The sequence below is a fragment of the Caretta caretta genome, chromosome 18 (genome assembly GCF_965140235.1).
Source record: "Caretta caretta isolate rCarCar2 chromosome 18, rCarCar1.hap1, whole genome shotgun sequence".
Taxonomy (NCBI): Eukaryota; Metazoa; Chordata; order Testudines; family Cheloniidae; genus Caretta; species Caretta caretta.
This window is the reverse complement of record NC_134223.1, coordinates 11,409,043-11,547,187: the sequence shown is the minus strand read 5'-3', so window position 1 is coordinate 11,547,187 and position 138,145 is coordinate 11,409,043. Positions and strand designations below refer to the sequence as shown.

At 50.1% G+C, this 138,145-nt stretch overlaps 7 protein-coding genes across 19 annotated transcripts in view; 4 read left to right on the top strand and 3 right to left on the bottom strand.

The window, feature by feature from the left end:
* DRAXIN (dorsal inhibitory axon guidance protein) overlaps nt 1-10,519 on the top strand; it is a 20,689-nt gene extending 10,170 nt beyond the window's left edge. For all 4 annotated transcript variants that reach the window (XM_048824728.2, XM_048824726.2, XM_048824727.2 and 1 more), the window contains 5 exons: nt 2,678-2,865; nt 3,690-3,801; nt 4,850-4,939; nt 5,259-5,348; nt 8,698-10,519. In XM_048824728.2, coding sequence (XP_048680685.1) covers nt 2,678-2,865; nt 3,690-3,801; nt 4,850-4,939; nt 5,259-5,348; nt 8,698-8,810 — 593 coding nt within the window. In that variant the 3' untranslated portion in view covers nt 8,811-10,519. The remainder of the gene's footprint in view (nt 1-2,677; nt 2,866-3,689; nt 3,802-4,849; nt 4,940-5,258; nt 5,349-8,697) is intronic.
* Nucleotides 10,520-21,721: 11,202 nt separating this feature from the next.
* Nucleotides 21,722-42,978, top strand: AGTRAP (angiotensin II receptor associated protein). 5 transcript variants are annotated; one of them, XM_048825027.2, is made up of 7 exons: nt 21,857-21,912; nt 26,175-26,366; nt 28,483-28,517; nt 35,764-35,869; nt 38,574-38,772; nt 39,006-39,044; nt 41,755-42,707. In XM_048825027.2, exons 2-7 carry the CDS (start codon nt 26,343-26,345, stop codon nt 41,862-41,864), a joined length of 513 nt encoding a protein of 170 aa, XP_048680984.1. In that variant the 5' UTR covers nt 21,857-21,912; nt 26,175-26,342; the 3' UTR covers nt 41,865-42,707. The 5 variants fall into 5 exon arrangements, with proteins under 5 accessions (XP_048680987.1, XP_048680983.1, XP_048680985.1 ...); XM_048825030.2 differs by lacking the exon at nt 26,175-26,366 and having other exon boundaries at nt 21,722-21,912; nt 38,733-38,772; nt 41,755-42,978; XM_048825026.2 differs by lacking the exon at nt 26,175-26,366 and having other exon boundaries at nt 21,806-21,912.
* A 2,263-nt stretch (nt 42,979-45,241) lies between these two features.
* C18H1orf167 (chromosome 18 C1orf167 homolog) lies at nt 45,242-73,857 on the top strand. 4 transcript variants are annotated; one of them, XM_075121044.1, is made up of 22 exons: nt 45,242-45,349; nt 47,169-47,387; nt 50,944-52,889; nt 53,543-53,586; nt 54,201-54,420; nt 54,617-54,792; nt 55,337-55,434; nt 55,870-56,053; nt 57,305-57,486; nt 57,896-58,082; nt 59,040-59,250; nt 60,269-60,450; nt 60,605-60,728; nt 61,057-61,211; nt 62,453-62,661; nt 63,545-63,689; nt 67,997-68,264; nt 69,550-69,658; nt 69,907-70,144; nt 71,016-71,151; nt 72,016-72,126; nt 73,310-73,857. In XM_075121044.1, the coding sequence occupies exons 2-22, from the start codon at nt 47,258-47,260 to the stop codon at nt 73,367-73,369; spliced, it is 5,115 nt and encodes a 1,704-aa protein (XP_074977145.1). In that variant the 5' UTR covers nt 45,242-45,349; nt 47,169-47,257; the 3' UTR covers nt 73,370-73,857. The 4 variants fall into 4 exon arrangements, with proteins under 4 accessions (XP_074977145.1, XP_048680611.2, XP_074977146.1 ...); XM_048824654.2 differs by having other exon boundaries at nt 55,867-56,053; XM_075121045.1 differs by lacking the exons at nt 45,242-45,349; nt 47,169-47,387 and adding an exon at nt 47,704-47,827 and having other exon boundaries at nt 55,867-56,053.
* A 1,996-nt stretch (nt 73,858-75,853) lies between these two features.
* Nucleotides 75,854-92,126, bottom strand: MTHFR (methylenetetrahydrofolate reductase). Of its 3 annotated transcripts, none has more exons than XM_048824657.2 (12): nt 91,928-92,126; nt 86,691-86,939; nt 85,092-85,330; nt 84,587-84,697; nt 84,199-84,392; nt 83,156-83,406; nt 82,129-82,263; nt 81,520-81,700; nt 80,564-80,746; nt 77,517-77,624; nt 77,074-77,193; nt 75,854-76,535 (listed from the first exon to the last, which is right to left on the bottom strand). In XM_048824657.2, the coding sequence occupies exons 2-12, from the start codon at nt 86,927-86,929 to the stop codon at nt 76,338-76,340; spliced, it is 1,959 nt and encodes a 652-aa protein (XP_048680614.1). In that variant the 5' UTR covers nt 86,930-86,939; nt 91,928-92,126; the 3' UTR covers nt 75,854-76,337. The 3 variants fall into 3 exon arrangements, with proteins under 3 accessions (XP_048680614.1, XP_048680613.1, XP_048680616.1); XM_048824656.2 differs by having other exon boundaries at nt 91,982-92,126; XM_048824659.2 differs by lacking the exon at nt 91,928-92,126 and adding an exon at nt 86,531-86,587 and having other exon boundaries at nt 86,691-86,825.
* Nucleotides 92,127-92,171: 45 nt separating this feature from the next.
* CLCN6 (chloride voltage-gated channel 6) lies at nt 92,172-116,475 on the top strand. The gene is made up of 23 exons (XM_048824655.2): nt 92,172-92,299; nt 94,352-94,411; nt 95,105-95,170; nt 95,554-95,619; nt 96,425-96,491; nt 97,396-97,502; nt 97,751-97,877; nt 98,500-98,567; nt 99,510-99,568; nt 100,017-100,149; nt 101,060-101,173; nt 101,498-101,664; nt 102,838-102,964; nt 103,365-103,494; nt 103,817-103,970; nt 104,068-104,227; nt 104,400-104,506; nt 105,907-106,093; nt 106,746-106,903; nt 107,841-107,997; nt 108,718-108,825; nt 109,392-109,517; nt 112,030-116,475. Exons 1-23 carry the CDS (start codon nt 92,219-92,221, stop codon nt 112,108-112,110), a joined length of 2,610 nt encoding a protein of 869 aa, XP_048680612.1. The 5' UTR covers nt 92,172-92,218; the 3' UTR covers nt 112,111-116,475.
* A 1,901-nt stretch (nt 116,476-118,376) lies between these two features.
* Nucleotides 118,377-121,376, bottom strand: LOC125624356 (natriuretic peptides A-like). Its single transcript, XM_048824958.2, has 3 exons — nt 121,178-121,376; nt 120,701-121,030; nt 118,377-118,732 (listed from the first exon to the last, which is right to left on the bottom strand). Exons 1-3 carry the CDS (start codon nt 121,301-121,303, stop codon nt 118,727-118,729), a joined length of 462 nt encoding a protein of 153 aa, XP_048680915.1. The 5' UTR covers nt 121,304-121,376; the 3' UTR covers nt 118,377-118,726.
* Nucleotides 121,377-131,076: 9,700 nt separating this feature from the next.
* On the bottom strand, nt 131,077-135,887 carry LOC125624481 (natriuretic peptides A-like). Its single transcript, XM_048825202.2, has 3 exons — nt 135,655-135,887; nt 133,547-133,832; nt 131,077-131,299 (listed from the first exon to the last, which is right to left on the bottom strand). The coding sequence occupies exons 1-3, from the start codon at nt 135,772-135,774 to the stop codon at nt 131,283-131,285; spliced, it is 423 nt and encodes a 140-aa protein (XP_048681159.1). The 5' UTR covers nt 135,775-135,887; the 3' UTR covers nt 131,077-131,282.
* Between the last annotated feature and the right edge of the window lie 2,258 nt (nt 135,888-138,145).

The window sequence follows — 138,145 nt, the reverse complement described above, 5'->3', positions numbered from 1 at the left end:
TAGAAGACCCCAAAGGGACCCGGGTCTCCTGGCTGCTTCAGAGGGCAAAGTGTGTGTGTGTGTGTGTGGCTGGGGAGGGGCAGTGTGTGTGGGGAAGGGGCGGTGTGTGGGGAAGGTGGCTGGGGAGGGGAAATGTGGGAGAGAAGGGCAGTGTGTGTGCGGAGAGGGTCAGGGTGTGTGTGCGGGGGGAAGTGGCTGGGGAGGGGCAGTGTGTGTGTGAGGGGAAGGTGGCTTTGGAGGGGCAGTGTGTGTGGGGAAGGGGCGGTGTGTGGGGGGAAGGTGGCTGGGGAGGGGAAATGTGGGAGCGAAGGGCAGTGTGTGTGCAGGGAGGGTCAGGGTGTGTGTGCGGGGGAAAGTGGCTGGGGAGGGGCAGTGTGTGTGGGGAAGGTGGCTGGGGAGGGGAAATGTGGGAGAGAAGGGCAGTGCGTGTGCAGGGAGGGTCAGGGTGTGTGTGCGGGGGGAAGTGGCTGGGGAGGGGCAGTGTGTGTGTGTGGGGAAGGTGGCTTTGGAGGGGCAGTGTGTGTGGGGAAGGGGCGGTGTGTGGGGGGAAGGTGGCTGGGGAGGGGAAATGTGGGAGCGAAGGGCAGTGTGTGTGCAGGGAGGGTCAGGGTGTGTGTGCGGGGGGAAGTGGCTGGGGAGGGGCAGGGTGTGTGTGTGGGGAAGGTGGCTTTGGAGGGGCGGTGTGTGGGGGAAGGGGCGGTGTGTGGGGGGAAGGTGGCTGGGGAGGGGAAATGTGGGAGCGAAGGGCAGTGTGTGTGCAGGGAGGGTCAGGGTGTGTGTGCGGGGGAAAGTGGCTGGGGAGGGGCAGTGTGTGTGGGGAAGGTGGCTGGGGAGGGGAAATGTGGGAGAGAAGGGCAGTGTGTGTGCGGGGAGGGTCAGGGTGTGTGTGCGTGGGGAAGTGGCTGGGGAGGGGCAGTGTGGGGGGGAGTGCATCAGGGTGTTGGGGTAAGGGAGGAGGGTGATTGGGAATGGGCAGTGTGTGTGTGTGTGTGTGTATGTAGAGGGGCATGGGAAGGTGTCTGGGGGAAGTGTGTGGGGGGGGAAGGTGGCTGGGGAGGGGCTGTGTGAGGAGAGGGTCAGTGTATCAGGGTTGTGGGGGTAAGGGAGGAGGGTGATTGGGAATGGGCAGTGTGTGTGTGTAGAGGTGTACAGGGGCATGGGAGGGTGTCTTGGAGCAGTGTGCTTGGCTGGTGTGATCCGGTGCGTGGGCATATGTACAAAATATGCACAAGAAAATGTGAAAACGTTGAAATCTCAGGTTGTAACAGTTCATTGCTGTTTTGTAAAAATGATCTGATTTTGGGAGGGAAGGAAACCCTGACATTTCATGAGGGTTGTGATGTGTTGGCCTTGTTTGGGGGTTTTATTGTTGTTGCTTTTCCTCAACTAGTCCGGTTTACAAACACATCTCAGCAATGTTCAAAACCTCCAATCCTGACCTTGGAACTTTACCAGAATTGAAAATCCATCCATCCATCCATCCATACATACATAAAGCAATTTTCATCCACATTATTTTTATTTATTTATTTAGCAGCAAAACTTGAATTCTCACGATTTTCAGTCAAGCCAATTTAGCAAAGTTGTGTGAAACGTAAATTTTGCAGGTGCAAAATTACACTAACAGAATTAAAAAGTCACTTTAATGTAACAAGGGGGCTGCTTTGCCTCTCAGTTCAAGCTGTGTATATGCACGACTCCACGGGTCAGTTCCTCAGCTGCTGTAAATCAGCATCGCTCTGTTAGAGCTATTGCAGCTATGCCAATTTACACCAACTGAGAATTTGGCCTCTGATATTTCCCTGGGCTCACCTCAATCTCTTTCTGCCCTCCCTAAAAGAAAGAGCCCTTGGTTGCTTTCTTATGGGACTGACTGCTTCACACAAGGTCTAGGTGGGGGAACACAGAACACAGTAGCTGGTTTCAGGCAGTATTTTTCCCGGACAGTTGCTATCTTCCTGTGTAGTCATAAATTTAACTTAAGGTGTAAATTTAAACTGATTTAATTAAACTTGTACAAAGGGCTGTGTGGACAATCTTATGCCAGTTTATCTTAAACAGTCAGTTTGGAACAGATTTACACGGAACCAATATAAACTCCTCTCAAACCGAAACAAGTGTGTGCACACAGTGCTTTCTGGTGCTATATTGCTTTCAAACTGATTTAAATTCAACTATTACAGCTTACTAATGAAGGGTGGACTACTCAAAAGCACTCAGCCTTATTCTACTCCTATTGACCACACTTGGCATTGGCTGAATCTCATAATATAGTTTTAAATCAGTGGCCATGCCCTGTTTCTTTCTATGGAATTCCCAGATAAGCTCTTCAGGGCAAAGGTTATTTTGTTCTGTTTGCACAGCACCAAGCACCATCGGCTGCTGGGCCTCCTTGGCACTTCCACAACACAGATTATTAATAATAATAATTAATAAATAATAGTCTGTGTCAGCCCCTTCTGAACTTCTCCTGGGAGAGATAGATTTGGAGTGAGACGGATTTGAACTGCTTTTCCTACCCCACAGACCTTAAGGTCCAAGCGCATCTGATGTCTGTATCCAGATTCAAAGGCTGCAGGTGGTGTTGTGGTGTAACTATCCCCAGGGGAAATTCTGTGGCCCCTAGCAAGGAAAAGGATGAGGAAGATGATGTCATTGTCCTTGTCACCTTCTGTAGGCAAAGGCCCTGACCCTGAGCCAAGCTCATTGTATAAGAAGCCTGAAAACTTCGAGGGGCAGTTTCAAAACCTCCAGGTGGAGGAATTCACGGGTCTGGCTCCCACAGTGCTCCCCTTCACCATGCTGGAGACAGCAGTTTCTACTGAGGAACCACCAGCTCTTCCACCCACGTCCCTTCGGCCCCAGGTAAAGGTGCACCTGTTAAACGCACTGGACTCTCCACCACTGCAACTGGCTGGAATTTTCAAAGCAACCTAAGGGAGTTAGGTGCTGAGCTCCCCTAAGTCATGCTTGGTGGTGGTATAGAGGCTGATGGTGCCTTGCTATCCCCATCTGGAGCCAGCAGGATCCTGGGAGAGGAGACAGGTAGCTGCTTGGTGCCCCCATCTCCCTCACAATGATCAGCTCTCTACTGAAAAACACCCTCTCCCCAACCAGTGTGAGACCCCAAGACTTCCCCATGAGCTACAGTTCCCTCCTGCCCCTTTCAGGCATCTACTTTCCAGGTGTATTGTCTGACACAAAAGCTCTCCTAAAAAGTGCAGCTCCTTTCCTCGGAGACACCAGAGCACCTCCTCACTCAGGAAGATCTCCTCCCTTGATTGAGACATCTCTCCTCACCCCTGCTAGCCACTCAGCTTCCCAAAAGCGCCCTGGCATAGAACAAGAGCTCACTTTGAGAGACAGCATGTCCCAGTGGACCCAGGATAGGCCTAGAAGCCAGGAACTCAGGAATTCTTGCCCTGGGCTCTGTCACTGACTTGCTCTAGAGCCACAGGGTAGGATTTTCAGAAACACGCAGCATTGACCTAACTACTCCTGTTGAGGTCGCCAGGAGTTTAATCCTTGGCTTCACTGGGAACAGAGTGAGGCCAATGCTGAACAATCTGCAAAATGGGGGTAAAAATCCCCACTTCTGGGGGGTTAGTGTCCTTAAAGTACATGCTGAAATTTGCCTGCGGGGCCCTACAGACCATACTATTTACTGCTTTGCTTCTTGTCACCTGCAGGTCCGTGTCAGGCAAGACGGGGACGTGATGCCCACCCTGGATATGGCTCTGTTTGACTGGACAGATTATGAAGACCTCAAGCCAGAAATGTGGCCATCTGCCAAGAAAAAAGGTATCCAACTTCCATGGGACCTACTATTGCTACGTGTACCCTCCAACATCCCTCTCAGGCTTGGGGTTCCCAGCTATCCAGGAAACGGAAGGACAGACATGGGGGGCTGGGGAGTAGGAGAGACAGACAAAAAGCTTAAGTGGTCTTATTGCATCAGTTAGATTTTGCAGCTGATTATACCTAACCCCTGCTATGGCTGTACCCAGAGGGCGTGCTTGTCAAGATGAGGATTAGCTTTATAAAGTTCCATTTCTCTATTGCCATGCAAAACGTACTGAATCCTTTGTCTACCATGAAGGGCATTTTGAGGGCATAAGGCATAGATTTGCCAACTTCTTCCTTTTATTTTATTATCTGACACACATCGTGCTCTAATCTGTTCGAGTCTCCATACTGAGCGAACTACATCTCTGCTGTATCAAGTGATTTATCTGATATTGTCAGGTTCAGCTGGAAAGAGAACAGTGTTAGTGTCAATGGCTAAGGAATCTGTGATCATTTTTCAAGAGCTAATCCATGAATCTAGCCATTGAAAATATTGTTTTTATAACTATCTCCGTTAGCTGGGGCTGATTCTTTTGACTCCCGCTAAACCCTCCCTCTATCCGCTTGTATTTCATGTTCTGGAGCAATTTGCCCTGAGCTGGTCCAGAAGATGTGGTTTGGGTTAGGTTCAGGCCGAGGGAGATTTCAATAAGCAGCAAAGCCTGTGAGGAGCAGAGATGAGACTTGAACTGTAGAAGTTTGGATCCAGATCAGAACGTCTCTCAAGTTTGAGGCTGTTTGGATCTAGGGATGGCTTGGTTCTGGGCCTACCTCTAGGAAGGAGTGCTGATCTCAGAAGCTTTCAAAGGCCTTCTGTTCCCCGTGAGCAGTGCGGGTGCTGGTCATTTGGACTAGTGAGAAGGAACATGGGAGAAGGTCAAAGTAGCTTAGCACCTAATAGAGAAATGCTGCTCCTTAACCACCCCATTTGGCAGGAAGGTTCAGGCTGCTGGAAAAGGTACAGCCCCATTGAATTCCATCAGTTATTTGCTCTTCTCCCTAGAGAAACACCGTAGTAAGAGCCCCAACAGTGGAAATGAAACCATGGCAGCTGAAGGAGAGCCATGTGACCATCACCTTGACTGCCTTCCAGGTGAGCACGAGCCTCATAAAAACAAATTTCATTCATTGCAGAGTTGGTTGCAGACTCTGGAGTGTTTGGAATCCAGCCCTGGATTCTGTGGCTGGGGTCGGGGGAGGGAGGGGTGACATCCCCCTCTAATTTATTCTAATTTTGAGAAATGGGTGGTGTGGCAAGGTGAGTGTGGCGTTTGCTGTGAACATCCATGTTCAGACAATGCACTGTGTCCTGGAGGAATTCCTGCTCAAGGCGGGTGCAGGTGGGGAGATAATTCAACAGCATTCTCTCTCCTTTTGACCATCTCTTGATGGCTCGCTCACTGTGTTGGCAGGATCCTGCTGTGACTTGCGTGAGCACCTCTGCAAACCGCACAATCGAGGCCTTAACAACAAATGTTACGACGACTGCATGTGCACTCAAGGTGAGTTCAGCTCATCACTGGTGGGAGACCCCCCAAGTCCTTGTTTTCTGTTTATCGCTGGTTCAGTGGCTGGCTACAGAGATTATAGCGGGGAAGTGGGGTCTAGCAGTTTGAGAGCCGGGACCCCTGAGCTCTAATCTTGTCTCTGCCATTAATTTACTACATGTCCATGGTCAAGTCATTTAATCTCTCTATTTCCTTACCTGCAAAGTAGGGAAATTAATCCCTCCATTCCAGTCTCGGCGGAGGAGTGTTAGCAATAATCCATTAATGTCTGTAAGGGGCTTTGAAGATGCACCGTGCTATATACTTTCTAGGTAGATTTTTCTCAGAGGTGTACATGGTAGCAGGATATTCTAGACCAAGGACCTTATTCAAACATGATGCTGCTCTAAATTGGCCTCAGGAGCATGCTTCTATGGAAATCCCAGTGGGGCTGCCCCAGGCCCTGTTTCATGTTTAGGCTGGTTAAGTTAATGACAAGTATGTCGATATCCCATGAGATACGGTGGTAGGATAAATTTGGAGTTGAGCGAAGCTCTGATCATATGTCAGGTTTCAGAGTAACAGCCGTGTTAGTCTGTATTCGCAAAAAGAAAAGGAGGACTTGTGGCACCTTAGAGACTAACCAATTTATTTGAGCATGAGCTTTTGTGAGCTACAGCTCACTTCATCGGATGCATACCGTGGAAACTGCAGAAGACATTATATACACACAGAGACTATGAAACAATACCTCCTCCCACCCCACTGTCCTGCTGGTAATAGCTTATCTAAAGTGATCATCAAGTTGGGCCATTTCCAGCACAAATCCAGGTTTTCTCACCCTCCGCCCCCTCCCCCCCCCCCACAAACTCACTCTCCTGCTGGTAATAGCCCATCCAAAGTGACCACTCTCTTCACAGTGTGTATGATAATCAAGGTGGGCCATTTCCTGCACAAATCCAGGTTCTCTCACTCCCTCACCCCCCTCCAAAAACCACACACACAAACTCACTCTCCTGCTGGTAATAGCTTATCCAAAGTGACCATTCTCCCTACAATGTGCATGATAATCAAGGTGGGCCATTTCCAGTACAAATCCAGGTTTTCTCACCCCCCCACCCCCATACACACACAAACTAACTCTCTAGCTGGTAATAGCTTATCTAAAGTGATCATATGTGTTTTTCTTATGGGGGAACTGAATGGCCTGGGGGCATTGGTAATGAAATGCAGAATCTTTCCCCTCTTGGTAGACAGGCCTGAATGCAGCTCAGAGCAGTGGTATCCAAATACAAGTGCCATCTGTTCAGTGACCTGTGACATCAGTCTAGTTCCCAGTGGACAACTGCCCACACCATAAAATCCATCACTCAAAGGCAATTTTGTTGGCTGTCTCGTTGCAGAAGCCAGGGAGACTGAAGTCCCCTCTCACCCCTGAAAAGGTCTCTCTCTAGGGGAAGCTTTCACTGCCCAACCTGTGCTGTCCCTGCTCTGTGGAGCAAAAGAGGGCTCTTGTTCCCAGGGCTGTCCACGCAGCACCTTCCAGCAATACCAAGGGCCAGCCCCTAAGTTAGCGTACCTCATTGTCTTCAGTGGAGCTACCTGGATTTGCACCAGCTGGCCCAACATTGTAATTACTGTGACAGACCCAGACCAGTGGGGTACAGGAGTCCAGTCGAAGGCAAATATACTGGCCACTAGATCAATAGTTTTCTGTTCCCTGAGTGACCAGAGCAGGAGCTGCCCTAGAGCAATCAGGAACCTACTAGAACCAATTAAGACAGGCAAGCTAATTAAGATACCTGGAGCCAATTAAGAACTTACTAGAATCAATTATGGCAGGCAGGCTCATCAGGACACCTGGTTTAAAAAGGACCTCCCATCAGTTTGTGAGGGGGCACACAGGGAGTGAGAAGGTATGCTGCTGGAGGACTGAGGAGTACAAGCGTGATCAGGCTTCAGGAGGAAGATCCTGCAGTGAGGATAAAGAAGGTGCTGGGTGAAGGCCATGGGGAAGTAGCCCAGGACAGCCCAGCTGTCACACAGCTGATACAGGGGACATTGTAGACAGCTGCTATCCATAGGGCCCTGGGCTGGAACCTGGTGTAGAGGGTGGGCCCGGGTTCCCCCCAACTCCTGATCGGACACAGGAGGAGTTGACCTGGTCTGTGAGAAACGCCAGAAGGGAAGGTCTAATTTGGAAAGGGATCTGGCCTGTTCCCGACCCACTAGGTGGGACCCAGAGACTGCAGGGATTGTTCTCCATTTCCCCCATGCTGGCCAGTGACGAGGTTAGCTGAGTGGACGGCAGATTTGAGCCTCTAGCAGAAGCGGCCAAACTGAGGGCTGCCGTGAACCTCTGAGGCGAGCAAATCCACCCAAAAGCCCAGGACCCACCACGGCAGAGGAGGAACTTTGTCACAATACTTTCCTAGTTTGTAAAGCATGTTTCTGATTGACAAGAGGCTAACGAAGAAGAGGCACCAAAAGACAAATGTGCCATGTCCCAGCCACAGCTGAATTACTTGGGCAAATTCCCAGAGTGAAACACCCTTATTAGGAAGGCTGTTCATTGGTATCTTCTTAAAACAGAGGCTGCTTTCCCAGTATACAGATATTCTTCACCAAAGGCTACCTCAACCAGCATCACATATTCCCTACACTTTAGGACTTGATCCAAAACCCACAGAAGTCAATGGAAAGACTCCTATGGACTTCCGTGGGCTCTGGATCGGGCCCCAGTCACTGCTGTCAGAAGCCTCTGCCTCCTCTCGTGAAGTTTAAGAGCGATAAAGTAGCGAGGGGAGCTCCCCGACCATTGCTGCTATTACAGCCACACGTTAACCCTCATTTCCCAGTGGAGCGATCACTTAGACAGTAATAGGAAGTAATCGGGGGAGACCAAGCAATGGATTTTCCTTACTGTTGTCAGTGCGCTCTATGGAATTTCTGAAGAGCCTGTGAAACGCTCTGTCGGCACCAATGAAATCTCAGCTATAAACGAGCAGACGTAACCTTTGATCAGTGAGCTAAATAGAGACAAGAAAACAATAAGCCCTACGAGGTCCAATGCAGGTGATGGGACTTCTCTGCCATTCTGGTCCAAATGGCTCACCCAACGTTATGTTCGTGGGACAGTCCCCATTGTGGTGGGTTCTGCCATTGACCCTGTGCTCACTGCTGAGATTGCCTCCACTTCCCCTACTGTAAGATGAGGACCGGCCTAATTCCGGCTCTATTCACCAGCACACACGCAGACTCCAGTACAATTCCGTGTGTGTGTGTGTGTCTATGCACGCACACCCAGATTACTCCCCAGAGCAGTTGGACCATCTCACACTCCTCATCTGTGTCTTCCATGCAGGGCTACGTTGCTACGCCAAATTTCACCGGAACCGAAGAGTGACCCGGAGGAAAGGGCGTTGTGTGGAGCCGGAGTCAGCCAGTGGTGATCAGGGATCTTTCATTAACGTGTAGAAGAGGGCAGAGATTCATTTCCAACCCGGAGGGTCAGGGACGAGTTATTTATAACTAGCAGTGGGGAGGGGTGGGGAAATTACCAAATGATTGAAGCTGCAGGCTCTGACTGGGCGAGGCCCCAACGAGACTGATTCTGATGATGAGATGAGGGTAGCTGTTCTCAACCTTTTCTATCCCAGGACCACCCCCCGGACATCTCTCCCATCTCGCTGGAACCCCCTCTCCCATCTAGCAGAGGGATTGTGGTCCCCTGACACCTGTTCATGACCCTTGAGCTGAGAGCCTCTGAAACAGGGGAAAGGGGCCTTATATCCTCTCCCCTGAGAGGGAAAGAGAATCCAAGACTCTCCTCTCACTGCAGCTAAAGTTGCTTCCTTTAGGTCGAATGGAAGCCAGGGCTTAAGTCTTTCCCCTTGGTTATTTCTTGTGAGAAGACTGGGAGGAGCTCCCCTAGGAATCCTAGGTTCTGGGACAGGTGGGTGGGTGTCCTTGTTCTCTCCTGCTTGGAACCTATATGGGAGATCAGAGAAGATGACCAGGAAATTGGATACCCTGAGTCGGACCATTGCATGGGACATGCCCATTCTCTGCAGCCCTGAAATTCTTGCTTTCCCTATGGCTTATCGCCCACAGCCAGTCAGTCTCTTTTCTCTGCCTAGGACTGTGGGACAGTGATGCACGGCTAGGCAGTGCTTTAGTGATATCTCCTGCCACACACTAGACAAACACCTGCCTTCGCTGGTGACTCTGTCCAGAACCCTCACTTCAGTGTCTGTGTGGAGTAATTTGGAAGATAAGAACCTGAACCTCAGCCGGTGTATGTGGCTGCTGCTCCACTGACTTCAGGGGAGTTGGGCCCATTTTACACCCCACCTGAGGATCTGGGCCTAAATGTGCAGGTGATGAGTCACTGGATCTTAGATCTGTTCCTTGCTTTGCCAGAGACTCGCTGTGGGGCCAGGGTGAGTCACTCTACAGCTCTGTGCCTCTGTGTTTCCCCTTCTGTAAAATGGAGATATCTCCCTCCCTCCTTCAGTTCATTCATGTTGGTGACCCACTTTTCAGACCCTCAGGTGCACTGTGCTACAGAAGGGCAAAGTCTAGTTATTGCGGTTGGCGAGGGGTGCCAGCCGGCATGCTGCCTTTCAGAGGACCAGTTGCTCAGCATGCAGTCTGATCTGAGTGACCAGGCAGGTTCATGAGGGGGCTTTTGGCAAGAGGACTCCATTGGGGGCTGGTGCAGTTAGCCAGAGGGTCCGTCCCTGGAGTCAGCACCGCGGCATTGGGACACAGGGAGATGCTGGTTTTGCTTTTCTTCAACCAGCAGCCAAGGCTGGAAGGAGGGTCACCTAGCCACGAGGCCATGCCCTATTTTTATTCCCACTGCAGTTAGCAGACTATGCGTTCCGAGGCTGTCCCCTCCCCATCCCTTCCTCTCTCTCCCATGGAGGACAAGCTGGTTGGGACGGGCTGAAGATAACATCCTGGCCTGCAGCTCTCACTCATTTGGTTCTCCTTTGGAGTGTGGGGTTTTTTAATTATTATTTTTAGGAGTTTTCTGGGGAAATGCAGTTTTCCTAGTGAACAGACAATAAAGTTTCTGGTGAAGGAAGGTGGGGCAGGGCTGTTACCTTGTAGTACATCCTGTGACGTGTTGCATGCGCATTTGATTGCGATGTAAATAAAGAGATGATAGTTAGCCTTTCCCCAACTCTTTCTGCTTCCTTGCCTGCCTCCATCCCTGGGACAGGAGCCCACCAGAGAGCCTTTGTGAGGCTAGGTCCATGACCTCTGAGGAACACCTAGGTGCTTCTGACAATGGTGCATAGGAATTGTGCTACTCTGGGGCTCCATCCAGTCCCATATACCATCTCCAGCATCAGCTGCTTCAGAAGAAGATTGGAAACCAGCCTGGCACTAGGCAGCTATGGAATAACCTGCCCACAGAGAAAGGTTTCTTCCCAACTCCCAATAGCTGGAGTCTGTCTTATGCTCTGACGTCTGAGGGTTTATAGTCCTTCCAATATTCTTTTTGTTGTTCTTGCCATTATAACTCTGGATACGCTTGTTAGGCATATAAATGTCCAGTTCATTTTTAAACCCTGCTAAGTTCGTGATCTCCATAATATCTTGTGGCAATGAGTTGCCCAGGCTAACTTCACTGTGGGAAAGAGTGGTGTTGGTTAGACAGTAGGTGTCATTCTCCCTGAGTCAGTACTAGGTCAGAAAGGTGACCACATGGCCCAGGACAGTCCCTTTTTTACGCCCTGTCCCTGCCATCCCAACATTTTTTTCGAAAGGAGGCATTTGCTCTTGCTGACTTGATCGGTTGGCGGAGCAAACAGGACAAGTGCCCACTTTGGTCAAAGTGGGGTGCAGTGTGGAGGAACATGTGTGGGGCAAGCAGAGATGCCAGGCTCCCCCCCTGCAGCGGGGGAGGCAGAGCTGGGGAGGGGAGGCAGCATTGCAGCTTTTGGGGGCGGGGAGCAGGATTCCGGGGAGTGGGGGCACAGCCTCCTGACGGCCCCTTCCCAGGGTTCTAGCCATGGGCAACAGTCTTGTGTGGGGAGAGGGGCACTCAGGCAACCGGCTCGGGGGGTCCTGTTTCTCTTTGGGAAATATGGTCACCCACCCCAGTGTGGCATGAAAAGGTTCTGGGTGGCTTGAGGTAATGTCTTGTGGCTGTAAAACCAAGATCTCAGCCCTTTTTGCAGGAGTGAGGGTATTACCCATGGTGGTCTGGTCAGATTCCAGTTTGAGTAATTATATTCTACCTCCCTAACTTCCCTCTGCTGTTTCATCAGGATATGTTCGTCTCCATTTTCTGCCCTAAAATCTTGTGTAACGTTGCCGCGCGCTGTGATAGGAAAATGTGGAAGAGCACACACAAAGTTCCCGCTCCGCTGTGTAAAGTCTGACTAAAGGCCCAATAACAACAACTTTATAATGCTGTGTATATAATAAGAAATAGGACACAAGCGCATCCTCACTGCCAAAAGAGAATTTGAGGGAGGAATTTGTGAAGGAACCCTTAAGACAAACCCACAATTCGGGTGGCAGTAGCTACACTGTAGTATGATTTCTGTCCAAGAATTAGGACTAAAGCATGAGTATTTGGGTCCAGCTCCAAGCAGCAGGAAGAATGCAATTAGCCAACACAGAGCAGGGGAAGTCTAGGCTCTCTAACAGCCCAGATTCATAATAAGGGGTGGTGCTGCCAATGTTATAGCCAACACCTGGAGTTTAAAGGCCAAAGTTCTGAGCTGATCAGTCAGTTGCAGATTTCTTAGATCTGGCCCTTAGTTTGCTGATGACAACCATGTTCAAAACCTAGCTGATAGGGCTCTGCCAGGACACCTCTTTCCAACATGGTTGTTGCTAGTCTGATTGTGCCATGGGCCCCAATTCTGCCATGAGCTCTGCGGGCGCAGATCCCCATGCGCTGGTGAAGCCCCGCCCCAGATAGCGGCGCTCTGTGTAGAGGAAGGGGTCTGCCCACGTAGAGCTCACTGCAGGATGTGGGCCATAGTGTGTATTCCCTAGTGGGTGCAAATCATCATATCAAGCTGTAAGCAGATTCAAACAGCAGCAAACGCAGTGACAAATCACTGTGCTGTTAGGCTTTACGAGGGACCTCAGCCTCGCTTTTGTTTTCATAGATGCAATTAAGTGCGGGTGCAAAGAGCAGCATTTAGACAACCAGACCCTGGCTAGCAGGATTAGTTAGCTGTTTAAAGGTTACATTAGGCGATTAGTGCCTGCAAAAATGGATGCTGCTGTTCTAAATCAAGAGATACTGCTAGATCTATCACTCGGGTGTGGGGACAGGGGGAACAAAGAATCCACTGCAAAAAGATAAAAGCTTTCCAGATCAAGACATGATGTTAAGGGGATTGACTAGAAAAGTTCTACCCAGAGGTGAGCTTCAGCCTGTGGGCGCCGTGCTCAACTGACTTAGCATGAGATGGGAATGCAACCGCCTGATACTTGCACCAGTTCAAAACCCGCCTTCTGAATTACAGTGCAACCGAAGGCAAAGCTGTCAAGTAAATAACACCCCAAGCTGTTGAATTTGAGCCCAGCAGCATCTCAGACCCCACCACAGAGCAGCCTGGCTCAGGCTGCAAGACCTGACTTACTGCTGAGGGGCCGCAAAGCCTTTCTGAGCTAGCCCGCGCAATGTCTTCGGGAACGTGACAGCCCTTGCAGAGAAAGAGGAGTTATGCTAATGCTGGTTACATCTATGGATTCTCCAGTTCTCTTCCAGGGTGTCCCAGCCCCGCTGCAGCAATCAATGGCCATGCTGCCTTTGGAGCATTAACCCCAGAAAAATCAGAGGAAGGAAAATCAAAGAAATCCCAATTCTGCATGTCACTTTCAAAGGTTAAGCTCTTGCAGATGAAGCATTCATGCAGGGTCAGCTTCTCTACGGCTGCAGGCAGTATAGGGCCTGACCCAATGGGCTCTGGAAGGTCTCCCACTGACCTCAATGGGCTTTGGACAATCCCCAAACCAAACATAGCAGGACTTCATGGAGCAATTTCAAAAGCGCCCTTCCTTAAGGAGTGCACATGCCGTTAAGGGGAGTGAGAGATCCTCCCCTAAAATTCAGCTCTAGAGAAATGACACGTGGTGTGAAGCTGCTGCTCCAAGGTGAGCGTCATTAGAAATGAAAGAGAGAGGCCAACCTGCTGATTTGCCATAATCATGTCAGCAGCTGCCTGCTCTGCAAATATCGCTGAACCTCGGGGCCATTCCTGTCCACAAGTGACAGTTGCCGAAAAGATGAGTTAAAGGGAGATGAGGAGGCTCTTTGCAAGCCCCAGAGAGGCACAAATTAAACCATTTGGGAATCTCTCTCTGCTCTGTAATGGGCTGAACTAATTTTAGCTTCGGGGTGGCTTACTGCTCATTACGCTGGTCAACCCACAGTGCAGGCAACTGCTTCAGGTTCAAGCCATTAAAGCACTGCGCGTTTGAAGCCCATGCTATTCAGGGTCTGTGTGTCATAAAGCATGGTGGAAATGCTGCCATTTGTACATGGTTTCCATTAGAAAGAATCAAGGCTGCTGGTTCCCTGGCTGCGCCTTGCATGAGCATGTGTTTCACGAGTCCCTAAAAGCAGCCTCCATCAGGCATTCTCACCTACCTTGGTACGATCAACCCCAGGGAAGTATCCCATGAGTGATCTCTCAAGGCTTTTGATTAAGGCTTCATAAGATGAAGACTTGCTCAAATCCTGCATCTGCTCTTTGGTTTCATACTGTGTGCCCCGGGATCAAGAGGTGAGTGTTTGAAGCTTAAATGTCTTACCACGGGTTCTGCAGAAATGGAAATCCCACTCACAATTAACACAAAACAATTCAGGGCCTGATCCAAGCCCATGGGAGTCAGTTGGGGTCTTTCACATTGTCTTTGGCTCAGACCCTGAGCAAATAGAGAGAAAGGCAAGATTGACAGCCCTGGAGAGTGAGGGTCTCTCCATCACCACAGAACAGATACAGACAGCATGGGCACCAGTGCCAGCTTCCCCCAGTGCCCTGCTAATGTGCTTCAACCTTGCCCTTGAAGGACCAGACTCTAGAGGGGAGAATGCTCAGTGGCCTTTAGCTTCCCTATTATACCGCCAAGAAGGGAGCCAGCTGAGTGATAAATTCCAGGCCAGTAGCAATTGGACTGGTACCACCAGCATATTTGGCATAGGCCACCAAGCAGCCTGCAGGTTGTCACAGCTCAGCTGAGCTATTCTGAACCAGGGAGCTAGCTGTGAAGAGCTCCATGCCCCATTAACGAGCTTTTGTGCTGCTGGATTCTCCCTGGAGCTTCCGTAACTTCCTGCTTATCTCTTCCACTGTGTTTGTGTTGCTTTAGTTATCGGGCCCAGGGAATGCAACAGGGGCAGCCGGAGAGAGTGCAACAAAGTTAGACAGCAAGGCAATTTACAAGGTACAAGCAAAACACAGCAGAGATCAAAAATAGCCCTGATCCGCGTGGGAGCCGTGCAAATGCACCAGGCATATAATGGCTCTAGTTGTTTTCAGATCCATGGGATCATTAAGACATTTCTGAGTCACTTGAGTCCATGGCACACAATCCCACAATGATAACTAGGGATGAATGAACTACACAATACACTGAAGAACAAAGGGAAGGAAAATGCTTGATTGTACAAGAGGAAATGAATGGCATGCACTAAATGGCAATCACATCAATCCAAGTGATGGCACTCATAAACTATAATAGTACATGATGTCTTGCTCTGGACTGAATGAAAGTGTTGAAGGGTGTCAGGAGACCTGCACAGTGCCGCATCTACATCGTGCTTTTGCGAACACTTCTCATGGAGAACAGATTGCAACAATAGCATGGAATTGTCTTTGGAATGACACAAAAAGAAAAGGAGTACTTGTGGCACCTTAGAGACTAACAAATTTATTTGAGCAAAAGCTTTCGTGAGCTACAGCTCACTTCAGCGGATGCATGCAGTGGAAAATACAGTGGGGAGATTTTTCTATATATATATGACAGTGTCCTTTTCTCCAGTACTGGGGTTTCCAAGGCATTGGCTGGCTACACCGCTGGACAGGAAGAGGAGCGCTCCCCACAATGCGCCACTAGGTAGTAAGCCAGCAACAAAGCCCACTAAATTATCTTCCTTTCCCATTTGTCCCATCTTCTCCATTCCATCTCTACACTAGGGATGAAGTTCCCAAATCCTCAAAAGTGCCTAATTCCCATTGGAATCAATGGGAGTTAGGTATCTAAGTACTTTTGGGGATTTGGGCCAAAGTCCCGGCCCTACTGAAGTCAATGAAGGTTTCGATGTGGATTTCCGTAGAGACTGGATTTTCACCCTAGGACTTCAGTATGAACATTTTCCACAGTTACTATCACTAATTCAGCTCGAGGGCTGGCTGTGAAGGTGAAAAGGCTAGTTTATGATTATTATTTAACACTTATATTGCAGTAATACCTAGAGGCTAACCAGGTCAAGGTCCTAGGCTCCATATAACCACATAGTAATGACAGTCCCTTGGCAGACAAGGCATTTGCTGCCATCTGTGTTTTAGCCACTGTGTTGTCTAGACCTGTCCTGAACAGGGTTTCGATGTCACAGGGTTCGTGCTTAAAATGCAATCAGTCACCTGGATTCCTGTCTGCATTAGCACCTCCCCACGATTGCTACCCTTGGTGGAGCTGCCCCAGGGGGACACTCTATGGAAATAATCCGAGTGCTGATGCAGCCCTGGATTATAAACTCTTCAGGGCAGAGCCAATTTGGGTTTTGTACAGGGCCAAGCACAATCTCTTTGGGGCAGGCAATGTCTTTTCATTCGATATTTGTTCAGCTCCAAGAACAATAGAGCCCTGAGCCCTCATTTGGGTATCCAAGAGCTACAGTAATACCGATAATAATTGCAGAGCCTTAACAAATAATAAATAAAACAAAGGTAATAAATTTGCTATGAGGATTGGGCGAATGAAGCCATTAATTACACCCTTGTAAGAAGAGAAGGAGTACTTGTGGCACCTTAGAGACTAACTCCTTCTCTTTTTGCGAATACAGACTAACACGGCTGTTACTCTGAACCCTTGTAAGAGTGTGTGGTTGGTATAAGGGACCAGTCCGGCAAACTTTACTCAGGCACATAGTCCTGCCTCACCTGAGAGATCCCCTTGAATCATGTGCCCTGCAAGGCCAAAGGTTGTAGCACAATCCAGGAACCCCATAAAAACACAAGTTGTTACTGTTACCAGATGACCAACTTGTGTTGGGAATGTGTCAGCTACCACAGTTCTGTACCATGGCTGTGCAATCCTATATGGCCAAGATTTTTAAGAGTGGCTACTTGTTGTGGTGGTCTCCATTTTTAGGAATCCAACTTGAGGCATCCTGATTTTCAGAAGGGTTTTGAAAATCTCAGCTACAGATTTTTGTAGTGTAGACAGGGCCCCTGAGTGAAACAGGGAAATGAGAGTATAAAGAGAAGCATATCCTAGCTGAAATGGAATGTGGAAATAGTGAGTCATGCTTCAGTCTCTTACACAATTGAAGTGGTGCAATCTGGGAGAATTTGGGAGTCTTTTTTGGTTCATTATAGCAGTTGCTCTGATCTGTATGCACAGCCAACCTTCGTCTGGTGCTGGAAGTGGTGCAAAAGCCTGGGTTAACTAACACACGTCCTGCCTTGTATGTTTCCGAACAGAACTAAATAGTAATAGCTGCAATGTTTGGCATCTAAATCTAGCTGGTGAGCCTCCACCTCCTTTGCTGGATCTGTTATTTATAATCCACATATTCTCTGAGTGGTTTTACCAGATTAGCACTTTATAAATAATAGGTAGTTCCACGTGGGCATTTAAACAGCACTTTCTACTCAGATATCCCAAAGCACACTACAAACTCCACAGTCAATGGAACTAGAGACATGATGAAGGACTGGTCACATGAGCAGGAGACAACTCTAAACTTGTGGCAGGTTTTGGACTCTTTGGATCCAAGGCACTATATAAATTACCAGCAAGGATCACAGCAATGTGTCATGCACGACCTTGTGTTACACCTCTGAAACTGTACAAGAGATTAAGGAATGATATATGCACTTTCAAATTCTGTGTCAGCTGTGAACTTCTGACTTCTCTCTCATGGCCCATCCACACTTTGAAAATATACCACATTTTGGGACTTGGTTACAAAACAGCCTTGGTTACAAAACAGCCCCTGATTGATTCAAACATTTCAGTCTTTTGGTGTAGACTAGTAAAGTGTCTTCTGGGGTTCAAAAGGGAGTCACCCTAACTTCTTTGGCCTTTTTATTTCCTTTGAAATAACTCAGGGAGACTTTCGGTCTAGTGGTCTTATTAGGACGCAGGCAATCATGAAGTCTACTCCCTGCTCTGATGTTGACACAGCGTATCACCTTGGGCAAGTCACTTTAACCAAAAACCAGCTTCGGAAGGGAGCCAGTTTATATCCTCTGCAAAAGTGAAACTAAACCCAAACGCACAAGACTAGCTTGAGGGAGGGGAAGGGACAGGATCTAGCGTAGGAGAGGGGAGACTGATGTATTTGCTGAGGAAGTCATAGCAGTTCAATCATCTCATTTCCCCCAGTACACTAGTACACTTACAAGCCCTGAGCTAGACCTGCGGCCACAGTTCCTTCTCTTGACAGTGATAGAGACAAAAAGAATGAAGAAGAGACCTTTAAAGGGGGAACACACTCTCTTGGTCTCTTTCTCTGTGTGCTCATGAAGCAATCGTGATTGTGAGACTGCATATTTTTACACACTTTTAGCTCCCTATGTTTTCCCGTCTATCTTCTCCTGTGTCTGGGATCCCCCTTTTTCACCTAACAATGGCTCTCTGCCTGGTTCCTTATCTCAGACCTTGCCAGGGTACCTGCTGAGTGACTCAGCATGATAAGGAGGCAAATGAAAAGGATAAGAGAAGATAGTTCTCTGATTAGTTTGGACTGCCCAGTCTGAAACCAGTGAGACTCGGGAAAGGTGGGAATGTACGCTCAAGGAGAGACAGACAGACCGACAGGAAAGACAGCAGGATCAAGAGGTGCACCACATCATCCTGAAGGACTTAAAACAACGAACCCAGATGCTAGAGCACATTAATGAGCAAACACCCAAACCCCTGCACTCTAGCAGCCATTAAGCAACGTTGAGAACGATTCCTTCTGGCCAAGGTCGTATGCTTCCTCCTTGAGACTCCAATCCTTCCAGCAGCAGTGTCCCCAGCCTTCAGTCTGAGTAGGCAATAATGAGAACTGCTCTGAATGCGCCCACTTCCTGCTTTGATGAAGCTGTGCGTGGCCAACTTGCACTTTAGTTTGAAAATGAAGTTTAATAAAAGTCCTAGTTTGTGAAAACCCAGCTTTATTTTCCTTGTCTTATAATACAGAGGGGAAAGTCCCCCAAAGCAATAGCCCCCCTTCCCCAAAAGCAGTTGATAAACCCATTAGTGTATGTACAATAACACAAAGTAACACACTGGGTAACGCACACCGTCAGAGGACGCTCTGAATTAGGAATATTTTCCTCACTGAGATCTAGCCTTGACATGAAACATCTCCATCGGCCCTTCAAAGGCCATTCCACAGCCATCGTGCACTGGCCCAGGTGATAGTTAAATCTTTCTTTGCTTTTGTCCAGGTTGCCAGTGCATGGCTTCATGAGTCATGGAAGCAAAGGGTAGACTGGGTCACCAAGAATCACAGGTGGCATTGCGACGCCGTTAAAGTCAATCAGACAGTCCGGGAAGAGCATCCTTGCTTTCAGCTTTCCAAAAAGTCCTGCATTCCAGAGCATCGTGGACCTTCCCTGGCCAGCCAACATTAAATGTCAGTAAATCATCCACAGTGACCCACTGATGCTTTCGTAACCAAGGAGAAGTACCCCTTTCTGTTTATGCACTCAGAGGTAAGGCGAGAGGGTGGTCGAATTGGGGACGTGCATCCCATCTATTGCCCCCCACAGTTAGGGAAACCCATCGAATCAAATCCATCTAGTAATTCTTGGAGGTTGTCTGGCATGACAAGTCTGTGCAGCAGGACACACTTCATGGCCTTGAACACCACTGCCCCCACCACAGATTTTCCAGCACCAAACTGGCTGCCCACCAACGGATAGCAATCTGGTGTACAAACTTCCAGATAGTGATCGGCTCTGTTTCCCTACTGTCAGAGCAGCTCTCCTCTTGGTATCTGTAGGGCTGGGCTGAGCTCAGCACACAGCTCCAGGAATGTGGCCTTCTGCGTCTGAAAGTTCTGCAACCACTTCTGGTGGTCTCAGATTTGTATCACAATCCAGCCTCACCACTTGGCTCGTTGTATGGACCCAGAACTGCTGCTCCGTGTGCCGTTGGTCAGTGAATGCCTGCAGTGAATGCAGCTTCATCCTCCATCTGTATCTTCCACTCATCTTCAGTAACCCTGCTGCTGCTGAATGGCTGGCTGGTACCGTATGCCTTGTCCTGTCCTTGAAATGGACAAGACAGCTGCGTTGATCAGTGCGGCATCCAGATTTCTGCTAGTGAGAAGGACAAACAGCGTGAAAGAGTAGATTATAAAATGGGACAGATCTCTGGAAATTTGTCCCCAGACTTGCACAATTCCCTGGGAGGGGTGATGCTGTCCCACAATACATGGTGACAGCCCCATTCTACACTGCAAAAATTTCCACAAGGTACCACACCAGACAGCAGCGTGGGGGACACCGGGATCCTACCACAGTGCCACACATCTTTTGCCGATCCTGCCTGTTTCTGTGAAGACACGCTGTACTGGCAAAGGCAGCCCACTGTGAATGCACTCTGCCAGAATAGCAATGCCCATAGCACTTCTGCTGCTAAACTTTCTAGTGTAGACAAGTCTTCTCCCTACATACATGAACTCCTGACCAATCAAACTCAGTAAATCTTAAACAAGCTGGTGCAGACCCACTGTCCCCTGCATGAACACCCCATCTCTGTTTTCCATTTATGTATTAGATCAGACACTCCAGTGATGATCTATACCACATAGTTTGACTTGGTCTCCGTCTCCCAGCCTTCTGTAGATATTTTGCAGTCAGTTCCAAGAGCTACAGATTGGGCAGCCCTGTGGTTTCACATTGCATTGCATAGAGTGAATCTCATCACCTGAGTCTCTTCCTACTTGCCTCTCCACATACACAGAGGGACTGATCCAAAGCCCAAGTAAAGTCAGTGGGTATCTTTTGTCATGAAGGCCAATGGGCTTTGGATCAGGCTCATAGAGCAGGAGAATGTACTCTCTCACTGGGTAGGAATTCCTTGTAGGGTAAACTCCTCTTCTGGGAACTCGCTTTTCAGAGGATTTGAATCCTATTCAGAGGACTTGCTTTTCTTCTTTTTCAGCCAGTAAGGTTAGCGATATCAGGTGGCTCAGTTTACAGTTTGTACAGTCTTGTGTTAGTTATATTGCTGCTCTATATACTATATTGCTATTTACCCCTGGTTTTAATAAACCCACTGACTGAGCCAATGTTTGCAAACCCTCAGCTTTTACTAGGGGTACAGCTGGAGCGGCGGGGACATTTTAAAGCAGAGAGAGCCAGCAAGAATCAATGTTCTTGAGTCCTAAAGGAGGCTAGCCACTGAGGAGAAGAGGTTTCAGAGTAGCAGCCGTGTTAGTCTGTATTCGCAAAAAGAAAAGGAGGACTTGTGGCACCTTAGAGACTAACCAATTTATTTGAGCATGAGCTTTCGTGAGCTACAGCTCACTTCATCGGGTGTTTCTCTAGGTCAGGAGAAGGATTTATCACCCTTTTGGCTGGGGCCCTAAGAAGTCAGGCAGCAATGGAGGGATGTGCAGTGACATTTGAAAGGCCCTGGTCCTTTAGGAATATGCACACCAAGAGCTTCCAAAAGGGTCTGGCCTCGGGCAGGATGTTTTTTGCATGCTGGCTTTTAAACAATAGCGTTTGCACCTGCAAAAATCTTTCACTGTCACGTTTGATTTGCAAGCCAGGAGGGATGGGCGCAGCCATGCGAAGGGGGCTGTGCACAAAACGCCATGTCAGTGGGTGGGTGTGCGCTACCTGCCTGGATCCCAAAGGTCACCCTGGAATACGGGGCAGGTGGCCAGCCGGGCCATGGCATCCTCCCTTACCACAGTCTGGGGGACAACCAGCATCCACACTCCCTATTACTCAGAAACCCCCAGCCCCACTATCCAGCCCCAACACTGCCTCTGTCCAGCCCCAGCCCCCCGGCCAGCCCCACTCTCTGTCCACCTGGAGTCCCTGGGTCATTGCCCCACGTTCCCGGCTCCCCCCTGGCCGGGGTCCCTTTCCTCGCGGGGAGGGGGTTTCATTCTCCCTCTTTAGGGGTGGGATGACCGACCTCGGGCGGGGGCGGCTCTGTGCATCCCCCGGCGGGGAGCCCCCGGCCGCCCCAGCGGCAGTCACAGGAGGGCGCAGGGTCCCCCCCCGGGGGCAGAGCCAGCCCAGCAGCGCCCCGCCCCCGCCCAGCCGGGCCCACGTGAGACGCTTCCAGCACAGTCACGGGTGCAGGGCGGGGCTGCGGAAAGTTTGGAGACATGGAGGTGCCCGCTGTGAACCTCAAGGTACCGGGAGGGGGGACGCAGAGGCTGCGGCTCAGCGACCCGTGGGGGTGGCGCTGGATTCCCCAGGAGGCTGCGGAGCTTGAGGCCCCCTCCCCCGAGGGTTGTGTAGGGGGGGTCTCCGTGCAGCGCCGAGCACCCGGCAGCCGGTTAGCGTAATCCTCCCCCTGCTCCTGAGCCCACGCGAACGACGGGGCAGACAGCGGGGCTGTCCTAGGGGCACAGCGCACCCTCTGAGCGGGGGAAAGAGCTAATCTCACCTGACCTTTACAGTCCTGGTGCACAGCCCTGAGCCCATGGCCCCCCCCCCCCCCACCGCCCCCTTTCTGTCCATACACAGATCAGTCTGACTCCGGGCCCCAGGCACTCAGGACTCCCGCTCCTAAGGACGCTGCTAGGGAGGTGGGTCAGAGCCTGGGTCGCCCTGTAACTTGGGTCCAAAGTCTGTCATTTTTTAAAATGTAGACATAGCTCAAGCTGAAGACCCAAACCAGCAGGTCTGCGTTGCACAGCAGGGCTGTGTTAGCATGGCTGTGAGACCCTTGGGGCCAGCAGCTTTAAGTCCAGGTTTCAGGGCAGTGTGGATGCTCAAACCCTGTCTTGGGTGCAGTGTAGATATGCCCCTAGGGAGGCTACTCTCTAACCGCATAGATGAGGACACTTCAGACCGGAGGGTGGCTTTTGTTTTGACAATCTCCCCGTAAAGATCCCATGACTCTTGCTGTTGACCAAGCATTTGCCCAAGCAAGGATCATAATTCCCCCTCTGCTGTAGGATGCACTGGATACAGATGCCCCTGGCTGTGCACTCTGGAGAGAGCTGCATTCGCACAGTACAGTGTGTCTTGTCACTCTCTCGCTGACACTGGATGTTGGTTTTATCAAAGATAGTGACTCATTCTCCCCTCAGAGGAGCAAATTTTTCTGTGGCTCAGGAGGGAGCCGCAGTCTTGGGGGATGGGTGCTGGAGACCTGCTTTCTCGCTCAGTCTGTTTTTGTCTTCAAACCTCTGCAAGAATTTCCCATGGCTCCAGCCGATGGTGCTTCTAATTTGACTTGTGCCAACTAGAAGCTTGGAGGCCAGATGGGGTGCTGGGATGAGAAACTGGACTAGGACTCTGCCCTAACAGAGCTGGCATGTGCCAATCGGTTTTGGGGAGAGTGCAAAGAAGTTCCTTAAACTCTGTTACATTCCTGTCATGTATTTGTGCCACCCAGGACAGGGTCTTGTTGTGCCAAACATCAGAAAACATGCACGTTTCCTTAAAGAAAGGAGGGAGTATTTATAACTAAGTTTCCTTCTTGCAACATTAACCCAGTTTGTTGTTAACCCTGTCATGCATTTCTGACCTACCCAAAGCTCCCTTTAACTACAGGGCAAGTTCTGGGGGCAAGAAGACTGCAGCAGAGACAATTGGTTAATTAACTGTGTTTTTTAGCGGCCAACACTTGATCCAGGATAAAATTCTGTACAAGTTTTCAGGTTCAGAATAGACTTGGCTGCTGTTGGGCAGAGCATTTTTGGAAGTGAGCCAAATAATACTTAGTCCTGCCTTGAATAATACTTAGTCCTGCCTTGAGTGCAGGGGACTGGACTAGATGACCTCTCGAGGCCCCTTCCAGGCCTATGATTCTATTCTGGCTTTGTACAGCTGAAAACGGCTATGTATTTTTAAATTGTAGGGCATAGTTTCTAATCTTCAGGGCTTGAAACCTTTACTGGATAGCTAGTGGCCAGAGACAGATGCCAATGAGAGGCCTCTCCCAGTATGGATCAGAGTCAACACCTTGGTGAGAAGCCTGTCCTCCTTGGAGAAACCCCAGCTGCCAGGAAAGGGGAGGAAGCTAGAATTCCTCTGCGGGGGGGTGAGTCCTTGGACTCTGCTCAGGGACTCTTTGAACTGGTGTTTGACTTGGCTGTCTGATAAATCTGAGACTTTCCGCACATTTTCACCGCTGTAAGAGAGCAATGCCTTTCTCCTCAGAGCTCCCTGGCTGTTAAGTGGTGTTGAGGTCTAGTTTATCTTTCCCTACCCTCCATTTTATTTTTGGTATCCTGTTCTGCATTATGACAGGTTTCAGAGTAACAGCCGTGTTAGTCTGTATTCACAAAAAGAAAAGGAGTACTTGTGGCACCTTAGAGACTAACCAATTTATTTGAGCTCAAATTTATGCTCAAATAAATTGGTTAGTCTCTAAGGTGCCACAAGTACTCCTTTTCTTTTTGTTCTGCATTAATATCTTCAGGCCCTTCCTCAGCTGCTTTCAGCTTTGCCCAACCTGTAGCAGGAATGAAATTGATATGTATCTTGTCATTTTTGTTGCTCTCTGAGGGGTTAGGAATAGCTGTGAAATTAACCACAGTCCTGTTAATTTTACTTGGCTGAAGCTTGAGGAAGTTAGGGGAACCAGCACTGGAGCGGTCAGTGTACAGACTTGGGAAAACACCCCTGGTTAAGTTTGCATCCCGAAGGCTGAGTTCACAACCATAAACTCTAGTTGCTTTTATGTGGCATGTTAAAACGGAAGTTTAGATTTTACAGGTTCGTGGCTTCCCGCTTCCCTTTCCAAGGAAAGCTTTTTTCACTTGCTAGAGGCAAGTAAGGAAATGGTGTTTTCAAGCGCTGGTCATGTGGCTTGCACATTGTGGCGTTTTTAGAACAGTGAATTCTGGGTGACTTTTACTATGGATAGTCAGGGCTATTGTGAGAATTTCTGGTGCTGGGGAACACTTGAAAGATCTTGCTTTAGTCCATGTTTTTAAAGTCTTCTTAACTTTGTTGTCTGAGCACCATAAACACAAAGCATAATAGTGAGAAACAAGGACATCTAATTAAGATAGTAAACAAAACATGGACTAAGTATTGGTTGTACAATGGACAGGGGGGAAAGCTGTTTTGAATTAAATTTGTCTCTTTAAAGTTTGGCTCCGCTAGGCCTCCTTGGGAAGCAAGGGCCCTGGGAATTATCTTGGTGGCTTTTTTTTCTTAAGTGACTTCATAGGTGCTGGAATTAGAAGTGCGGGGGGTTCTGCAGCACCCCCTGGCTTGAAGTGGTTTCCATTATATATAGGGTTTACAGTTCGGTTCAATGGCTCTTAGCATCCGCACTGTACGGCTTGTTCCAGCACCCCTGAGTGACTTGTGAAAACAAGCAGCGAGACAGAAATACAAACTGATATCTGTTTATCTTTAGAGTATGTGGTGCAGGAGCTTCCCCTGGTGCTGCCTTTCTAGTGTATCCCATCAAGACTCCGGTGGGAGGATGACTAGTTCCCTGTATCTCTTCACCCCTGTTGTCTCTGTTGAACCTGCCTGTTGTGTTGTGGATCCTTATCATATTACAGTAGCGCCTAAAGGTCTTATTGTGGCAGGAGTCAAACAAATATATAATTAGAGAAATCCCTGCCCCAGAGAGCTTACCATCTAAATAGACAAGACAGACCGAGAGTGGGAGGAAGGAAATATTATCCCCACTTCACATGTTGGGACCTGATAGAGTGACTTGCTCAAGGTCACACACAGGGAATTGGTGGCAGAGCTAGGGATTGACCCCAGATCTCCTGAGTTTCCAAGCGATCATCCTTCCGTTCAGCCTGGAAGCCTTTAAAAAGGAAGCGTGGGTACAGGGGCTCATCCAAAAACCTTTCCACCTTTAACGTCTCTGTCACTTCTAGACGGAAGCTTAATAATGGAGTTTGTTTCATTAGAGGAAGACATTTCAGCCATCAGGGATTAAATCTTTGAGCAAAAAGAAGGGAATTAATCCTTCCCACATCCCACTGTAAGAGCCGGCCTGCAAAGTGACTTGTGTAATCTGGTATAGGCGAAGATACCATTAGACATGTATTCTTGACACCATACTGATTTAAGATGCTGTTCTGGACTGGACTGAGACCACCAACTAACCTCACAGCTGTCAGAGAAGGATATCTTGTCACTACCAGCCAAGCCTAGTAACCAGGAAGGAAAGGCCCCATATCACATTGCCAGTCCCCTAAAACGGTCAGTCCTGGAATAGCAAGGTTCTGACCCACCCTCCCTCCCTCGTCTGTGTGGTTAAGCATGCCTCCTAATTTAATAACTGCAATATTGGAACAGACAGCTTCGGGGTGGGGGGGGAGCTACCTAATTATGTTAAATGGTGAGGTGTTAGGGGGTCTAGTGAGTATGTAACGTGCAATTAAATTCTACATAATTAAGAGCTGCTCTGATATTGTGGTAGTCTCTTGAGTAAATCCTATTTGCATTTCTCCTTTTTATACAGGCACATCCTGTGTTTTACTGATTAGCAGCTTCCGTTTGGTCTGCAGGGTGAAATGAGGGAGAAGCAGCATTTTGTAGCCTTTCATGAACAACTGAAATAAAAATCAACATTAAAAACCTGTTTAAATGGCTTTTGATGTTGTGACAAAATCCAGCCTACCCAGCGTTAATGCTTAGTCGCAGCTATACCAAGGTATTGCATCTATACAGGAACAATATTGCATCTTAAGTCGTACGCACTGTGATATCTAGGCAGAACGGGGTAAGGTAAGGATGAGGGGCCACTTTTCATTTTGAATTTCCTGGTTTTTGTGTGTTTGTGTTGCAGCTTTATTGGTTATTCACATTTTTAAAAGCAACAGTCTTTGCATTAAACGAGAGAGTGGAGGAAAGGTCTTATGACCAAGGCACTGTGCTGAGATCCAGGAGAGACCAATAGCATCTCAGAGCTGTCAGTTTGTCCTGTATTTGCACAGCCCCTAGCACTAGGGCGTCCTGGGGCTCTTAGGTGCTACAGTAATACAGATAAATAATGACCCTGGGTTCAGTTTCCAGCTCTGTCACAGCCTATCTCTGTGACCATGGGCAAGTCACCTCACCTCTCTGTACTTCCGTTTGTAAGGTGGTAATGCTACGACTTCCTTTTTCCATCCTGTCTCTTAGATTGTTTTCTGAGGAAGGGAAGTTCCTTTATTGTGTTTATGTGGTGTCTAGCACGAAGCCGAGCCTTGAGGCCTCTAGGTGCCCCCGTGAACAAAGAATGACACTTTAGTGTATGCGTTACATATTAGATGGATCAGTAAATGCAATGAGATCAAAACAGTTCTGCGCCCAATCCCTACAATATCTAGACATGCCAAAACCGTTCCTAAATTTGAGTGTAATGCATGTGGAATGTAAGGGCTAGATAGAGACCCACTGAGAAGTCCCAGTGATTTCAATAGGCCGATTGCTTGTGTAAGTAAAGGTATTGCCATGTGGCCCTAAATGATGAAGCGTGTTGGGGTCCATGTAATTTTCATTAAGCACCTCTCTCTTACGATACCTTTAGTGATTGAAAACTCTGAAATGAGATCTGGAAAAAAGTGTTGTAGTCAGTATGAGCTAATTGATTGCATCTTCGATTTTTTTTTCCCTGTGGTTCTACATTGTGGCTTGTCGTGTTTTAGAGAGATTCCCACCCATACCTTGTACCAATGGAACATACGGCCTGTGGTTATCTGCAGGCCAAACGTGTCTTAGGGAGCGGTAACGGAGCCCAAATTGTTTTGACTCAGCAGGTTCAGTGTGTCCTTTCTCATCCTGCTGTTAGTTCAGAAAGAGTGAAGCTCTGTTTGTTTCAAAGCAGCTGGTGGAAGTTCACAGTGGAGGCTCTGTGCACCTTGCCCAGCTGTAAATCAAATTAAACACAAATGGCAAGAAAATATCCTGCAATGCGTGGAGAATAAGAGTGTCTCCTTGGTTACAGAAGATCTCAGATCACCAGTAAGAGAATGAGCAGCACAAGCATTTGCTTTGTTGTAAGCTCCTAGCATCTCTCATTTGCCTAATTAAACACAATGGTAAGAGCCATTCATGTAAATATTTGTATTGTGACACTGCTTAGAATGTCATTGCCATGCAAGGAGTTGGGACCTGATTGTGTAAGTTACTGAGCACCTTCCATTTCCATTGACTTCAGTGAGAGTGGAGGGAATTCAGCACCTTGCAGGATTGGCCCTGGATTTTTTTGCAGGCATCTGGGAAGGCTGAATGTCACTGTTGCTGTCTTTGGACCTGGCAGGGCTTCGCTGGGGCTGAGCTACGTCTCTGAACAGAATGGCAGGAGGGGAAGGGAAAAAAAGTATTAAACCCTCTGCGCCAGCAGGCAGGGACTTCTGCTTAGAGCTGATACAAAATGGCCTTGCAGTGGGAGCTGGGGCCCCCGGGCTGGAACACCTATTCAGTGGCTTTTTAAATGTGCTAATCAAGTGTCGATCAGATTGCCAAGCTTTCTGTTCAAACTGTTTTCTGGTTCCAAAAATCAATAACCCATTTAAAAATCCTAACCAGGCCCTGGATAACCTGCTCAAAGAGGTAAGAACAGTAACAAACTGCGACCAGATCGGAAAAAGCCCAGCAGCAGAGGCCAAGGGGAATGGCTGTGTCCATTCTGCAGCTGCAAACCAGCTCTTTGAACTGGTTTATTTCTATGGCCTGGCTGGCGCTCTTTGCTTTCCTTGCCCTTTCAAGCCAGAAAGTACCATTTCACTCCAGTTCTCCACCGTTTCTCAGACTTGCTGACCTGTCTTCTCTCTGCTCTCCTGCAGGCAATCGTTCTGGTGCACTGGCTGCTCACGACATGGTGAGTCATTTGTACGCTAGGACCTGGTGAGAAGAGGGGGTTCAAGAGAACTGAGAGTCGGCTTGTGGTGGGTTGGGTCAAAGAAACTCCCTCAAGAATGTCACTAGATGTGCTGGGATCCCACTGAGAACAAACCCCTCTGCCAGAAAAGGCTTCCCTCCACTTCCGTCTTGCTGAGCTAGACGCACCAGTCTGCTCCAGCACTGACCAAGAGGTTGGGCCACGCTCCCCTGCAGTTCACAGAAATTAAGATTCACTTAGCCCAGGAGTTTCTCAGTTAACAGGGACTTTCCCAGCACCCAGTATTCAGTCTTTCTGGGAGCCTAAGGGTATGTCTTCACTACCCACCGGATCGGCGATCGATCCATCGCGTCTAGTCTAAACGTGATAAATCGACCCCTGAGCGCTCTCCCGTCCACTCCTGTACTCCACCGCCGCGAGAGGCGCAGGTGGAGTGGACGGGGGAGCGGCAGCAGTCGACTCACCGCAGTGAAGACACCACGGTAAGTCAATCTAAGTACGTCGACTTCAGCTACGTTATTCATGTAGCTGAAGTTGCGTAACTTTGATCGATTTCTTCCCCCCTTTCCCCCACATCCCCCAGTGTAGACCAGGGCTAAACCCTGAATACATCCATTTTACTCTGTATAAAGTTTATACAGGGTAAACTCATGAATTGTCTGCCCTCTGTAACAATGATAGAGAGAGATGTCCTGCTGTTCGCTCCCCCAGGTATTAATTACTTACTCTGGGTTAATAAACAAACGTGATTTTATTAAGTATAACAAGTAGGATTTAAGTGGTTCCAAGTAATAACAGACAGAACAAAGTAAGTCACCAAGTAAAATAAAGCAAAACACGCAAGTCTAAGCCTAATACATTTAGACACTGATTACAGATGAAATCTCACCCTTAGAGATGTTCCAATAGGCTTCTTTCACAGACTGGACTCCTTCCTAGTCTGGGCCCAATCCTTTTCCGACCAATGTTGTAGGTTATGGCCTGGGTCCAGCAATCACTCACACCCCCGTAGTTGCTGTCCTTTGTTCCAGTTTCTTTCAGGCATCTCTTTGAGGTGGAGAGACCATCTCTTGAGCCAGCTGAAGACAAAATTGAGAGGCTTCCAGGGCCGTTTATATTCTCTTTCTTGTGGGCGGAAACCCCTTTGTTCTTTTGTGCAAAATCACAGCAACAAGATGGAGTTTGTAGCCACCTGGGCAAGTCACATGTTCATGAATGATTCAGCTTTTTGCTGGCCGAAGCCATTGTTTACATGTTAGTTTGAACATTCCCAGGAAAGCTCAGATGTGGATTGGCGTCTTCCAAAGTCCATTGTCAGTTAAGTGTTTCTTGATTGGGCACTTACTGAGAATAGTCCTTTCTCAAGAAGCTGACCAAATGCTTCACTGAGGCTACTTAGAATCAAACACATTGAGATACAAGTACATAGCCAATATTTATAACTTCAAATACAAGAATGATACACACATACAGACAGCATAATCATGACCAGCAAATTACAACCTTTCTATAGACACCTTACTTGACCTCCTTTGTACAAGTTTTGGTGCAGCTATAGGACCTTGGTTGCAACAATGATCTATATGGTCACAGTTCATGTCAGTAACGTCACACAGCTGTTTTGGTGTGGGGGGAGCACTCTCCGCACAGCATTGTTCTCTGCCTGGCTATAATATAAGCACAGCATAGTGGCATTGGTATGGACCTGGGGTGGCTTCGCTCTTAAATCATGGCCTTGCCCCACAACCCTTTTCACAAGTGGAGCTGGGTCCTGTTTGGGTGGCAGCATAGGGCAACAGCCAAGGAAATGTGTCTCCGAATGACTCACTGATGACTCTTCTCTCTGTGTCGGTCCTGGCTAGTGCTCCAGCGTGGTGCTGGGGGGACCTTGCTGCTGGGGGTGCTGTCTTTCAGATGCAAGGTAAAAATGACCAACCGCACGGAACTTAACACTTGGCTGGTGTAAATCGGTTTTGTTCTGTTGGCTTCGAGAGAACGACTTGGGAATCAGGCCCACGGCTTCCTGTCTATCTCCTACCTACTTACATGGCCTCGCAGGAGGGCTGCCACCGGCTCAGCAGTCCCTTGTGCCCAGAGTTCCCTCCGTGCCAGCCTCCCTCCACTCTTCTCTCCCTCTTAGAGCCACTCACAGCCTCTCCACAGCCTTTCTTATAAGTCCTGCTGCCTCCACTTGGGGCTGCGTTAATGACCCCCAACGGTTCCACCAGTCGAGCCCATCACCACAATCCAACAGTTCGCACTTAGCTCTGGCTCTTCTGCCGTCCACACAGAGCTCGTCCCTTGCCACAGCCAGCTCACTGCTGACTCTCCCTGGAGTGTAGCCTTCTGGTGGTGGCTTCCTTCTCTTGCCAGCATCTCCCCTGTGCTGAGGAAGAAGGCTGATTATATACTACCTGCCTCAAGAAAGCTCCTCCTGATTGGCTGGAAGAGAGGGGTGTCCTGACCCATCCTACCCTACAGGGCTCCTGATCCCGGGCCCTTAAACCCCAAGACACTGTTTCTTTTCCTCCCATCAAATTCCTAATTCCCTGGGAGTGCTTCCTCTCTTCTATTACCTGGGTTTTTCCTGAGCCTTTGCTCATTCCAGCTTCTTGGAACAGGGTCCTCTGGCCCCCTCTCCTCTGAAAGGGGCCAGTATACCCCGTTTTAGGCCCTCATCACTGTAGTATCTGAATACCTCAGTCTTTATAACCCCCGTGTGAGGTAGGGCAGTGCTATTAGCCCTCATTTCACGGGTGGGGAACTGAGGCACCAAGAGGCTAATGACTTGCCCAAGATCACCACAGGGAGTCCATGGCAGAGCAGGGACTTGAACCCAGGTCTCCCAGGCTGGTCCCTCACCATTGAATCATCCTTTCTTGACCACAGATGGTCATTAAAAATCTCTTGCCCTGGTTAGCCCAAACAAGATTAACTCAGGTGTCCTGCCCGAATTCCCTTGCACGTGTATTAATGCATCTCTGAGGCATTGTGTGTCATAGTATCTGGATATGAATTATATCAGTATGAAGTAGCAGAAGATTGCTCCGGATGGCTGAACAGAACTCCCTGCCAGTCTCCCACCTTTCAGATTTAAGATGCTACTCAAGAAGAATCAGACCAAGATCGCTGGGGCCAGTTCCACCAGCCAGTTTCTTAGGAAGAGGATTGCTGGAAAAAGCTAAGTTTTGCAGTGCATCCTGTCTGTGACCCCTGTAGCTTTAATTGACAGCAATATCCTTCACTTCTCATTCTAAACTGCCTCCACGCTGTTGTGGGCTGCTAAACAGCTGTCATATTTCACCACCGGGGTGGCTGCATTTCAGTGACGGGTGAAGATCACACTATCTGTATAGGTCGAGAGAGAGAGAGGCTGTTAAAGCACTTTGGAATCCTTCAGCATTCCAGGTGCATAATGAATGTAAGAAGCTGTCAATTATTTGATTTACACTGCAGCAGTGCTTAAAGGTCCCTGTGACAGAGAGTTTCTGTGGTGCCCATTGTATTACATTTATGAATGGCTTATGTATAGGCTTGGCAGAATTCAATTTTTATCTTTTGCTCATTTCAATGGGCAATGTCAATTTTTTTTATTAGAAGCATTTTTATTTTTTTTTTTTAGATTTTTATCAGTGTAAATGCCCACAGTTGTGGGAAATTATGGGGGACATCAGACAATGAAGGGAGTCCAGTAATAATTATTTAATGACGATAGACGTTGCGATTCAAAAAGCTAAAGCTTGATAACTGTTAAACCACAAGCAGTCAATGTCGCATGTCGAACTATACAAAGTCGATATCCTTAAATCAAACTCGAGGAAGTTCTCAAGCAGCATGTTTCTTACTTTGCCTGTCTGTACATTTTGATTATCATCGATGGAAATATTTTTTGTCGGGGTGGGGGTGTGTGTGTGCGTCCGTGCGTGCGTGTATAGTGAAATTGATGTTTATAAATATTTACCAATACAAATCGAACCTTTCAAGCCTATTTATATGGGCCAGAGACCATATGCTGTTCCAGGGGCGAGGGTTACCAGCACTCCTCCAGGAACCAAAAGCAGTGGGGGGGCGATATAGGTGAATCGCTTAGTTTGTGAGCCACTCCAGAGTGGTACCACTCTGAGGGAGTCTTGTATATGCTGGGCCAAACTGGATTTTTCAGAGACCAATGGTCAAAGAAAGGACTTTTGGCATAAAAAGGCTAAGTTAAAACTAACTTGGGGCCTTCCTTCTGATCCAGCAAATGGACAGAACCTTGCGCGTGTGTTTAAACCTGTTGATTGTTTCCATTATGTTTTCTCTATGATGCTTTTACCCTAAGAATAAATGTGCTTGTCTGAAAGAGCTGTGTGATAATGCGTAAGTGCTGGCAACACACTGTTCATAGCCCTTGGGGAGGGAGCCATGCTTAGGGGCTGGCTGTTAGGCAATCTGGCTTGCTGAGGATATCACAGTGTAAGGCAGGGAGCTGTGCAGCCTTAAAATCCCCTTGTCAGAAGGGAATGGGACAAGGCTCTCTGTCCAGAGGCAGGTGATGGCTGGAGACATGACTAGGCAGTCCTGGAGTGGACCATGGAGGTGGGGATACAGGTGCAGTTACTCTGAAACTGTGACAGTACCAAACAAGGTCCAGGCCCCATTGCAGTAGGCACAGTACCCACACCTTGCAAGAGATGGTCTCTGCCCCATGAGGCTTGCAGTCTCAACTGACTTCATCCTGAATCAGAGCATTAGCCTGACTGTTGTCTGTAACTTCTATTCTTGTGTAGGCTTGGAAGCGTTTAGTTTTTATCGGTAAACGTCAAACGTTGATTTCACCATACACACACAAATTAAGGAACAATTATTTCTATCGAAAATAGAAATGTACACATAGGCAAAGTACGAAAAAGGCTGCTTGAGGACTTCAGAGTTTGATTTAAGGCTAAAATTTTGACAATTTGTGTTTTAACAGTTATACTGTTACCAGAGGTGCCTGTTACTTTGGGGTATGCTCATTTATTAGGGTTACTCTTGGGGGAGGGGGAGGATTCTGTAATTCTATCAGTGTACTGTTTCTGTCACTTGTGTGTTCATATGGAGCTCTACTTCTCCCTTCTGCAAGTCCCCTTCCAATGGAGCTACCCTGCAGGACCTAGGTTCCCCAGGGCTGGGTTCCTCCAGCCCCAGAATCAGATGAACACCCACCCGCTAACAGAGCAAGTCTGAGTGGACCGGGTCAATCAGCACACTCAAGCTGACCCCCTTATATGTCCCTGGACTCAACGGGCTGGGTCAAGCAGCACTTTCAACTGCCACCTTTATATGCCCCAGGTTCAGCACGTCCCTGCCCCCCCGTTCACATTACAATTGTACTGGTAGTAACCCACTCGGTGAGCAAACCCCACAGTATTTGGGATGCTACAGGGATCTTTAGCTTAGGTAAAAGAAGCGTTGCTGCAGAGTAAATGGGGAAGCTGAAAACACAAGAGTAAAGTTCAGAGAGAGAGAGAGAAGCAACTAGCTTAACCATAAAGTTATTTACTGGATAATCGTGATAACTACACAAGGAGGGCTAAACAAACATAAGTTACATTATTAAAGGTTAATACCTGAGGTAGAAAAGAGAACAGAGAGAGAGAGGGAGGGATCTCACCCACTCCATGAGGCTTGAACTGGTCAGGGTTCCCAGGTGATGGTAGCTCAGGGTCCTGAGTGCTGGAGACAGGCAGAGCCCCCAGCACGATCAGTCAGGAGATGGAGTCCCAGTGGAACTGATACAGAGTTTGGGTCCATGCATCAGAACACTTACATTAACATAGTTTGGGGTTTTTGTAGAGAAACAACAATGGTTCAAGGGAGAACACTAGATTTGTTTATGGGTAAACTGATGACTCAAGGGTTTTCTTTAGGCTAGACAATAGGAGCTGATCCCTCTTGGCTATGGGTGGTGTTCCTTGCAGGAAGCTCACAATGCAATTAGGCTGCTTCAGTATTTTGGATATCAATCAAAGATTCATTACTAGAATTGGTCTGATAACTGTTGAGTTGGGTGTGTGCAGGCGTAGGTTCATTAGCATCTGGAGCAGAGATCCCCCATGATGCAGTGCTTCCCTGCTTTTCTGGTCCCAGAGTTCAGTGCGGTTCTCTGTTGTCCATTCTGTATGCTAATGGAGATGTCTCCCTGTCCCATCTTTCATGCAGATGAGGCTAGGGGAGTGGCCTCTGTTCTCCATTCTGTATACTAATGGCGAAGCCTTAATCTTGTCGCCCTTGTCAGGAGGGGTCTAGGTGTGTCTCCCAATGCCCTTCACTGCTCTCTGCAAGTCTTTTCTCTGATCGGTTTTGGTTCAAGCAAAGAGTGTTGTGTGTCTTTCATGAGTCAGACAGGCTAGATACTGTGCCCTGGTTCCCCAAGAACACAGAGCTGACTGGTATCAATACATTTTAACTTTTTGAATCTCAACTTCTACTGTCATTAAATAATTAGTCTGACTCCCTCCATAATTTCCTGCGACTGTGGAAATTTAAATGGATAAAAATAAAAAAGCTTAAAAATAAACATTGATATTTAGCTGTTGAAATTATTAAAAAAATGAATTCTGCCAAGCATGCATATGTGATTAGATTTTTAGATGTAAATAAATCTCCATAACAGGGTGGAGGTAAATATATAGCTGCAATGGAGGCCAGCTGGGAACAATGTTCTGAACCAACGTCAAGAGACCCTAAAGAAACTTACCTTTTGTTTAAAATCCTAACCCTTTGTAGGGGATTTGATTGTGTGAATTGCATGTGTGTGCTGTAGTAAATGCTTGAGCTTAATTGGCCTCATAGCTGATGTTGGGATGATAGATATAACTCTGGGAAAGGTGAACTGAGACTGCAGGGGAACCATCCGCTTCTTGCGGGTGTTGATACAGAGATCCTGTAGTAGCAAATGGAGAGATCTTGCAGTAGTAATTCTTGGCTCTTACTCATGATTGATCCAGACAGCCTATAATTCCTATATATATAGAATTCTAGGGGTGGGGAAATAATCTTTTCATATTGCTAGAGTCAGTTATTAGGATAACCCCGGAGTCTGACGCGCAGGGGAAAACCCGGCATATTGCTGGAACAGATCTAGCATTCCGTATCGAAATCTTGCAACGCACAGATCTAAGGGGGTTGAGTTCCAGTGGTTAAACTCACACTAGTCACGTCAGACACGTTCTGAATGTTTTTTTTGTGCCTTGTTTGCCAGGGGATGCTTGGGGCTTCCGCCATCCTACGCATGGGGAAACTTCACCGTCCTGGCAGTGGGGGTTTGGGCAATTGCTCAGCGAGAGTCCATCGATGCAATAATCATGGTAAGTCAGGGGGCAGGCACCTTCCTGAACAGGCTCTGTAAGAGGGTGTTGTGGGGAAGACGTCGCTGCTTTTAAGGAGAGGATAGCAAAAATTCCTGAGAGTCTAGTCCACTTTTCAGCTGTGCTCAGAATTGAAAAGGGCACTTCCGACTCTCAAGCGGCCAGATTTTCAGAATAGCTCAGCTCTCATTTAGGCACCGAACTGAAGGTCAAAAGTGTTCAGCACTCATTGTTTCCAGTGGGATCTGCTGGGTGCTGAGCACTCCTAGCTGAACCCCTTAACCTTGCATCATGTTAAACTCGCGAGAAAAAAAGATGATGATACCACCACCACGGCTTTAAAACAAACCACAAGTGTTCAGCTTGTTCGTAGAAATAAATGGGACTGCCTCTTTGAAAGGGACACGTTCTAATTTAAAAAACAGTCCCTCAACTTTTTGCCTACTACTGGTAGAAGTAAGACCGAAGATGACTATAACTAAAACATGGTGGAGAGAATATTTTCTCCTTTTTAAGTCTTGTGTATTTGACAGCATCTTGTCTGGTCAGTTTCAGTGTTTCCCCTGGATATGCAGTTAGTCCTGTTGTTCCCTCCCATTTGTGCAGGCCTTTCAAATGATGATAAGGGAAAGAAATATTTTTTTAAAATTAGGAAATTTGATTGTGAAGCCACAAAAATTGGCAGGGGGACTTAGGCAGGTGTAGGACAGGGAAAGTACTGTTAACTTTTTGAATTAACTAGGCCCTAATCCTGGAAAAACGTACCCACATACTTATCTTTAGGCATTGTGAGTGATCTTATTGAAGTCTATGGGATGAATTACAGCAGTAAAGTTAAGTATGTGTATAAGTCTGATGTCCACAGTTCAAGAAGGACTAATAAATTGGAGAGGGCTCAGAGAAGAGCCAGGAGAATGCTTAAAGGATTAGAAAACCTGCCTTATGGTGATAGACTCGAGGAACTGTTTAATGAGGGAAAATTAAGAGATGACTTGATACATTTATAAGTACCTACATAGGGAATACATATTTGATAATGGGCTCTTTGGTCTCTCTGACAAAGATCTAACAAGATCCTATGGCTGGAGGTTGAAGCTAGACAAATTTTAGACTGGAAATAAGGCATACATTATAACAGTGAGGGGAGTTAACCATTGGAACAATTTACCAGTTCTCCATTAGAGACCATTTTAAAATCAAGACTGGATGTTTTTCTAAAAGATAGAATCTAGTTCAAACAAGAATGATTTGGGGTAAGTTCTATGACCTGTGTTATGTCAGACGTCAGTCTAGATCAGGGATGGCCAACCTGAGCCTGAGGAGGAGCCAGAATTTACCAATGTGCATTGCCAAAGAGCCACAGTAACACAGCGGCAGCCCCCAGTCAGCTCCCCCGCCCCACCCTCCAGCAGCACCGCTTATCAGCACCTAACCCTCCATCCCTGCGCCTCCTGCCCGCCGCGATCAGCTGTTTTGTGGCGTGCAGGAGGCTCGTGGGGTGGGGCGCAGGAGGAGGAGCAAGGGCACGGCAGACTCAGGGGAAGGGGCGGGGGCCTTGGGGGAAGGAGGGGAGTGGGGCTGGGGCCTGGGACAGAGCCAGGGGTTGAGCAGTGAGCACCCTGTAGCACATTGGAAAGTTGGCACCTGTAGCTCCAGCCCCGGAGTTGGTGCCTGTACAAGGAGCCGCATATTAACCTCTGAAGAGCCGCATGTGGCTCCGGAGACACAAGTTGGCCACCCCTGGACTAGATGATCTGGCCTTAGACTCTATGGTACATCTTTACAGAATGCCTGCCAGGAGCCAGTAGCTGGTTAACTTAATCTATTAAGCGACAAATGTTTTTTATTTTATTAACACAGAATATTAAATCTGAAAATTAAACAAATGTAATGTACTCTCTGTGCTTGGGCCTGGATACCACAGTGAGGGGTGGCAGTATAAAAGCACTAGGATAGACCATTAACACTACATGCTGGCTCTCGGCATTTCTCTCAGCTTGGACAATGCAGAGAAGCGACTCAGTTTCACTTTGCCTCTCATGTGCTCGCACAAAGCTACGGTTAGGGCCACAACCACTTCAGAGGAATATTGAAATCCTCACATATGGTATTCTTTTAAATCCGATACCACCTGAGTCCCTCATTGGAACTGCTACTGCAGTACAAATATGAAATTTGTGTCCACCTTAGACATGTCAAACCTCATTTCGTACCAACGGTTTTTGGACCTAGCCTGACTTGGCAAAGAGTCCCACTGAAGATGCTGATCTGCTCCCTCCCAAGCTCAAAGTGCTGAATGTATTTTAAAAATAAATCTCTCTCTTACCCTGGAAAATACAAATGAGAGGGAAAAACGGTCCCTGAGAGGTGAGGAGAGATAATTGTAAATATGAGACCGAGTCATCCTCTTAGGAAAATCCATCTTTTACAGGGAAAAGTGTAAGGTGTTAAGAGATGAGCAGGAAGGGGGTGAGACACCTGTCAAGGGGGTGTGGATTCCATATGCTAGACGCCACCATGGTTACAATTTCAGGCTGGCCTGGAGGTGAGGTAAGGTAAAGTAAAGCCGGTGGCACGTGAATGCAGGTCTTCAAGGATGGAGACGCGTTACATCCTGAGACTCTGATTTCCATTGTTTTGGGCTGTTTGGCTCTTGGTGGTGAATCAGATTTCCAATCAATGTCCTTGTGTTTCTGATTTCCAGTTCCTGACTGGCTTGTTGATCACGATCCTCCTGGACATCATTAACATCAGCCTCTTCTATCCCCGGGGTAGCTCTCTGACTGACCTGCAGCGCTTCGATGCAGGCATGGCCATCTTCAGCCTCCTCCTCAAACCCTTGTCATGTCTCTTTGTCTATCAGATGTACCGGGAGCGTGGGGGAGAGTACGTCGTCAACCTAGGTAGGAGGCCACACATCCATGTAGTCTGCCCTTTCCTGTTGTCAGTCTGGGCTTATTCTGCCTTCTGGATCCTTCACGCCTGCTCTCGGTCTGGGATACGCACAGCTGGATTCTGCCTGTTCTAGTGGGTCTCTCTCTTGCCCAGTCTGTGTTCTCCCCTTGTCCCCTTCTTGTGCTCCCACTTTGTCTCATGCTTTGTGGATTTTTTATGTTCTCCCTCTTTTCCCTTGCAGACCTGGAGTCCTCATCCGACAGCCGCTTTACCTGTGACGGTATTGACTCCAGTGGTATCCCCCTTGTCCGGCGTAACTGAGCTGCCTGTCTCCTCTTCCCTTTCCCTTAGCTGTGTGTGTTCCACGGTCGGGCTGGAAGCCTTTGTGTCTTTCTTCCTCACCGACTAGTTCTGTTCCCGCTGGCTGTGACTGGGGCAGAAGGAGGGAGGAGAAGGGAGAAATGAAAGCATGTTGAGAGAACGGGGGCAGGATGTGGGGTCAATTGAGCATAGATATGAAAGTCTGGCTTCTCATCCCAGCCTTGCTGTGACACCTTGGGCAAATCATTTTAATCTGTGCCTCAGTTTCCCCTTCTGAAACATGGGGCTAATATGTTCCTCACTGGGGGCGGGGGGCAGTTCTGAGGAATAGCTGATGTCTCCAATGTCCTGGGTAGGTGAAATATGTCTCTAGTTGACAATTCCTCAGTGACCTCCGCTGAGACAAGAGCGTGTTAGCTGCTGTGAAACGACCTTCTGCAGTGTGTACAGGGCAAGCCCTGAGTCTGAACTAGCTGGCTTGCAAATCCCCACTGAGCTTCTCTTTTGTGGCGTCCTTGGCAGAGGGTCCTGCAAACAGAGGCTGCAAAGCGAATTCTGGTCCTGTTGGACTGTGCCAGTCATTAGTCTTACTGCTGCCCTCCTCCCCCTTCCTGCAGAAGGTACCATGCACTTTGGAGCCTGCTTTTTGCCTCCTAAAAAACCTCCTGAACAGCGGCTTTCCACCCTCGTCTCTTTGGAGAGCAGCTTGGGCTAATGCACCACTCCACCGCTCCTGGCTCTGAACTCCCTGGCTGCTAGGAAAGTGGAGATGTGTTAGAAGGTCCTTGCTTTGCTGCTTCTGTGCTCCTGCAGAGGGTAAGGTCTCCCATGCAAGGGAGCGCTGTAGTATCCAGAAGATGGGATCAGCTTGGGCACCTGGGGATGCCAGCTGCAGGATGCCAGTCTCATCCCACCTAGTGTAATGGGGAACAGCTTTGATGCCTGCCAGTCTCTCTCCTGCCATGCTGTTAATGAAACTGCAAGCAGAATGCAGAGATGCCAGCCCCCGTGGGTTCTCAGCACAGTCTTGCCAGGCACCTTGGCACAAGCCTCGTCCATCAGCTGCTTGTTGTGCTTATAACCCAGATGTAACTATCTACTTGCTTGCGGCAGGAAGAGTAGGTGTCATTGAGCAATGAGTGCTGTTCCCTTCACCTCTCTAGGTTTTCGGGGCTATCCCTTCCAGCCCAACGGTGAGTCCGGGATGTGGATCTCGTCTCTAGCCCTAGGCATCTCCGTCACTAGACCGAACTCAATAAAAATGGTAGCACTAGTTTTCTGCGCTAGCCCAAACTGGCTTCACTGCAGCCTTTCGGTACAAGGTGTGAGTCACTGATGTGAGGTTAACACGTTCACCAAACGCCCTTCCTGTTAGCTTTTCCTTGTGGCACCTTCATGCCACTAGGTCTGTCCCATCGCAGTGCAACTATCCCACTTTGTTCCACTTATGTATTTTCCTGGTCACTTCATAGTCGGTTTCGTTCTATGCAGAATAGCCATCTGTTGCTTGGCAGCTCCCCCAGCCCCCTGCCTGCTTTCAGCAGGAGTTGTCACATGTGTCAGTGACTAGCATTGATTTAAATAATTTTCTATCTCATGATAGTTGATCAGCCTAGATAGACAAAAAGCTTCTCTCTTTCTCTCGTTGCACCGGGACTGCATCACGGCTCTGTAAGATGCTTAACACAGCAAACCATGTTTGTAACATAATCAGGGCACGGTTGTATTAAAAGACAGTGCCTGAGTGTGATACACTTTGCTTTGTAACTCAGAGATATGAGGTGGGCTTATTAGGAAGAGAGACTGATGGGTGAATCATGCATTCAGCTCTTCACTGATTTCCACCAGCCAGACATTGTGCCCCTGGTATTCATGTATTGCAGCGTAGATTTAGTCTCCCCTGGCTCCCACAGGAAACTGTTCAAACAAGCTGAAACAAACAGTAATTGTGGGTCTGGCTATTCGACTCAGCTTCATGGCTGCAAGAACAGTACCTCTCAGGGAATGAAAAGCAGCCCTGGCTTGTTGTTCTGAGTGAGGATCTAGGACTCATCACGTCCACCTATTAAAATTATTTTGCTTTGGAAGCCTTGGACCAACCCTTCTCCAGCTTGTTCCTGGTCCCATACGCCTTCCAGGAACTGTCTCTCTGCATAAGTGTTAGGCCCCTTCTTCATGAGAAATGTAAAGTTGGACTGGAGGCCACTCTTATAGCATGATTGTACTACACCATTATTAAAACACCTGACACGCAGTTGTAACTGTAGAGGACCTTGGGGAATCAGTGTTTGTTATTCAGAGCTAATGGCAACAGTGAGGGGTCTAGAATTAGCCATACTGCAGCCGCACGCTGGTCTGTCCCTTCTGATATCCTGCACCTGGCCATTGCTCGTTTCTGCTTCAGAAAAACTCGTAATGCAACTGGCAAATGGTGCATTGCTAAGCAAGGAGGTTGGGTGAGGGCGTTCTGCCTGCCCCCCGTACTAATTGTACTCGGAAGGAAGAGTGCTTTTATTTGAATGAGCATAATTACAAGTAGCATGTGTCACAAAATTCCTTAGGTGCAAGGAGAGCAAGGATGCAATGAATGTGATGCAATGCTGAACTACGTTTATTTGACTTCCTGAGCTGGCATTGTCTGAAAGCATCATCTATTCCTCCCCATGCAGGTTTCCTCAGCGTGGGCCGGGATCGCAGCTCATACCAGTCGATTGATCAGCAAGATGCGCCTTGCCCGTACCCTGATCTGGACAGCAAGCCAGCCCCACATCCTTTCTGAGGCTCCCCCTTGCCAGAAACAGAGAGCAGGATCTCACTGATGTCCCCCACCCAACAACAAATTAAAAACTACCCCTCCCTGTTCCCCCCCCCCCATTGGAGTAGGCTCTAAAATGAGCAAGCAGGAGAGGATCTAATTTTACTCTCCTCCCTTTGAGCATCCATCCCTTCCTGAAGGTGTTTAGGTGGACTGGGTCCTGCAGTGAGTTCAGAATGTCCTGGAGATGTCAGTTTAAGAACCACAGGTCTGTCTAACCCTACCACGCCCTGCCCCACAATGTCACTATTGTCTGAGTAATTGCAAGAACCTCCCCTGTAGTCTCCCAGATCCAACGCTCTGCAGCTCCTGCATCAGTGATACACCCCGCTACCCAAGATGTTCATGAAGAAGCTAGCGTAAAAGGCTCTTTTAAATGTCCATCTGATTGGGCAGCAGTCTACTGAGCCAGTGGGGGTGACATTGGTCATATGGATAAAGCTCACAAGTGATTACTGCTGGTGTTCACAGAAACTCTCCAGTTTCTGTGAGGTGTGGTGGATGCTCATAAAGTTGTGTTCATGCTGGTAACTGCCCAGGCTAGCTGAGAGTAATTGCACACAGCTGGGCTGAGAGAAGGTGGGTCTGCGGCCCCAAGGAGTTCTTATGCTCCCTCTGTCTAGCCTTGGGTTTTCATTTGTTGTGTGTATGCAGGTTTCAAGTCCACAAGGACCCTGTGCAATGACTGTTACTTGTGCATTGTAAATATGTTGTGCCTTAAAACACACTTTTTGCCTTCACTTGGCATCTAAATAGAACTTAATTTTTTTTTTCTAAAATAAAAGGAGCACCTTAGCACTGACAGAATTCTGTGTTAAAAATTACACCACTCGCCCCACTGCCTCATCTGTAATGTGGGAAATTCCTGATGAGTTAGAATTAAGCCCAGTGGCATGGGAGAGTGATAAAAAGAGAAAAACAGGCTTTTATTTCCACTAGGTTTCTGGTTCAAGTCCAGCACGGGCCCTTGTGGGGAAGTTTGCATTGTAGTTAATCAGGGTGGAGGGTATGATGTGTCTTTCTGGGACTGCCGCAGAAATAAAGGTCGGTCTCATGTGGGTATCCCATTTTAAAAAGATACTGCAAATCCTCTAACCATCTCTTGTATTCTATTTATTATTAATCATCAGACTTCACAGTTTTTCGAGTGCCTTTTGTGGGCAAATCACTGCGGCTTACAAACAAATCACAACATTCCTGGAAGGCAGGAGCTCCGTATTCAACAGATTGCTAAAGGGACGCAGAGCGCCTAAGATCCCTACCCCAGCTCACTCCGGAAATCAGTGGCAGAGCTAGTGAAAAAACCCTGGAATCTTGGCTACTAATGATTTATGCTGATAATTAAATAACACTGTCAAAAGAGACCCCTTATTTGAATATACGCACAAGTGCCCTTGTATTCAGATATGCTAGATGTAGCAAAAGTGAACAAATGTAGCCTACCCCAGCATGCATAGCGCTGCTTCGGCTCTGAGTGCAGGCTTTACTCTGTGCCTGCAGGAGTGTACAAAATCCAGGATTTCCCAGAGATCCTCCTTTTTAAACTGGCAGCAGGATACACTCAGACAGAAATGCAGAAGGTGCCAGGTGGAATTACACCCACACCCCTTGATTTGCAGGGTTTCGGTTCTAAGGTGTTTTTCATTATCCGCTGGGGGTAGTTTTCTGGATTCAAAACTATCTTTGTTGCTAGGTATCAGGGGGTAGCCATGTTAGTCTGTATCCATAAAAACAGCAAGGAGTCCGGTAGCACCTTAAAGACTAAGATTTATTTGAGCATAAGCTTTCGTGGGTAAAAACACCACTTCTTCAGATGCACGGAGTGAAAGTTACAGATGCAAAGACATAAATACACTGACACATGCAGAGAAGGGAGTTTACCTCACAAGTGGAGAGCCAGTGTTGACAGGGCCAATTCGATCAGGGTGGATGTGGTCCACTCCCAACAATAGATGAGGAGGTGTCAATTCCAGCAGAGGCAAAGCTGCTTTTGTAATGAGCCAGCCACTCCCAGTCGCTATTCAAGCCCAGATTAATGGTGTTAAATTTGCAAATGAATTTTAGTTCCGCTGTTTCTCTCTGAAGTCTGTTTCTGAAGTTTTTTTGTTCAAGTATAGCTACTCTCAAAGCTGTTCTAGAATGTCCAGGAAGATGGAAGTGTTCTCCCTCTGGCTTTTGTGTAGTACCATTCCTGATGTCCGATTTGTGTCCATTTATTGTTTTATGTAGGGACTGTCTGGTTTGGCCACTGTACATGGCAGAGGGGCATTGCTGGCACATGATGGCATATATCACATTAGTAGACGTGCAGGTGAATGAGCCTCTGATGGTGTGGCTGATGTGGTTGGGTCACCACCTCCTCTACTGTTGGGAGTGGACCACATCCACCCTGATCGAATTGGCCCTGTCAACACTGGCTCTCCACTTGTGAGATAACTCCCTTCTCTTCATGTGTCAGTATATTTATGTCTGCATCTGTAACTTTCACTCCATGCATCTGAAGAAGTGGGGTTTTTATCCACAAAAGCTTATGCCTAAATAAATCTGTTCGTCTTTAAGGTGCCACTGGACTCCTTGTTATCTTTTTTGTTGTGTTACTCAGGAGTCCCACTCTGCTGGGACTCCTAAGTAACACAACTTAGTAACACAAAAAATAATAGCAATTAAAAAAACATAGGCACAGCTTTTGTAGGACCTAAGTAAATGCAAGCCTTCCTCTGGTGCCTTGCCTCCCCTCTCTGGAGCCAGCACCTTTTGCAGATAAAGAGAACCAGCAGTGTCTTCTCTTTAAAATCTAGAGACTTTTAAAGAGGAGCTGGTGATTTTGTGGGGAGGGTTCAGACTCAAGATTTTTTGATTGGTGGGGGTTGGCAAGATACTTCTGGTAAGGGCCCCTACGAAGTGGATGTTATGACCCTCATTCACGGATGGGGAAACTGAGGCACAAAGAGGTTCTCCTCTCCCCTCTCCCCCGCCCTTCTTCTGGTAGTTTTGTTTTTAAACAAGATCAGGCAAGTCTGCTGGCTCACCGGAGGGCTTTTACCCCCGGGGCTCATTGAATCCCCCCGTTGCTGTCCCTGGCCTGCGTGAGCTCGGCCCCGGGGCTGCGGGCAGGAGGGGGCCCGGCTCTGGGGAGCTCGGCGGCGCCGGCTGGGGGGCGGGGAAAGCCGCGGCGCCGGTTCTGCAGAGCCCGCCCGGGGGGCGCGGCAGCCACAGGCTCGGCTGCGGGTTCGCCCCCGGCCCGTCGAGCGTCGCAGGCTCCCTGCCGGGGCCCCCGCGGGGCGTCTCCGGCTCCGCTCGGCCGCGGCCCCCGGCTCCCCCTCGCGCTGCCCCGCCGGCGACGCGCCGAGCGCCGCGCCCGCTTCGAAACGGGGCGCGAGACCCAACGGCCGGCAGGAGGCGCCGCCCCCCAGCGCGGGCGGGCGGGCGGACGGACGGACGGACACTTGGTAGGATCAGCTCCACCCCCCAGCACAGACAGACAGACAGACACCTTAAACCCCCCCCACCCCAGACAGATACCCAACAGCTCCACCCCTCCCCCAGCACAGACAGACAGACAGACACCTTAACCCCCCCACCCCAGACAGATACCCAACAGCTCCACCCCTCCCCCAGCACAGACAGACAGACAGACACCTTAAACCCCCCCACCCCCCAGCACAGACACCCAACAGCTCCACCCCCCCAGCACAGACAGACAGACAGACACCTTAAACCCCCCACCCCCCAGCACAGACACCCAACAGCTCCACCCCTCCCCCAGCACAGACAGACACCTTAAACCCCCCACCCCCCAGCACAGACACCCAACAGCTCCACCCCTCCCCCAGGACAGACAGACAGACAGACACCTTAAACCCCCCACCCCCCAGCACAGACACCCAACAGCTCCACCCCTCCCCCAGCACAGACAGACAGACACCTTAACCCCCCCACCCCAGACAGACACCCAACAGCTCCACCCCCCAGCACAGACAGACAGACACCTTAAACCCCCCCACCCCCCAGCACAGACACCCGACAGCTCCACCCCTCCCCCAGGACAGACAGACAGACAGACACCTTAAACCCCCCAGCACAGACACCCAACAGCTCCACCCCCCCCCAGTACAGACAGACAGACAGACACCTTAAACCCCCCACCCCCCAGCACAGACACCCAACAGCTCCACCCCTCCCCCAGCACAGACAAACACCTTAACCCCCCCCACCCCAGACAGATACCCAACAGCTCCACCCCTCCCCCAGCACAGACAGACACCTTAACCCCCCACCCCAGACAGATACCCAACAGCTCCACCCCCCCCAGCACAGACAGACAGCTTAAACCCCCCACCTCCCAGCACAGACACCCAATAGCTCCACCCCCTCCAGCACAGACAGACAGACAGATACCTTAACCCCCCCACCCCCCCAGGACAGACACCCAACAGCTCCACCCCCCCCAGCACAGACAGACAGACACCTTAAACCCCCCACCCCCCAGCACAGACACCCGACAGCTCCACCCCTCCCCAGCACAGACAGACAGACAGACACCTTAAACCCCCCACCCCCCAGCACAGACACCCAACAGCTCCACCCCTCCCCCAGGACAGACAGACACCTTAAACCCCCCACCCCAGACAGATACCCAACAGCTTCACCCCCCCAGCACAGACACCCGACCGTATCCCTGCCACAGACGGACATCCCGCAGCTCCCACACACACCCCCATCACAGACAGACAGACAGACCCAGTGGTAGCCCTCCACCCCCCAGCACAGACAGACACCTGACAGCTCCCCCCCCCCCCCCCAGCACAGGCAGACACAGCGGTAGCCCTCTGCCCCTCAGCACAGATGCACTGAAATACATAGAAAAGAAAAAGAACCCAGGGTGTTGGAAGAGTGAGAGAGAGAGAGACAGCAGGAGACCAGAGGCGGCTCAGCCTGCTGCTCAGACAGACAGACTGACTGTTCAGCACAGACCCAGCTTGTTGGGCATTGCCGGGGGGGAGGGAGACAGGCCCAGACAGGCTGATTTTCCAGGAGTGCAGAGGGGTACGTTGAGGCGCGCACACACAGGGGCCTGCCCTATAGGAGGCCAAGGGATAACTTCAGGGTTGTGCTATTAATGAGTAAACATCATTCTGGCTGATTCAGTGGGATAGCCAGGAACATCTGGATGCTCCCCTGGCCCATAGGTCTTCACAATAGTGTGGGATGTGGGGAGGACACCTGGGTCTGTAGCTCTGGAACAAACACATCTGTCTGTTATTACAGCCTGCTCCCCCTGATGAGGTGGTTTTGATTTCCCATATCATGGGCCTGCAGTGGCGTATAACCTGCATTGCTGTGAGAAAGGCCTTTCCATGAAGCCAGTTTGCAGGGTGCCAAGGTCTCCCCTGAACTGTGTAGAGAGCATGGAGAACACAAATAGGAGCTTGAGCAGCAGAAAGAAAGAAAACATCCCCCCTCTCCTGAGCAGCTATCTGAAATCAGGTAAGCAACTCTGCCCTGTCTGCTGCAGGGTTTCCAGGGTGTATATCACTCTGTTACCTAGGGGCTCTATCCAGGTAACCTACCAAACTGGGTGTCAGGAAGTGAGGCCCCCCATTGGGGAGGGCTTTCATTAGCCCTCCCGAATGGGTTGGCTAATTTATCTGTGCCATCTTGAGGATGTAGCTCTAATTAGACATGGGTCAAAGCTCCTTTTCCATGGACATCTGTAGTCACAATGACAAGCCAGCATCACTAATCATGGGCGATAAGCTCCTTAAAGTGCCTCAGCTGGGGTGCGCTTGCTGCTGGGATTTGGGGGCATTAAGTGGACAAAGCTGCAGGTTTGCAGTGAGTTTAGAGAATCAAACACAAAGAGACGTTTGTTCTCGTCCCTGAGGTTCTGGCTGGAGCGAGTGGCATGTCCTGTGGTGGCTATCGGAGTGAGTAACTTCATACAGGAGAGGTGGTTTAGCACAAAAGGAGAGACAATCCCACGGTCGATATGAACTACACCGGGACGTGCAGCTGTGGGGGTTGGGATGTGTGCCAGAGCGATTTCCTGCTGAGAAAGCTTAGCATGGCTCCTTGAGGCTCGGCCCAGGGAAAGATTTCCCTCAAACCCAACCAGGTACAGTTTCTAGTGCTTCGGGTGGATCACCACGGGAGCTAGTCTGGTTGTTGGCAGGCGGAGTGTGCAAGTCATACAATGCTGCAAGATGATGGGGAGAGAGGGTCTGATCATCACTTAGCAGCCATGGCAGACCCACCCTTTTTCCAGCTCAGCAAAGTAACATTTGTGAGTCTCTCTTAGACTCAAGGGACAATATTGGGTTAAAAGCCCTACATGTGCATGGTGGTCTAGTGCATTGAGCAATCAAGACATCTCTACCCCGGACTCACTGTGTGACCTTCAGCAAGTCACTGCTGTATGTCTCAGTTTCCTCACCTGTGAAATGTAAAATCTACCACCTTAAGTCTCTGTGGATGGGGAAAGAACCCACTGATCTGATCGAAGTGCTGCATGTTTGTTTGTTATGTATTTTAACAATAGAGGTCCCCTTTGTTATTGATAACGTCTCATAGTATTGAAAGGGGATGAATTGAAAACAATCCAGTTGACTTTTGGTTAATTATGCTGTTTGTTTCCTTTCAGTGTGGACATTGAAAATAGACTGGTCAGTTTCACTTTTGTTTCTAGTTGGTTTAGTTTTTCCAGTTCCAGTGCACTAGCTCAAGGCTGCACCACTTAGTTTGCAATTATTTGTTTGTTTTTTTTAAATCCTGCTTATTGTCATTGGAATTACAACAACAACAAAAAGTCCATTGGTCGGGGTTTGTAATACTTGTTTTTATTTCAAAGCCTAAATCTGGGGCTGAGTTTGACCTATGTCTCTGTTAAGCCATCTCTTTTCCTAGTCTAGACATTTTTAAAAATCTCGTTGTCTTTGATCAATTAATCCTGATTTAAAAGTGTTAACCTGCATCTACACTAGGGTCCGAGTGGTGTTTCTAGAAGGGTTAGCTAACATATGTTAGTTACTGTGGATTTAATAGACACCATTTTTTTTTCTAGTCCACACAAGGTCTAAATGAGTTGGGTAAAAATAGTTGTTAAAATCTAATCCTGGCCATGTGTTAAGGACCTAGTGCTTGGCAGAAAGAAATGTAATGAGGATTGGGATAGCATATGTGTCTATATGTGAGAGATCGTTTGCTTGTAACTTCTAGATTCTCAAACTTAAAAGCAGACTGATGTGACCCTGTGGTGAGCATTGATGGAAGGAAACATAGCACCTGAAGGGGCTTGTCCCTTTGTGATTCTGGGCCTGTTATTAAACCCCCTTTTTAGCAACATGCTGCTAGCTGTGTGGAAATTCCTGGGATGCAATGAATCCTTTTCTGAAGCGCCAGCGTGCTGTGCTTTGTGATTATGCTTTATGCAAGAATAGGCACTGAGAAGCCAGTGCCACTCTGGAAACTTGTGGAAAGTCTGTTCACTTTTGCGATGCCAGCCCCTAATTAAAATCTTCCCCTTTGCAATATGTTTGAGAACATATGAAAGACAGTGACAGCCGTTCCCAAAGATAATTGGAGTATCAGCGAATGAGTGTCTCCTTCCCAGCTTTGATCAGATTGTTGGCTGAATTTCTGTGTCAGAAGGACCAGCAGCCCATTTGCAAAGAGAGATAGCCGAGGTTGGTAGTTGGCTGTTTGGGCCTTTTTCTGGGAGACAGGATGATAGCCTAGAAATTAAGCCTTAGTGTGTAATACCCAACTAAAGATACATATTTGGCTTTCGAGCATATTGTTCCAAAACACTCTTGATGTGACAAAGATGATTGATATTCATTTCACAGTCAGCTTTGGCTGATTCATTGAGTTTGCTGAAGAGAGAGGGGTGCAGGTGTGAGTGTATTTCATAATGTACTTTTCAGCTCACATTCACTGCCCATTTTAAAAAAAAGTAACGGTTAAACTGCTCACTTCAAGCTGTTCCTTCAATTCCCCCTACTTTTTTCTGGTGCTCTGCCTTGTGTGGCTGTAAATGGGTAATTTCCAATTTTAATCAACCAGCAGTCCAGCGAGATGGAGTAGTGGGGACTCCTCCTTGTAAGCATTAAAAAGGGGGTGAATGGCAACAGTTTCTTCTTACAGAAGACAGAGGAATGAAAGCACACAACCCCCTAGTACTGCAGCATCAGCAATGGGTATGAGCCTACATCCTGGAGGGGATTTGAACAGAGGCAAGACTGCTAATTAGGGACCTGTGTGCACTGTAGTTCTACTTAAAACATGCTCTGGTCTTGTAATGTAGATGAGACTAAACTGTGATTCCTAAATGTGCTGCAGCCTTGGACTCTTGCCAGACTGTAGCATGATTTGGGAACCTGAGTAAAACGCAGTTCAGTCGCATCCATGCGGCAAGACTGAACTGTACTTGAAACAGCTCAGGGCATTATCATGAACCCCAGCCCAGGGGGAATTCATGTGGATGAGAGACCCAAGCCCTGCAGACAAAGATGAGGGAGTGTCCATGCTCCAGTTCAAACCACGTTGTTCAGAACTATTGAAACATGGTTCTTGCTAGAAACGTGTTAGTTTGATGGCAACTGGGCCTACCCATGCTATAGAAAACCATCTACAGACTAGTGTGTGCACTGGCCAGGGGACAACTGTATTCGCATCTTACTAGCAAAAACCTGTATTTAGTCTCGGTTCTGGCTAAAGCATTCTGAGCTGAAGAGTAATTAGGGCCTTATCCATTGGTGGCTGCAAGTGTAAGAATAATAATGCTAGGAGAGATCCCACTTTCCCTAGGCTCCTGTTAAGATCTCGGGCTGTCCCCTTGAAATTCCTCCTGCCCTGCCAGAAGGAAGTCTCTCTCTTTAACAGGAACTCAATAGTGTACATGATCTTTTCAGTGCTGGGACTGAGGCTGATCAGAGAGAAGAGGTTCATTATATGGGGAGTCCCTGAGGTGCGTGGAAAGCTGTTGGGGATGTGGTGATGAATTATTGATGTTCCCTTGAAAAGAACGGTTCTTGTTTTTCTTTAGAGCATGGAAAAGTCCAGAAGAACGTGAACATAAATCTGTATTTGGGCGCTGGAAGCCGAGCTGAAGCTACTCATCGGTGGGCCAATGCTGCTGCATTCACTGTAACCCCTGGCTGGCGAGCGGAGCAAGGCAGGAGTGCACCAGCTGTAAAAAGCAAAGGCCCCAAGAAGAGGGATCCCAGCCTGATACAGACTAATCTCTCTTGCCCTTCTTCTCAGCCTTTCCGGGCTGCTACCAACCAGCTCTCCTGCTCCCAGCAGCAAAATAACCTCTACTGCAGGCTGCAGCGGGGCAGCTCTGGAAAGGTGGCATGTGATAATCCCCTGCCACCTTCATCAGCTCCACCCCACGTGGATCTTCAGCGGAGACCTTTCCGCTTTGACACGGCTGGGCTAGCAAGGAGTGAGGAGAATGTGAGTGTCCACCTCCCGGAGAGGAGCCTGCAGCACAAGAAGAAACCAAAGGAGGGGTCTAGCCCCTGGGACCAGTCCTCTGTGCACTCCACCTGCCATAACCTTCCAGAGGGAGGAAACCAGAGCAATGAGCAACAAGTGAAAAAGCAGCAACATGGACCTTTCGCTGCTTATGATGCAGACTATGGGAATCCTTTACTAGCCAGTACAGATTCCCTCTCCCCAGCTGTAGTGCCTGTAATCTCCTCTGCTGGGCTTGTCCCCCACCACAGCCCAATGGTATGTCTCTCTCCAGGGAGCTCCAGAGGAAGTGTGAACTCCTGTTGTCCTGGGCCTGCCCTCACCTTGGTCGAACTGGGTCCCCGCAGCTTGGCAGAGTCCCTTCCTCGCTCTGTGGCCCTTCAGTCTGTCCTGCAGTCCTCCAAGACCTCTGCCAGCCTGCACTGCTCAATCCAGAGGCTTAAGGAAGAAGCTGCTTTAATGGGGATATGGAGCTCCCTCCCTTTGGAGTCCAGGTCTTCTCCACTAGCTTGCAGGTTGTGCGTTGCCCCCGAGGTCTCTACACCTGCTGTCCTGAGTGTGGGAGAGGACCTTGCTAGAGAACAGAGCAGTGCTAAGCAGGCTAGAATGAAATGGGGTCCCCCATTTGTTAGGGATTGGGGTCTTGGTTCAGTGACTGGTGACGTGGGGGATGCCGAACCTACCTCTCTCTGTCACAGGTGCAGAAATACTGAATTATATGTGCAAAGAACCAAGGTTTCAGGTGGAATCTGGCCAGAAACCCCCTGTGCTGATGCCAGCTCGGTCTACCTGGTTGATACAGACGCAGGTAGTTCCCGTGACTGGTCTCCCTACCTCAGGTATAAATCTCAGGTACAGCACACTCCACAAACGAACGGCACGCTCAGCCGTGTAAAAACTACTTTCCCTGAAAAGCCACTTGGAGTGGAAGAGTCGCCCTGCTCCGTGCATTGGAGGAAGGCCCTTCCATCTGGCCCAGACCCAGATAGCTTGCAGCTGTCACTGGAGACACAAGAGGGTAGGGCGGCAATGAATGTCAGCGTAGCTGTGTATGGGACTCCAAGGGAAGTGCATCTGAGAGTCCAGTCTCCTGGAGATGCAGGGATCGGTCAAGTCCAGCAGCTCAATATGAGCTCCATAGACGTCGGCACCTCTGAGCCTCATGGCAAAGACCAGGGAGAGTCAGCAGAGGCATGTGACATCGTATCGTCTGCAGCCAGGAGAATAGCCATGGTGAATAACAGGCAGTCTGTGCCTAGTCCCAGCTACAGCCCTTTCAGGGTAACAGCTAGGCAAGGTCCTGGTGAATATTCTTTGGTTGCCGCTGCCGTGGATGATACGAACGCTACCAATGAGGGAGGAAATGAAGAACGCTCCCAGGAGGCCTTCTGCATGGATCAGGGGCTCAACACAGACTGGGACCAATCTGAGAAGCTTCCTGCAGAAAGGAGCAACAGGGAACTGCAGAACTGTGAGGAAAGCAGCCAGGTGCAGGACAGAAGACTACCACGGGTGAGGACCCTGTCAGTGCACAGCATCCAGGTTCTCCTGTACCCTCCTGTGTTCGTCTCCACCTTTCACCAGCAGCAGCTGGAGGTGAAGAATGGAGGTGCTGAGGGAAAGGAGGTGTGGGGATGAATCTCCACATGGGGCCATGGGAAAGCCCCCAAGAATAATTGCAGACATCATTTCCCTTCCCTCAGGGGACGGACCAGTGGCCCATCTGGTCTTGTATCGTATCTCTGACATGGGTCTTAGAGTAAGTGTCACCATCTCCCTTTCCCTCTCTCTAGTGTCTTATTCTCAAAGATCACCTTTGCATTTTACGTTTCCTGGCTCAGGGGAGGGAAAGCACCATGATGGCTAACTCTGCTGCAGGCGTGGCAATGGAGCACAGAGGGCCCAGTTCTCCCACTCTCTTTTGTGCTGAAATTAAAGGAAGCACTTGCAAAGCAAGGTTCTACTCAGCATAGGATGTGCTGGGGCAGTCAGCTGGGACCGCCCTGCCTCATGGCTGAGCGTTAGTTTCCCAACCACAATGGCTGTGTGAGGTTGCACATCATGTGACCACAGCCTGATTCTTCCACCTGGGGGTTGTTAGTACTTGTGAGACCGGCACTTCTTGCAGCTAATACCAGTGCGTCACTGTCTGCTCTTACCTGTAGGATCCAGAGAACAACGTCTCGTGTTTGGAGATGAAAGAGAGAAGGTAAAAAGGGCTTTGGGTGAGGGGGTTGAGTGGGGAGTTGCCTTTGGAAATGTGTGGCCATGGAACATTGCCTGGGGCTTATGGTTCCAGGGAATGTGCCACAATATTACCTGGAACACGTAGAGTTGGGAGAGTAGTTAGCCCTTGGAGAATAAATGGCTGCAACATCCAGAACTGAGTATGCTTTAAAAAAAAAATTTGGCACGTCTTTGGACTTCCATCTTGGGTAGCTCCAGCAGTGGGCAGAAGGCAACTCTTGGTTTAATGTTCCCCTCTAGTAGTGCAGCTTCTTCAGCTGAACTCATTGCATGGTCAGCAGAGAGCAACCAATAGCTAAGGCCTTGAGAAGGGACTTGAACCCACAACCTTTGGGATAAGAGGGGAGAGCGCCACTAACTTGGCAATACTTACGCCCATGTTTGGTGCAGGGCTGTGGCTGAGTACGTGGTCTGGAACCTGCTTTGGAGAGGACTGGGATCACTTAGTCCCTGGGAATGAGAGGACTAGCTGAGGTGGAGATTGCTAGTCAAGTGGATTGAGTCTTGCTGATGTGTCTTGGCTGGATTTGACCTTCCTTGCTCATACTGGAGTTCAGTCCCTTGTTTCTGTTTCAGTTCTCAGCTGCTGGGTAATAGGCGACGACTAGCCAGGTGTTTCCAAGCCTGGAGCAGCCACACCCTCAGGAAGAGGACTGCAGCTAGGGAGCTCTACAGACAGCAGCAGCTTCGCAAGGGGCTTGGGGCCCTACAGTGGGCAGTGCAGCTGAGGAAGGTGCAGATGGAGATTGCCCAGCGGAGACACTCCCTGGCAGTGCTGGCCGTCAGCTTTCACAGGGTAAGGATGGGCAGGGGACAATAGAGGAAATGCTGTCACGCAGTAAGGAGGGCAGGAGAAGGGAGGGAAGTGGCAGGGGAATGGCTGCTCATACACATGATGAGGAAAGGGTGCACAATGCTACATTCAGTGCAGAGTGGATTCGGAGCCGGGGGTTCTGATGCAGGCAGGTCTTGCCATGTCGCTCCTCTTTCAGTGGAAGTCAGCTGTGGTGAAGCAAAACGAAAGCCAAACCTCCCAGCAGGAGCCAGCGACTCTCACCAAAGAGTCGCCAGTGGGTTTTGTCGGACTGGGGAGAGGTCCAGCTGTCACAGCCCCAGTGTGGTGCCGGCTGACAGCAGGGTCCCCGCAGGAAGCTGCATGGCACAGTAGGTAAGCTGGGATTTTCTCATCAATGACTCTTTGTGTTGGATGGTTGCGGGGCTGGAGCTGGAGGCAGAGGAACTCTCTTTAGCAAGAAGACCTCAGATGAAGGAAGAGCTGATGGCACAATCCTTCTCACCTCTGTGGATACAAGAGATTTCCAGGGTGGGAATTTACACTTACAGCTACTGAGCACTGGAGGATCCTACCTCAGGCTCGTCCGTGCTAGCTGTGGTAAAATTTCTGTGCCTCTGATAGAGGGGACAAGAGGGAAACCCAGGGTCATTTCTTGGGTCCAGTTGCGATCCATATGTGTGGAGCAGGGGTTGGTGAGTCAGAATCAGACTTGTCATCAATCCCTGGCAGGGGAATGAACTGAGCAAAGGGAAAGACCTATTTGCTCAGGTTCTATGGTAGAAGAGCTGAATCCAGAAAGCTAGAAGCAGCCCTGGTGGAAAGGGAGGCCTTGATTGTAACCCCTCCCTCTGTCTGGGTCTGTGAGCTCCCTCTCTGGCAGGTTCTGTGGCTAAACGCAAGCTTGGGACTCTTTCAGGGTGGAGGCAAACCTGTGGATGCAGCTTCATTGCAGGCAGAGAGCAGATGAGCTCTGTCGGCGGGCACAGGCCATCCGGGACCTGAGGCGGCTGGCTGGTAAGCACTGGCTCCAGAGCATTCAAACACATGCAGTTAAACAGTATGCTCCCAGGCTGGAAGGATGGTGGCATTTCAGGAGATTTCTCTGTTGATGTCTAATTACTCCCTTGTCTTTGCCCGTTCAGGACCTGATCCTGTGAAGTGCTGGGCATTGACTCTGGTGGGAGAGGAGGCTGCTCAGCATCTCCTAGGATTGGTCGCCTATTGTTCTGTTTCAACATCTCCTCTGTCATCTCCTCGGTGAAGTTAGCTTGTAGCGGATGCTCTGGCTACAGCAATGTGAGCTTCCTCCCAGCAGTGCCTGGCCATTCCCAGCAGGAGTCCTGCCGGTGGATGTTTGCGTTGATGGTGCTAAAATGTTTTAAGCTCTTCTCTTCAGATCTGATTTTTCTCTTGTTTTTTCTCTCTCTCTCTGGTCTTGTAACACAGCAGCTTTCAGACTGTGGCGCCTGCAGAAGGAGCTGCTGGACAAAGAAGAGGCCAGAGTGCAGGAAGCTCGTGCCTTGCTGGAGAAGAAGCAGCTACAGATCCTTTTCTGGGCATGGCGTTCACGGAGCTTGGAAACCGAGCGGATTTTGCCACTGCTAACTCAGATCCGGAGAGAGCTGGCCATCCGGTAAGCAAAATGGGACCTATCTTCCTTCTCTTGGGGATGTCGGATTCAGTCTAGAATGTGTTCTATTGTGAAAACCCAGGCAGGAGCCTGGCAATGAGAGATGTGACCCAGAATGATTCTTATCGAATTCTAGACAAAGCCCGTCCCCCTTGCTTATTGCTCTAAATATTTGAGGATTAAGTCAGTGCTCATGGGGAGGGTGTGAGGACATTGACTAAAGACAGACCTAGCATGGACCAATACGGGGCGAGCTGCTGTGCATAACTCAGCCAAGGCACTTCAAACCTGAGCTCTGCTAGTCCAGTGACCAAATCTGAGACTGCCAACCATGCGGAATTGTTCCAGCCAGCACAGCGAGTCTGTGATGTGGGCAAATGGGGACTTGGAGAGAAGAACCCAACTCCTTTTCCTTTCCTGGCCCAATCCAAGACTCGAACCCAGGTCTCCAGAAGTGAAAAAGGCTGGTACGGTAATAGCACTGGGGTCTCCCTTCACTCGATGGTGCCTCACCCAGTCCCTTTCTCACAGCACCGACACTGAAGACTAAATGTGTTGTGTGTATGAATTTAGTGTTGTAGGCCGAAGTCTATCACAACTTTCCAAGGGTTGGGGTGGAGTCTCCATCACTGGAAATTTTGAAATCAAGATTGGATACTTTTGTACATGATCTGCTCTAGTTCAAACAGGAATTAATTCAGGGCAGTCCTATGGCCTGTGTTATACAAGAGAGCAGAGTAGATGATTGCAATGGTCCCATCTGACTGAATCCTCTGTTTATCCACAGACCAGGTACTGCACAGGCCATACTGGTTCAAGCTTCCCCTGCACAACCCCACTCAGAGGCCTCACCATTGACCTGGGCAGAGCACAACTAGGGTTGAGAGGATACTTCCATCTCTGTGGCTCATCCAGTTATTGACTTTTCTGTTGAGACTGTCAATAAGGGGGCCAGTTGCGAGTTACAGTTTGGGTACAGTGGATTCCCATCCATTGGGAACTGGCCTGAAACCCCCAATTCATTTCATGTAGGCCATCCAATAACCATCCAATGGTAAGATGTCTTGGTCTGGACTCAGACCTTGGACCTAGAAGTGGAAGATGCTTGGCATTCTCCCCAGACCCCTACATTACCCAAGCACTCCAGGAATGAGTTAAGGACAAGAGACGCCTGATTCACAAAAGTTCCATGGCAGAAATAACCAGAGAACCAGCTGTTGCCGCTTGATTTATTTTATTCTTTGGTCTCCTCAGGTGTTTCAGTGCCTGGAGGCAGTTTGTTGAGCGGAAGGCATTGTACAGACAGAACCTGGAGCATCACAGGGCCAAGTCCCTGAGGAAGTGCTTCCAGCAATGGGTCCTGATGCTGCAGCTCAGAGAAGTGGACAAGATGACAGCTGTGAACTTGTTTATCTTGAGGCAGAGGAGATGTTATGGTGAGGCGTTGAGGGCCTATCTAGTCATCTTAAGATCAGAAGATACTAATGTGCCTCTACATTTTCCCCTCCCTATGTGGCGCACTGGAGACTGGATGGAAGCTTATTGCAGGGCAGCATGAGACAAGTCGGCTACCCTCAAGATGGAATGTGATACTAACGTGAAGTGCCGAGTCAGGAAGAGGGTTGTCCCCCTTGGCCAGATTAGTGTTGCTGCAGGAAGATTTGAGATCCTGTTGATAAGCCTAGAAGAAAGCCTGGCAATAATTTACTTTGAGATCTAGAAAGGAAGCTGTGCGGTGGGGGAGTCGGTGGCTGTCCCCTGTGTCAGGCTGAGTTTCTGAGCACTGAAGAGTCACTCCTGACAAATGGTTTCTCTCTCTCTCCTGTCTGTCTGTGACCTGTAAAGGACAACAAGCTAGCTCAGCTGCCAGTGGGCCTGCGGTGAAGGAGGATGAAGCTCAGCTATGCTTGGCTGTAAGGAGAAGCCACCTGTGGAAAAGAGGTGTCTCTTTAGATGACCTCTACCAGCGAATGAAGCTCCAGAGGATATTTCTGCTGTGGAAGGCAAGGCTCCGTCAGCAACAGCGAGCTAAGTGAGTGTTAGGATCAAATGCTTAGGGAACACCTTGATTCTTGGGGTCCAGATTTCCTCTGGGTCCCTGAGTAAGAAATCACTTTGCCTCTCAGATTGTGTCTGCCGTAGAGTCTCTCTGTTGATGACACAGATGAAATTACATTCAAATAAATGAACTGAAGGGATCCGTCTAACCTATTGAAAGCCTATTAGGGGCTTATTGTGTCCCAGTGAGACCTTTTCCAGAGTGGGTCTGTGTATGTGCGCTATCAATGCCAACCAAAGACGGTGCCAGGAGGGGCTCTGGGTTGTTGTGCCAGGAGAGGGCACTCTCTAGGAGCGGGGGGAGGAATTGCTGCCGAAGGTGCCTTTGCGGAACTCCCCTGAAACGTGCGTGTGAGGTTTCCTTCTCATCGATTCTGACTTTTAGAGATTATGCTACACACACCTGCGTCGTATATCTAGTACAATGGGGAAGATGTCTCCATTGCTGCCCACGGTACCAGGTACGTCACTGTGTGAAGGGCAAACATTCCAAAGGACAGTTTGTTGGCTCTTCAAGGACCATCACCAGGACCTGCTGCTGCAGTGCAGGGGCAGGCCCTGAGTCTGGAAATGAAGGGGTGGACGCTGGTGCTAGAACCCATCACCCATCGATTCAGAAATCAGCACGGGACAGGCTTCCCCTCTTTGCCCCACCAGCATGTCTCAGTGATCTAGAGAGCGGAGCAGTCTCCATGTTCCACTCAGTCCTTGGCCTCTCTGCTGAGACTGCCAGCGTAGGGGCTATTAGTGCGAGTTACCATGGTGGATTCCATCAGGTGGCTCCCTGGTCAGACCACACCCATGGTAACTTGTCACTGCTCACCTGGGCTGGGTTTAAATGGGTAACCTTGATGTGAAAGACCCTTTAGCCAGCACCAGTCTGCTAAGCCATTGTGCAAACTTTTCCTTACCCTCTCCTCCTCCTCCTTAGTTCCTTCTCTCAGGCTTCAGAGCAGCACCGACTGCGGGACGCTCTGAGGCAGTGGCACCAGAAGACTCTTCAGCTGAATCCTCTGAACCACAATCTCAGGGCACCTCCTGAGGAGCCTCTTGCCTTGCTGGATTCTGAGGAGTCTTCTCTCTCTTCCGGTTTCCACAGCAGCGCTCTTGCTCCTCTTGTTTCCCATGGCTCGTTGGAAAAGGTGAGGGAGTCCTGCTGACAGTCCTCTCTGTGCTGCAGGGAAGTATTGATGCAAATATAAAAGCAGGGAAGTTCAGATCCAGCAGGGACCTTGGGGGTCTGTTTCAGGCTGATAATACTTTGAGGCAGTCCTGTCTAGTGGTGAAAGCAGTGCACTGGCAGTCTGGAGACCTAGATTATATTTCTGCCACTGACTAGCTGTGCAGCCTTGGGCAAGCCACTGCACCACTCTGTGCTTCACCATCACCATGCCAACGTCACACTGACCTTGTGCCTTTCACCTGAGGATCCCAAAGTGCCCTGCCCAGATGGGTAAATATGATTGTCCTCATTCAAAGATGGGGAAAGTGAGGCACAGAAGGGCTCAGTACAGATGGGGTACTGCCTTACAGCACTGAAGTGCTGGGATTTGACTCTAAAGTTTCTGCTTCAACACAGTCCCCACACTAACAAGCTGATCTGCCTTGGCCTTAGACTTGAAGGCTCTGATGGCGGGGAATCCATGTGCTAAGTGTCCTAAGAGGCAGATACAGGCACAAGGCAGCTGATGGTGGGTGGGTTCTGCTGTATACTCACTGCATGGCAGCTAGAAGGCACAGGGTACAGAGATCCCTGCCAGTTGGGGGAGGGGATACATGGACCTCTTGGCTTGGCTGCCATGGGAAACGGACTGCAGAGCTGCTGGGCTCTGTTCTACTTTCCACCATGCTGCCAGCCTCTGAGGAGCCATCAAGATGGGAGGCTTTGCTGTACTCGCCTGCTGACTATGCAGAGTACTGGGACAATCCATGGTCAGGGCAGGTAGTAGCTAGTTAGAGGTCTATTTTCCCCCAAAGGTGTGCCCACATTCCTGTACACATAGTGGCTGACGAGTGTTTCCTGCAGCAGAGGGATGGATGCATCTTGGATCTCCCCAAGCTCCGCTGCAAAGAGGAGTGAACGTAGAGGTTAGAGGTCATTAGCAGAGGGATTGTTGCTCGGAGCACTAAACTCATAGCCATGTGCTTTCCTCTGACCAGGAGAGCAGCTTCTGTGACAGCAGTCAGAACAGCCTCTCCTCCCTCATGACCTCCGAGCACACCACACACCTGTCCCGGTCTGTCTGCTCTCTGCAGCAGCACTGCTGCCCAGTGGTTCCAGCTGAGATGGTGGGAGAGCCCTGTTTGCAGGCCTCCACTCCTCCACAGAGTCCCCGAGTCGGGTGAGTTGGATCCTGGAAAGAGGTGGCTCTTCTGTATGGATAGACATGGCCTGGATGGCTGCCTTTCTCCTGACTCCCAGCCCAGTGCCCCTCCAGCTGCTCTCTCCTCACCTTGCTTGTCAAGAGATATCAGCCTGGTGCTTGTGTCTTGCAGAGAGAATCCGTTTATGGGAGGCCAGCTCCAAGCTTTGGCACTGTGGAGACCAGACAGCAGGATCGAGCCTCTCACCAGTTACTTCGCATGGGAAGAAATGCAGTTCCAAGGTGACGCTCTGCAGGTAGTGAAGGATTTCTCCGTGCTGCTCAATTTATGGAAAAGTCTTTGGGTTTAATCACCTGCCAACCCCACCCCTCACCAGTCTGCTCTCAGTTGGGCAAAGAGGTTCCCATGACTGGAAGATCTCTGCACATCTCGTCCCCCTCCTCTTGCCAGCCTCAGTGGCAGATGAGCAGGGAGATTTTCCTGGTACTCAGAAATTGAAGGGGTACTTTGGAGGAGTTTGGCAGTGGTGAGTGCGGTCACAGCAGCATTAAGAGCAAGCAGGATGAATGGGGTCCAGTGTCTGTGCTGGACTTCAGACCCCTTTCTGGTTTGTTGCATTACAGGGTTACAGTTCTGGAGAGGAACTGGAGAGTCCCTGTGGCTCCCTCTGGTACCAAGCAGATCTACGACTCCTGCAGAGATATTTCTTGGTCTGGTCAACTCAGACTCAGCAGCATCTAAAGATCCAACAGCATGGCAGGCTCATTCTGCTGTCCCGGTATGGGCCCCAGAGCCAGTTTATACTTTTCTGACACTCTGTAGTAATTGTTTCCAGAGCATCTGTCGAAATGTCTATTGGGTGAAAATAGCAATAGTAATAATCCCTAGCTCTTCTTATCAATAGACCTCAAAGGACTTTACCAAGGAGGTCAGTATCATTAGCCTCATGTTATAGAGGGGGAAACTGAGGCACAGAGCTGCTGTGACCTGCCCAAGCTCACCCAGCAGGCCAGTGGCAGTTAAAGGAATGGAACCCAGGTCTCCTGAGTCTCAGCCCTGTGCTCTGTGCACTAGGCCAACTGGACCTCGAGCTCTGAATTGAACCTAGGATTTGCTTTTCCAGGGTTCCCTCCCCCACCTTATGTATTTCTTTTCCTTCATTTCCCCCTCTCCAGAACCCCTCATTTTAGTTTGGGCCAAGAACCTCCTCGTAGAGACTGGCAAGTCTGAACAGAGCAGTGGACCAGCTTGTCCGCTGTCTGCAAGTGCTGGGTGCTTGAGGAAGCAGGTGCAGGTCCCCTCCCGCACCACTGTTCTCGTTTGGGTAGGTGACCAATCCTTTTTGAGCTGCACTGAGCAAAGTGTCTCAATTAGGAAATATTAGGGCCTAAATTAACCCCAAAACATGAAGGCTCAGATGATCAAGACCGCCTAGGGGATTTAGACACATGGTTTCCATTGAATGTATGGGATTTGTATGTCTAAATCCATAGGCAGTTTTAAACAAATGTCAGCTGAAAAGTCAAAGCCAACATTCCACCATTGTCAAGTACAATGCAGCATAGTCTCCTGGTTAGAGCAGAGAACTAGGAGTCCTGATTCCTGCGGTCACTTCCTGGCACTGCCACCAACTCACCTGTGGCCTTGGGCAGGTCACTTAACCTCTGTTCCTCAGTCTGCCCACCTGTAATGTGGGAAGATATTAACACCCACTCCCCAGGGTGTTGTGAAGCTTAATTAATGCTTGTAAAATACTGAGCTCTTGACTGGGAGACATGGCACACATGCCAAGTGTGAGTACGTTGGGTATGAACTCTCCCCCCAGCAAAGTAATACCAAGTAACATTCCAGGTGTACTTTAGCTGGTTGCTGTTTAAAAACAAATCGGATGTAATTCCAGAAGTTAGTGAAATCTCCCACCAGTAGTGGGTATTTCATTAAACTTAACATACAAAAGTAAATCTCTTCGAACTGCTCCTCCAGCCTCTCACGTGTCCTACATCCTCCCCCCAACCCCAGGGCGTTTCTTGGCTGGCACAAGTGGGTTGTGGAAGATAAGAATCGGAAAGCCATGGCATCCAGACAACATGGTCTCCATTGCTGCCAGGCTGCCTTTGACCTGTGGAAGCGGAGGCTAACTCAGAAAGTGGAAGCTGACAGGCGATTCAGGCATTGGATCCGCCAAAAGGCAGCAGATGCCCTGCAGTGCTGGCATACCTGCTGGCAGAGTGAGTTACGCCATGGCATAACAGGCCCTGAATGCTGTGTAGAAGGGGCTGAAGGGGAAGGATATTATGATATCAAACAGGTTGGGAGGAAATCCTGCTTGTAGTCCTAGTGTTGGTCTGCAGATCTCAGAAGTAATGAACTGACTAGTGTGTATGCGCACCACTTCCCTCTACTGGTTGCAACCAGAATTGCTTGGTTGTGTGTCACATGCCCTGTACTGCTTATAGCTAATGGAGATTCTCCTTTGGCTCGGGTAGTTTGGACCAGGAGGCTCTGAGTTCTACTCCTGCTGTCACTATAAAGTTCCAAGTGGCTGTGATGTGTAGAGACAACTTGGAAGTCCTGGGTGACCACAGTTTTGAACTGAACATAATGGACTGGATCTTGCTCCCATTGAAGTCATTGTCAAAACTTTCATTGGCTTCAGTGGGAGCAGGATACAGCCCTGTGCAGTCTGTAAGAATCCTGCATCCATAGTACCCTTCATCAGAGGATTTCCAAGTGATTTACAAACAGTAAGTTCCCATGATGCCCAGGGAGGTAGGGAAGGATCCTCTTTTATAGCAGGGGTAGCTGAGATGCAGAGGAGCGGCAAAGTGATTTGCCCAGTATAACGCAATGTGCTGGTGGCAGGAGATGAATCCAGGAGTCCTGACTCCTCATTCCCTTGTCAAACCACTAGACCACACTGCTAGGAATTTTTTTTCTAAAAGCCTGTCTAGCTGCTTGTGTGGAAGGAATGATTTCAAAGCCTGTACAAGTCTGTCTGTCAGAGTGCGGGGCGTGCGTCAGATCCGTTCTGTCTTTGTGCTGTTGCCTGCCCTTGGTGAGGTGGCTGTATCTTGTGGGCTGCTCTGGCCTGACTCCTGTGTTCCATTCCAGAGCAGTGCACCTTGAGGGATCTGCAGCTGCACTGGGCCCAGCACAGCTCGCAGGGGAGGAAGAGGACAGTCCTGCAGGCCTGGCACTGCCAAGCTGTGAAGTGGAGAAGTGCTGCTTGCTGCTGGAAGCGTCTCCTCTTGCGCAGGTTTGTCTGCTCCCCCTGAGAGGCCTTTCCTGGGAGCAGAAATGTAATTTACTAGAGCTGGATCTGATCTGCGCGGGGGTAGAGCCGGATGTGAAAGTTCAGGGGAATTTTGCATGAATGATGTTTCTGTAGAAATACTTCCCCCTCCTCTGCTCTTTTGCCCCTGCTTCGCTGCTGAAGCACTTGGTGTGGCATAGCTCTTTCAGGGTGCCTGTGACCTATAGCCTAGCACTCCCTGCTGGATGTTTCTCAGGAAGTCAGAGAGAAAGCACGCGCCTGACTGGACAAGGCATCCCGGGAGAAGTGACCCAGCTTGAGGGAGCGATTGTGAAGGCCTGCCCAGTTCTTATGTCTTAGACCATTTCCTCTTGGACTGGGAGAGCAAAGAGGAGGAGGATTATTCTGCCTCAGCAAGAGAATCTCTTCTGATCTCTGCCACAAAGGGTCAGTCCCATTGGAGCCTCTTTGAACAGCTCTCTCTAGGTTGTCTTTCTCCTTTGCGAGACTACATTGAATCAGTGAAGGCAATGGGGTCACACTGGGGATGAATCGGGCCCACTGTGCACACAAGGCACTGGCAGCCTGGCACTCCAGTCTCGGTGCTGAAGGTGTCAGGGCACACATAGTAACAGCTAGGCCTTGCTAATGACTCATCTGTGCCCCCTCGATCGGCTGCCAGGAACCCCACTGCCTTTAGAAAGGTTAATTGGTTGCCTTCTAGCCATTTGGCTTCGGTTAATAAACCCCTAGTGGCCAGTACCAATTCAGGAGCCTCTGCTCTAGGCAATTGTATTTGCTAAGCCAGGTGCAGCTCTCTAATGGCCGAAAGCAAGAGGCTTTTCCTTTTGAAGATCCTTTAACAGAAGGGAATTATTACTGGATCCCTGGGATCCCAGCCCAGGCAGCAAGAGGGGAGCCCAGGCAGCAGTGAGTGCCTGAGAAACAAAATCTCTCTGCAGGAGTCCGTCTAGCAGGGCAGGAAGGAAAGATCTGCTCAGCCAAGAGGGAAGAGTCTGTTGAATGGGGCTGGAGAAGAAGATCCAAGAGTGTGTTGGGAGTGGGGCTGGTAGGAAGAATCTGTGGAGTAGGTGATTGTTCTGGTGGATCTGACTCTCCCATAGTTTGAATCCTTCCCCCTACCTGGTGTATTCAGAGTAGAGGTTTGTTGTTGTGAAGGCATCTCCGAGCTTGGCATGGGACAGTGTCAATGCGCCCGTGACTCAGGCAGAACCTCCGAGCCTTTCAGGCTGGCTGGAGCGGGAAGAGGCAGTCTTTGCTGAGAGGAAAGGAATCTTCAGAGTCCGTCAAGCCGCTGCTCTCCAAGCCCACAAGCAGGAGGAGGATGCTGCCCACAAAGCTGCTGGCCTCTGGAGACGTACAGTACTGCAGAGGAGAGCTGATGGTAATCTCTACAGGCACAGACCCTGCGGGCCTTTCAGAGCTGGAAGCTGGTGCTCAGCAGGAGACGTGGGGCATACAGGCGGATCCGTCCTCTCGCTCTTCCTGGTACGAGCAGACCCTGCGGCAAAGGGAACAGGTGTCCTGGGAGATCCGGAAGGAAAGAGAAGAGGGCTGTGCAATGAAGTACTGGAATCTGTGGCTATCCCAGCACATGCTGTCTGTGTGCAGCAGAGCAGATTACATCAAGGTTGTGAGCAAGCAGTGAGGAGAGGACTGGGGAGAGCGGCACCATTATCAAACTACAGTGAAACCTGCCTTAAGCGATCACCTGAGGGCCTGTAAAATTGGTTACCTAATAGAGATGGGTCTTCAAGGCAAGATCCGACTAAACTGTCCCGGCAACACTGGAAGTGATGGCTGCAGGGTGGAGGTTGAGGTCCTTAGTGCAGGCTTCACTAACCCCGAAGGATTAATAAAATTAACTCGACATGCCTTGGGTACAGGGGAATTTTTGTTCTTCCACTTTGAGTGAAATCCTGGTCCCACTGAGGCCCATTGACTTCACTAGGGTCAGAATTTCACCCTATCATGTTAAAAATCCTGTTTAAAAAGCAAGTGCTCCTCTCTTTTACTGTGTTACAAATAACTTGGTAGATTATTAAAACCTCTAATTTGCCATCCCCTATTTCTGCATTTCTCAGCGCAGGCAGCACAGATAAACAAGTCACGGTTGTCCCTCGTCACTTTCGCTTGCCAGCCCTCCTGCGCTAACTCAGGGCTGCAGTGTGTGTGTTGCAAACACAACAAGAGAGATGGTTCTTTGTTTAAAAAGGAAGCCCCTCTTCCCCTTGGAGTTGCACAGTACCCACTGCACAGGAATACTTCTGATGGCCTGAGCTCTTGTGAAATCTCTTTTTTACAAAATCTAAATTTGGGGATGAATTGGACCTGACGGGTTGGCTTCCATTTCTGTTAGCGTGAAAAATCAGAATAAAGGATCCTGTGGAGAGAAGCAGTGTCCATAGAACACAAGGACATGAAACTATACACTGAAGTATCACAAACGTCTCATCCTGACCCCTTTTACCTGGATTGTGGTTTAAACCCTAGGTAAAGCTGGTAGTCTGTCTCAGAGCCGCAAACTAAAGGCCAGACCCTGAGATCGTCAGCCGGGACCAGCACGTTTTAAGCAGAACAATGAGGAGTTCTCCATATAAACGATTGGCATGATATAGCATCTATTTTGTACTTATCTTTCGTTGAAGTCAACAGGGATAAGAACTTGGGGCTTGTCTACGGGGCAAGTTACTGCACGGCAAGCCAGCATGAGACTCTTCTGCAAACCAGCTGGCCACCCACTATTGCCCCATGTGGATCCTGCTACAGTGCACTGAAAGGCCAGCCCTGCTCTGGGACTGCAGGATTTGGCCCGAATAGATTTTCTTGTGAGGGGCCAAATTTCCATTAGAAAGCAGCAGAAACAAATATCCTGTGCCTACAAGCTCACCCTGACTGGTTTAGCAATTCAGTCCATGTAGCAACCGCCCCAGAAGGTATGTTTGAGAGAGATGCAATCTTTCCTCTGCCTGCAGCGCATCTGTCTATCAATAATCTTTCCACTGAGCGCATCTTTGATAAGGAAGCACTTCCCGATTTCCCACCTGGGCATGCTACAGGCTGAGCTGTGCCGCCTCCGGAGGGGGGCATTTTTCATGCTAGGATAACCCACTATAGATGCTCTTGATCTCCAGAGAGACCCGTCAAGTGGAGAATATTTACACCTCAATCCTACAGCGCAGGGGATGATTTGCATAATGGGAACTCTGGGGGAACGAGGAACAAAGGAGCAGGCCAGAATCTGAAAACGCATGGGCCGGTGAAGCTGCAGCGGAAGGCTCTGATGTGTTTCGTGTCAGTGTGTTACTGTTTGGCTACAAGGGGAAGTTATTCTGGAATAAGGTAGGGTGGGAATTGAAAGTGCTATAGCTATTCTGGAATAGGAGCATCCACACAGAACATTATTGTGGAATAGCTCTTGTGCCTAGTTTCTCTGCATAGACAAACCCGTAACTGAGCCGTATACTAAACAAAGCAGAGATAAAACCACCTTTTTTCACTTCTAATCAACCAGTTCCAATCCAGCCCACGTGTGTAACAGCCAAGTATTGTGATAGCTCGTCAGTGTTCTATCTGAAATGAGTGTTGGGTGTTCTCGCTCCAGTTCCCCATGGAGAGAGTCCCCCCTCACAGCTAATCCACCACTGTGGCCTCCAGTTGATGACACTGGAAACAGTCTTGGCAGAGAGGCCAGGACTGATAGACTCTAGAGGCTGATCTCCCTTCACAACCCTGACCTGAAAGAACCACTTCTCGGGGTTCAATGCAGCGGCAGGGCAGCGTGGTGGTAGCTTGTGTCCATGCAGGATCTGTTCTGTGGGCAAAGCAGGGTTTTAGTATCCAAGGCTCTTGCTCGGACACCTCTTGTGAGCATGATATTCACTCCGTAGGCGCCTTTGCATTAATACGGACCCCAAAGACTTATCATTAAAATGTGACAGAAGGAAATTGATGTTCCCCCGATCACAGGAAGTACAGGCAGGCAACCTTCTGGGAAAGGCTAAGTGAAGTAATTGAGAGCATTCAGCAGAAAGTAGCTACAGTCCAGAAGTCTGGAGCTATTTGACCTCATCCTCCCAGTGCCTTTGCCCAGGAGTACTTGACAGCACAGGGTGAAAGTGGGTGTATCCCCAATCTGAGCAATCTGATCTGGTAGCTTTTTGCATTTGCTTTGAGCAGTTGTAAATAACCCCATAGGATACGAGGTAGAGGAGACTCGGACTGGTGCCTGCTTGTCTCTGATACAGAAATGTTACTTCAGGAACCAGTGATTGTGGATTCTTTTCCAGGGTCCTAGTCGCTTGGTTCCAGGTTACCAGGCGTGGAGCCACGCAGCATGAAGCCCTCACCCAGACTGCGCTTGCCAGGCAGCAGCGTAGCCTCACACTGTGTTTTGCCCGCTGGAGGATGGAATTCTTGAGAGCTACGAAGTGGCAACAAGAAGAGAGAGACAGCAAACAACAGAGACCTGCTTGGGCTAAATCCTTTCAGCGCTGGAGAGTGGCCACTAGGGGGCATCAAGCCCTGCACTTAGACTCCATGGCTGTGGTGAAACAGGTGAGCAGGTTCTGTAGGAGTAGGGCCCTACCAAATGCACAGTCCATTTTGTCCATTTCAGTCATAGGATTTAAAAATTGTAAATTTCGTGATTTCAGCAATTTAAATCTGAAATTTCACAGTGTTGTAACAGGAGGGATCCTGACCCAAAAAGGAGTTGGGGGCGGGCGTGTCGCAAGATTATTTTAGGATGGGTTATGGTCCTGCTACTCTTACGTCTGTGCTGCTGTTGGTGGCCTTGCTGCCTTCAGAGCTGGGCAGCTGGAGGACTGTGGCTGCTGGCCGGGAGCCCAGCTCTGAAGGCAGAGCCGCCGCCAGCAGCAGCGCAGAAGGAAGGATGGCAGGGTCTGGTATGGCCACCCTAACTTCTCCACTGCTGCCTGCACAGCTGGGCCCTCAGTCAGCAGCCGCCACTTTCCATCACCCAGTTCTGAAGGCAGCAGTGCAGAAGTAAGGGTGGCACGGTCTGGTATTGCTTCTGCGCTGCTGCTGGCGGGTGCTGCCTTCAGAGCTGGGCGCCCGGCCAACCGCTGCCACTCTCCAGCCGCCCAGCTCTGAAAGCATTGCAGAAAGAAGGGTGGCAATACCGTGACCCCCCCAAAATAACCTTGCAAACCCCCCCCCCCACAACTCCCTTTTGGGTCGGGACCCCCAATTTGAGAAATACACATCTCCCCCATGAAATCTGGATAGTATAGGGTAAAAGCACACAAAAGACCAGATTTCACAGTCCGTGACGGGTTTTTCATGGCCGTGAATTTGGTAGAGCCCTATGTATGAGACAACTCCCTGTTCTCTGAAGAAGAGCCCAGATGAGTGACTTGGCTCAGAGACTGGCGATGGGGCTTGTCTCAAAACTTAGATACACGGGCTCTGATGGTGTGACTGGCTACGTGACGGACGGTGACTCTGCTTGAATACTTTTCAGGCTATAGACCTGCTGCTTCCCTACTGAAACGCAGCAACCAGCTGGTGCACAACACACAAGCCAAAAGGACTAGAACAAATCCTCTGCTCCTAAGAAAGGTGCCGCGGGACAATTTCTACCGCACAGAGCAGACCGGACCTTGGTTATCACAGTCCTTTCTGACAGGCCCACAGCCAGCAAACTGCACGAGACTCCATTTATTTTTAAGGATTTAGTCAGCCCTGCTGGGATCTGAACCATGGTGTGTCACACCTGGGCTCAGCTTGTGTGACTACCGTGTGTGTGTGTGGGGGGGGGTTCCCCCCTCCTTGCTTTTGTGTTAGGTCTTGATGGCTGCCTTGTAAATTCTATCCTCAGGCCTGCAACTACTGGACGAAAGCTGCTGCCTTGTCCCAGAGCTCCCGGCAGCGGGGCACCCTCATAGGAGCCAGGAAGTGCAGGAAAATGCCCCTGTCTTGGTCAATCAGTAAGAATCAAATCCACTTCCTCCTGTCTGGGGGCTATACAGGGAACAGCAGGGCGTTGTTGGAGCATGGGGGTATCTGTCTAGAAGGGAGCCATCTACTCAAGCTCTTCTGTAAATGATTAATTGAATAGGATGGTGGCTGTGGTCTGTTTTGGGGGCTTTTGGAGCTAAAGGGAGAACAGCACCTGCCGGCTCTTTACCTTGCCACGGTGGCATGCCCTGTGTGATTGCTGTGTCTCCTTCCACAGAGCTGAGACAATGCAGAAAAAGGGATCTTGGACCAAGCACAGCGACTTACCATAGGCTCCTTCCCAGCGCCTTTCGTCGCTGGCTGGTGATCTACAGAAACCAAAGCAGGACACAGAGGCTGCCAGTCCATCAGCTTCTGGAGAGGCCTGGTGTGGTGGGCTGGGCACCTGGACATGCCTGGCCCCAGGAGGGTGGCACCGAGCTGGTACCAGATGAGCAGTATAGAAAACGGCTCGGGTAAGCACAGGGTCTGAACACGGTCAGCACCAAGGGATCTGGAGAAGGAATCTCTGGTAACTGTGTTGTCACCTTCAGGTTGTTTCCTTCAGTCAGTGTTGGGTCGTGAAGATGGACGTATCTGACCGAGCAAGACCTTGAAATCCCCGTTCTTCTTCTTCCTTCCCAATGGGGGCCCTGACCATAGGGCCTGGCTGTTTAAATGGAAGGAGCATTTCTTAGGTCGCATTTATGTGCGTGTGCCTAGCTTCCATACTTCTGCTGGGGGGCAGTCAGCATGAGGAATTGCCATGAACAATTTATTGTGCTCTGGGGGCTCCGAAGCAGGGAAGGGGACGGGGGCAGTGGACTGGTGATGGTCACTGGTTCGAATCTGGAGCAGGTGGGCAGTGACCGAAAGCTGTGGAACATGCAGAGTAAGATGGGGGTGTCAGTCCAGGCCTGATACAAGGTCAGCGTTGAGGCACATTGGCAGGGCAGCATGGGGGAAACTCGTACCTATCAAGTGGATAAATAGAGGCCTTAACCCTGCAGCGTTGTTAACTGAACCCCCCTATCTGCATTAAATGTGCTAACCAGATAAGCAGGGATGAGCCTTGTGTCATTGTTAGAGGAGGGGGCAGTGAGTCCCAGTTTGTCCCCCCTCCTCCCACTGCACCCTTTCTGGCCACAAGTCTCCAGTCACTAGATGTAAGGAGCTGAGTGTGGGTTAGAGGTAAGAACTGCCGGCGTCACTCGATCCTGGCCTTGGAGCGGTGTCAGGCCCTCCGGGAAGCAGTCAGGCCGGCTGTGTCTGTGCCGAGGGAGAACATCAGCTGGGGTGAGTGCAGCCATCAGTACGAGCACGTTCCTTTTCCTTCTCTGCCTCCAGGACGAAGTACCTGAGACGATGGCAATGCAACGTGCTGCTCCGCCAGTTCCGGGCCCGCAGGAGGATGCGCTCGCTGGAGAGCGGGTGGCTGCGGTGGAAGGACATCAGCGGGACGGCACTGATCGTGCGGGCGCTGGTGAGTGAATATCTGGGCCCATCCACGAGGGGAATGCTCCTGCAGGGTCTGTCCTCTCAAAGCCCCACCCTCCCGGGAGGTGAGTGGATAGTCCCCATCCCCGCGTCACAGCTGGGGAAGCTGAGGCCCAGGGAGGATTAAGTGGCTTGCACCTAAGGTCACACAGCAAATTCCTGGCAGGGGTGGCGTGAGAACCCAGGAGTCCTGCCTTGTGCCGCTGACAAACTACTAACCCACACTCCTCCTTACTCAGTGTCTTCCCTCCTCCCTTTACCTCCGCAATCCCCATATTCTGTCCTCCTCCTCCTCCTTGGACAAGTGACTATTTGGGACCTGTTCTGAGCCCCACCTGAGGGTCCCAGCAACAGGTGTGCTCCTTCAGCTGGCCTCTGGCCCCTGGCTGACTGCTCGTAGAATGCTGCTGGTGGGCAGGCTGCTTTGCCAGTGGGTAAGAAGAGGGACCCCTGCCCCAGAGAGCTTGCAGTCTAAACAGCCTGAAAGCTGGCTGAGGAGGGGGAACGAGATGCATGGCCCAAACCAAGTGACTGAGCAGTTTTCCACAGGAGTCTGGTTAGCGTTCAGCTTAGTTGTGAGCTCAGTAGAAGGGATGTGGTGTGAGTGATGAGGGGAGGCTGGCCAGCTTTTTAGGAGGAGGTGGCTCAGCTGCTCTGCAGCAGCATTTCCAGGTCATGGGGGGGGCCTTCTGGAGGACCTAGAGAGATTTGGCCAAAGGCAGTTATTGTGTGAAGCAGAGAAGGGGTTGCACAGAACGGGGCTGGAAGGGGCAGGGACCTGGAAGCCGAGGAGGCAGACGGTGCTGGGCAGAGGGAGCTAACCTCTGTGTGCTGCCTTTTCTCCTCGCAGGTTGGGCAGAGGCTGCTGGAATGGGGCTGGAGGATCTGGAGGAGGCGCTACCTGCAAAGCCGGGTGGCCCAGAGTTTCCTGGAGGGTGAAGACCGGAGCCTGCTTGCCAGGGTAGGAGCTTACTGCTAGTCCGCTTGATCTCCCAGTTAGTAGCTGAAGCTTCGGTTCTGTGGACTACAAATTTTTTGTATTATGGGAGCACCTAGAGGCCCCAACCAAGTTTGTGCCCCATCGTGCTGGGCACATCACAAATGCCTAGTGAGAGACACCTCCTGCCCCAAAGAGCTTATAGCCTAAAAAGGCTTGGTAGAAGGTGGGCAGAATGGCAAGGAAGAGGAGGGAGCAGAGAGGGCACTGAAGGGAATGGCGATTTTTGGGTATTTCCATTCTGGGTGTTCCTTATTGGAAAAGAGGAAAGCAGATTGAGGCCTGTTGGTGCACAGGGTTAATGAAGCCTTAGTAATCCGAGACTCTGCTATTCAATCTGGCTGAGGGGTTGCTGTTGTCTAGGGAGGTGTTGGCAGGTGCCCTGTGCTCTCTGTTACTAGGAGGCTGTTTCCAAACTACGCTGACTCAGTTTTATGCTGTTCTAACTGGCAGGGCAAGTAAAGCTGGTTGGGAGATGCTGCTGACCCAGCCCAGAGCCCATGGTGCTTGCCTGGGCCGGGGGAAGTTCTTTCCCCCTGGACCACTCCTGCAGTCAGCTGGGTGCAGGAAGGAGAGTAAGCTGCAGGATTAACTGTTTGTGGAAATCTCACTGCAGGCCCCTTCTCGCTGTATTGCAGGGAAAGTGGAGGAATGTCAGGGTCATGTACAAACAGGCTGTGTCTAACACTGACCTGTGAGCAGCAGATTGGCTGGCTCTGCTGGTGTGACTTGATCGTTCTGCCTTGGGAGCAGATTCTGTGCTCTAGCCAGTCTTCCTGAGTGCTACGGAGGGGCAGGTCTCTGAGCCAAGCCCCAGGGCTAGGGGTGGCAGGGAGGCATCCAGACAAATGCTCTTTGGCCCTATCGTAAAAGAAGGGGATCCCAGTCACATCCTGCTGCATGAGCCCAGGCCACGCCGAGCCCGTTGTTAGAAGTCCGAGGCCCAAGCCTAACGCAGTGTGTAGAGGTGGCGTGCCCCCACTAGGCCATGCAGTCTCACCCAGGGCATCCAGGTGGAGCACTATAAACCAGGAACTCTAGTCCCCCTCTGTCGTCATCAAGATGAAGGTGGCTGGGGCTGCAGTGCAGAATGCTGGGGGCTACCCAGCTCTGACCTGGGTCTGACTTCTCCCTTTTTCCATTTCAGGCCTTTGGAAGGTGGCACCAGCTGACGGTGTCCCGTCTGGAGGGCAGAGGACTCTGCTGAGCTTCTGGAGGGACTGGCCAGAGCTTACCTCGTTGGCCCAGCTGAGAATATGGCTGGGTATTGAAGGGGCGGTGGGTGGGTAGTGTGTGTGTATGTGTCTCCTTTGAACACTTATCAAGAATGCTGGCCAATGGTGCTTTCTCAGAACTGTCCCCGCCGGGCAGCTGCCGTGGGTACCAGCTTCTGGCAGAGCCAGTCCCTGCTCTGCTAGTGCCGCATCGGCCTGCTAGGCAAGAGCCCAGGAACTCCTCGGAACAGAGTGTATCCAGCCCCGGGCTCAATTTCAAAGCACAGGATACCCTGTCTCCTCCCTGGCCTGCGGCGGGGGTGTATTCACTTGAGTTAGCTGGGCACTCTCCTCGCCCACTGGCCTTGCCTGTGTTGGTGCAGGGCAGGACCAATGGCCTGCTGGGGGCACGCAGCTTGTCTGTTGCAGGCTGCCGGCTGTGCTGAACATGAGTTCTGATTAAAGGTCGGTCTGCCACGCACTCTTTCCTTTGAATCAGGGGTTCAACTGTGACCCTGTATCACAAATGGCTCCACCCTGGCCAACGCTACGCCAGGATCCAGTTCTCTGATCTGGGGGGGGAGAAATCAAACTCTGCTCCTGCCCAGGAGTGCCCTTTCTGCTTGTGGGTATGAGCCTTCCAACTCATCCAGCCCCCACTTCCGCTTAGCGTCACATACTTGGCTAGGGGCAGCCCAGGCTGGCTTGAAGAGGGGTTTATTTTTAGATCTGCCTCTTCCCACTGGGGATTCTTGTGCAGCCCTCAGCTCCTGCATGTGTTCCCATCCATCCGCTCCTCATTAAGCCCTTCGGTGGGTGGCCAACCTCTGACCCTCTGCCTCCCGCAGGGTCCTTTTTCTGCTGAATGGGTCTGTGATGAAGAAACCTGCTGGGAACAGCTGAGCATCAAAAAGCTTTGCTGAGGCCAGGTGGGCATGTCTGCCCCCAATCATTGCTGCCCCCATCCCCTGCCCCTCATTAGATTCTGCAGTGATTGATCTATTGAGGGTGATTACAGGGCATCAGCCATTCCCCACGAGGCTAAAATTAAAGGGACAGAAGGATACAGAAACTGCTTCTGCCCAGTGCTCACAGCAAAAAGCATTCACCCAGCTGGGCAGGGATTTTGAAATCCCTCCAGAAGCTGCCCTGAGCTTGCTTGTCTTTGATGGCAGTAGGTCATCGGCCCAAGCTTTGCAACCCTGGTTTGTCCAACATTTGGTGTCGCTGAAGCAGGCAACTGACTCTTGCTGCTCCCTTAGGTGCTTGTTTCAGACACATCCCCCTGCGTGATGGGGCCTTGAACTGTCAGTGCCGTGTTCTGGTGAAGGCATCTTTCTCCTCCCCCACACCCCCAATGCACTGTGGCATAGGAGACATGACACATCAACTCTGCAGCGTGGTTTGAGGTTTGGCCAAAAGTCTCATTTAGCTTCATGCACCCCCCCCCTTAGTAGTAATGCTGGGGACAGGCACTTGTGCAGAATGGGCCTTTCCCACTGCCCAGCTAGGCCCTGGGGGGACTGAATCCTTGACCGCATGAGCTGCTAAGTTTAAATACAACTGATGCTGCCTGAGGGCTGTTTATTTTTTGAGCTAGTGCTGTGCTCAAGCCTCCCCCTAGCTGCAAGTGTACAGCAGTTTGAGACAAAGTCCCTGCTTGTGGTGCTCAGGGACCCACGGCTGGCCCCCCTGCCAGCAGCAGCTGTGTTCAAGGATGTGCATGCAGCACATCAGACTGACTCTGCCAGGCTGGACTCCCACTCCAGCTTGGAGAGACAGTTACAACATGGTTTGGCCTGATCTTGCAGCACAGAAGACAACACTGCACAATTGAGGAACATGATCAGACTGGTACAGAATGGTACAATAGATGGTACAGTCCCAGCAGTGTTGCAAAAGTGAACCATGTTTTAACTCTGTGAGACTTAGAGTGTTTACCCAGGTACCTCTACAGTGTAGGGATTAGGAGTAGTTCATCCTGGCCTGAGCTGTCGGGAAAAGGAAAAAGCTCACACACCAACCGTGCATCATGTTGTGACACTTTTAAGGTTTCCCTTGAATTACTATAAAGCATGAGTATCCACTGTTGGAGGGTGAAATCCCCAGCTCTGTTGGCCAGACTGTAGCAGGCTCAACCAGCTCTGTAGCCCAGCCCCCGTGGTAGGTTGTGCGCACACCCCCATCTGCACCTGTGGAGACGATGGGCTGTAAAATCCAGGGCCCTCAGCAGCTGGTGCATGAAACACACTAGCCCCAGTGCTACAAACTCCTACCAGCTTGGCCTGGCTAGCCCCACCCTTCACGGTAAACACTGCTCCCTATAAGCAATCTCACTGTCATCCTTGAGCATGGAGAGGATGTTGGCATGACTCTAAAAACCACCTTCAGCTGTGGTAGAGCTGAACTGAGCTAAAATACAAATCCAGTGCAGAGAGTGTGCACCCCATCTTATTGATCCAGAAATGAGGCATGCCTAGTGTCTGCTATTTATTAATTAATTCCTAATCACCAAACTAAAGATTAAACTGACCTGGAGAATTCCCTTATTCCCGTTCCTTTAAAAAACAAAAGGGGAGGGGGGGGTTTGGGAGAAAACTTGACCAAGTCTTTTAGACCATGTAGTGTCCAACTTCCCCAGCACGCTGTCTCTGCTGCAGTGAGTGGGTGAGTCTCCACTACGATCACATTGAAACAAACCCTGAAGAGGACACTGAAAAAGCAGCTCGATCGTTTCTTAGAATGCAGCCTACAGCTCTGCTGGGAGGTTCAGGTGGTTCTAGCTGCCATTAGCATATGAGAACAGACAGTGGGACATGTTTTGTTTGTAACAGAGAGGGGTGTTGGGAAGCCCCTGATGGAGTGTCTGGATCCATGTCATGCCGAGCCGGGCTCCTCTTGCCCCCGGCAGTTGTGCTGTCTGCAGTGAGTGGGTGGATGGACGGAGTGAGCGGCTGTGACTCACTGCTCCGTGGGACAGTTCAAGAGCTCGAAAGTGTCCTCCATGACCTGCCACAGGCAGTTCTCCAGCGGGAACTCGTTGTCCACCAGGTTGACCAAGTAGTAGTTGTCGTGGATGTACTGGATAATCATGCGAGAGGGAGACTCCTCTTCATACAGCTTAGCCCACTGCTCAATCCACAAAGCGAAGGCCTCATCCTGCCAGGACAAAGGCAGAGAGCATGGTACGGTCACCCCAAGCACATTCGTTACGGTAGCTGCGACTCCTACAATGTCATCTAGGGCAGCTAGTCTTGGGAGGGGAAGAGAGTGCGTATGGCTTCGCATCTGCCCCACCCCACAGCTGAGGAGCTGGGCAGTAAATCAATGCATCCTCCTGCTTTCTAGAAACCATGTGCGTGCATATTCTTTCACCAGTGCTGCTCAATACTGCCTCAGCCTCAACTGCTGTGGGAACTGGCCCAGAAATATGGGGGCTGGCACTCACGTCGCCCACTTCATATAGACGACAAATACATAATGGGGGAGGAGGGGGAAAATCTTGCAGTCCTCACTCAGGCAAAGCTTCCACTGCATAAGGACTAAAGAGCTCAGGATGGACTCCATCTAGGCACTAATGTGGTCCTGTGACTGTCCAGTGGGTCTTGATAAAGAAGAGACAAAAACCGCTAAACCCAACCTCTCTCTAACCACCGGGTGGGAATAAGTTCAATGTCAGCTGGCGTGGTGCTCTTACCTTCCAGTACATGAAGCTAACTGGATCCACAACCGTTGGCTGAATGATCTCTCTGCCTGGGAAGATGCCCCAGGTCACGGCGTTGGGCTGCAGATCAGGAGCATTGGTGATGTTTTCACCCTGCCAGGAGGAGGACGGGACATTGGAAGCGCCTTCTAGAGCAAGATGGTCCTGAGCGGGAAGTGGATGCAGTGGACCTGGTGCAAAGGTGCTTTTATAGGCACTACTTCCCTGAAATTAAACTACCCTCCATCAACCAAACGGTGAAAAGCCAACGGCTCAGGAAGGAGCTGCAGGGAATAGCTAGTGCTGCTTCGCCCTGTCCCATTACCAACTCCCATCTTCCTGCCCTGCTGGCAGACTCCCCCTCTCTCCTTAGGATTTAGGCCGCCTGCGTCTCTATGACGTGGCAGGAGGGAAGTGTTGGCTAAGCACACTCTTACCCGGACGTTGACAATGTGGTAATTCACTCGGAGCTCGTACTTCTTCATCTTCAGCACTTTAAGCAGGGCGGTGATGTTCTCGCTGGAGGTGAAGAATTCCAGGTATGCCTGCGTGGGCGGGAGGAAACAGAAGCCAAAACTCAGTGCAGTGCAGGGAAGGGAGGAACCAGTGGGGAAACCCAGCTGTTGAGGATTCATCCAGTTTTCTGAAGCCCCAGTAGCTAAAATGGGGGAGGTACTAAGAAGAATCCATCTATCCCACCCCTCGAGACAGGCCCATACTATCCCCATTTTCTAGATGGGGAAATGGAGGTAAGTCCGTGGTAGAGCTGGGAATGGCCAAAGAAACAAAGTGCCCAGCACACGGAGGTACCACAGGGCACAAGCCCAATGTATTAATAATCCTTTGCAGGCAGCCTCTTACCCATCCTCCTAGCTTCGGTTCTTCAGAGCGAAGGGGTGCAAAATCAAGTCTCCCTGTAGGCTCTGCAGTAGGGGATGCACCCAGGTAGCTAAGGCACAGCCTCCGCACCTGTCATTCCAGGCGCCCATAAAGCAGCAGGTGCCTGCTGTTTCTACAAGACTCAGGCTTGATATCTTTGTTCTGTGCTGCGCCCTAGTTGGCAATTTCACCCCCGTGGTCCGGTGAGCGAAGCCGCAGAGGGTTATCCCAGCTGGGCTCTAATGGGGGCCTGTTCACAGCAGCACCTCTTTTGTCTGGTGTCCTCTGTGTGTGCCTAACATAGCCTAATTCCTCGTTTTCCCCGTTGGCTGCTGCTCTGGGCTGGATTCAGCAACTGCCTCCCTCCTAACAGCACTAGCTCGGTTTCCTGGCCATTGTGTTGGATGATTGATTTCCTTGCTCCTGGGGAATCTTTCTCCACTCAACTGTATTTGCCATCTGCTGGCCCAGCGGCTTTAACAATCCAAATCCCTTTGAATTAGCTTGTATTGTTCCCCACCATGTGCTCTGCTCCCACTGTTTACCTTGATTATGGGGGACCCCACAATAATCATAATAATGATCCGGCCCACAGGACCATCCTGCCCGGCCCCTGAGCTCCTGGCCGGGGAGGCTCGTCCCTGGACCTTCCCCTGCTGTCCCCCTTCCCCTGCAGCCATGCGGCACAATGCTCTGGACGGCGGGGCTGCAGAGCCCGGCTTGACCCAGTGCTCTGCTGCGCGGTGCGGCTGCCCGTCTTGGTGCAGCCGTCCTGCCAGACACCGGTGCTCCAGGTAGCGCGGTAAGGGGGCAGGGAGCAGGGGGGGTTGGATAGAGGGCAGGGGAGTTCAGGGGGTGGGCAGGGGCGTGGATAGGGGTCAGGGTCGTCAGAGGGTGGGGAACAGGGGTTGAATGGGGGCAGGAGTCCTACAGAGGCAGTCAGGAAGGAGAGGAGGGATTGGATGGGGTGGTGGGGCACCGTCAGGGGACGGGGGGGTGGATGGGTTAGGGGTCCCGGGGGGGCAGTCAGGAGTGGAGGGTCCGGGGCCGGTCAGGGGACCGAGAGCAGGGGGGGTTGGATGGGGCAGGAGTCCTGGGAGGGCGATCGGGGGCAAGAAGTAGGGGGATCAGATAGGGGCGGGGGCCAGGCCATGCCTTGCTGTTTGGGGAGGTACAGCCTCCCCTAACCAGCCCTCCATACAATTTCAGAAACCCGATGCAGCCTTCAGACCAAAAAGTTTGCCCGCCCCAGGTCAGGGGACAGAGCGCTGATCTGGAAAGCCAGAGACCTGGGTTTTCTTCCTGGCTCTGTCACTAGTCAGCTGGGTAATCTTGGGCAAGCTATTTCCCCTCTCCGTGCCTCAGTTTCCCCATCTGTAAACAGGGGATAATCAGCCTTTGTAAAGCGCCTTGAGATCTGATGAGATATGCTATGTAAGAGTGAGGCATCCCTCTGAGTGAAACTGCAGGGAGAGTTCAGAGAAGCAGAATACCAAGACACACGCTGGAAGCTGACCAGGACACTGGGTTTAAGGTCATTAAAGATCCCCATGACTTTCTCAGTGTTCTATTTCATCCAAAGGACAGCACTTCCTGCGCCACCATGTGAGGCACTGGGTCAGGACTGGCTCAGAGGGAAGAGCGCCACCTCCTGGATACCCCTGCAGGCAGCACTTAAAGTGGGGCCTGATTCATGAGTGGATGGGAGGCATCCCAGGAAAACATAAGTAGCACTCTCCATCCCCAGATGTGAAACACTTCAAAGGCCGTTAAGTGGCACTGTCCCTATTTTACAGATGGGGAAATAGAGGTTCGTAGGTTAACTGGCTTGCCCAAGGCAACACAACAAGTCAGTGGAAGAGCTAGAAGTACAGTCCCAATCTCCTGCCAGATCTCCCTGCCTGCTCTTGCACAAGACGGCAGAGTCACAGCAAGCTGGCAGAAAATTCCCTTATTGGGCATATAGCCAGATGCTATCACTTCCTGTGGTGCAGGTTTTTGGAAAGTAATGAGCAGAAAGGTCTGGGAGGGAGCTCAGGGAATTTAAACTAGATGTGTCCTTAACCCAACAAACCCCAGCTCTGAAATAAGTAGCTTTGGAAAAGAGGGTGAATGGAAGAGGCTGGTACAGCAGCCTTGGGACACAGGCAATGGGGTAGGACTACCCAGATGGCAAAAGCCTGCCTTCCAGTGAGAGGCTTTATCTATCTATCCAAGAGGAGATTGACAGGTGACTGGACCATGGTCTAGAAGTGCCTAGGAGGAGAAGATTTCTGATGATAAAGGGCTCTTCAATCTTAGCAGGCAAAGGCGTCACAAGATCCAATGGCTGGAAGCTGAAGCTAGACAAATTCAGACTAGAAATCAAGTCCCATATTTTAACAGCGAGGGTAATTAGCTGCTGGAATGAATTATCTAGAGATGGGGTCATCATGTGAAGCTTCAAAAATCTAGGCTGGATCTCTTTCTACACAGGTACTTCTAGCTCAACCAGCTGATACCGGGCTGAATGCAGAAATCGAACAACGTTCTTTGATCTCCTGCATAAGAGACCAGACTAGATGCTAAGGGTCCTTTCTAGCTGTACACATCTATGGTTTAGTACCTTCTGGAAGACATAGCCCCCACTGGGCCCCCAGCCCACGATGGGGTCAGTGGACGGTCTGCCATTGATGTTTGGCTGGGAGTTGATGGTCAGGATTCCTCTTCTGTTCACCTTGTCCAGCTGCTCCTTCAAGAGGTTGGTTTCAGCAGCGAGAGGGTCGTCGTTCCAGGGCAGGCAGGTCACCTGCAGGAAGGAAAGAGGCTATCCATTACCATAACCTCACAGCACCAGGCAACGCCTCCTCAAACAAGACTCCAGTGGGTGCGGACATGGCTGCCCACCTCACAGGGCAGATGAGCTCGTGAGAGCACATCCCACAAGTGCTCTTAGCTTGTACAAGGCTGACAGCTCCCTTCTGGGTGCAAGTCAAAATCCCAGACAGCTTCTTTAAAGCCCTACATGGTCTAGGACAGTGGTCCCCAACCTTTCTTGTGGGAATAGCCTACTGGGCAGGCGCCAGACACCCCACCGCCGAAATGCTGCCGAGAAACGGCAACACTTCTCGGCGACATTTCCGCAGTGGGGAGTCCTGCGGGCGCACAAAAATGCCCTGGCAGGTGCCACATTGAGGATCCCTGGTCTAGGGCACCCTGTCCGAGACCCCTTTCAAACCAGGGGGGCTTTCCAGCTTGCGGTCCCCAAGGCTGAACTCATGGGGGTTGTCCCTTCTTACCAGGTGCGCCACTACTCTGATCTTAGCCCTTTCACAGCACAAGGACATCTTTATCCAGGCTTGTTCCTAGCTCCCCCGTGCTGAGAGTCCCCTCCCCCGCGGTCACAGAGTGGGTTTGGCAGAGGACTGCCCTGACCCCCTGTGTAAAGGAATGTCACAGGGCGCTTGACACCTTTGAGATAAGCACCACTGTCTCTCTCTGAGCCAGTCCTTGTTGGGTGCTGCCCTGCCCCACTCTCCAATGAGCCTCCCCCTCTGTTCTCAGCCCCAGGCCTTCACTCACCTTGTGCCCCTCCCCGTTGGGCTCGCCGGAGATGTAAAAGGTGAACACCTCGAAGACGCTCTCCTCACTCGTCAGCTCCTCCCCCCACATCTTCAGGAGCTCCTCCCGTGGCGACTTGCTTTTCAGGTAGAAGAGGTAATAGTCCTTCAGCTCGCCGAAGGCTGGCGAGGAAGAGTTCCCCCTGCGGGATGGCCCAGAGAGACTAGGTGTACATGCTGCCTGTGGTGGAACGTGACCTGCTTGACTGTTCCAGCGGGTGGGGAAAAAGCCACCCCCCAAGGTGCGGGGGGAGAGCAGCAAATACGATCCACCAGAGATCTGCGCCCCACCACGTTGGGGCCACCCACTCAACCCCACCCAGCAGCTCATCCCCTCATGCAGCTCTGAGCTACTGGGCACCACCAGAGGTTCTCCTAGCAAAGTATCACCAGATGGGCTCAGTGACGGGACTCCAAAAGGGTCTTGAAACGAGTCCAGCAGCCTCTGCCTGTCCTACAGAGACGCCTTCCATTTCAAGTGATGTCGGAGCGGATGGTCCCATTACTCAAATGGCTTCCTGCTCCACTCCCCACCGGCTCCAGCCCCCTTTGGCCTAGGCCAGAGACTCACCAGCGACCATTGGGGAAATCATCCCATTCCTGAGTTCGGTGAATGTAGCTCTTTGGCCTGGAGGCCCAGAAAATAGGCCGGACGTCTTCGACTCTTCTCTTGGGGTGGGCGCTGACTGCCCAGGGCAGAGGCCGCCTTGGGGGAAAATAGAGATTATTAGGATGGCTTCTCTGTAACGGATTCCCTGCTTCGGGACTGAAAGCACCGTGAGTAAATGCGTTTTACGAGAGAGGCAGGGTTCTGGGGCAGGCTGAACGGCAAGGGCTGAATCAGAATTGAGAGTCGTCGCTGCATCCAGAGAGGCACTTCCCTCCAGAGCGGACACCTCTCCTCCATTCAGGAGATGGCGGCTCATGCCAAGGCATTCATTATCCCCCTCTCGCGTATGCTCCCAGGCAGCTGGGCAGTTTGTTAAAGATGAAATACACAGGATGGGCACCTGCCCTTTTCTGGGGGCTAGACAGGCCTGAAAGGTTGGCTATTTTTAAAGAAAAAAAGACCCCAATGTTTGTGTCTCCCACCCTTGCTGGACAGCCCCCTGCTTGACTATTGAACATTTTCTCTACTGCTGCCGGAGATCACAGTAGGACCTTACTCAGCACTTAACACCAACAGGCGGGGAAGATGAAAAGTTCTTGTCTCCTGGCTGCTCGTCAGGCATTTACGTTAAGTGTTTGCCCAAAAAACCCCAAACAAACAAAGCCACAACAAACCCACACATACACCACAAAACAAACCCCGCCAATAGGTTTAACCAGTCCAACTACAAACCACCTTCCCCTCAATTGCTGCAGCTCTCACCCCCTTGGTACTTAGAGGTCACAATCCTCCCAGCTTTCCAGTCACCCACAGAGTACTCCAGGGAAGGCCGGACCGAAATATCTAATGTATCGATACAAACAGAAGGAGAGGGTGGCGGTGTGCGGGTGGAAAGCCACCAGCTCTTTTTCTTTCCTTTACAGGTCATATCTCTTGAAGGTGCAGCTGTGACAGGAGGAAGATGCCCCAGGAGTAGCTCTCTGCTCACCTGGGATCCTCTTTCCAAATGCCCAGACGTTTGAGGATTTCAGTGGTGGCCACTTCTCTGTTGAGGGTGTAGAAATGCAGGCCGGACACCATGCCGCTGTCCAGCAGCTCCCGGCACATGGACGCCGCCAACTCCACCCCGTAGTTCCGGATGGCTGCGTCGTTGTCCTTGATGGGCTCGATCACTTCTTTGATCTCCTGCGGCACCTCGAGTTTGGAGAGCTTCACGAGCTGGCGCAGAGAATGGTAACCCTGGGCATGGGATACAAGGGGAATAGGGAAGGGTAATACCCAAGGGAAAGGGTCAAGGCTGCTAACGAGGTCTCTCAATTTTCAGACCAGATCTGCTCCCCAGCCAGTTGACAAGGTAACATCTGTACCAGGAAAGAGTTTTTATAGTAGTCAAAACAGTAGACTTTGAATCAGGACTCCTGGGTTCTGTTCCCATCTTTATCACTGACTTTTAGTGCAACCTCAGACAAATCACTTTAACCTGTCTACACTCCATTCCCCCTGTCCCCAATCTTTAAAAAGGGGGAAGTATTTACCCCCTTCAAAGGGGGCAGGCAATTGGGGGGGTGGGAGCGGGGGTTAATTCATGTCTGAAAAGCACTCGAGACCCCCACAGGCAAGGCAGAAGCGTAAAGAGAATGCAAAGCTCCCAGCCGCTGTTCTGTACTGTAGCATCCCGGCTGGTGTCTTTAGACTGTAAAACTCTTCAGGGAAGAGACATGCGGTTATTGGCTTGGCACTGTTCAGCCAATGGCTCCAGTTTACCCATTGCATCGTGCTACGCATGCTTATTGACATGCCTAATAAAGACCTCCTGGAAAGGTGGCTCCCACCATCCTTCCATTACTTTGTTCTGCTATGTTTTCGCTTTGCAGGGACAAGAGTCAGACAACAGTCAGCACCCTCATCTCCCAGTGACTTAGAGCTTTAGTGGAGAGTGCTTGGGAGCTGGCAAGATTTAGCTCAAAAATCCAGCCATGAACCCCTCCTGGCTGCTCACTTCGCCCTCCTGGCAAGGGCTGGGGATCTCACCTGTATGGGAAAGATGCCAGGTACGATGGGGCAGGTGATGCCAATGGCCTGACAGTCCTTCATGAACGCAAGGAAGGTCTCGGACCTGAAGAAGAGCTGCGTGATGATGAAGTCAGCACCAGCAGAGACTTTCTCTTTCAGGTGCCTCAGGTCAGCTTCGTAGCTCTCGGCTTCAGGGTGGCCCTTGGGGTAACCTTCAGAGAGAAGAGGAGGAGCTGAGCCAGGAGGCAGCCGGCTCACTCTTCCAGAGCCTCAGTCATGCTGGGGCATCAAACATCTGAACCGTCCAGCACCCACAAGCCGTCGCTCAGAGTCCTGCCAGCACAGTCTGGTCCCCACGGTCAGAGGCAAACCCTGCCACAGCTGGCCCATAAAAAGATGCGTTTACCTGCCACGCAGATGTCAAAATAGTCATCGAACTCGCAGCGAATGTGCTTCACCAAGTCGATGGCGTAGTTGAAGCCTTCCACCTCTTCCTCCCACTCCTCGCCAATGGGATCTGCGTGAGGAGACATGGAGACGGGTCTGACCCAGGGCCTGTGTATAGCAAAGCTCAACCAGCGCTAGATGGGCCGCCCATTAGAGAAGAAGAGGAAATGGAGTCTCCAAGTTCACTGGCTTCCTTACTTGGTTCCACCCATGGGCCCTTCACCTCCCCCCCGAGATGGAGACACCACGCCTTCTGGGTCAGGGTTAACTCCTCTCAGCCTTAATCCAGAGGCCTGAGGCAACAGGGAGAACAGATTCAGACAGATGCTTAACCACATGGCCCCAGAACTGGGAGGGATGTTAGATCGCCAGGTTGGTTCATTCCAGCTCCTCCCACAGAAGAATCGCTCGCTGGAGGTGAGGGTAACTCTGGCATTATCCCCAGAGCAGAGAGGAATGCTCACCTCCTCGCAGCGCCATGATGTTCTTCAGCCCCAGACGCTTGGCCTTCTGCAGGTGCCCTGTGATCTCCTCCTTGGTCTGGTTGCAACATGTCATGTGCAAGACGGTCTCCAGGCCACAGTAGTTGACGGCCGTGTTGGCGATGATCATGGAGGAGGTCTCCTTGTCAGAGCCTGGGTCCCCTGCCGGGTGCCAAGTCACATCAATGAAGAGGGGGCCGCCCATCCCCATGCGGTCAAACCTGCAGATTAGAACAGAAGCAGTTTATTGCTAGCCTCTGGGGGTGCTGCCACCCGCACGCCTGGGATATCGCACTCAGCGCCAGGCACCTCACTACCAGACAGCGTGTGGCAGACGGGAGGGAATTTGGATCAGAGCAGCAAGAACAATTACTAGGCTGAAGCAGCCACCTCAGGAGAAGAGACCAAGAGCTAACTCGCTCCAGGTTGGTGAAGGAACCACTAAGGGCCACTGGCAGATCAACACCACAGAGGCGAGACCATGTTCAGGGATAGCCAAATAGGTGGAACTAGCAGTTTGGGCAAGATATTTTTTTTAAAAGAGGGGGAATTCTAGGTTGGATCTACCAGAAGCTTCCTCCCAGCCACATCTAGGAGGCTGTGGCATCATCTTCCAAAGGAGAAGGTGGCAGGCCCGTGGCTATGATACGCATCTAGGGAATAGGGTACAATGGGGACTACTGGGAATAAGCAGGCGCTGCTGGGGCCATTGGGAGGGGAACTAATAGGTCTAATCCAAGTCCAGATTCCAAACGGAGGCCTGCTCCAGATGCCAGAGACTCCCCTGCCTTCAGCGCTGCTGCACTTGCTTACCCCAGGCTGGAACCTGGCCATGGCATGGAAAGCAGGGGCCTGCTATCTCATTAGCACAGCACGGAGGTTTTCAAACCACACCTTTCCCTTTCGATGTTGCCATGATGATTTGTGACCAGAGATGCCCTTTCTGCACGGGCTGGGCACAAGAGGCAGAGCGTTCACGTTACACAGCACTGCAGGGGTTTGGCCTGGACACACAGGGAGAGACTTCCACCAGGATGGGGAAAAGATCGGGGCCTAAAGCAAAGCATCTAGATGACCGGAAAGCAAGCAGGATTCATGTCGCCAAGGCCATGGGCCCCGCAAGACTAGACCAGCCACCGGTCCATCTAGTTTGGTCATTGCCAGGGGCAAAAACTAATACATGATGCTTCCTGGAGAGACACCCATACATACCCCACCAATGCACCTACCAGATCCTGCACACTAAGCAAGTGGAGGATTCCTTTCTGCCCCCCTGCCTGACCCCACAGTGATCAGCTCAGACTCTAAAGCATGAGAGTGGATTCACCTTTAGCAGGAATATGTTCGCATACAAAATGATCCAGCCCCCTTAGTAATCTCACCATGGTGTTTAACTCTACAGGGATGCAAAGATGAATTACCTGGAGTCCATCACCCTTCTCAGCAGGGAAGCACAGAACCATTACCTGCTTCTTCACCTGGAAGGGAGACAGAGCACAGGCCTGAACCGGCTCTATCAGGCTGTCCCCCAGTCAAAGCCATCACACCTCCTCCCCGTTCCCCCCACCCCACAGGGCTCACCTGGAGATCAGATTGACCGCACCATTGGCCGTCCGCGGGGGGAAGAACTCCAAGGAGAACCACTTGTCCCCGGAGTCGTATCGCCGGCGCATCTTCTCCCGCAGCCGCTCATGGCGCTCAGCATCCAGGACCGGGGTGGAGCATCGCGAGCTGTCCTTGGAGCTCTCACTGCCGCTGCTGCTGCCCTCCGACCTGGAACTGGCACTCCCACTGCTGGCGCTGTGGGGCTCGTTGACCATGATGCGCTCTCTGGGAGGGGGCGAGGGGAGGAGGGTGGGTGTCACTGCCTAGGGGCTTTTGTGGGGTGACTAGGAAGGCAGTTTATGGGAGGCTGCTCCAAGCAGGAGCTGGAAGAGGGTGCCGGAAGACAAGGGGGATCACAGGGCACAGGATGTAGGAGGAATGCATGTTGCCTCCCTGTTGTCAACGATCCACCACACTTGAAGATTTCAGTGGGGCTGGAAGGAGACTCAGGAGTTGTTAATCACTCCACACCCTCCCTTCCCTGAACTCTCCGTCCATGTCTGCTCAATGGTTTTTAACAGTACAGAAATCCCACCGAGCAGTGATAAGATCTGAGGAGCAGCAATGGGTCCTGAGCCCCCACCAGAACAGCAGGGCCAGCTGAATGACCTTGGCGCCTGCTAATGCTCCCAAGGAGTTCTGGCGGGTATGGCAGTCCCTGCCTCCAAACTAGCTCCTACAAGACCCTAGTCAGCCCTACTTAGCAGCTGCGCGTGGAGATCAGCCTGAGTATGCAGTGATGGAGAGCAGTCAGTGGACCTTATTCACCCCGGTGTAACTCTGCTAAAGCCTAAAGTTAAACAGGAGTGATTTTGTCCCTCATCGGAATCAGTAGGTTTAAGAGTTTCTTTCTGAACTTTCAAATGCTTTACAATTTATTTACCGCAGCGTCCTCGTGCAGCTCGTGAAGGTCAGTCTGACCTTCTGGACAGGGACTGGGGTTGCCAGCAGCTCTGTCCAGAGTGGGCTGCGTCCAGCCACCTCTCTAGCACAAGATGTGCCCACAGCAGGGCCATGCTGTCTCTCTTCTGTTTATTCCCAAACAGCAATGTTTCTTAAAATAGCTTGGGGAGAGAGGCTGGATCACTACCCTCAGAACCCTGCCCTCAAGCCCATAGTCTTCTTCTCTGTCAGAAGTCAGATGGAAAAGTCCAGCACGGTCAGCTAGTCACAACGGCCTGACATGTGCCATGTGTGTTACCTAGTGCTGTGTCCAGTCTGGCATCACAAGAATCTGCCTTCAGCTGAGAACTCTCCCATCACCCAGCATTCCTTTCGAATGAGATTCTCCCCATCCTGCATTCCCCTCTACACACAGCCTCCTTGTCCATGCACTCAGCATTCCCGTCCCTTGAGAACCTCTTCCCAAAACACCATGCTGGAATGCCTGGATGCAAGCTAGGAAAAGTCCTCTTGTCTGCCAGGGCGGCCAAAGGGAATGTAGTTATTCCTTGGGGGACAAGCTGCCAATCAGCCCCCTTCAAAATGGGGATGAACTGACTGACTGGCAAGTCTAACCTGAGCCCGGGAATGAAAACAGCCTGGCCTGCTGCTGGTCTTGTAGCAAGATCAGCACTTTACACTTGCTTTACAGATGGCGACGCAGAGATGCAGGGAGATGAAGTGACATGCCCAAAGACACACAGCAAGTCAGTGGCAGAGCTGGGAACAGACTCCAGGCCTCTTAACTCCCAATTCGGAGCATGGCTCCCTGGCCTAGAGGGCCTTGATAAGTGTCTCTTCTCAGCTGCTCTCCACCCGGTGCTTTGGAAAGAAGGAGCATACAGTCCAGCTCATCCCAGGACAGGCTGCTTTAACTTCTGTTTGGAGGAAGCGACAGCACAAATCCTGTACTTATGGCACCACCTGTCCATGTCACCCAAACCAGCCACGGGTAGGTGGACTTTGCTCCTCCTTTGCTGCTTGCATGAGGGCTCAGGCTGAAAGGCTCAGGAGAAAGGCTTAGTCTCGCCTCTGGGGACCCGTCCAGCTGGCAGGAGTTGTGAAAAAGGAGCAGGGAGGCTGCTGATGCTGGGCCTCCAATCTCTTGTGTGCATACAGACCAGATGTGTGTACAGAGCAGTCACAGGAACAATTACAACTGGAGCAGAAACAACCAAAAGCAGCATAATCCTGGCGTTCAGTAACTGAGAAGTGAAGCCCGATCCTCTCCACTCCCACCATCATTGTTCTAACCCACAGCACAGAAGTGGGTGTTAGTGGTTAGCCCAGTGGTTCTCAACCCACAGCCCAGTCAGCACAGCTGCGGCCCATGCGACATCCTCAGGGGCCAACATAGGTCGTATTGGATGCAGTCCACAATGGTAAATAGGTTGAGAACCACTGGGTTAGACCAAAGGTACTGACTGGGAATCCTAACTCATGGGGTCTCTTCCCAGCTCTGTTACTGAGTTGCTGCAGTTCCTTGGGCAAGTCACATATGTGCCTCAGTTTCCCTATCTGGGATTATATCTCCACCTCCAGGGAAGGGTTGAGGCTTCATTCATTAGGGTCTGTACTGTGCTTTGAGGCCCTCTGCTGAAAGGGGCAAGAGGAGGACAATTGATTATTGTAAGCCTGGAAAAGGAGCCTGCAGATAAGGTATCTCCACCAGCAATATGCCAGGCCACGCCCTCATCCTCAGATTCAATAAGGGCTTATTGGCAAGAGAAGCCAGACAAGGGCCGGTAACAGGTGAGAGACAATCATCTACCCAGCCTCTGCCTTCACCGTAGGTTTCGTTCATTCCCTGTATCCACTGGCTGTTATTGATGTGATTGCTTGGGTTTGCACAGCCGCAGGGGAGACAGCAAGGAGAGGTTGGAGAGCAAGAGCATTAGCAGGAGAGAGGATAATAGCTCACACGGCCTCAGTAACTAATGGAGTTACAAGGGGAAAGGTGGCTGGAGATAGAAGGCCCTGAGGCTGGGACTTGCTGCTCTGTGAAGTCAGGAGGTGAAAAGTTTCAGAGAGGCAAAAATCTTCGCCCAGGCTTCAGAGCCAGACCCCGTGGTGGTGAAAGAGGAGATAACGTGGCTTTTCTTCCAAGGACTGGATCGGGACAGCTTGGCCCCCGGCCACACTAATCAGTTATTCACCTTAAATAACCCCCAAGGCAAGTACAAGAAGGAGCATATGAGTACATGCCTAGCTGCTCAGACAGATTGTCCCTCCCCCAAGCAGAGCAGAACTAACAACCAAAACAGGGTGCTGCCAGGCAGGGCTTGTGATGGACATTACTTCCCAGCTTTGGGATGGGAGGTGTAGGAGGCATCCTGGCTGGGTCCCACATTCCCCTGACCCTGGGGGAGCAGTCCACTCTCCCAGGTCTCCTGAGCCAGGTGCACCTCTCCCCTGTGCATCTTAAGCCAGGCAGCCTAACACAGTGGTTCTCAACCAGGGGTACTTATACCCCTGGGGGTACGCAGAGGTCTTCCAGTGGGTACATCAACTCATCTAGAGATTTGCCTAGTTTTACAACATGCTACATAAAAAGTGTAGCGAAGTCCGTACAAACTAAAATTTAATACAGACAATGACTTTATACTGAAATATGTCATATTAAGAAATATATAAGAAATATATTTATATTCTGATTTATTTTATAACTATATTGTAAAAATGAGAAAGTAAAAGCAATTTTTTAGTAATAATGTACTGTGACACTTTTTTGTACTTTTATGTCTGATTTTTGTCAGCAAGCGGTTTTTAAGTGAGGGGAAACTTGGGGGTATGCAAGACAAATCAGACTCCTGAAAAGGGGACAGGAGTCTGGAAAGGCTGAGAGTACTGTACAGATTAAGGAAGGGGAGGCCAGGACTCCAGGGTTCTAATCTCAGCTCTCCCACTGACTGTGATCCCTCTGTTTCCCCATCTGTAAAATGGAACTAATATTATTTCTAATAATGGGGGTGGGGGGTATTGTCCATCTCTATCAGCCCACAAGCCCCTTTCCCCTACTTCCAAACAGGCAACTGCTGCCAGCCTAGGGAGGCTGGGTCCATGCCAGTTTGCCTATACTCCAGAATGAAGATATCCCCATAAGGGCTGGAGTACAGCTGGTCAGAAAGATTCCCTAAAATAAAAAAAAACCTAAACATTTTGGGGGAAACTGGGGAGGGGGTGTTTCGAATCTGCTGATTCATCAATTGAGCCATTTTACAGGAACAGTTCAGTTACCACTGTCTGGACAGTTTGTAGGCAACCTGCATAGGCTTCTTGTCAACTCCCAGGCTGGGCTCCTTGCCAACCTGCTTGGAAGTCAGTCAGGGCTTGCTCCACTGCAGCCAGCCTGGGAGCACATTTCATTTGGGAAACACCCTGGTTCAGTTTCCAAAACAAAACACTGTGAAATTTCAGTTCAGTGAAAATTGTCAGGTTTTCACCGTTTTGTGCCAGTCCTGCACAGGGAACTTTTTTGAAATCTCAAACCTTTCCTCTGGGCGGAACAACAGTTTCCCACCCAGCTCAAGGCAGGAGTCTCCCTCTCTTTTCACCTAAATCTCCCCCTTCCCTGGTTCTGCGCTGTCCTGCCTCGGGGCTCCCTTGGGCTCTGGGTGCTCACTGTGTGTCTCCGAGCCTATTCTGTGTGTCCCCTATTCTTTCAGCTCCACCCCTGCAATGCATCTGAGCTCCCCCACCAAGCCTGCCCAGAGATGGGGGCCTGATCCGGGGTCTCTCCCCCACGCACGCACCCAGCCCGGGGATGGGGGCCTGATCCGGGGTCTCTCCCCCACGCACGCACCCAGCCCGGGGATGGGGGGGGGCTGATCCGGGGTCTCTCCCCCACGCGCGGACCCAGCCCGGGGATGGGGGGGGGGCTGATCCGGGGTCTCTCCCCCACGCACGCACCCAGCCCGGGGATGGGGGGCCTGATCCGGGGTCTCTCCCCCCACGCGCGGACCCAGCCCGGGGATGGGGGGGCTGATCCGGGGTCTCCCCCCCACGCACGCACCCAGCCCGGGGATGGGGGGGGCTGATCCGCGGTCTCCCCCCACGCACGCACCCAGCCTGGGGATGGGGGGGCTGATCCGGGGTCTCCCCCCACGCGCGGACCCAGCCCGGGGATGGGGGGGCTGATCCGGGGTCTCCCCCCACGCGCGCACCCAGCCCGGGGATGGGGGGCCTGATCCGGGGTCTCTCCCCCACGCGCGGACCCAGCCCGGGGATGGGGGGCCTGATCCGGGGTCTCCCCCCACGCGCGGACCCCGTACCCAGAGGGAGGAGCCAGGCCGCGCCGCCCGGATCCGGGCTCCCCCCGCACGTACCCCGGCCTCCAGCTGTCTCAGCTCCACCAAGTTCCTGCACGTGCCCGGTGCCACGGGAGCGCGCGTTAAATTCCTCTCCCCGGGGGAGGAGTCGCCCAGCGGGCCTCCCTCTCGTCACGTGACCCAGAACCCGCCATTCCCCCCGCCCACCTCACGCGTCTCCTCGCACGTGGGGCGAGACCAGGCGGGGACGAGGGAGACGTCACGTGAGGGGTGGGTGGGCGGCGGCGGAGGAAGATGGCGGGGTGCGGGGCCCCCTGGTGGTGCTGCTGCTGCCCGTGCTGCGGGGAGAGGGAGAGCCGCACCCCGGAGGAGCTGGTAGGCGGCTGGGGGGGAGCCGCTGGGAGCGGGAGGGGGCTGGACGTGGGGGGAGCCGCTGGGAGGGGGCGGGGCGGGGGGGGAGCCGCTGGGAGCGGGGGGGGCTGGGCGTGGGGCGGGGGGGGGGAGCCGCTGGGAGCGGGGGGGGCTGGGCGTGGGGCGGGGGGGGAGCCGCTGGGAGCGGGGGGGGCTGGGCGTGGGGCGGGGGGGGAGCCGCTGGGAGCGGGGGGGGGCTGGGCGTGGGGTGGGGGGGAGCCGCTGGGAGCGGGGGGGCCTGAGCTTGGGGCGGGGGGGGGAGCCGCTGGGAGCGGGGGGGGGCTGGGCGTGGGGCGGGGGGGGGAGCCGCTGGGAGCGGGGGGGGCTGGGCGTGGGGCGGGGGGGGGAGCCGCTGGGAGCGGGGGGGGGCTGGGCGTGGGGGAGCCGCTGCAGGGCAGGGGCCGGGGGGGTGTCTGGAGCAGAGCGCAGCGGCCCCTTTTCCTTTATGCAAATAGCCTCATACAAGTGTCTGGGGCTTTCTGTCTCCTTGGCAGCCAGGGCAGGCGGAGTCCTCCCGCCCCGCCCCTGCACCTCCTAACCCCTCCCCCCCGGGAGTCCTTTGCTTTCACCATGGCTCTTTGTCTGCCCTTGGCTTTCCCCTTGCTTCTCCCACCTCCTCCCCGGCTCAGCCCGGCTGTAATGTCTCTTTGTCTCCCGTACAGCTCAGGGTTGGGGCTGCCCGTTCTGTTAACTCGTCTTGTCTCTTCATCGCTCTCTGCTGCAGTAGAGTAAGCAGGTGGTAAGGGGCGCGGGAGTTTGAAATGAGACAAAAGGGTCGGAGTTAAATGGGTTAGGGGAAAAGGAGCCATTCTCTGGCCTCAGTTTCTCTTGCTAACCTTTCACCTGTGTGCCATGCAAAATCATCCCCTCTCTAAACACACACGCGGGGCTCTGTCCTATCTGCCTTCAGTTGTCTTTGTTTGTACTGTGTTCCTGGCTTGACACCTCTGGTGTTCATACTGTAGATCCCTTTCCTTTATTCTTTCTGCCCCACTCATACTGTGGGTATCGAAATCTAAAATAACACAGGCTCAGGTGAGAGCAGAAATTCATCACAGCTAAAGTGGAATACATTTCTAAGGAATTGAACACGAGATGAAGGGTACAGTAATTACAGGGAGTAATTACAGGGAGGTGTAATTCCCAGCTCGGGTGGACAGACGTCTGCTAGCTCTGCTTGAGCGAGCAGCAAAAAATTGTGTGGCTACGGCGATGGGGGCCAGCCACCCAAGTACGTACCCTGGGGTTGGTAGGGATTGTGCTCAGGCAGGTAGTTTGAGCAGCCACTGCTATTTGTAGATGCTAGCTTGAGCAGTGCTACTACAGGTATGTCTACCTGAGCTGGGAATCGTACCTCCCAGCTGCTGTGTAGACGTGCCCTGAGAGTAAGGAACTCCTGAGTTACAGCGTTGGCTGTGCCGATGTTTTTCTGGGCAAGTCCTATAACTCTTGTGTTTGTTTCCCCATCTCTAAAAAAGAGGTAATACTTTCCTGCCTTGAGGTGCTTTGTGTGGGTTAGTTAATGTTTGTAAAGCGCTTTGATAAGGTGCGTTATAAGTGTGGATCATTACTAGGATGCTGGGTTTGAATATATCAGTCTAGCTCCAGATTCTGCTTTCTTCGGGCTGTCTACGAGCTGGAATATCCTTCTTCCCATTATGTTCTTGGCTTGAGGGTTGGCTATCCTTGCAGAGCGGCATGGGGAGGCCATTTTTCATCTATGCTAGCTTTAGGGAGTGCAAGAATGTGAATTACGCTTCACCTGCTGCTTGGCGTGCCATGCTAGTTCTGCCTCACACAGCTGGCTCTACTCTTCTCTCCAGCAGTAGGACCTGGGGAAGTGGCAACTCCCCTCTCCAGCGTTTTGGAGCACTGCCCTGCACTAGGCCCCCTACAACCTGGGGACCTGGATTAACCAGTGCAATGATGATAAACACCAGTCAGTGCACAATATCTGGTGCCTGTACATTAGCTCTCCTGATAATTCTCCTCCTACCTCTGGGGTTTGTTTCATAGACTATCCTCGGGGAAACACAGGAAGAAGATGACGAAATTCTTCCACGCAAGGACTATGAGGTGAGAAAGTAAATAGTTGCAGCTTGTGAAATGACAGATTTCAGAGTAGCAGCCGTGTTAGTCTGTATTCGCAAAAAGAAAAGGAGTACTAGTGGCACCTTAGAGACTAACCAATTTATCTGAGCATAAGCTTTCGTGAGCTACAGCTCACTTCATCAGAATACTGAGCCCTGTAGAACCCTTCATGTAATACATAGCTTTTAGGGGGAGAAGGATTAGGTATATCATTTTGATGCAGTCCATAGCGCTGTGAAATTGGAGTCTCTGTCAAGCTAAAAATCCTGTTTAAATCATGTGTGTTACGACTACTTTAGATTAAAATGGGATTGAAAATTTCAGTTGCTTTCCATTTCCTATGTTTGGTTAGTTTTGTATTTCACACAGTCTGGGCAGTAAACTAGATTGGCTTGTTTCACTTCCTGGTTCAGATGTGCTAATAATGTAGGGTTTGGGTTTCCAGCCCTACAGGGGTAATGTTTCAATCTCTCAAAACCTCTGTTTTCATTGAAATTGCTCCCAAACACTTGTATTCTTAGTGGGGTCTGCCAGGCCTACATATAGGGCCTGAACTATTGCAGTGACCCTTAACATGCTTCCCCATCCCCTGCTGTGAGCCTCCTAGTTCTAGATAAGCCTCAGCCTGATCAGTTTCAGCTGCTTATCTCCCATTAACCCTGTGGTGTTCTTTGCCAGAGCTTGGATTATGACCGGTGTATCAATGACCCCTACTTGGAAGTACTGGAAAGCATGGACAACAAGGTAGGAGCCTGTTCTCTCTCTCCCATTTTGTTGGTTTAAGAGAGCTAAATCCATAGAAATATCCTCCACTGCAGTCAGGTTTGGCTGACCCCCATTCCCATGGGAGAAGTATTGTTTACCCTTGTGCTCTGCTCAGCTTTTATATCAAAAGGGCAGAAATAGGCTCCCACAGCACCCAGGACCTTCCCTGAGCCTCGGGTTTAACGTGATATATTTATCATTCAAACTCCCTCTCCCCAGTCCTCTGATGCTCCTCAGGATACTTGTCTGTGCCCACTGTTTTATCTCTCCAGTTCTGTCCCAGCTGGTGACTGTGATGTCACATTTCTCTGGTCCCCATTTGTGTATACTTTGACTTGCTTATATTGCCTTGCCCTAAACAGAAAGGCCGGAGGTATGAAGCGGTGAAGTGGGTGATGGTTTTCGCCATTGGAGTCTGCACTGGACTGGTAAGGAGCCTACTGGGTGGGAAGCAGGGAAATTATTAGAACCAAAGACCCATTAGGAGAGTGCCTTGTGTTTCATTAAGAAGATTGCTTTGTCTGTGGCTGGTGCTGGGCCTTTCTGAGTATCACAAGAGAATGCATCTGAATTATCTTCTTTCTAAAGGGCGGGGTTTTTTTGCTATAAGTCATCTCGGTGTCTTTTCCTTACAAGGTTTACCTTGCAGATCCCCAAAGGCTAATAGTCTGCTTGCAGTGAAACCTGCCTTAAGAAACCACTTAATGGAATGATCAAATAGGACAGAATTGTATCCTCAGATGTACTGTGAATATTAGCTTCACTGTGTACGTGTTTGGGTCTTCTGGGGTGCCTGTGAAGTTGGGGGTGGTTTGTGCATGTCTCAGGTTTAATACAGACTGTCAAGACCTGGACTCTGTTGACAAAGCTGATGGATTCAGCTGCAGCTTGCTCCTACTGCTGATATGCTCACATGGGAGTATCTCTTTCCTAGCTCTTAACAATTTGCCCAGGCAGTCATATGGAAAGCTCATTGCCTCATCTTGGCTATAGGATGGGGGTGGATGTGTCTGAGAAGAGCATAGCAGGGAGTGAGTCTGAGTACCTGGAGTTACTTTGCCTTGATTCTCCTTCCCCACTTGTGGGATTTAGCAGCCTGTGCAGGAGCTGTCATGCATAATTGCTGCATTACCAGTGTTCTGTCAGACTGCAGCTGTCTCAGTGGGGTGATCTGTTGGCATTTGCAAGTAATTGATCTCTGATGCCAGGTCTCTCCTTCTCTCTCTTTCACAGGTGGGTCTATTTGTGGATTTCTTTGTGCGACTCTTTTCCCAACTCAAATTCCATGTGGTACAAACCTGTATCCTTTATGTGGTTCCTGCCTTATTGTTGGACTCAGGTGGCCTCTTTCTTTTAAAACCAGAGCCTGGTCCTGAAAGGGTTAGTTCCATTAGAGGACTCTCCTGGGCGGAGGGGTTTGTTAACCACTAAACTTCCTACTGTGGATTCTGCTCAGTAGCTGGGAAAGTCCCCCTGGCAGAGATGACAGACCGTGAGTAGCATGGTTTACATGGTTTACGGGTACTTTCTGGCCCAGTCTTCCTACCGCTGAAGCCATTGGCAAAACTCAGTTCACCAGGATCTGGGCTTTGAATCACTGGGACCAAGAGCTGGATTCTGGAAGAGAAACCGGCCCCAGTAAATGCTGTAAAAAATGCTTGCCATGGAGGGTCTCTGCAGTGCCTTCAGAATGATTTGACGGGAAATCGTCAGCATTGTCTGTTAGACCCACACTGTGGCTCTCTAATCCTCATGCTTCCCTGGCTCCTTCTCAGAGGAGCTGCCTTATACTTCATGCACAGAAGGTGCCATCAGCATTTCTTGTTGTCCCTCTCTGTTGCTGGGCCCTGTGAATTGTCCGGTTGGACAGCATGTAAAAGGGGAAAGCATAAGGTGTTCGCAGTGAAGATGGAAGTCGAGACCACTTTGTGGTTGCTGGGTGTAGTAACCACGGAGTGGGCTGCCACTTTCTGGGAAACACCGATCCATGAAAGAACATCATGGGCCTGTCAGATGCTCTTGCTGGCTTGTGGTTTGGGCATCTTAGGCTTAGACCAGCTTGGTCAGAGGGCTGTGATGGGAGCCTGCTTTCTGAAGGCTGGTGGCTGGAATAGGAGATTCAGCCTTGGGTCCTGTTAATGGGCCCTACAGAGTGTGTTGGCTGAGGTGTGTGTGTTCCTGTTGCCTTGACTCCCTCCTTGCAGCGGTGGAGGAGTGCAGTGAGAAGGGCTGCCTTGCCATGTCGCTGCTGGAGCTGCTGGGGTTTAACCTGACCTTCATCTTCCTTGCCAGCCTTCTTGTCCTGATCGAGGTGAGACTGCTATTAATATACCCTTTCCTCCCCTCTCTGTCCCTGCTATCAAACAGGTAATGCCCATGAAGTCTGTTGCTCTGAAATCTTGGGTCGGAAGGTGCTGCAGGAGGGCATTTTACAAAGACTAATGAATTCAGCCTCTCGATGCGCTGTTTCCCCTAGTCCCTTTCTGCATTCATTGGTGGGGGCTCATCAGTCTGCTGAGGTGCTGACGCACCGTGGTGTTTAATGTGTCCTCCTCATAGCCCGTGGCAGCTGGCTCTGGAATTCCGGAGATTAAATGTTACCTGAACGGAGTGAAGGTGCCAGGGATAGTCCGTCTCCGGACACTGGTGTGCAAAGCTCTGGGAGTACTCTTCAGCGTAGCCGGAGGTAAGAGGAAGCTGCCAGATGCATCATGGACTAAGTGTGTGATGGTGGGGAACAGAGTTTGACTGAAAATCTCCAGGTGGGCAGGTCAGTAGTGGCTCTGCACCTTTATAGCCGGTGATGGGAAGGAGAACAGAGACTCTGGTCGGTAAATGCTGTCTGAGTGCCAGGAACACGCTGCCTAGAGCTACCTGAACAAGCAGCAGGAAGCATTTCACCCACTATGCCTTGGGAGAGTGCAGACACCTGGGGATAACAGCCCTCTTTGATGGGTGTATTTAGTGCACTCCCGGTGCCAAGCCTCAGGTGCATGGCTGATGTCCTCACTGTGCAGAAGCATGTGTTGGCACAACACATATGCCCCCCCCCACTGGGACATGCCTGCCTGATGCTGCGTGGAATATTGACATCCTGGAGTCATGCTGCTCCTGAATTTCTCCCTTTGATCTGCACTCAGCCTCCGTGTTGGAAACTAGTTCTACACAGGCACGGGGGTGACTGGTTTCTGTGCCCCATGGCAAAGCAGTGCTGGCCCCCTCTCCTAGTACTGCAGAACAGGACGGAGCGTGCTGGGTTTGTCTGCAAACGTCGAACTTCTGCAATGAGAACGCTTTCTGTTTTTCAGGACTCTTTGTAGGGAAGGAGGGCCCCATGATACACAGTGGCGCTATTGTGGGGGCTGGCTTGCCTCAGGTTAGTGCTGGAAATGCTCTGAGACGCTCTGCGACTTGGGCTCTGCCCCTCTCAACCCCTTGGTTAAGATCAGGTGTCGTGTCTGTTAGATATGTTCTCTTAGAAGCTAAAGTAATGATGGAGGGATGACATGGCTGAATTGGCCTCGTTCTGCACCCTCTCCGCTGTGCGTTTCTAGGTCACAAGTTTGGGCCATCTTAAATCCGTATAAGCGCCATAACCTCCTCCCTCAATCACCTGGTGAGGGCTGCTACAGGCTCAGGAGGAACCCAGCACTGAGCAGGGATAAAGATGGGATCCCCTCTCTGGGCAGTGGCTCCTCCTAGGCGTGTGAATAAGGCAAACAGCAGCACAGTGTAGCTGTTCGCACTGTGCCAGAACAGCTGACAAACGGAAGAGTCCTTTCTCCTGAGGGCAGACACTGCCTCCTGGCTCGGCCTCGCGGCCTCTGGCGTGTGAATGCTGGCTTCATGACCCCAGTGCTGGGGTGTCTGGAGAGCCTCTCTGTTTGTGCTGAGAGACGAAAAGGAAATGAACTCTAATCCCCAATGGGATGCAGTGCCTGTTTAGGCCAAGATGTTGCAGGAAGGGAAGGGAGCATTGGACGTTCCTCTCTCTCACGGTGAGAGGAGAGAAAACCCCGGAGACTGGTCAGCAGAAGCAGGTAGTGTGTACTTTGCAGAACCCTCCCGGGACAAAGCTCCCAGCATGCGCTGAGCTCTGTAAATAGGATCTGCTAGAAGAGGAACCAGTACCTTATCGTAAAGTACATTTCCTTGTCTGCTTTCCCTCCGCCAGGGCATACAGTTGGAGTAACAAGATGTAGGCAGAAAAGTGCGGTGTTTCCCAAGCATTGGCTGCTCCCAAAGGGGTGTTGTGGGAGGGAGGGGCTGCCTTGGTTCATCACTGTGTCAGTTTTGACTCTGTCCTTTTGTTTTTCAGTTCCAGAGCATCTCCTTTAGGAAGATCCAGTTTAACTTTCCCTATTTCCGAAGTGACAGGTACTGTACCTGAGAGGGGGGGCCTGGTAGGGTGGAGAGGGGGTGCTAGATTGGGTGGGTCAGTCAGCTGGAGCCTGTTAGTCCAATGGAGAGAAGGTACATAGTTGTATTTCCAGGTGAGACTCCTTCCTGCGGCACCTTGCCTCCCCCACAATCCTCTTGGTGCGCAGCCCCCTCCAAAAGGTGTTGGGGACACAAGATTTGTCATAATGTATCAGACCACTGGTCCCTTCAATCCCATATTGAAAATACTGGCCACAGCCAGACGTACTACTTTAGGGAGAGATGATAAACCCGACAGCAGCTAGCTAACTGCATCATGCTGCCCACTGGGCACAGCTGGCTGCCCCTATCAAGAAATTAGTTTAGTCCCAGGCTTGATTCCCCTTTTCCGAGTTCCTTCCGGATTCTGCCTTGATAAACTCACATTGTTTCTCTCTATGCTTAGGGACAAAAGGGACTTTGTATCTGCAGGGGCCGCTGCGGGGGTTGCTGCAGCCTTTGGGGCCCCAATCGGGGGCACTCTGTTCAGCTTGGAAGAAGGTTCCTCCTTCTGGAACCAGGGGCTCACGTGGAAAGTGGTGAGAACTTTGGCTCTTTGGGTTCCCCTTCCCTGTGAGAGGGGACTCGAGCTGGAAGCCAGAGAGCTCGGCTGTGACGAACCTGAGATTCTTGAATCTCTCAAGCTGAGCTCTCCTGGCACAATGTGAACTGCTTGCAGTGTTGATGCTAGAGAATTATAGCTGGGGGTCAGTGGTGCTTCCCAGGAATGCAGTCGGGAAGGAATTGTTCCACATTGTTGGGGCAGCTCTGAGAAATGGCTTTGCTCCTGTGTTTCTTCCAGGCAGTGGGAGTACAGTAGGCGGAGGTTCGATCCCTGCGTCCCCATGTGCTGTGAGAAAGAGACTTTGCTTTGCCTTAGGGTTGGAGAAATTCTCTGACTCAGATTGCTGCATTGGGCTGGAGTTGGCAGAGTTCTCAGAACACATCAGATTGTACTAGAATAGCAATCTTTGGTGTTGTGACTTGGCCTTTTTTTTTTTTTTTTTTTTTGCCAAACACTTTGCGCGTCTTGGAAGCAGTGGCAGACTCCCATCTCCAGAGTGGATTAAAAGAGCAGAGGGCTTCCCCAAGATTGTAATCCAATCCAGAGCCAATTTAGGCCTCAATTTATAAATTACACACACCAACAAGCTGTGTACATGCCCTGTAATTGATTCTAGCTGCTGCAGCTCAGTGCCCATGACCAGAATGAGGGGCTTGTTGCAGGAATTACTGAGCTAAATTCTATGGAGCTATGTTATGCAAGAGGTCAGAATAGGGGATCACAATGGTCTCTTGTGGCCTTATTTTCTGAACACAGTAAAAAGATTAAATTTTGGAAGTGCCAGTAGGTTGCAAGCTCCCTTCCCCAGACATGATTTGTGTGGAAAGACTGGCCTTGTCGCCACTGACCTGGGTGTTTTTCTTCCTGCCTCTCTCTTTCTCCAGCTCTTTTGTTCCATGGCTGCTACCTTCACTCTGAACTTCTTCCGCTCCGGGATTCAGTTCAGAAGTTGGGGATCTTTCCAGCTACCTGGGCTGCTAAACTTTGGGGAGTTCAAGGTGTGTTGTGCTTGCTTTACTGCCTCTCCAGTCGCCCTGGCTTGCTGTGTGAAACCAATCAGCACTGTTAGTTGAAATCCAACAGAGGTGCTCTGGCTGGAATGCCCTAGCTGCTCCCTGGAGAAAGGGGAAAATTACTGCTCTGGTCTGACAGAGGGAATGAATCCTGTTCTGTGGTCGGTGCTGTTAAATGTTTCCTGCCTGAGGTAGAAGTGGCCGCGGTGTTGGGTGCCTGCTTTGGTACGTCTCCATCTGCTCTTTTGCTGCCTGGTCTCATTCCTGCATTTCTCCCTCTCTCTTCCCTCACCTGTCCTCCCTCCCCAGTGTTCTGACTCTGATAAAAAATGCCACCTCTGGACGGCCATGGACTTGGGGTTCTTCATTATGATGGGGATTGTAGGAGGCCTTCTTGGAGCCACCTTCAACTGCCTGAATAAGAGGCTGGCGAAATACCGCATGCGGAACGTACATCCAAAGCCGAAGCTCGTCAGGTATCAGTGCTCCTTTTCACCTGCCTTGGTGTAATCTCTGTGTGTGGCTGTCTGTCCCCACTGTCTGTGTCCACAGCGCCTCAAAGAGTAAGAGCCACGTAGGCTAAAATACTGAAAAATTGGAACTAGGTGAGAGGAGGCAAATCCATCCCAGTGAAATAACAAAACCTGGCAAACCGTATAGCATTTTCACAAAGAACACTAAGCTAACCTCAGCTGCTACAATCCCACTACATCCCTGTAATGACCCTTGTGGTATACAGGAGCCAGGATACCTTTATGATGAGTATAAAGGGGGTTCTTTGAGGCTGCTGTAGGGACAGATCCTGTAGATCTTTTCAGTTCCTAAACTAACAATATAGCTTGTGCTGCCTGTGTGTCACCACTGGGGGTCTCCCTAGGTCTTGGCTTGGGTGAAGTAGTCCTGATAGGAACAGCTGATTATACCACAGTGCCCTTTACTTAATCAGTTCATTTGATCAGAACATCTGAGGTCAAGCTGTCCACTCTATTGGTGCAGGAAATCAGTGCATAATTCAAGCTCTGGTTACAGGAAATTACCATGTAGCTAACAAGGAAGAGACCAATTTTGAATGATCCAGAAAAGCCCATGGAAGGCTGCTAAAAGCATGTCTGTCAGACATTGCTATGGGTGTAGCCTCGCCATGTGCTGTACGGTCCAAGAGCCCTACCCGAGGGGGCATGTGGATAAGGAGGAGCAGTGACTGAAATTGGAGGAAAGGCTGTAACATCATCTCTCAGATCCTAGTGTGGGCCTCTTGGATTGATGTGGTGGCAGAGGGGGTCTATACAGTGCAAGCCCAGTGCAGAGTTAAATGACACTGTGTCCAAATACTCTCACCAGCCAAAGAGTTTTCAAAGCCTGTCATCCCATATCAGAGGAGTGGCCTCCTGGCCTGCACTGGCTTTTTTACTCCTGATTGGATGGATCCCTTTGCCCAGCCAGCGTGGCTGGTCAGAATGAACATGATCACTGGACAGCCTGTCTTACAGAACCTAAAATGACCTGCTGTCTGCTAAGTGGAGCCCCAAATTGCTGGTTACTGTCGCTTTTTCAGAGCAACGTTGGGATGCAGGGCTGTGTGCAAAGACCAAGGGCTCGATTACTCTGAGCATGGTTGTCCCTGCATGGTTTCTGCTTTGTGCTTGCAGAGTCTTGGAGAGCCTGCTGGTGTGTCTAACAACCACCGTTGTGGTGTTCGTAGCGTCCATGATTCTAGGAGAATGCCGGCAGATGTCTTCCACCAATCCTAGTGGCAACAGCACTCTGAGCCTTCAGGTAACACTCGTCCTACAGAGGGGCACATTCCTGCACAGTCTCCACCAGCCCAGGAAACATGCATCTGTAAAGTGTGCCCATGTAACGCAACCTCGCTTACGTTAATATACGCCCTTCATAGACGTACCCACAGAGCTTCACTAACAGACTCCATCACCTGCCGATAGGCCTGCATGTGCTGATGAAAGCCGGATGCATGAGAGAATATTGTCCCCCTGGGGAAAATTGGTGGCAGTTGTGTATCTGGGCTCATTTCAAGTCCTGTGTCCTCTGTCTGGATGAGATTTCCCCAAAGGCAATGCTGAAAGGGGTGTGTGTTTTTACTCCGGTCCTAGTGGCAACTCCCAGTGCGGCTTGACCAGATTATAAATTAACATAATGTCTGATTGCTGTTGGTTAGGGCTCTTCATCGGAGGACGTGAATTCAAGCATCAAGACGTTCTTCTGCCCTAATGAAACCTACAACGACATGGCAACGCTCTTCTTCAACCCCCAGGAGTTAGCCATCCTGCAGCTCTTCCACCAGGATGGTGAGTGTCCAGGAGATGTCGTGCTCAGGTCCCCACCAGCATCATCAGAGTCTGGTCTAAGCCTCACCTGTGCTTCCACGGGAATCTGAGAACTAAAAGCGTCTTCAAATTCCTGTAGCTTTCAGGGCCTGCTGAGAATAGAGCCTGCGGTCCTAGCTTCCCCCTCGCTCTGTCTCGTCATCCTCACTAATGCTCATTGGGACTCTGAGACTAAGGAGCTGCTCTGAGGTAGAGAGGAGAGTCTGCTCCAATCCCAAGGGAGGACTCTGTGAGGTCCCGGGAGGCCTGTGCCCCCTGGGTCATAACTCTTCTTGTGTTGCAGGTACTTTCAGCCCAGTCACACTCTCCCTGTTCTTCCTTCTCTATTTCTTACTGTCCTGCTGGACGTATGGGAGCTCTGTGCCCAGTGGTCTCTTTGTACCGTCGCTGCTTTGTGGGGCTGCCTTCGGACGCCTGGTCGCCAACCTCCTCAAAAGGTGCATTGCGTGTGTGTGCTGTAGAACGCTGCCGAAGCTGGCTAGACACTTGAGCAGCTTGGTCCTGATGCCAGAGCTGTGTGTGCTTCCTCCCTAGCTACATTGGGCTGGACCACATCTACTCGGGGACCTTTGCGCTGATTGGTGCGGCGGCGTTCCTGGGAGGCGTGGTCCGCATGACGATTAGCCTCACCGTTATCCTGATAGAATCCACCAATGAGATCACGTACGGGCTTCCGATAATGATCACCCTGATGGTGAGCACCATGTCTACACCCCTCTCTTGGTTCCTGGCTGGACTTTGGCTTTTCTCTGCTTGGCTGAGGGAGGCTCTTATGCATGTCCATCCTATCCACCTCCTCTCAGGTTTGAGGACAAGGAGTCCTGTGCTTAGAAAGCGGTTGAACTGGTGCTTTTCTGTCTTCCTAGGTAGCCAAATGGACAGGGGATTTCTTTAACAAGGGCATCTATGACATCCATGTGACCCTGCGAGGGGTGCCGCTGCTGGAGTGGGAGACGGAGGTGGAAATGGACAAGTAAGGACAATGCTCTTGACTGTACCTGTGTTTGAGAACTGATTATGGTTCTCTGGCCTGGTGGTAAATGCTCTTGGGGGTGGGACACCCCTTCCTCCCTCCCTACAGGACTTCATGGAAGCGTTGGGGAAGTAGCTTGAGATTGGGCGTGAAGCCTGGGGCTTTTCTTGAGAAAGGTGGATGGCAGAGTGATCAGAGTAAAGGCACTCCTGAGCGCTATCCCTTTCTCTGCCACTGTGGACTGGGAAAGTCACCTAATCTCTCTGGACCTCCCTTTTCCCATCTTTAAAGTGGGCTAATATCTCACCAGGGTTGGTTGGTTGATTGAAATGCATTGTTAATTAATAAGACTGGGTCTAGATTAATGAGACTGGGACTTTTCAGCTTGGAAAAGAGACAACTAAGGGGGGATATTTTAGAGGTCTATAAAATCATGACTGGTGTGGAGAAAGTAAATAAGGAAGTGTTATTTACTCCTTCGCATAACACAAGAACTAGGCGTCATCAAATGAAATGAATAGGCAGCAGGTTTAAAACAAACACAAGGAAGTATTTTTTCACACAACGCACAGTCAACCTGTGGCACTCTTTGCCAGAAGATGCTGTGAAGACCAAGACTATAACAGGGTTCAAAAAAGGAGATAAGTTCCTGGAGGATAGATCCATCAGTGGCTATTAGCCAGGATGGGCAGGGATGGTGTCCCTAGCCTCTGTTTGCCAGAAGCTGGGAATGGGTGACGGGGATGGATCACTTGATGATGACCTGTTCTGTTCATTCCCTCTGGGGCACCTGACATTGGCCACTGTCGGAAAACAGGATCCTGGGCTAGATGGACCTTTGGTCTGACCCAATATGGCCACTCTTATGTCCAGCTAAAGAACCTATTGTTCTTGTAGTGAAGGGAGGTAGCAGGGGCAGGCTCTGTCTGACATTGCTAGAAAATCACTGTCCTACGGGTGCTTCCCCATGTACTCGTACGCTTTGCTTCCTGTCAAACCGCAAAGCCTAGAGGTTGCGACAGAACACAGCAACGAAGGGCTTGGTGAAAACATTGAGGCAGTACACAGTTGCTGTTTCGTGTGAAGTGTCTCTTCATTGGTTTTCCCTTTCCTGGTGGTGGTGGTGAAGAAATCCTCGTGTTGTCTGTCTAAGTTAGATGGTAAGCTCTTTAGGACAGGAGCCTTTGTCATCTTGTCTAATTCCTGTGATGCTATGTAGATAATGTTGCTGCCTCAGTAACCTTACAGCTGTTCTCTGCAAACAGGGTTTGTAGGAAGGGCAAAGGCAGCACTAATGTGGAATAGGTTCCTTGGGGTTCTCTCTGGTGCTGGTTCTGCACCATGCTTGTTTGCAGCAAGTATGTTGGCACCTACAGCAGTGCATTTCTTCATTGCCTCAGGCTGAGAGCCAGTGATATCATGGAGCCCAACCTGACGTACGTGTATCCCCACACCCGGATCCAGTCACTGGTCAGTATCCTCCGCACAACGGTCCATCACGCCTTCCCTGTGGTGACAGAGAACCGGGGGAACGAGAAGGAGTTCATGAAGGGGAACCAGCTGATCAGCAACAACATTAGATTCAAGGTCAGGAGGGAGGTGGCTGCCCAGTAACCTCAGGGATAAGGGGCTTTTCTCTGATCCTGGAGGGGGGCAGCTTCCTGTGTCATCTGGGCTGTGGCTGGTGCATGCTTCATGCTTGCCTCTGTCTGCAGCTTGTCCGTGACTTTGTTCTGCAGCCGAATACTTTTTGGTGTCAGGAAGTTTCCTAATATTCTAAATATGTGGCAGGAGGGATTGAGTGAAGCCATCGTGCTCCATGAGGAATTCTCTCCCAAGGGCAGTGGTGGAAACTCGTTCCTTCGGGACACTTACCACCGGGCAGGGGTGGGCGGGAGGGTGTGGAATGCTCGTGGATGTGCCGTATGGAGCACTCCTGAGCTAGCAAGAAGCTGGACAAGCTGAGCAGCCCCAAGCCTGTTCCAGCTCTAGATTCTCTCATTTTTAAGAGAGTGGATCCTGCAGTCCTGGCAATTCTGCAAATACCATTCCTAGGAGAGCTTTAGAGTAGATAGTCCTTTGCTGGCAACTGAGATCAGAAAGGGTTAATTCTTGCACTCCTTGCCTAGAGCACTCAGATGTTCTTCACTTTACGTGGTTTCTGACCCCCTGTTTTGCACGAGACCCATGTCCCTTGTCTAAAGGTTCTGCTCACCCCACCACCACCACCCCCCTGCAGAAATCCAGCATCCTCACCAGAGCTGGAGAGCAGCGCAAGCGGAGCCAGTCCATGAAATCTTACCCCTCAAGCGAGCTGCGCAACATGTGTGATGAGCACATTGCACCAGAGGAGCCGCCTGAGAAGGAGGATCTGCTGCAGCAGATGCTGGAGAGACGGTGAGACCCCTGGAGGCGACGGTGGCTGGAAACACAGTGGGGTTTACCTGTGGTGCTTATGCGTTCCCCATTACCATAGTAACTGAGCACCTCACATCTTTACTGTTGTTATCCTCACGACGCACTGTGAGGCAGGGCCGGGCCGGGCCGTTGGCCCCATTGTACAGATGGGGAGCTGAGAGAGACTAAGTGACTCAGGGAGTCTGCAGCAGAGCAGGGACTTGAACCCGGGTCTCCCAAGTTGTAGGGCTGGTGCCTTAGCCACTGAACCATTCTTCCTCTCTCTTTACTGTACTCCAGCCCCATCCTCTCCATTCCTCCTCTAGATTTCCCTCCGGGCTCCTGCTGGGCCTGGTGTACCTGGGAGTCTCCTAGCAGCACCTGCCCCTCTTTCGTAAGGGGACGTGGGGCATGTGAGGCCAGCCGGCCAGCTGTATCTGCAGCACGGGCGGTGGCAGTGCAAAGTTTCCCCCCTCGTGTGCCTCGCCCGGCCTGGGTGACCCCTGCTGAGCTTGCAGCCAGTGTCCTACTGCGCTGGTCTGGTTTCACAATGTGGACAGCAGCCTGCTGGGACCCGGGCTGGGACCCGGGCTGGGACCCGCAGCTGATTTTCACACACGTGTGGTTTCATGGTCCGAGCAGGGGCTCCGCGTTGGGAAGGCTGGTTTCTGGTCTGCTTCTGCCACTGAGTTGCTGTGTTGGGGCAAGTCACTTAACCCTCTTTGCCTCGGTTTCCTGATCTGTACGAGAGATGGGCAAGTGTTTTCCCGATTGTGACGTGCTTTGAAATGCTTGCATGAAAGCCACTCACTGTGGACCAAGCACTTCACAGCTGTCAGACAGTAACCTATTTTGGTGGTTCTGTTCCTCTGCCATTGTTACTTTAAGTACTTCCAAGCAGTACCCATTGTAACAAGTGGTGTGAAATCTGTCACAGATACACTCCCTACCCCAACCTGTACCCAGACCAGTCCCCCAGTGAAGAGTGGACCATGGAGGAACGCTTCCGACCTCTGACGTTCCACGGCCTGATCTTACGCTCGCAGCTGGTTACCCTGCTCGTCCGAGGAGTCTGTTACTCTGAGAGTCAGTCGGTGAGTCTTGCAGATTCTGGGGCAGATGAGGATTCTCTGTGGGCAGGGAGGAATTGGGAAGACGGCATCCCCAGGGGCTGGCATGCAGTATTTTAAACTCCATCGTCCCCGTAGAACAGTGAATCCTCCCTTTTGTCTGCAAAGTGAGAACTATTCCTGTTATGTAACTGTGCAAGCACAGGGGAAGGCGCAGCTACCAAACAATAGCAGCTTGTCTGTGAATATACCCGGTGTATTGCATAGAGGTGACATCCCCTTGTGGGAGGGGAGAGGTCTGACTACCCATAGTGCACCCGTCAGCATGGTGTTATTGTCCCCCGTGTCTCTGCCTCTCAGTGGTTTGCTGGACAGAGGTATCTCCGGGCGTGTAGCAAGAGAAATGATCCAGCCTGTTTGGTGCCCAACTCCCACAAAGTATCCTGGTGCCGCCTTCCAAAGATGGGAATAGATCCTCCATGGGATTGGAGAACAAATCAGTCCTTTCCTTTCCTCTGCCAAAAGCGTGACTCCTTGTATTGTTTAAATGTGCCCTGTGCCATTGTGAATTGTTGCCAAGAATCCCTCTCCAGGCGTGTGTAACTCCCTGAGCTTGTCGGCGGGACCAGGAGGGTTGCTGAGAGCACCAGTCTCAGCTATGCCCTTGTGTGGCTTCAGTCATTCATCTGCTTTAGGAAGGGCGATGCTTCTCCTCAGCGAGGCTTTTTCATTTTTCAATTGCAGAGCACCAGCCAGCCTCGACTGTCGTATGCCGAGATGGCTGAGGATTACCCCCGTTACCCCGATATTCATGACCTGGACCTCACGCTGCTGAACCCCCGCATGATAGTGGTAAGAGATGCTGAGGGGACCCTGTTGCCGTGTTGTGGTGCCCTTTCTCCCTGATACACATTCTCAGGAATGCTCCAAAGACCTCTTAAAAATGCTTCCCTGGCCTGGGGTTATGGAGACACTTTATACCTAATCTTACTCCCAAATTCCAATTCTGGTCTCCCCAGGCTGCTGCTTTAGGGTGAGCCCAGGTTCAAATCCACTCCGGGTGACAGTGACCAAAAATCCTGCACCTCTGACATCTCTGTCTGAACTACTCTTCCGACCACTTCCTAGCTGCCTGGATTTAAGAAATCAATTGAATGTTAGTGGGAGCACAGCTCCTGTTCTCACTAGACTTGACTCTTGGTTTAAGTGAATATGGATCTTACTTGTACCTGTTCAAAATCTCCCTGCTGTTGCATTGGACCAGCAGGCTCAGCCAGCATGCCTGAAAGGGCCCAAGACTCATGGAGTCTACAGGGCTAAAGCACCCCTATCATCCCCTCGCTTCCAGGAGAATGGACATTCACTTGGAAACTACCTGGTAGAAATGACCTTGGTGTTTTCTTCTTGACTCTCCCCAGGACGTCACCCCTTACATGAACCCATCTCCCTTCACGGTGTCCCCTAACACCCATGCCTCGCAAGTCTTCAACCTGTTTAGGACAATGGGGCTCAGGCACTTACCAGTGGTGAATGCAGTGGGAGAGGTGAGTCCATACTGGCGCCATGTCCTGGCTGGGTGGGGCATTATGGGGCATGCCCCATGCTCCATTTCAGTCCCAGATTGATGTTGAACAAACCCATTCTGACAGCGAGCAGAATGTGACTTTCAGGGGTTGGAGAAACCTCTCTCTCTGGTAATAAAGTTGAAACCTTCACCTGTCCCGAGTCTGGATCCAGTGCGGGTTGGCCATGACTGGAAGCTGATGCTGTCTGATGCCTGTTCAGGGGTCTTAGTCCACTTTCCAGTGGGCCAGGGTCCACTTGACAAAACCCACCACAAATGGCACTAATTGCCCCCTGTTTTGGCAGCTTCTGCAGCCAAAGAAGACTGAAAGCCCCTGGGAGCGATCTGTCCAGGTTGGGCACATCCGTCTATTAAACAGAAATTTACATTGTCTTCGTAAGAGCTGAGACAGTCAAGTATAGAACGAATCCAATTATCCAGAACTGTTGTGGCATTTTGCAGTGCCCCAAAGTGCCCAGCAGGTGTCCTCAGCTTCCCATAAACATAGTAAAGAGTCAGCATCCCCTCACTAGTGCTGGAGCAGGATAAGAAAATCCGGAAAGCATACCAGGACTAACCGCAGAATATGTGCGGGAGAGGGTCTTGCTCATGTATTGGGTGAGCTGTTGCAGTGGTGGGTCTCTTGACAGGATTTATCATGTGACATGAAGCCAAGTTGCCCCAGAGATTATACATGTCATCCTCTTATCTAATGCCTAGAATTAGCTCAGGTGTATTTCAGGGACATAACTGATGTGGTAGGCAAGGATGAGGCTGCAGAAGCTTTCTCCGAATGTCAGGATTTATGATGTTTGCCCCACTGAGCCTGCTAGTGAAAAGCAAACGTTGCAAGCAAGGGCTATTGAGCGGTTATGCATTTTCTACTGTGACCCTACAGAGTATATGAAAGGATCCTAGCGCTAATCTTTAAATGCATTCCCATTCTGCTGAACACCACCTGGTGTTTCTGCCACTGACCGCACTTCACGAGATTTAAATCTTCCCTGAGCAGCGCTGTAGGAGAGGGCGGTGGTGGCTTCTCTCTGAGACCAGGAAGCAGCCAGCACTTTACCTTGTTTAGTCATAGTCCGCTAGCTCTCCTGGGTTGCCTAGAATGCATTGCTGCTACCATAAGTCTCCCATGTGACGTCCCACCACTGGATTCATGGGCATGTCTTTCTAGTACACCCATACAAGGGTTCTGCTGTCCAGAGGAGCCAGCAGATGGACTCTGAGGCTAAAAAGGCAATTAACAAAATTAGCTAAAATGTCTTGATTCAGAAGTGCCGAATGCTGCTGGCTCATGAGGAGAGTCCAGCACATCTCCGGGCCTGAGTCAGCCCTTGTATTGGCCCTTACAGTAAAAGTTAAGCTGGGTAGAAGTGTGGAGAGATCCTGGCTTTAGCTGCCTTTGAAGCTGTAGTCTGAAGTATTCCCTGGCTGTGTTCCTCCCTCCCTCCCTCAGATTTCCTATTCTGAGCATGGAGCTGTTCCCGGGGGTGAGGAAGGAGGGTGTTGAGGACCCGGTCACGTACAGCTGGGCCATGACCAGATAGGCAGTTTCGGAAGAGTGGGTGTCCAAAAGCAAGCTAACATATGGCACTGAGGAGTTTTTCTGACATGATACTCTGAGATGTAACTAGCACAATCTAGAAACGGCTGAAAATAGATGAAGCAGATTATGCATGATATTGTAGAGGGGGTGACTAGAAACCTGGCTACTTGGACCCTATGGAAGGTGAGTTGAAAGAAACTGATCTAGAGACGTTTCACTCTTTTCCGCGGAGACTGGAGATCATTAACACATTGGCCCAAAGCGTTCCTTTTAGCTGCTTCACTTTAAGCATCCTTTCTTTCCCACGGTGCTGAGCGCCTGCTGCTCCCAGTGATACACTCAGCACCTCCGACATTCCGGCCACAGAGGTGCCCAACTCGATGCACATCATTATATAGCGCACGAAGCAACACCACCTCATATGGGCAGTATTAAACCAGTTTCAAATGGAGGAAGTCTGAGGTTGGTGACTTGTCTGTGGTCTCGACTAGATGCAGATTTTGTACCAATGTAACTATTTTGGTTAGCAGTCTGATTTTTCCTACAGATGTAGGAACAGCCCCATGGATATAAAAGTGCCTTATACCAGTACAGCTTATTCCCCTTTCCACATGGTTATGAAGTACCTTCATACTGCTATTACTGTATCCATGGTATGGTTGTGCTACCATTATACCAGTATAGTTACTTTGGCGTGACTTGTGTGTGTAGACAAGCCCTAAGAAAGAGAATCCTGTCAGAGCAGGGATTAGAACTTGAACCCGCTCCCAGCCCTGTGTCTAGACCAAGCCTCTCGGAGAATTGCCCAAGCCTTCTCACCTGGTTTTTTCAGGTCAGCCAGAAGAAACACTACTGCCTCCTCTCCTCCACCAAGCCCGTGTCTCCTAATGTGAGTCGGTGAGACTGACTTGTATGGTTTCCTCTTTCCCCTCACCAGATTGTTGGAATAATAACTCGACACAACCTGACTCATGAATTTCTGCAGGCAAGACTGAGACAGCACTACCAAACCATCTGAGCCTGCTGTCGGTATGGCTTCCTTCTTCCTCCAAGCCTGCACATGCCCTCGCTTTCTGCTTGGATGCCCCATGACCAAGGACATGATGGATGGCTTCTCTCCCACGCAGTCTGGGGACCAGAGAACATCTCGCTGGCAGAGAGTAGAGGAGCTATCTGAGTCCAGAGCCTCTGGCCAGCCCCAGAGAGGTGCTGCTTTGACTGCTCTTGGCCAGAATGCTGTCTTCTCTCCTGCCGTCTCCTTTCATCAGAAGTTGCCCCGAGGCTGCTCTTCCTATAGAAATGCCTGCAGTTTGGAGGGTAACAATATCGCCAGCTACGCCATGTCCCACGTGGAGGAGTGCAGCAAATTTCCCCTCCCTTCTCTTGTTGATTTCTTTTCCCTTCCCAGTTCTGCTAAAGTAGTTGCCTTACTCGCACGAGAAGGGGTCGTTGTCAAAGCTGAGATCACCCCCTGCAATTTGCTAATATCCTCAAACACTAAATTGCTGGTTATTCTCAGTGGCATTAAAACTACACCTCCTTGGGGGGCGTGGGGAATTTTTCTGCCATCAGGAACTCTTAATTGCCCAGGTTTTTCACTCTGGCTTCATGGTTTTTCAGTTCAGTTCTTAAAGCTCCTAATTTCTTAATGTCCTTCGGTGCTGGAATCCCTGCTATGGATTAGTCTGACAGCAGCTGGCTGCTGAGAGCATCTGGGCAAGTCAAGAATCCAAAACAGCTTGGTTCTAATTACTGTTCTGGATTAGAAACCCTTAATGCCCCCACAAAACAACTCGGAAGAGAGAAATCCCGTCAACCTCATCAGCTGTTGCCAATGATTCCCCTTAGAAGAGAAGTCTTTTATAAGGCACTCTTGTCCCTTCCTTGTAATGCTATGTTGCGCCTCTTTGGAGCATTATGTAGTGCCCTCCCGCAGAGATCCAGTGATAAGAGCCTGGTTTCACTCGGGGGTTAAGGATTCCAGGGGCATCTTTACAGTCAGGGCTGTGGAGATGGAGGAAATCTCTTTTCTCGGCCCGGCAAGCCCCAAGCTCACTACGGGGAAGAGCATGAGCGTTACTCCTCCAGCTCCAATTCAGCAGCGACAGCGGCAGGGTTGGCTTCTGTCGGCTTCACGGAAAGAGAAGGTGCAATTCATGCTGCGGCCAGCCAGAAGGGGCTCTGGGAGGTTGAGACTGCCAGCCAGCGCTCCGCAGAGCAGTTAGTGGAAGGGCTTTTGGCAGCTCTAAGAGCACTTGGGATGTTTCTTGCAACCGCAGAATCACCTGCAGGGAAAAGTCAGCATTTAGGAGCCAGTCACAGCCAGTCTGGTGCTCTGGCAGGTACCATCCTGGCAGCACCTGTGTCATTCCAGCAGGCTCCTGCCCTTGTGGGTTTTGCATTCAGATAACTGTGGGAAGCCAGCTTCATGCCTTCAGGGGCTACAGAACTGATTGGCTTGATAAAGCACAGAGCATTCTTGCTTCCTCTGAGACTGGCCCAGCTAACCTGTGGAATGCATCCCAGGAAAGGTTCCCCACAGCCCTCTCACCAGCCCTTCGGTTAACCTGTTCCACGCCATACCGGGCTTTAGCTAGCCGTCAAAGGAGCTGCTGTTTTAGGAGTCTGTTTTATTTTAAAACTGAGCCATCTTGAGGGCTCTTCCTTCCAAGCATAGAGGGATTGCAAAACCTGTGTTTTCACATGTCCATTGCAGAGTCCGTGATCTGCAAGCTGAGTTTGTCCGGGGAAGCTGTGTGTTCCCGTGCTGGGCTGTGGCTGAGGTTGCTGTGCTCTGACTTCTCTAAGGTAACGGGTAGCGTGCACAGAACACAAGTGCCACACACTGTACCCTTCATTAAGCAAGTCTCTTTTGGTAATTGGTGAAGCTTTCCCCTGCAGACCAGGTTGCGGGTGGCTGAGTTGGTACAGGGAGATCCGGTCTCTGGGGGTATCTACACCATACAAAGAACCAGATCATAGGAGTTTGTGTTGTAGATAGGAGATAATTCTGTCGTATCTACATTACAGCCTGTAACCAGCAAAGGACGAAAGAAGGTCCCCTGACTCCATTCTGACATATATAGTGGAGAAAGGCCCCCCCTGCGTATAGGGCAGGGCTCAGCTGCATATTGGTTTATTCACTTTGGAGATTTTCTTTAGTCACTTCCAATGAAATTTTGCAAACCCTTCCCTGGGTCTCATCTTTCCCCCCCTCTTACGAGACTGGCAGCAGACTTCCTGTGAAGCCCTGCTCCTTCCTGATTCTGGAGCAGAGGTCTTGGCCCTCCTTGCAGATCCTGCTAAGTGGAGAGGGAGGAGCCTTGCTACATGTAGTGCAAAACTTCCCTTCAGCAAGTGACTTTCACCCTCCTGGGTCCATCTGGTTATAGCAAGTACCATCCAAGTTCTGCATTCCAGCCCCAGGTGGGGTCCTGTGTGACCAGCATGCATGGAACAGGTTCCTCACACCTTCCCCCCCAGTTTGCGTCAGTTGTTCAGTCTCCTCCACCATTCCAAATAGCATGTGTGCTCAGGAGAACCTTCCAGGGTAGCCCGAATGGTGGGTGTTGATCCTTCAGCTCCCCAGAGTGAAGTAAAGGCATCTTCCCAGGGCCAGCACCTATCTTGTACTCCTTCCATTTGGGTTCCATAGCTGTGGTGGGAGTGGCACCCTCGTACTTCTCTGAGCCCATCTGAAAGATGGCTCAGTCCCAGCTGTCCATGCAGTTCTTCAGGGAGATCTTTGGTTAATAGAGTCTAAATGACTGTCAAGTGGGTTGACTTTGGCTTCTGCTTTTGACTTTTAGGGGGTGCCTTGTTCTACATAAGTGGACTAAGGGTCTTCAGCCTGTTTCACCTATATCTAGAGCGGGCTTGTCAGTAACGTGCTTTCCCTATGCTTTGGGGCAGGAGGAGCACTGGTTTCCATAGCTGGAAAGAGACTGAACTGGTCCAAGAAACTCCAGGACATATCCCCTCCCCCATTCTCCCCCAAGATGAACTGGAAGTTTGAAATATACTTGTTGCACTAGCTTCCGTTCCAAAGGGTTCTGGCACCTGGACAGTCCCAACATGCAGTAAAACAATCACACTTCATTAGGGTTACCTTTAGAGTTCGGGCATTTAAGGCACAAACCACAAGATGCAGCAGCCCTGTACTCCCTCTATCTCTTCATAAGCCCAGTGAGAGATCCGGTCCCTCCCGCTCTACTCAGTTGCTATGTGAGAGTTCACTTACCTCCCCCCACCCACTAAAATAGGGCTTGTTAACTCTGTGTCGGTCGCCTTTGCCCGTCATGTCCTGTTTATTCAGTACAGAAGTCATGGCAGTATATTTTGCCACACCATATCTTGGCCTCATTAATGAGTCATGGAGCTGGGAGCCCCAGGCAAGCCGAGCTGAAACATCTTGCTCAGGTATGTCTGGGCACTAGCCGTGCCTTACCTTGCAAAGGCTGCCGGACTCCACTCTGTGCTCAGCTGCACCTGCTTTGCCTAAGCATCCATCTTACTAAAAACCTAGAGCTGGAGGAAAGCAGTTCCTTTCACTGCTGCAGCCAGGAGAACATAACTGGCCCTGTGGCACTCTGCCAGCCGCTTTAAAGGGAAATCCACAAATGTGCTCACCAGGTGTGCTCAACAGTATTGTATGTGGCCCAGAGCAGGGCAAGTTCCTCTTTCAGAAACGAAGGGGGTCATGGATGCTCTTCTCTGAGTGGGGTTCTGAGATGCAACACAGCCGGGGCTCTCGCGTGTGCCACTTACGAGGGGTGCAAAGGATCCCAGATCCTCTTCTCAGCCAAGACTGCTCAGACAGCCGACCACTGAACTCCCTTCTCGCAAACCTTAACTGCTTCTGGTCTGGCACCGATTGCTAAACAGCTGACAAAGAAACTATACAGATGCCTGTAATTCTTATCAGAGTAACACTAAGGGAGAGCGTCCACGTAGTGGATCAGTATTGATGTCAAAAGCTCAGGACAGTAGAGGGGGCTGACTCCTGCTTCCTGGGTTCCTGTGCAGTGTTAACGCCGGGTAGCAAGTCTTAACTCCTCTGTACTATGAGCCATGCCAGGGCAGCCACTTATTTTGTTTTTGTTTTGTTTTTTGCACTGTTTTTTGTTACAAGATGATGTAAGCTAATTCCACGGTGTATATAAACTGTATTTTTGTTAAATTTGTATGAATATATTTTTTATTTGAACTTTGGCACTTGGGATGTCATCCTGTAACCATAACATGTCTGAGAGTAAAATGTCATTGTGTGTCCTTCTGCACCTGCTGGGCTCTGGGATTTTCTTCCTCCCCGTTGTATGGTTTGTTTAAATTTTGTTTTTGACTTTTTTCATCCCAATAATAAAAATGGTCCAACAGCCTTAGATCCAAGCACCCATGTTTTCAAGGTAGGGAGCTATGAACACTGTTTGCTATAAGGGTTCTAGGCCAGGACCCTTGGCTGTTTGTATTGGAAGGCATACTACAACTAGCCACCACCCCTTCTGTTTCAGATAAATGGTCAGTCTGGGTCCATCTCTGATAGTGGCCAGTTCCAGCTGCTTATAAGAAAGGAGGGCACCTGCCCCCAGGCAACCTTTTCCTCCTCACCCCTCTGCCCCAGAGATCAGAATTTGGTTTGGGTAATTCTGGAGGTTTTAACTACCTATTCCAGTGCCTGATCCCCTTTTGAAATCCTTGCTAAATTTATGCCAAATATATTAATTTCAGCAGGGCCATACCTCCACTCAGAGACCCAATTCCATACTCGGTGACTTCGGGGAGAGCTTTGTCATTGACTTGGATGGCAACAGGCTTGGTCCCCCATGGTTTATAGATGGTCCCTACTGCAGTGGAGATGATATTCTGCTTTCTTAGCTGGCCTCCCTCCCCCACCCCAGTAAGCTTATAAAAGGATTTGTACGGCAGTAAGTATCCAGCGAAGGGAGGTTTGGGTGTTGCTGGTGCCCTAACTTCATGCTTAGGGCTTGTAGGGAGGCTGGGGCTGGCTTTACTGTATCTCAAGTAGCTGTGCTACCCTCTCTGTCCAATCAAAAACAAGCTGAAACAAAACCGTTTAGCCCTAGCCCCAGCAGTAGCTGCCGTAAGGCAGGTCCTAAAATGTCATTTGTGGAGGGGGCAGTAGCAAGTGCAGCCCCCTCCCCCCCCTTGGCATGTGAACTGTAGCATGACAACGGTAGTAACAGCCTCTTCGTTCTCTGCATCCTGCGTGACACGATTGCTGTGCGAGGATTTATTTTAGCCTTCGACTGTGTGCAGATGCTGCCCTCTGCCTCCTGCTGAGTCACCAGCCTACGCTTCCGTGCAGCCAAGACCGAGCGCCTCTCCCGGGTAGGCTGGCTGGAAATTGGCACCAAGCATCCTTTGGCAGGGAGTATCTGCAGTGGTTGGGCCTGAGGGACTGACAGGGACACACCTACCCCCCTACCTCCCCCCCCCACAACCCTCAGGGAGCGGGGAAATTCAAAATTTGATGTAGTGGCTGTAGGCAAAATCTGGTCCTAGTCTCTTGCGCTTCTGGAGACGGGGAAGACGTGCTGGCTGGGAGGAAAACTCCTTTACTCAATCTACACTTATTCCTCTTCCTTTTCCCAAATGCACTGGCGTGGGGATGGAGGCAGGAATGGGGAAAGCCTCTTTTTCAATTTCTCTCTCAGATGTAATGTAAAAAATGAGGAAACAGGATCTACTTCTCTTAAAAGGGAGCGAGGCAGCCCTGTGCGATGGGACATCACTTGACAGCTCAGTGCATCTGCAGTTTAAAAACATCCTCAGCAGGTGTGAAACAGATGCCAGACACTTGGCTACAGCCTTGTCAGCTTAGGGACTGTGCCGAGGTGTATGTATGGACTCGTGTGTGTGTGTATGTATGTATGTATGTAACATCAGGACTGTATGTATGTGGAGGTGTATTTTGTCATAGGACTGAAACAGCAAGTGTCTTGCTTGGAGAAGAAAGGAGTAAGCTGGTTATAGATAGCTCTTGGTCTTTGGTTTTATACTAAGCACAGTTGAGTTAATACAGCAGCTATAATACGGTTACACTTAAAGCAGCCCAGTGCCTGTACTCAGACTTAAATGGGGTTTATAGGCCCATTAAATCAGAGCACTTGTTAGGAGACCCCCAATACCCTTAAATTGCTTATATTTACCAGGTGCATTAGTGCAGGCCAGTGAGGTTTTGCTGTGGTCCTCTTAACTACATATGAGCTACATTTTTACACACACAGACAGGTCATGCAGGGTATGGAAAAATTAACCATAGCCTTTTATTGCACTCATTTATTTGATGAAAGAAACAGACCTGCACTTTCTGTCCAAGGTGCTGAAATCTAGGCTGGAATTCTTTTCAGTGACAATGGACTAAAATTATCCCTTCTCCCTTACACTTTAGGGAGAAAGCCTGTACATTGTTTGACTCATGGTGCTGGGAGGGTGGGGGGGCAAATTGTTTGCAAACGGATGAAGACAGATGGCAGCTGAGTTTTGCCTACTGTCCCTGCTGCAACATAAGTTACCAGCGAGGAGCTGAGAAGATGCAGTTGACTTTGGAAGAGCTTTGATGTCCAGGACTCTGAGGAAGAAGATCAGGATTGCCCCCATCTCCAGGTAGAGCTTCAAAACTGAAGGAGAAAAGGACAAGTAAATGTAGGGGTGGTAAATTTCTTTATTCTTTGGAGGAGGGTTGTTTGTACTATCAGAGCATAACCTGCTGGTGAGCTTGTTACAGGTACAGAGCTTATGCTTTTAGCTCTGAGTCCCTGGTTCAGTCACCGGTGTGTTGCTTAAAACAGTGGCCATCACAATAGCTCCTAAAGGTATGGAGAGCGGGATCTTGGTGCGCTAGGTACTATACACGAACACAAGAGATGACAGACAAGGCAGCTGGAGAGTGGGAGAATTATTATCCCCTTTTAACAGAAGGGGAGTTGGGTTACAAAGAAATGAAGAAACTTGCCCAAGGTCACACAGGAAATCTGTGGCAGAGCCAGGATTTGATCCTCGATCTCCTGAGTCCCACCACTCAACAATCCTTGTTCTTAAAATCAGGTGAATCAGAACAAATGCGAGGCATGGTTTTAAAGGGTGGATAAGGACAGGAGCAACTTAACCAGCTACTGGTGCATCAGCAGCCCCTTCCCCTTGAGAAGTCCACCAGCATCCCTTTTTTCTTATTTTTTTCCCCTCCAGATCCCTTTTCCTCTATCCTCCAGCTGGGCTTCTGCGGTGTTAAATATTTGGGCCCCTCTGTCCTGAACTCATCACAAGAGAGGATGGATGCTGTTTCCTTTTAAGCTTTGAGAGGAGCCTTCCCATGGTTTGTGACTAGCTGGGATCTTAAAGTGGTGGGAAGGTAACACATCAGACTGTCTGCTGCACGTGATCCTGAACAATGCCAGAGCATGGCTACATGAGCTGAACAGATGGCGCTTGGCTAAGACAGGAGTAAGATGTGGCGGTTAAGCCATAAATGTTTAAATCCTTGCATCACATAAAGAGCAATGAGGCACTGGAATTGTTCAGTGTGTTTCACAGGGGGCTAACCACGGGCTTTTTCATCATTAAAAAGTGTTATCAGGTGAGACCAGGACCCTGAAGAGGCGAATTAGCTACCGTGATGACTGTGCAGTCAGTTTAGATGAGGATAGTTGAATTTGGTGCCATGCTGGCTATTTAAGGTTACTCCCCACTGGGACTGGGATGTAACCAGGACTAAGGAACATGATGCTGTACAGGACTTGCCCTGGTCTATGCTGACTGCAAAGTTGTCAGCCTCATGCTGGTTGATCCTTCGATCCTTTACTTTCTAACCCAGTAAAATTTTGCATTGAGGACATGCCCTGTGAACAATGTTCTGAAATTAAGAAAAGGCCGCATTTGAGTCTGAATAGTGAGGGAAACTGACTGGCAATGATACCTTTTAAATAGCAGACCAATCTCCCGTGGGAAGAAGAGGTAGAAACCCCCTCAGGTTGGATTGTAAAAACTAGACTGAGCAGAATGCTAGATGTTGAAGGGGAACAATGCTGCACTGACCCCTAAGAGATGGGCTCTGATTTTTATGGTCTTCACTGTGGAAAATTCCATTGCTCTGGAATCAAATGCATCGCTCTTGAAAGGATTCTATCTAGGGTGGGTCTTATGGCTGGTGTCTGAGTGCACCATTCCACCAGGGTTATGTGTTCTCACTGCAGCCCTTTATGTTAAATTAGGGAACTGACTTTTCGGGACTCAGCCAGAAAAGGACGCAGTCTTCATTATTGTTTCTAAAAATGAAAATTTCCTAAAAGTTCAGAAAAGACATGTTAAGAGAGAGTGTCACCCAATGCACTGGAGCTGGAGCTCCCAACCCATTTTAAGTCCCACTGTTTTTTCTAAATTATCCACCTGGACACTGCAGCACAAGAACAAGAGAGTTGGGGTAGGAGACCCCTCAAAATCCATCGTCCAGCTTTTAACCTAGACCAGTCAGTCCACCTGTGACTTCCCAGGAACTCTGCCCAGAGCATAGATTGCTTCGTCCTTACTCTAGTTTGTATCCAGTGCCCCAGCTGTGCTTGAGTAGGTCAGACATTCCCTCTCCCTCTTACCCTGTAGTTGTTGCATCCAAGTCCGCTCTGGGCTCCTATTCTATCTATCCGTTGGCCAAAGCAATCCGAGAACCTTCTCATGCTGCGTGGCGAGTTCATCAATGCTCGTAGTTTGCTCCTCTGGGCGGATGGAGGTTTCTTGGGCCGCTCCCAGCTGTTGCGCCCATAGGCAAGGCCTTCTCTTTGGGGTCTAATGTATTCGCTGTTCCAGGGAGCGAGGGGACGTGAGGCATCTCCTGGAGCTTCCTCATTCTGCTCATTCATTTCTTGGGACAGACCTGCCTCTGCTTCTTCTGATGGGAGCTTGTCCTCCAGGCGGTCCAGCAGGGTCTGAAATGCAGAGAGAGGCAGCGGGGGAGATAGCATTACCCTAGAATCACCCTAGGGGATGGAGTGAATGGCAAAGCAGTGCACACCTTCCCTGCTCCCCCAGCCCTTGGTTGCATTGTGTTCTGCCAGTGATGTCTGCTGCCTTACCTTGAAGTCAGCCAGTTCAGCAGCGGAGGCCGAGCTGTACATGGGATGAGCTTTGGCTCTTCCTTGGGGCTTCATGGTGAGCAGCAGCAGCAGGAACCGGAGGGCAGCAGCAGTCAACGAGCCCATGCTGTAGTCCAAGTTCTTCTCTTGCCTTCAGAGGGTTTGCCCCCTCTCACTTATGGGCTGTGATCTTGACCCCTCCCTTTTTATACGCGCAGAGTCAGAAGGAGTAACGCCCAAGGAATGAAGCCCGCCGCATTCTGTCACTTGCCCGCGATAAAGGATCTGAGACTGGAGCTGGCAGAAGATTCCCTTTTAAAGTTATCTATCCCCTTCCTGGCCGTCTCTGGGGTGGCGAAGGCTCATCATCTCCAGCGGGAATGACAGCACGAGGACTGTGGCTGCAAGGGCCGCATTCCTGTTGATTTGTCTCAAGAGGTTTCACACTTCAAAGGTGTGAGAGAAGCACCGAAAAACATCCCCCTTTATCTCTCAGCAGTGCCTCTGGATTCTTGTTCCTTAACGATGGAAACAGTGAGGCAAGTGTTGGACAACTGGCCAGCAAGCCTCGCATGGGCATCGTGGTGATGTCCCGATATATGAGGGAGGCACTGAGAAAGGATGGAGGAGAATTGGCTCCAGAGCTACCATTAAAGCCAATGACCTAGACACGTGGGGCCAGATCCTCAGCTGGTGTAAATCTTTGGGGCCAGATCTATATAGCTTGACTGAGCTCCATTAATTCCTGCACCAGCTGAGAATCTGTCCCATTCCTTGCAGACCCAAAACCGTTTAACACTCCTGTCAGTGTGATAACAGTGCTTCCAGCTCCTACTTCCGGAGGCCTGGGATTTCATTGAAGAATGGTGCCAGGAAGGGAGCCGGAGAGGGGTAGTCAAGTGTGCGGGAGGAGAAAAAATTCTTCAGACACTTTTTTTTCGAAAAGATCCAGCCTACTTTTTTGAGCAAAGACTGCAGCCCGGGTGGGAGAGGTGTGTAGGGTGCCAGGGCAATTTTGTATTTCAGACCCGTGTCTTGTAACTGGACTCTGTAAATGGAAGGACAAGACACTGTTGGATTTTGAATGTCCTTTCACGTTTACCACTAGAATACATTAGCAAGTGATTCTGGCGATGTTACTGTCGCATTTAAGGAAGAGTCAGGTGTCATTAGGATAAGGCACGGGGGATTCTGTAGGACTGGGCTCTCCGGCCAGCTGCCTCTGGCTCCCAAGGGGACCTTAGTCAAGTAATGGGATCTCTCTGCCTCAATCTCCCCCTTTTGGTAATGGTGGTGATAACACTTCTTTCCCTCCTGGGGTGTTGTGAGCTTTAGCTGCTGTTTATAATGCGTGCGAAGAGTCTCGGGTGAGGAAGGGGAGATATTTTCGGAGATATTAACCTGCTTCCGTGTCTGTGTTATACCAATAAAATAAAAACCAGCAGGATCTTATTAAAGAGGAAAAGGCAAAATACCACATTTATTGTGAATACAGAAAGAATCATAGTAAGCAGTTAGTTATAGCTCTAACATTCCATTCAATCTCATATTTATTCACACATTCATTCCTACAAACACACACACACACAGGTTCTGCAAGGTTGTTATCATAGTTACCAGCCTTAGAGTTGCTCATGCCAAGCCACTGGCCAGGTGGCCTGGACACGAGGAGAGAGCAGGGCCTTGTCAGATGCTCATCTGATGCTCCTGGAAGTTGGTTTACGGAATCAGACCCCAAAGTTCTCACTTTCTAGAGTCCACTTTTATAGGAATTTCTTCCTATGCCAGTCTATGGGAATTGCTTCATCATGCTGTTGCTGAATCAATCAGCGGATGGCACATTCCTGATGGCTTCGTGCTGCTAGATTTTATCTTGTTCTTTGGTTCTCCCATTCTTGAGGCTGTTGGGTGGATTCCAGTCTGCCCTCCGGGGGGTGGGGGGGTCCTCTGGTTATTTCCACTTGACGCCTTCTTCAGCCGATGGACACTGGATTCTTAGGCTGGCACCTCCCTGATCATTCAGTTATTATCCACACCAAGCATCCATCCACATACATCCTCTATCTCTATTTTAATCACAATTGTTAATACAACAAAAGGGTGGGGAGTCTCTGGGTGCTGTTTCTGTTGTTACAGAGTATTGCTTTGAGTCTCTCTCTGTGTGAATTGCTTTGAGAACAGACTCGGTCTTAGAATGTACTAACGCAATTAGCAGCTTGCAAGTTTCACACATAGAGGGAGAGAAACAGTACCAAAAACCAAGAGACCTCTTAATTAGTAATACCCTGGAATTTAAACTAGGGCGAATCAAACTCATTTGTGATTTTAATACTGAACTTCTTTAATATGATCCAACATCTGGGCTGAATTGTTACTTGGAATCGAATCCAGGGTGGCTGTTTTTGACATCAGCCCTTGATTTGCTGGGGTAGCTGTTTGCCCCAAGGGCAGCCTGGGGCTAGACAGTCTGCAGGGTGTTTGCCATTCCAAGCTTTGCCGAATCCCTCTCTCCCCTCCGCATCGCCTTACAGGGCTCTCCACCTGAACCCTTGGCAGAGGAGGAGGGGTTCTGGCTCAGTTGCCTGACTACCCACTCCTGGTCTTTAGCGGTAGTTTTAATCCCCAGCCAATCGTGCCACCTCAGTCTTCCCCTTGAGGAGGTCTCTTTAGAGTGTGGGAGAAGTGGTGTGTGGGGGGGGACTTTGCTCTGCTCCAATACCCATGCTGTGCCCAACAGAATCTCTCCAGCGATTTCAGCCCTTCATTCACTCCGTCCCTTCCCCTAACTGTCTCTGAAAGGTGCCAGGTGAGCGGTCTCCTGAATCTCCAGGCGCCAGCAGCTTCCGCCACGCACCCGCACCTCTGCTAGTTAACTAATAAGCCCGTGGGGGGTGGCGAATAGGACTCGGTGCTTATGGTGGGGCCCACATTCTGCCCGTGGAGTGAGTCTAAGCAGCAAAGACTTTAATGTATGCTGCACAAGGGCTTATATTTCCCTCCTAGCCCAGAGCAAGGACTCCAGCTCCCAACCAAAAGACCATGTGCCATGGAAAGGGCAGCTGGGGGCAATGGGTTTTTCTATGCATATGTGCACCGTACTTCTTAAGTAGAGGCAATGCAAGTCCCGTGCTAAACCACAGTGGAAGTTTATCCAAGAGCCCTTGTGCGTGGAACATCCCCCCTGAATGGATCCATAAGGACCCTGCCCTGTACTGTTTCCAGTCTCCCATCATTACACACCTCTGCCATGATGCCTGTAAGAAATCAGCCACCTAGCAGTGCTAGATTGAGAGGCAGTGTAGGTCTCCCCGTGAGACACACAATGTAAATAGAGGCATTGGGCTGTAAAATCATGTCTGTTTGAAGCTCTTTGTGTGTGTGTCTCTTTTTTACTTTTTGTGTCTCAATCACCTTCTCAGAGTGTAAGCTCTTTGGAGCAAGGACTGGGCCTTCATATGTGTATGTACAGCACCTAGAACTATGGGGCCCTGCTCCTGCCTGGACCTCTGGGATCTACGTCACTCTCAATATAAATTAATAACAAAGGTTGGTCTCTAACAAGATTGCATTGGAAACCATGGGGGTACTCTTGTGGGGCCTCAAGATGGGGAATTGCCTAATGAAGGGGGCCTTGTTACATGTGTGACTGCATTCTCTAGCTAGCTAGGTACCCATCAGCGTGGTGCGTAGCTGTCCTGCAGAGAGGCTGGCGCTGGTCCTAGAATCTGGGCAAGAGATGTGCTGTGCTCGTGATGCTGAAGGAAGAGTTCTGCTAGCTAATGCCAGCAGAGAGACAGGTTACAATTTTCAATGCTGGGTGCCTAAAGCCAAGCTCCTAAATCCCATAGACTAGAACTGGCCTGATTATCAGAGGTGCTTGAGCTCTTCGTAATCTCCCTGAGGTCAGTAGAGGCTGCTGGAAGCTCAGTGCCTTTGGAAATTAGGCCATTAATATTTAAGTGCCCAAATATAGTTTTAGGAACCAGGCTTCAGGCAGCCAGGATTAAAAATGGTGACCCTAAGTATTAGCAAGACAAGGTGGGAGAGGTAATATCTTTCATTGGAACAACTTCTGTTGGTGAGAGAGACAAGCTTTCACGCTTACACAGAGCTCTTCTGCAGATCATCTTCCTCAATCCCTTGCATGATGGGGACTTTGTTTGAAGTCATGTAAGAGCTCGGTCTGATGATTATTATTATATGTAGGCTCAGAACAACCATCAGGGAGGTAGTACGTTTCAGCTAGGCTAGATCCAGGGCCCTGGAACTTTGAAGTTTCCTATAAGGATTTTAAAACTAGACCTTGTTGTCCCTAACCTACATAAAGGATCTTTTAGACAAAGAAAAGCAGAGAGTCAGGAGGCAATTTAAGATCTTGCCATACAGTTTAAATTTGTGGTGATGAGCACAAAGTGCAACTCAGGACAGAGCAGAGATCTTGGTGGGAAGGAATTAGAGTCACAGTGAATTGCAGCTGCATAAGTGGCTGGGATTTTGTTTATGGGTATCAGTAAAGTGGATTAAAGGGCTGGAAAAGTGCAGTGAAGAGAGCTGAAAAAAACAAAACAAAAAAACCCTCCAGAGTAACGAGGGACTATCTATATTTTCAAATATGCTGCAAACCCAGTAACACTGGTCTACTCTCTATAGTACCTTTCACCCAACTCTCTGAACTTGGTTAATTCTGCCTCACAAACCCTCCTTTCAGGTAGGAAAGTATTAGCGTACCTACCGTTAGGTGAGGAAACTGATGCACAGAGCAGGGAAGTGACTTACCCAAAACACGAGTGGGAATGGGTTTGAGAGCCCTAACCACTACACAGCACTGCCTCTCTGGGGCTGATCTTCTCCAGAGCAGACCGTGACCTGTCTGGGTCTGGTCACTGTGTCGGTGACACTCCAATGGACTCCGTCGAGCAGTTTGGCGGTTGCCAAGCACTTTAGGGGATAATTTCTTTGTCGTGTAGAATCCATCAATGCTAAAGGTTTTCCTGATTTGTATTTCCCAGACTATCTCCTCTCAGAACTGGCTCTGACATGTCCCTGGGGGAGTTTTGCAGTTTGGTGTGTTTATATGTGTAGCAATAAAAACCCAGCCCCAGCAAGATGCTTTTCCTAGACAGCCTCCTCTTGCAGTCTGGTTCTCCCAGACTGCAGGGTCTATTAACCCAGCAAACAGTCTTGTTCCACCAGGAACTGGCTTGCTGTTGTTACTGGAGCCACCTGGCTTTAGGTCAGGCAGCTCAGACTCTTCCTTCCATATTTAGCACATTCCACTGACTTTATTAGTATTTTGCCTCTGGGGGGGGGCTGAATGGGGAGGAATAATTTTCAAAGCCTCGATGTGTCTCCAGAGGTTTTGCTTGACTGGGTGACATGCAGATCCAGCAAGGACGGGATTGATTGCTAGCGCTGGGGTTGTTATTACCTTCCCTTCCCCTGGAGCACCTCACATGGGGTCACTCTGAGGCATGGGGCTGGTTTCTGGCAGCTCCCGCCTGTCTCGCTACTGTCGGGTAAGTGGATGGGTAGGATAGGGCTGTTTATGAAATGCCCTCCTCTGAGAGAAACATCAGGTAGGCCTCGTGTGGTGTATTGCTTTTGTGCCCGTTGAAGACAATGGAGCTAGACCCCTTTATATGTGATAGTCATGAAAGGTGCCTCATGATTGCACCAGAAAATGAAGTCCCCGGGCTGGTGCAGCAGGGCCAGCGTACTCCATGCTGACCCTCCAGGAGGAACCACCTCTAGGGATGAAAATGGTCATCCATCTATGCTTGTCATCTCCACTGAGATTGCTAACGAGAGAGGTGGGAGGCCAGGCTGTCTCAGTAAGGAAGCAGGGACTGGGAGTATAAAACCATTTCATAGGATAGAATAGTTCAGGGGTGGGGGGTCTCCCCCAAGCTCTGCGTGCCCCCAAACCAAACTCCACCCACTGGTGACACCACTCACAGTAGATTGTGCATAACACAGCTGTCCTTCTGCCGGGAGTGCTTTCAGCAGCAACAAAGTTGTTCCAGTGACATTTGAATTATCCTCCTCATTGCCAGGATGCAAAGTTAATGCTCCATTCAGATCAATGCTTTGAGCAGGGGGTGGGACTAGATGACCTCCTGAGGTCCCTTCCAACCCTGATATTCTATGATTCTCTGAATAGGGGGCAGTTCAGAGCTATTGCACTGGCTGTGAGCAGACTCAGGCAGACATCATGGCTTCAGCTACACTCAGTTCCCAAGCTAGGGTTTTAAAATGAAACCACAGATGCTGGATCACAAGATGGCAATACCGTCCCTTCACCCCACCAAAGAAACCTGGCTGTTCTGCCACTGTGAGCCAGTCCAATTTGATCCCAGCAGAAAAGCATTAAAAGCTTTCATTGAAAACCAAATACTCATCTGTGATACAAACTGAGCAGAGCTATGGGCATTAGGCACTCAAATACCTTTGAGGGTCTGGGACCAGGTGACTCATCATTCTGTTTGCATGAACAATCTAATTCTTATAAGAATCTTCTTTAACTGACGTGCCCAGAACAAAATGTCCATCTAGCTCTTAAACTTCATTTCCCAGAATGCCAGTGGCCAAGGGTCAGAGTTCACATACTCCTTTCCAAGTATAAAAGCTCCAGCCTCTGTGTGTAACTCCATTACAGGGTGTTTCTGCTACCACAATAATAGTGAGGCAATGAAGCAACATTGCTCCAGCTGTCTCTGATCATCCCATGGCACAATCAGTCACGTAATCAGCTTTACCAACACAACAAGGTACTTTCTTGACAATTAGTCGGGGGGCAGCTCACGTAGCTGGTCTCATATTTACTCTTCCCAGCATTAATGCCTTTGGTACTCAAAGCATCTCAATATGTATTGGTGTAAATATCTCTCTTTCCCCAGTGTATTCTCTGTCTGGGTTAGCTGGGGTCACACCAGCTTAAAAGGAAAAAATTGCTGGCTGGTAAGGGAGGGTAGAACAGGATACCCCTTCTCCTTACGCCTGCATGTGTATTGGCGGTGACCCGAGTTCTCCGTCCCATATCTCCCAACCCCTCTCATCCGGGCAGTTACTGGATACTATTATTCTAGCAAAACCCAAGTAAATGTCCCAATGTAAAAGGCCTGGTTTACACTTAAAAGTTAGGTTCCCCTAGCTATGGCACTCAGAGGTGAGACAAGTTCACACCCCTGCCAGGCAGCTGTAAGCTATGCCCTGCTGTAGACCTGGCGAGGCTTGTTGACCAGGGTACAGCTGCTCAGAGAGGTGGATTACCTGCAGCAATGGAGAAATGCCTTCTGTCACCGTAGGATGCATTTGTGCTCCAGCGGTAGGGCCATAGCTAAGCTGCTGTAGCAGAGCCAGGAGCCTAGTTCAGTAAGGAGAGGCTCTTGCGTTTTGCAGCCAGCCGGTAATTGTGCTGCATTGCGCAGTTAGGAAATGAAGTGAGACCAACAGCTCACTTCAGGCAAGCCATTGGACAGGTCATGTGCTTACAGCTTCTGTTGCTTCTGCCCTGTGTGGGATTTGAACTACGGGCCTAGATGTGGAAACAGAACTCCACAGCCCATTATGAACACCCCAGGTCATCCCATCCTCTGTTACCCCTTTGAGTATTTATTGCAGCGGGGTTGTCAGTGCCCCACCCGTAGGACCACTGGAGTGGTGGCACAAGGGTAGGCAGAGTTGGAAAAGGCCTCACATCATTGGTGGGAAGAGCATGGGCTAGAACCATAGACTACAGTTGTGCTCGCTTCCTGAGAGGACCCTCATCGGGGCTAAGAAACAGGTGAGAGAGATCTGGTTACCATGGGCACTGGATAGCTGGCATTGCTTCCTCTGTGTAAACTCGTCAGATAAGAGTACGTCTACCCAGCAGCCAGGAGCATGCTTCCCAGTGCAGGTAGACAGAGGCTCTTCCTCAGCTCAGGTTAGCGTGCTGAAAATGGCAGTGTGGCTGCAGCATGGGTGGTGGCTTGCCCACCCCTCAAGTACGTGCAGGAGTGGCGAACCCAAGCTGCTGCCTGCACAGCTAGTTTTAGTGGGTGGACAGACACTGTGTCGCTGCTGGGTAGACGCACCCTAAGGAAGTAAATTGTGAAACCTCCTCTGTTCAATAGAAAGGAAATGAATTCCCGAGCCCACAGCTCTTCAGTTCAGAGCGACCGCGAAGTAACAGCCCCGACTAGTCCCGGACCATGGTATGGACAAAGACCCCTGCTTTGATACTGTTACCTTGTGTTCCTGGGTCTTTTCTGTTCGTGGCCTTGTGTTGGGGGTGATGTTACCAGCGTGGATTGTCGGTGGGAAGAAGCAGCTCTTCCTAACACAAAAATCACATCGCTCTAGGGTTGTTGTTGAACTGGGGCAATGTATCATTGGGCAGCATGTTACTGATCTTGCCCCCTGGTACGAGTCACTAGTCCAAATGCAGCCGGGGGTAAGTGGGTGCAAGTCGAGTGGCAATCTCTGTGCCAATGTAAGCAGTAATATAAAGGGTGTCCGTTGAACATCGGGGACAGTTGGTCAGAACCCCGGTGTAGCTGGCTGGGTAGCATAACTCATACGGATTTGCCATGCTGAAGACGTGTGAAACGCGCAGGCTGAGAAGAAGGGGGATGGTGAAGTGTAGCAGGAAAAGCAGCTAGCAGGAGGGTGTGAGACAAAGCAAACCCATCCACATCCTTTCATTTATGGTTGCACCCTTTGGGCCACCTTTAATCTCAGTGTGAACAAGTATAATTCCCAGGTAGCTTGACTTTCTCCAGCATAACTCTATCACCTTCAGTGGGGTTACTCCTGTTTTCCACTGGTGTGTTGGAGATCATGGTTAGACCTGCTGGGCCAAATACATTTCAGCAGCAGTGCAGAGACCAATGTCTTGCTGTTCCATTAGCCAGAACTGTCTTTGGGGTGTGTTGTGAGGAAAAGATGCCGGGGCCAAGATTTTCAGAAATTGGTGCCTAAAGTTTGGCACCCAAATAAGTAGCCTTATTTCCAAAAGTGCGTGGAACCCATTAGGCACTTTTGGAAATAAGGCTACTTATTTAGCCTATGAGCTTGATTTAGGTGCCTAACCATGGACTTAGGGGCCTAATCTTAGATAGCTTTTTTTTTTTTTTTTAAATCTTGGGCTGGGCCTGATTCAGATCATGGGTGTAAATCAGGAGTTAAATCCATTGAGGTCAGCAACTACATGAGCCTAAATGAAATCAGGATCAAGCCCACAGTATGCATATGGCAGTGATTATGGGCGAGGGGGTGTCCACTGAAGCTGGCCAACGTTAAACAGAAACAGCTGCAGAATCATGGTAATCGAACCTGCCGAGTTCAGAAACCTTGCCCCCAGACCCTGGAAACTCTGGTGTAAAGTCCCAAAAGTCCTGCCTCAAACCGAATGTGTTAATGCTGCAAATGCCACACTTGGACTGTGAATCTAAAAGCAGCTGATAATGGCTTTCTCCCTTGGTGCTTAGAGCCTTAATTTGGTCCGCGCAGTTAAACACAAGCAATTATCCATCCTCCACCGCCCCTAAGTATTTTACAAACTGACTCCTAGTGATAGAAAATCTCTGTCCTGTCTCGTAGATTCATAGAAGGTTAAGGTTGGAAGGGACCTCAGGAGGTCATCTAGTCCAACCCCCTGCTTGAAGCAGGACCAATCCCTAATTTTTGCTCTAGATCCCTAAATGGCCCCCTCAAGGATTGAACTCACAACCCTGGGTTTAGCAGGCCAATGCTCAAACCACTGAGCTATCCCTCTCCCAAGCGTATTGCTTTTGAGTCTCTAGACTGTGAGATCCTGCCTCACCGGTGGCAGTGCACCTAATAAAATGTAAGCGTTTGAATTCAGGAAATACATGGATTTTTTTTAATGCAACAGACAGGAAAAAAAATTCAACATAAAAGACTAATGTGTTAGTTTTATTTGAACATGATTTTTTTTTGGTGCTAAAGTAAGAAATGTTCTTATAAAACATCAAATAAATAAATAAATAAATAAAAATAAATAGGAATAACTTCTCCACAAGAGTTTAGAAAGCATATGGAAAGCGTCCTGGGAGACAGCGGCACTGTAACACGGCGTTCTTCAGGGCACTGGAGAGTCACCTTAATTCTTCCTGAAACCTGCAAGCAAGTCACAAAATAAGAGTTATGGCAGGAAAATGGAGAGACCTTGAACACACTTTGCTCTGTCTTGCAGTGTTTGCCATTCCCATCCTAGGTCTGTGCTTTGAAAATCAAATCCCCAAGCTGCGTCCTTTTATTAAAACACAGAAGGTGGTTTTGTTGGGTGACCTTTGGCAAACCACTTTGCCTTGCTGTACCTCAGTTTTCCCATGGGAATGGAATGAGACTTTATTGTAAAGCACATTAAGATCCATGGATGAAAATCACGAAATCAGAGCTGAGCAGTATTGTTAAATCCTGGGTTAATATAAATTGTCTGGGGAAAGGAGGGTTTAAAGAAAGATGCTTCTCTGTGATGGTGTCAGAAATCATTACCAGGGCTGCTTTTAAAGGACAATGTCAGTTTAAAAATTATAACTAGGCTTGGAAGGATTAGATTTTTATCGGTAAATGTCGGTAGATGTCAGTTTCACTGACACAAACAAACAAACAAAAAATACTGCCATGGATTAATCATTGAAATTTACAGCTAAGCAAAGTAAGATGCTGCTTGAGAACTTACTGGAGTTTGATTTAAGGATATTTGATATGTTTTGACATGTGATGTTGACAGCTTGTGTTCCTGACGGTTACAAAACTTTAACTTTTGAATCTCTGTGTCTGCTGTCATAAATTGTCTGTCCCCTCCCCCTGTTAATTTCCTGCCACTTAAAATTTAAAGAATAAAAATGCTTAAAAATAAACATCTATATTTTTTTTAGAATTCCAACTGAGAATATCAAATTCTGCTAAGCCTAATTATCATAAAACAAACTTACTTATTTTGTTACTTATAACCACTGTAGATTATTAAAAATAGGGCTAGCTCCTCAGCTGCTGTTAATCAGCGTGGCTCTGTTGAGTTAATGAAGCCAGTTTACACCAGCTGAGGATCTGGCTCTGAAAACTGTAAAAATCTTAGGCCATGTCCGCCCCAGGAGTGCTTCGTCTGTATAGTATACTGGTATTTTCCTGTACCAGTAAAGTGCTGGGCTTTTGCCGGCATAATTTATTCCAACCCGTTCCTCCTCTCCGTCCTGAGCAAAACAAGCTCTGCCCATAAAAGCACAGCTTCGCTGAGATAACTGCATCTGTACCAGTGGCCTTTTCTGGCACAACTCGGTCGGTCACAAATCATACCTCATCCCGCCCTGAGCGACACAGCCATGCCAGCAGAAGTCTGTAGTGTGACCAAAATTACTAAATTACTTCTCCCCATTTCTGTGGTTGGGTTTACACTTCGTACTTTGCTCAGATCAGTCAATGAAAACAGACTAGTTTGTCTAATTTTCTCAGGTTCTCGTGCCCTGGCTTAAAGCTGCAATGACTCGTTTGCAATCACCGTTAAATCCAAACCAAACACTTATACTGAGATTCTTCTAAACAAATGTCACTAGAATACTTTTATTGTAAATGTTTTCCTTTTTTTTAATTTTTATTTTTTAAAAGCAAAAGCCTAATTCAGGCCTACGCTAATGTGCATCATTTCTTTAAAAGCAAGATGTCTTTGGTAGCAGAAGCATCTCTCTCTCCAGGTTTTTATGCTGTGCCTATCACCGTGGTATCCAAGCACCTTGCCATGTCCCTATGCTATTAATATCACTATTTAAATAAGTGTACTTAGTGGCACTAATTTGCATGATGATGTGCAAAAATAGGCTACGATACTGCATATGGTCCCTTGTGCCCATGCGGCTCTCAGCTGAACAGATCCAACGGCACGATCAGAGCCATAGACAAGAAGGTCCTCACTACATAGAGTCTCGATAAGGTGAGATAAACTTTGGGCAGGACACAGGCTGCCAGTTCAGGAGGAGGGTGAGGTGGGTTTCAAGGCTGGATTTGGAAAAGGGAGCCTGGTTCAAGGGGGCTGTTCTAGACCTAGGGGTAGATGGTAAAAGGTCCAAAGACAAGAGCTGGGAAAGGACAGGAAGAGCGGCTCAGGCAAAAGGAGTGAGATGTGTAATGAGCAGAAAGGGGGGGAAATGGGAATGAGAACAGATGACAGGGTGGTCTGACAGGACAGGGATGTCCGTTGGGTTGTCTCTAGGCTGTAAGGTCCATTCAGATATCATCTTTTTGTTCTGAGTTTGTACAGCGCCTAACACAATTGGGGGGCTGGTCCATGACTAGGCCTCCTAGGAGCTACGGTAACCCACATAAATAATAATCCATTTATAATGAGTTGGGTTAGGAGGGACTCACCATTGCAGCCCATTCCGCTCAGAGAGCCGATCCTGTCAATTCTTCTCCCAAAGCAGCCTGAGTCTCTCATCATCTTGGGAGCTTTTAGCCCCCTCAGTTGCTTGAGAATGGGGTCCCTATAGGACAGAGGGGCGCTGGGGGCTGGCCTGGGCTCAGGCTGCTGGTCACTGCTGTCATCGAAGAGTTCTGGTGGAGTCTCTTGCTGAGCTTCGGGCTCCTGAAGATCAGGGTTGGACTCCAGGGCCTCCATCAGTGAGAATTTGTCCTCCAGCCTCTCCAATAGAGCCTGCGAGAGAAGGGCGCAGACTGAAACACCTGTCCCTGTGGATTTCCCCCTTGCCTTCCTACCCACTCAACCTTTGCCTAACCTCTGAAACTAGCAGTCATCCCATTGCCACAGGGCCTGGGGAGACGGTGTGCAAGGCTGGGCTGTAGGGTCACCTCTGTCCTCTTTGTCCAACCCAGACCCTGCAGTCTTGTCACTCTGCCCCTGTGTGAGCACATACTCAGGGGGTTGGGCAGGGTTGTGCTTGGGTGGCTAGCCTGAGCCCCCTTCCCCACCCCAGCCACACTGCTATTTTTAGCATCCTGGCTCCAGTAGAGCAAGCACATCTGTCTACCCCCGCTGAGAAGCACCCTCCCCGGTGCTGTGTAGACATCCCCTAAGATGGAAGGGGTGGTTCACTGCCTCTATGTCCCTTTGGGTCCACCTCTGCTCCAGGTTCTTAGCTTCTTAGCTAGCAGCAGTGACCTGCAGTGCTCCTCTGTAGCTGGCCAAAAAGCTGCCAGCTTTCCCATTCTTTTGCAGACCTCAGAAGGGGTCACCCACAGCTGTCACCTGCCAGGCTGTTGCGAGGGGCTTTACGGAGAGAAACTCTTGATCTCCCCCAGAAGCTGTCCTTGGTGTCGAACAGTGTTGCTCCCCCCTACGGTAGCGTGGGGTGCACGCACCTAGAAAGCCTGCACGCAAGTCTTTGCACTGGCTTCCTGCTCACTTCTGAGGATCACTCATCACTCAAGATGAGTTTTAAAGCCCTGAATAACGTGGAATCAGGTTTCACTTTCAGGGCAGCTCAGAACAGCTCAGAGCCTCTTGCTGTCCCTTCCTAGGGTTCAACCCCCTGCAGGAGCCGCTACCTTCTGGAGGGTGCTGTCTGTGGGATTCTCTCCTCTGGGCACTTTGTGGGAGCCAGAACCTAGCTACGAGGCTCCATGCAAAATTTAGCAGTTTGGCTTAACTTTTGCCTGTTTTATTCTGGGGGGTTATTCTAATACTTTTAGGGAGCTTGTTCTTTAAGGGCTTGGACCGGTGCAGGGCTGCTCATGCCGGTCCCAATCCAGCAAAGCACTTAAGCACATGCTTGACTTTAAGCAAATGTATAATCCTATTGAAGTCACTGGGATCCTTCATCATGCAGGATGGAACCTGAATGTTGGTTGCTATGGCAATGGACACTATAAATCCCACAGGTGCATAATAGTTCCCCAGCTCTGGGGGCTTTTCTGAGGGAGTCCAGCCCCGTGATCAAACCATTCATTTTTTAAAAGTAATGGATCTTCTAAAAGTTCCCACCCATCTGCCCCAATCCCTTGCTCATCTCCTGCCCATGCAAGCCCTGGGTCTTTCCTCATGTTTCCCAAATGTGAATGCACACACTGTCTTCTGCTTCGGTGCACCTGTACCTTAGCAAAAGAAATCGTATGAGGGACCTCATCTCAAAAAACCTATTGTCTCCTCTTATAAAGCTACACTGATCCCTTTATAATTCCTTCTAGAGGAGTGTCCCTAAGTTCTATTAGAGCCTTAAGGAGAGACGGTTTCTGTATTGAAGAGGCAGATGTTCCATAGCCTCAGGACCCTCTTCTTCCCTGCCACCACCAAGGATCATCAGATGAACCCACTAGCTGAAGGGATCAGTCCCTCAAGGGTTCTGGGTTCTCTGAAGTGAGAGCCCCGTCTTCATATGGTTTAGAGCTGACTGTGCAAACTGTCTTAAGCTGGCTTGTCCCCTGTGAGTCTATGCTAGCTACAGTACTGCACTGGAGAATGGTGTTGGCACCACACCGCGCTCGAGAAAGTCTAACAACACAAAGCAAAGAGTCCTCACCTCCATGCTGGCCAGTTCTTTGGCAGGGCTGAGGCCGTAGATGGGGTTGGTTCTGCTGGACTGGAACTGGATGAGCAGCAGCAACAGGATCCCGCAGGAAAATGAACCTTTAGTGTCCATCCCTCTGGATTGGTTTGGACGATGAGAAAGTTCAAGCTTCTTCTGAGATGTCCCTTCAGGTCTCTCTTTCTCTCTTTTCCTTGTCCTGTTTTCTCCCTCCCCTGGCTGGTCTTTTATACCATTTGGGTGTGATCCTTGCTTCCTAGGTTATCTGTGGATTTATCGGGGGCACATTCCAGTCCCATGGCAGGCATGCAGCTCTGTCAGGAGAAGATTCCCTTTATTAGCTGTCATTAGGAGGCAGCTGCTGCTGCTGAGGAATGTATGTCACAAGTCAGTGATTTCATGTCACTCTGCCCTCCCACCCTTGATACCAGGCGCTGAGATTACATAGTCCAGTTGGAAATTCTTAGCAATTTTGTTGTGAGAGACCCCCGTGGTCAGATTCATGGAAATGGGGGAAACAGCCCTGAAACTGCTCTGAACGCCTCTTAATCAGGAGTTTTCCGGACGGAAATCACCTTGTACAGGGAAAGGAAAAAATCCCAGGCCCAGGCGTTGGGGAGGTAGAATCTGAAGAAGACAGAGCTCCTAAAAGTAAATTTGAAGTGCTGGACAATCTCCCCTTCTATATATGGAATATCTGCAGCTGCTGCATACCATGGCTTGTGCTGAAAATCCCAGACCTGGGGCTTTTCTCTTCTCAGTAGCTTTAGAGGGGAATCTCACTGTTGGGATTGTCTGTTAGTTTGCACAGCCCCTACCACAAAGGGACCCTAATCCCTCTTTCCTCCTCCTTCTCCCCTCCGTTGCAACACAAATGGAACCTTTAAGCGGATGTTTCAGAGGTGCTGAGTACCCCCAGGTCCCCTTTACTTCAGCGGCAATTGTGGGTACTTGGCACATTTTGAAAATCATGCCACTAGTCTAGATAGCTATAAAATCTCTCTCTCTCTCTCTCTCTGTGTGTATAATATATATCAAGGGCCACATTTTAAAGTCAGCGGGTATCTTGTCTAAGCATGAATTGCAGGGTTTGGCCCTAAATAAATTTGGCTACAGCATGATAAGCAATCACAGGTTCAGGAATAGTCTTCTCTGAGGGCCAGATTTTGATGCCCTTGTGCAGAATAGCACCCCATTCCACAAGTAGTCACACTGATTTCCGTGTAACTGCTATGGTGACAGGTGCTGCTCAGCATGGGTCAGGGCATCCGACTCTGGCCCTAAGAAAATGTGTGGGGTGCACACACAAGCATATATATGGTATAAAACATTTGTTTGTTTTTTTTCTTAGACTAGTGGCATGATTTTTCTTAGAGATCTTAAGTTTTCAATTTTCATTAAAAGCCAGAATACTTAAGTATGATTGTCAAATTAGATGCCTTAGGAAAATACTGCTTTATCATGAATTCACCCTTCAGCCTTGTGCATAAAACACAAGAGCCCATAAAAATTACTCCATTTACAGATTTGCAGGGGAGAGCTAAGCTCCGACACACAACATTCTCTTCTAATCTTACTGAGTGGGTTCTTGTGGAACAGATAAAGCTGGAGCAGGGGAGTGGATTTCTGAGGGAATTGGATTTCCCAGCCTAATCTAAAATGAATTTGTTTCATCATATTAAAAAGACAATCAATTATTGAAAAGAATCTCCCTACAAATTATGTATATATTTATAAATATTTACATAATTATCACTATTATTTGTTAGTGTGTGTATAATGTAGTTGTATACATACACACACAACGTGTGTGTATGTAACAATGCATAAATATATTTGTATGTGTGTGTAATAAAATATATATATATATGAACTTCATTAAAATTACAAAGCCAAGCCCTCAAAAGTTAGGAAATGCCAGAATTAAGGGTGACTGTGCATCTTTAAATCAGCCCCCTTGTGCTGTGCTTTATGATAGTAGGTGAGAGTGTAATTAAAGACTATTTCTCCCCCCGCCCCCCAAAACCTCTCCTTCATTCTGTGCACAGGATGGCGGGTGCTCACTTAATGAGCAGCTATTCAATAGTTTTCCTCCTCATTCTTCAGTGTGTGGCCCTGGGTCTTATTTGCTCCACACAGATCAAACCCTGTTCTGAAGAATTATTAATGCCCTCGTGGGCTTTTCTGTGACACTCATCACTATGGTATCTGAGTGCGTCACAAATGCTAATGCATTTATTTTCACAGCACCCTTGTGAGTTGAAGGGGTATTATTCCTGGTTTACAGGTGGGGGAGCTGAGACAGAGATTAAGGTCCAAAGTATCCACTAATTTTGGGTGCCCAATTTGAGATGCCTCAGACCTGATTCTCTTATTTAATGCATAAGCCCCTTTGTTTTCAGTTTAAACCATTTTTTTACCAAAAAATGTCCCGGTTTTACGAAAAGCATTATTCAGTTTTTCCCGATTTTCACCCTACTTTTGT

Bases quoted from the DNA above. Each gene is read 5' to 3' on its own strand.
- AGTRAP (XM_048825026.2), top strand. From the start codon at position 21,886: ATGGAGGTGCCCGCTGTGAACCTCAAG. The intron at 28,518-35,763 runs GTGAGTCATTTG...CTTGTTTGCCAG, and splicing joins CACTGGCTGCTCACGACATG to GGGATGCTTGGGGCTTCCGC. The intron at 39,045-41,754 runs GTATTGACTCCA...CTCCCCATGCAG, and splicing joins CAGCCGCTTTACCTGTGACG to GTTTCCTCAGCGTGGGCCGG.
- C18H1orf167 (XM_048824654.2), top strand. From the start codon at position 47,258: ATGAAGCCAGTTTGCAGGGTGCCAAGGTCTCCCCTGAACTGTGTAGAG. The intron at 52,890-53,542 runs GTGAGGACCCTG...TCTTACCTGTAG, and splicing joins AGGACAGAAGACTACCACGG to GATCCAGAGAACAACGTCTC. The intron at 55,435-55,866 runs GTAAGCACTGGC...CTTGTAACACAG, and splicing joins GGACCTGAGGCGGCTGGCTG to CAGCTTTCAGACTGTGGCGC.
- MTHFR (XM_048824657.2), bottom strand. From the start codon at position 86,929: ATGGTCAACGAGCCCCACAGCGCCAGCAGTGGGAGTGCCAGTTCCAGG. The intron at 84,698-85,091 runs GTGAGCATTCCT...CTCCTCACGCAG, and splicing joins CATCATGGCGCTGCGAGGAG to ATCCCATTGGCGAGGAGTGG. The intron at 83,407-84,198 runs GTGAGATCCCCA...TCCCATGCCCAG, and splicing joins CTGGCATCTTTCCCATACAG to GGTTACCATTCTCTGCGCCA.
- CLCN6 (XM_048824655.2), top strand. From the start codon at position 92,219: ATGGCGGGGTGCGGGGCCCCCTGGTGGTGCTGCTGCTGCCCGTGCTGC. The intron at 94,412-95,104 runs GTGAGAAAGTAA...GTTCTTTGCCAG, and splicing joins TTCCACGCAAGGACTATGAG to AGCTTGGATTATGACCGGTG. The intron at 96,492-97,395 runs GTATCCTTTATG...CCCTCCTTGCAG, and splicing joins ATTCCATGTGGTACAAACCT to CGGTGGAGGAGTGCAGTGAG.
- LOC125624356 (XM_048824958.2), bottom strand. From the start codon at position 121,303: ATGGGCTCGTTGACTGCTGCTGCCCTCCGGTTCCTGCTGCTGCTGCTC. The intron at 121,031-121,177 runs GTAAGGCAGCAG...TCTGCATTTCAG, and splicing joins CTGAACTGGCTGACTTCAAG to ACCCTGCTGGACCGCCTGGA.
- LOC125624481 (XM_048825202.2), bottom strand. From the start codon at position 135,774: ATGGACACTAAAGGTTCATTTTCCTGCGGGATCCTGTTGCTGCTGCTC. The intron at 133,833-135,654 runs GTGAGGACTCTT...CTTCTCTCGCAG, and splicing joins AAGAACTGGCCAGCATGGAG to GCTCTATTGGAGAGGCTGGA.